A 121,896-nucleotide genomic window follows, 5' to 3' on the forward strand; every position below is an offset into this window, starting at 1 on the left:
CAAGATATGGAAACAACCTAAGTGCCTGTCAACAGATACATGGATAAAGAAGATGTTGTGTATATACGTGTGTGTGTGTATATATATGTATTTATATATACATAGATATATGTGTGTGTATATATATATATACACACACAGAATACTACTCAGCCATAAAAAGAACAAAATTTTGTCATTTGCAGCAACATGGATGGACTTGGAGGGCATTATGCTAAGTGAAATAAGTCAGACAGAGAAAGACAAGTATTGCATGATATCACATATATGTGGGCTCTAAAAAATACAACAAACTAGTGAATATAACAAAAAAAGAAGCAGACTCACAGACACAGAGAATAAACCAGTGGTTAAGAGTGGGCCGCGGGGCAATATAGGGGTGGGGAAGTGGAAAGTACAAACTATTGGGTTTAAGATAGGATCAAGGATGTATTGTACAACACAGGGAATATAGCCAATATTTTGTAATAGCTGTAAATGGAAAGCAACCTTTCAAAATTGTACAAAAATTTTAAAAAACGAAGACATAGTCCTGGTCCTGATAGATTCTACATTTTGGTTGGGGAGCAAGACCAAAAATAAGTAAACACATTTTTTAAAATGCAAAGTGTAGTCAAGTAAGTAAACAAACATCATGTAGATATAAATCAATGCCATGAAGGAAATTTAAAAAGAGCTGAGATAGAATCATGGGGGAGATACATGGGACAGGATGTCAGCTCCTAGAGTAGGTGAAGTTTAAAGGGAAACCAGAAAGTTGAGGGGAGTCCACCATGAAAAGCATGGTCAGAGAGCATCCAGGCAGAAAGCACAGTATGAATGAGGGCTCCAGGGAGGAAAGACGTCTTTGAAGACCTGGGAGACGACTACTATGACCAAGGCAACGAACGAGGTCAAGAGAGAGGAGGAGAGTGGCACCAGCGAGGCAGAAGGGAAGAATTCCCGCATTGCTATCCTCCGCCCACCACCTGATCTTGTCTCTTCCAGCTCTCAATGCTTCTCCAATACTTCCCACACTTACAACAAATCCAGAGTCCAATCAGACCCCCTTGACCTCTCCTGACCTCACTTTCTACTACTCTCCTCCTTGCTTGCTGCCCTCCTGGCGTGCTGTCCCTCTCTTGCTTTTGCTTGAACTCTCCAAGCATGTTCCCATATCAGGGATTGGGTGCCTGCTTCTCCTTCTACTGGGGATGCTCTGCCCCCAGTCATTACTGAGATTCACTCTCTCGGTTCATTCTTGTCTCTCCTCAAATATCATCTCATCAGAGAGACCTGGCCTGACCACCCTAGACAGAGTATAGATACACCCCATCCCCTGACACTGTCTCCTTTGCTCTGTTTTGTTTTCTATAATACTTCACTATCACCACCAGATATCGTAGCATGTATTTCCTTGTTTAATCTGTTCATTTTCAGTGTCTTTTACTGAAGATAAATTTCATGAACTGTACATGTTAGACCAGGGCTGACTTAGGAGCCTAGGACCTATGCAGTTGAACAGGGTTGCATGCTCAGAGGGACACGGTGCTTGGTTTATGTCCCTGCTGCTGCTGTCTTGAAATTCTTCACAATTTTACCTTTGAACTTGTGTGCAGTACATACAGTCTAAAGTTACAATGGGGTATGCACACAGGAGAGGATGAGCAGAGGAGATACTCTGGACAATAGCATGCGCTCGCACAGCTGTGATCCAGCAGCCATGCCCACAGGCACAGTCGGCCTGGCCGTTTGACGTGCATGCACACACCGCGGGGCTGTCCAGGGCGCTTTGCGGCCTTGGGTCTAGGGCCAGGATGAGCCTCAGATCACTAACAGTCACAGCGACAACAGCAGCAAAAGCAGCAGTAGCCATGGATGTAGGAGGGAGCAACTCCAGAACCCCTGGTGGGAGGCGGGCTTGCCCATCCATCCCGGGAGCTTGTTCTTAAGGCTTTGCACAAATATTAACTTTCCATTCTAAGTGCTGGACAAAAATTGCTTGTGCTCAGTCAGCAAACTTTGTCAGCAAATAATTACAAAACAAAAGCACATACGCTGAAATTGCAATAAAGCATATCAGGGAGTCATTACAATTCTTCACGGTTTGGAATCCCTGATTTTTGAAAGCTGCTGCAGTATTACTAAGTAAATACTCACAAACAGAAATAGAAATTAAATGTAAAGATGTTGCATTCAATAGAAAAGGATACCATTTTCATACGAAGTTTCAGATGAACTAATTATTAACAAGGAAGATAATTTTAAAATTTTAAATGAATGTTTCTTTCTAATTGAAGAAACAGTGATAGAATGCAGAAACAGGCATTTAAAATTATATACAAATCATGAAGTCACTTTCATTTCCTTAAACAATATCCATGAACTAAAGAAAGTCAAAAGAAACATTAAAATACTATTGTATAAATTTATATTTAAAATTAAATGTAGACTTACCTGAAACTCATTTGTATGAAGTTAAATCTTTTCAGAAAAATTATCCCACAAAAATCATCAGCTCTAAATGCAATACAATTTATATTTTAAAATCATTTGCCTGAAATTTATCCCTATTTGTCACAGCCTATGAAATACTCTTAACAGCTTATTAATAGCTGCATCAGCAGAAAGATCCTTCTCAGAATTAAACTTTTTCCAACATTATTTGCAATCTTGCATTTGCCGAGAGTGATTGATGTTTCTTTAATTTTATTTATTGAAATGAAGTTGCTAAAAGTATTACATTTTGATGACCTAATAATTTGCAGGAAAAGTGATCCAGAAGAAATCTTATAATCGAACTATTATATTAATGTTATTTATTGTATTATATAAATTTATGACACCAGAAATACCTTTCTCAATATATATGTTATTACTCATATATCAACATTACTGCAGTTTCATTTTTTAAACAATAAAATATTTTTAAAGGAAAAAGTTTTTAAATCTACCTTTAACATTTTTTTTCCTGCTTTTTGAATAAGGGCCCACCATTCTTATTTTGCGTTGGGCTTCACAAGTTATGTAGCCAGCTTGGAGTCTGGATCCTAGCAGAAAGCAGAATGCAATTGCAATGGTTCAAGGGACTTTAATTAAGGGAATACTTACAGAATGAGGAGAGTTAACCAGAAAAGAATACTGAAGCATCCATAGACCGGCAATGGTAGGAAGATGTTACCACACTTAGAGCTGTAGGAACAAGAAAAGAGAAAAGTATTACAGATTCCAGTGAGAGCTGGGGCCATGGAGGAGCGATTACCTAGTAGGAGCTCATGGTCCAGAAGGATGAAGTCCTTCCTAGAATCCATGGACCAAAGTCCTGGGAGTGAGGGGAAGAAATATCTTGACTTCTCTCACCTCTCAACTTCCAATTTCCTGCTATACCTTCCATCGGCCAAACCCTTACGAAAAGCTAGAAAGCCAGGCAGCCCGGGTTGTGAGGTCTGTAAGGAAGCAGACTCCTGGAACACAGAGGAGGGCAGAGAAAGCATTGCTCTGTGTCTGTGTTTTGCATACAGAGGATGAGGATTTAGTCTGTTAAATCCACTGCTATATCCCAAACACCTAAAATAGTGTGTGGTACACGGTGAGGGTTCAAAAAATACCTGTTGAATGAACAGAAGAACATATAACTTAACATCTGCTTTTAGTGCTAAATAGTAGTAGCTTCCCGTAGATCATCATTCCTTTTTTTTTTTCTCGTGAATGCTTTCCCCAAGAAAGTGCCTCATTCTATGAGGCAGGATTCTCAGGAAGAATCTCTGAAAACTCAGCTGTCAGGAGCCCACCGGGTACACAGCTACCTCATAGGGAAAGAAGCCCAGTGGGCCCAGCTCTCCTCTATATGGACTCCTATGGCCAAGGCAATGCCCTTACAGTGAACCCAGGCCTGATATCTCAACCATGGCTGACTGGACCAGATCTGTATGTGACCATGTAGCAAGGAAGCCTCTGCCTCTGAGGGTCCTGGCAGGATATCTGCCCAACAAGGGCACTCCATACTGAGAGATGTCAGTCAAACCCTCCTTTTGGGGAAGTATGCCTGCTGAGTGAGCAAAGAGAAGGCAAATCTTTTCTTACTCCTGCAGGCCCTACATGAAGGACTAGAAGTTGGGCAGAAAAAGACACCAGCATTTGTGAGAACCTACAACATGCCAGACATTATGCGTGAGAAGCTACAACTGCCATGTTGTATCCATGATGTGACAAGTGTGAGGACCAAAAGCCAACAAGCTATGCACAGCTGAGTAAAAGGATGAGAAGAACCATGTTGATGTTATTATTGAGCTGCTGAACCAATACTAGCAATCATCTAGCTGAACACATTTATTGCTATATGAAAAAAAAACCCTATATTTGTTTCAACTGTTAGTTGGGTATTCTGTTAATAGCAGCATTCCTAATGGATTTGCTAGTAACTGTCCCAAGATATGACCCTTTTCTTTCCTCTTCTTTTTCTTCTGCTTTTATCTACCATTGGCATTCATGGGCACTTACTCATTTCATTGGGAGTTCCCTCGGCTGATGAATTTGTGGGACTCTTGGATGGAATTCCATCTTCTCTAATATTGTAGGGTTGGAGGACACATGTATTAAATGTTTAAGGCTATTTTACATTTGGTGGGAAGCAGCCACATAACACAGGGAGATCACCTCAGTGCTTTGTGGTCACCTAGAGGGGTGGGATAAGGATGGTGGGAGGGAGATGCAAGAGGGAGGAGATATGGGGATATAGGTATATGTATAGCTGATTCACTTTGTTATAAAGCAGAAACTAACACACATTGTAAAGCAATTATACTCCAATAAAGATGTTAAAAAAATGTTTAAGGCTATGTGAAAGTTTTATTACTCTATTTTGCTGCATTGAAATCATCTTTGTGTTATAATTCTTAAATCAGTAACACAGTTTTAGGGGGGTGTGTGTGTGTGTGAATTCCTGGAACAGATGGTATTTAGCCTACTGTTTTACCTCTGATTTACGAGGCACAGTGCAGTGGGAAATGTGCAGCCTAAATTTTAACAGCAGGGCAAGTTGAGATGGGAATATAAAGCACATAAGCAATCAACATGACACTTTTAAACGGGTTTCGTGAATGTGCGGTTGTTTTAAATTATCCTTCGAAGCAGGAGATAAAGTGAGACAGTAGACAAGCAATGAAGACTGAGGAATGAGGAAGCTGTCTCCTGATGAAAGAAGCTGGATGGCCATGCTTTGTCTCCGCTGGGCAAAGAAGGTTAGCTATTACATTGAACCATATGAAATTGCTGATATTTGACTTTTTTTTTTTACTTATTTTATCTAAGATTATTACAGCCTCAATTACCAACAACCTAATTTTCAAAAAAAAGTAAAGAGGAGTAATTTCTTACAACTATTTACATACTATTACATAAGAAACACGTTTTCTGAAGAAAAAAGAAAATGCACATATACATGATATATCCATACTTGCTCTTTTTGATTCTTAAGATTTTCATCTCTCTGATTACATCATCCACCTATTCTTACATGCTGTCTATTTTATCCATTAGACACCTTACCATGTGAATCATAGTTGTTTTAAATTCCCAGTCTGATAACTCCAACATCCCTGCCATATCTGAGCCTGGTTCTAATGTTTGCTTTGTCTCTTCAAACTGTGTTTTCTGACTTTTAGTATGCCTTGTAATTTTTTTCTTGATAGCTGGCCATGGTACACTAGGGAAAAGGAACTGCTGTAATAGACCTTTAGTAATGTGATGGAAAGGTGTGGCTGGAGGGGAAGTGTTGTATAATCCTATGCTGAGGTCTCAGTCTTTTAGTGAGACTGTGCCTCTAGATTGTGAACTTAGCATTTGCTTCTCAGTGCCCCTTGCCCCATACTTTAGGTGAGACAGGATGGCTAGAGCGGGCTGGAGCTGGGTATTTCCTTTCCCCCAGGTTGATTTGGCTTTGAAAAAAACCTGAATAGTTTAGGCTCTGGTAAAATGGTTTCTCTTGAGGGCAAGCCTTATTAAGAACAGAATTCTTTGACATATTTCAAAATGGTTCCTTTTCCCCTCCCCCTGCTGGAAGCACAAAGGGATTTTTCTCCAGTCTTCAATGTGAAAACCTTGTTGAGATCCTGGAGGTAAAACTCACAAAAGTTTGGGGACCTCCTATGACTGGGTTTCCCTGGGGGTTCTCTCTCTCAGGCTTGTCTACACTGAACCTCCAGTGATTCATCAATTACAGTTTCAGTTTCCCAACCCCGGCACTGGTTCCCACAGAGGATTTTTCCACGAAGTTTCTGCTCCAGTAAATTATGATTCTCTGTATCTGCCTATTTCTCCAGTTTGGGGGGCAGCGGTTTGCCCTGTGACCTCACATCTCTGATGGATCCAAGAAGAGTGGAGTTTTCAGTCTGTTTAGGTTTTTACTTGTTGGGTTGGAGTGGCAATTTTTAAGCTCATTTTATGCTGAATTGGAAACTGGAAATCTACATGCTCTTTCATAACCTAATTTTTTCCTTTACAATATATTACGAATATATTTGATATCAGTAAATATGTTTTCAACAGTTTGATATATATTTCATTATATGGATAGATTACAATTGATTTGAGAACTGGTAAACCTAATGGTTAAAAGCATAGTTTCTGGAGTTATTCAGCCTACATTCATATTCACCTCTACTACTGTAAGTGGGTGACTGTGAACTAGTTAGTTCACCTCCCTATGTCTCACTTTCTTCATCTGCAAAATAGAGATAATACTAGTACCTATGCCATAGGGTTCTTGGGAGGATTGGATGAGTTACTATATACATAGAGCTCCTGGAACAGTGCCTGGCACGCAGTACCTCTATGAACATGTTAGACATTAACTTCTCTTCTGTTGTTGGATATTTTAGTTATTTTCAATTTTTCACTATAAAAAATTCTGAAATGTCTCTACTTAGATCAAAATCTTCTTATACATCCTTAATTATATTCTCAGCAAATGTATCAATTAAGACTGTTTTGACTGCAACTAACAACAACAAAAGAATCCAACCTGAGCTAATTTAAGCAAAATAGATAATAAATGGACAGTTAGATGATTTAACAAATAAAAGTATCAGCTCGTATAACTGCAAAATCCAGGGCTAGAGCTGATGCTGCTTGATCCGGGTACTGAATCATGTCTAGCAGGACCCAGTACCTTTCCACTTCTCTACCTTGCTTCTTTCATACTAGACTTACTCTCAGGCTTCACATGGTGACAAAACAGCCCCAAGACAATTCTTCCTGTATTCCAGTCCAGCGTAAAGGGGGAAAGTTTCTTTCTCAGAACTGGATAAAAATCCTAGGCTCATAAGGACCATACTGAGTCGTGAGTCCACCCTTGAATCCGTGACTGTGGCTGGATGGGTGGAAAGCATTGAACGGCTTAGCCCTGGAGCTAGAGAGATACCAGCTCAACCCAAGTTGTATGAAATGATAATGGAAAAAGAGTGGCTTCACAAAGGAATTTAACATACTAAAGACAACAACAAACAAACAAAAGAAAGGGGAAACGATGCTGGGTGGCCAAAAAATTAAAAGATGCCTTTTTCTGTTTAATTTCTTAGGTATTTCCCTGTGAAAGAGATAGGATATTCTAAAGACTTTTGATACATTTTGCCAATTTTATTTCTTCAAAAAGTTTATACCAATCTGCTCCTTTGCTAACAGTATAAAAGATGAACCACTTTCTGGCACTATAGCTAACACTGGTGTTATCATAAGAAAATTATATTTCTCAATCTGATAGGCCAAAATTAAGTATATAATTTCAATTTGCATTTATCTGTAAACTGAATTGCATATTATTAGTGTGTTATATTTTTATGTTTATTGACAATGTACATTTATTCTGCTGTGAAGTATGGCATTTCATTAACCCTGAGAAACTATTGATTGTAAAACATAACATTATTTTATGTACCACCAAGAAAATTTTCAAATATTCCCTCTGCTGCTAAACTATATCACAAATATTTCTTGTTATCATTTGAAATAGCTACTCTGACTTCAGAGGTGTTAAAATATAGAATATGTGCATCCTAGAATCAGTGAAATATGGTACCTATTAACATTCTCATCTTTTTCTATTACATGGTGTTCTTCTACTTAATGATTTGGTTCGTGATTTACTGTAGATATTTTTTCCTGTTTATCATTCCAATTATAATTTTAATTCAAGTGTTTTAAAAAGTATATTTAAGTTACTATTATTATGAATAGAATCTATCAACCTGGGCCTGGCTCAGGTCTCAGGTGAGGGCCTGCAAGAGACATCATCTTTTTAGAGTTACATTTTCTCATCTGTAAAATGATGACTTTAGACCATATTATTCTAAAATTTCTTACTGTGTCAACATTCTGGGGACTACCGAGGAGTAATAAAATTAACTTTGATAGAGTTTACCTCCTTTTTGGTCTTGCCTATCCTTAGTCAGTAGAAAGAAACATTAAAAGGCAAGGACCAAGCGAAGGAGCCAGAGAAACATGTTGCCCATATAATCTTTAAACTCAGTGGTTAACCCCTGAGGGCATGAACATCGTGAAATAATACTGGACACAGTAACAGAGCCAGCAGCTGTTCTCAGGCAACAGGAAAAACCTAATTTAATGTTGGCCTCTCATTAGCAGCTCTTTTTACCCCAGATAATGTTCTATTCAATTTGGTCCTGAGTAGGCACCTAAATCTAACTACTGCCTTGTAAGAAAAGAATCTGAAAGAAGGAACAGGGAACACCGTAGCAGCACAATAACTGTTGTTTATTCACCAAATGAATATTTATCAATCACATATTTATTCAGCACTCAGTGTTCCAGACACTGGAATTGGACCTGTGTATATAGTTCAGGCATCGACGTCCTCTCCAGGAGGGTGATACAGAAATAAACATTCACGCGATGGATTATTTAGGTACTGTGATAGTAATCTTAATTAGATATTGTGGGGATATGGGAGAACACATTTAATTCTGCAAGGATACCCAAGAGAGGCATAGAATCGCTAAGCCTGGCTCCATATTGAAAGCAGAAGGTGGAAGAATATGTCCACAGAGGGAATAGCAAGAACAGAGGTGCAGAGGCTTGACACAGCCTGGAGGGGCCGCAGGCCTAAAATGTTGGTGTGAGGGGGCAAGATGCAGGTCACAGAGGTGGTAGGCACATGAAAAATATTAAAGGTACTTTAAACCATGTTAAAAAAATAGGTTGGTATTTACCCTGTGGTGAGGGCTGTGGGAAGGTTTAAAGCAGTGGGGTGGGGTGGGCAGATTTACATTTTAGTAGGTTCATTCTATCATCTGTGTGCAACCTGGATGATGTGAGAGGCTTTGAGAGTGGATGCAAGGAGACTAGTCAGGAGGCAGCTGCGGTGGTCCAGGGGAGAACTAAGTCAAAGTAGCCATAGGAAGGTGGAGAAAGTGGTGAGCCTGTGAGATGGTGACTTTGCTTTCTATTGCTGTGGAACAAAATAGCACAGCCTTAGCAGCTGGAAAAAAGGAACCTTTTACTAGCTCACAATTCTGACGGTCAGAAGTCTGGTCCTGATGTGGGTGTGTTCACTGGACAGGGTCACACGAAGCTGAAATCACATGTCGGCCAGGGCTGCAGTTCTCATCTGGGCCTCAGGGTCCTCCTCCATCCTCATTCAGGTTGTTGGCAGAATTTATTTCCTTGCATTTGTACGACTGAGGTTCTAGTTTTCCCGCTAGCTGTCAGATGGTAGCTACTGACTGATTCTTAGCTCCCCAAGAATATCCTTCTCCATCTGCAGCTCACAACACAGATGTTTATTTTCTTCAAGTCATCTAGATTGCGTCTCTGACTTCCCTTTCTGTGACCATCCTGACTAAATTCTGTTTTCAAATGACTTATGTGTTTGGATTGGGTACACCCAGACAACCTGATCTTCCTAGTCAACTGTGCCATATTACTAACCATTGCCATTACTAATGGCAAGAGTAAAATTCATCATATTCACAGTCCCAGGGATTATGCATGATGCGTACAGGGCAGGAAATCTTGGAACCATCTTAGAATTCTGCCTACCACAGATTATACAAAACAACAACAGCAAAAACTAGACTAGATACAAATTGCTTCCTAATTGCATGGGGGAACTGGGTAGAGGAAAAGACTATGTGGTTTGTGTGACTCGGTGGTGTAGTTCACGAAGGTGGGGAGTACAAAAGGATAAAAAGGCCTAGGGTTCCATTTTGGACTTGTTGAGGTTGACGTGTCTGTAGGCTTTGCAGGTGGTGCAGGAGATTGTAGCGTATGAATTATGGGAGAGTAGTTGGAAGGAAATACAAGATTTTTAGTCATTAATAGAAGATGCCAGGAAAGACGTGAAACTGGATGAACTTGATTTTATTTTAACCGTGTCAACTTCTATGAACTCCTAGATTATAAATTCTTTGAGGGCCGAGTCCATGTGTTTTCATTTCTGTATATTGGGTTCCTTCCATACAGTGTGTACTCAAAAATGTGATGGATGGGGGCTTCCCTGGTGGCGCAGTGGTTGAGGGTCCGCCTGCCAATGCAGGGGACATGGGTTCGTGCCCCGGTCCGGGAGGACCCACATGCCGCGGGGCGGCTGGGCCCGTGAGCCATGGCTGCTGAGCCTGTGCGTCCAGAGCCTGTGCTCCGCAACGGGAGCGGCCACAACAGCGACAGGCCCGCGTAACGGGAAAAATAAAAAAATAAAAAAATTAAAAAATAAAAAAATTAAAAAAAAAAATGTGATGGATGGATAAGACTACGCAGCATGCCAAGCACTACAGAGTTTATTGAATCCTCAAAACAATCCCATGGAATAAGTATTTTTCTTATATAGAAGAGGAAATTGGGGAGCAGAGAAACTTAAAAATCCTTGATCACACAAATGGTCAACAGGAGAGATGAACTATAAATCCTGTATATCTGACTTCAGAGTCTAAGGTCTTAAACACTAAAGGATACAGCTCTCTCCTTAACCTCCCCCCCACCCCATCTTTCTGAAGAGAAAGATCTCCTAACTGGCAGAAATAAAAAACCCAGTAGGAAAAAAATGGCATTTGACCCTTTACACGTGAGCTGGACTTTGGCAGCAGAAATGGGGAAGCCTGGGTAGGGTTGCCAGATTTATCAAATGATAGTATAGGATGCACAATTAAATGTGAATTTCAGATAAAGAGCAACCGTATTTTTTTAGTCTTCACTGTATAGTTTGCTCCAATTAGGCCAGGATTTTCAGTCTCCCATGTAACTTTTTACCTACATACTTCATAGCTCGTGCTATTCGTCTCTATGGGACACACTACCCTTTCTTTTTGCCAACCTTAAAGGAAAAGCCCATCCTTCAAGGCTTATCCATATTAACCATCACTTGTTCAGCATTCTCCCACCTACAAAATGCATTTACATAGAGAACCTTGTTCGATTTACGAATTAGCCTTGCAAATAAGCAGGGTATGTGTTAGTAATAACCCCTTTGTGCAAATGAGAAAAGTGAGGCTTAGATCCAAGTTACACACATCATTCAACCACATAACTGGGACTTCAGGGTCTTGTGACAGAGATTTTTATTCTTTTTTCACTAATGCCTACCGAGTCCAATCTCGGGCCTTCCATTTTGACTCTCTTTCTTCTTGGCCTCTCAGTTTGGCTCCTAACTTAAAGTTTACTCTTATTGTTCAAAATGTGTAAGGCTCATTTTTCCAACAATGCTTAAATTCTCTTAAGACAGGAGTCTGCCTTGTATAACTTTTGCCTCTTCCCCTTTTCATACATACCCCAGTCACACTGATGAACTTTCCAAAAATCCTGTGGAATGGTCTTAAAAAATGTCTGAGCAACCTGCAAACTCCTGTGAATTCTTGGCAGGGTGAGTTGCCAGTATTCGTGACTAAAATTATTTCTTGTTTTGCGTAGAAAGTCAGAAATTGCGTGCTTCCAAAATGTAGTCGAATATTCTTCCTTGATATCTCCAGGTTAATGGTTTCTTCCGGGTAGACATTCCCATTCACTAAAGTATGTCCAGGGCAAATAGCCAAGGACTAGACTGATTTATCTAATAGTAATTCATCCTTCCATCGTTTTTCAACAACACAGCACTTAATGACACCTTCAATGTGCTAGGCATTGTGTCAGGCAGTGGGGATGAAAGATGAGAGAGATATGGTCCTTCTGCTCAAGGAATTCAGTCTATTAGAGGTGATTCAACTTCACACAAATGCCAGAATACAAAGCGTAACAGATAAATGTTGTGGGAGTTCAGAGATGGGAGATATTTACCTCCAGCTTGAAAGAATAAGAAAGTATAACTTCAATTTTTAACCTTGATTCTGCTTTAAAATTCATAGAGCCAGTCGTGATATATTAATTATGCGGATTGTAGCCTCAGAATAATTACTGTGATTATCTCAAGAATTTTAAAAAGGACCAAATGTTAATGTGAAAAAAATGACAAACTCAACAAGAGGCATTAGAGGAAGCTGTTAAGTACAACGGGAAAGGTTAAGAGCACCCACTCCCTCCCATCTTTAGCTCCTTCTCTGCTCCTGTAAGAAGCAGCATGACTCACTTGCTCCCTTTTGTAATCATTATTCTTTTGCTCACGGCAATCTTATGGAATTAATCTCTCTCCTTTTTCCTCTCCTCCCGCCCCTCCTCTCCTCCTAACCTTACAGGCATGTCTGTCTTCCATGTCTTATTTATCCTAGTATCCTTTATCAACCACCTTTCCTATTTTCTGGAACTTCTCCTTTGTATCATTCATTCACCATTCACAGCAGCCAGGACAAACTGGTATTTGTAATTATAATTTGGTAATTGGTGTTCAATGAATGAGTTTTGGATTGAATAAGTAAGCTATACAATAATATGACTACCTTGCTTTGGAATATCACTTTCTTTTTTAATGGTTTCTTGTGTCTCATTTTTTCTAGTTTTGAGAAGTAACTGACATACAGCAAGTACTGTATAAGTTTAAGGTGTACAGCAAAATGATTTGACTTACATATACTGTGAAATGGTTAGCACAACAATGTAGTTAATATCCATCATCTCATACAGATACAAAAAAGAAAGAAAAAATATTTTCCCTTATGATGAGAACTTTTAAGATTTACTCTTTTAACAACTTTCCTGTATACCATACAGCAGTGTTACCTGTAGTCATCAAGTTGTACGTTACATTCCTAGTACTTATTTATCTTACAACTGGCAGTCTATTGATTATCTCTTTTTAATACAGACTTAGAACTCAACCATCTCAAAATTAAACAGATGTCCAGTGTTTCTCAAGATCCTTAAGTTGAATCTATTGAGATCCCTGACCTAGGTCCTCAAGTAGCCAGCTCAAACCTTCCCAATGCCTGGCAGGCAGACATAACCCTGACCTCCCCCTTCTTCCAATGAGTGTTGATGACATGGAGGATAGCCCATCCAACTGTCACTGTTCTTAATACATGTATCATCAGTAATCAGACTATTTCAGAGGAGAGTTGCCGATTATTTTGGAAAATAGGCATTGTCCTACTTGGTCTTATTACAAATCTATTACTATGCCAAATACCCTGAAGGAAGAGATGCTCTAGCCATTCCTGAACAGGTTCCTCTCCACTTAGACATCCTCCAACTGTTCTTACAAGGACCTTCTTGCATTTATTTTGCCTCATTATTGCATTAAATAGGCCAGGCCACCAGGCTCTAGACATATTATAACTATTAACTGAACATAAATCTCTCCCGGATAACACAGTATACCCAACACAAGGAAAGAGTAGCCTCAGTAAAATTTATAATTATTACAATGATAATAAAAATAAAATAGGGGTCTCTCAAACAAGCCCCCATTAAGACCCCATTCCAAACGTTTGGTACAGGAGACTGAGGGATTTAGGATTCTCTAATCATCTGATTTTGGAAAAGTCCATCAGTGGCAAGCCTTACTCCAACAAGTCATTAAATCATTATTTGTTCCTAATGCCACTTCCAGTATTGCTACTGCTCTTCCAGATACCATGCCAACCATTGCTTCACTCAAGGCCTTCTCTCCCCTCCATCAATGAAGCCCTTTACCCCATTAGGGACCTCACAGTCCATGGATACCATGACCATCCTCTGTGGACACATCTCATATATGTCACTGGAGTTATATTGGTCTCCACATAATTTTCAATATTTATAGCCCTCTTTGATACTGGATCCCAGGTCACCTTACTGCTCGTTAACCCTTCAAATTTTAAAAAGGGGAAATCCTTAAGTATCAGCAGTGTCACTGGACATTGAGTCCATGGAGTTCAAATATCTCTCACCTTTACCACAGGCACCATTAAACTTGAAAACTCTGCAAAGTGGTGACCCCAATGAAATCACCCAATCCTACCATAGGTATAGATTCTCTAACTAAAAGAGATTCACATTGGTTTAGGCCCAAATCCATTGTCCTTACAATTGATCATACTAAGTGGACCCCAGTGGATCTACCACACTCTATTAAAATTGTAAACACCTTACAATATTACATTAAATAACATATTAGGGAATTAAGATCCATTGTTCATAATTTGGTTATAGAAGGAGTCCTCATTCTCACCATTTCTCCCTTTACTAGCTCTATTTGGCCTGTCTGTAAGCCAAATAAAAATGAATGGTTGGCATGATATATCCAAGGTCCTTAAAGGAAAAAACCTACAACCTAAAGTAATCTACTAGATCATTTAGAATAGGAGAAATAAAGAATTTCTCAGACAAGCAAAAACTAAAAGAGTTCAGCAACATTAAACCTACCCTAAAAGAAATACTGAAAGATCTTCTCTAAATAGAAAAGAAACAAGAATCTATAGGAAAGGGAAAATCACAATAGGAAAGGCAAATATATAAGAGGATTCAAGATCACTTAAATAAGACAGTACGTAGATTAAAAGACAAAAAATTTTGTAAAAGTAATTAAAACTACAATTAATAGCAAAATGATATGCATGAAGATGTAAACTAGAGCATCAAAAATCACAAGATGTAGGGGAGGGAAGTATAAAACTGTAGATCTTTTAGAATGTGTTTGAACTTGTATGACTATCCACTTAAAGCAAGTAGGTATAGTTATGGGTCAACATACTTGAAATCCTGGTAGCCACAAAAGGAAAACCACAAAAGAAAAAACAAAAAGTAGAAGAAATGAACAAAGAAGAACTATGAAAACAACTAGCAAACAAGGTTTAATATGGCAGTAAGTATTGATACAATCATATCAATAATTACTTTAAATATCAGTGGAATAAATGCTCCAATCAAAAGATACAGAGTGGCAGATAGGATATAAAAATCAAGAACCTACAATATGCCACCTAAAAGAGACTCACTTCAGGGCAAAAGACACACACAGACTAAAAGGGAATGAAAAAATGTATTTCATGCAGATGGGACTGATAAGAAAGTGAGGATAGCAATACTCATATCAGATGAAATAGACTTTAAAACCAAGCTCATAAAGACAGACAAAGATGGACATTATATAATGATAAAGGGATAAGTATAAGAAAAGGATATCACACTTGTTAACATATATGCACCCAATACAGGAACACCTAAATATATAAAACAAATACTAACAGACATAAAGGGAGAAATTGACAGGAACAATAATAGTAGGAGACTTTAGCACCCCACTGAGATCATCCCAACAGAAAAATCAATGAGGCAACAGAGGTCCTAAATGACACAATAAACCAGTTGGACTTAATTGATATCTATAGAACACTACATCCAAAAAACAAAACTGAGAATACACATTCTTTTCAAGTGTGCATGGAACACTCTGCAGGATAGACCACATACTAGGTCATAAAACAAGCCTCAACAAGTTTAAGAGGATAGAAATTATTTCAAGCATCTTTTCTGACCACAATGGTATGAAGCTAGAAATCAACCACAGAAAGAAAAACAGGAAAAGAATGAACACGTGGAGACTTAACAATGCACTACTAAAAAAACAATGGGTCAACAATGAAATCAAAGAAGAAATCAGAAAATACCTTGAGACAAATGAAAATAAAAAAACACAACCTTACAAAATCTATGGGATGCAGCAAAAGCAGTTCTAAGAGCAAAGTTCACAGTGATGCAGGCCTTCCACAAGAAACAAAAACAATCTCAAATGAACAACCTAACCTATCACCTAAAAGAATTAGAAAAAGAACAACAAACAAAACCCAAAGTCAGCAGAAGGAAGGAAATAATAAATATCGGAAAGGAAATAAAATAGAGATTAAAAAAAGACTAGAAAAAAATCAATAAAACCAAGAACTGGTTTTTTGAAAAGGTAAACAAAATCGACAAACCTCTAGCTGGGCTCACCAAGAGGAAAAGAAAAAGGACCCAAATAAACAAAGTAAGAAATGAAAGAGGACAAATAACTGACACCACAGAAACACAAAAAATCATACAAGAATACTATAAACAGTTTTATGCTAACAAATTGGACAATGTAGAAGAAACAGACAAATTTCTAGAAACACAGCCTGCCAGAACTGAGTCAAGAAGAAACAGATAATTTGGACAACCCAATCACTAGAAGTGAAATAGAATCTGTAATTTTAAAAACTCCCTAATATTTGCAAATGATGTGACTGACAAGGGATTAATTTCCAAAACACATAAACAGCTCATACAACTCAATAGCAAAAAGAAAACAAACAACCCAACCAAAAAATGGGCAGAAGACCTAAACATACACTTTTCAAAGAAGACATACAAATGGTCAAGAGGCACATGAAAAGATGTTCAACATTGCTAATTATTAGAGAAATGCCAATCAAAACCACAAGGAGGTATCACCTCACATCAGTCAGAATGGCTGGCATCAAAATGTCTACAAATAGTAAATGTTAAAGAGGATGTGGAGAAAAGGGAACCCTCCTACACTGTTGGTGGGAATGTATACTGGTGCAGTCACTGTGGAGAACAGTATAGAGGTTCCTTAAAAAACTAAAAATAGAGCTACCACATGATCCAGCAATCCCACTCCCAAGCATGTATCTGGAAGATGAAAACTGTAATTCAAAAAGATACATGCACCCTAATGTTCACAGCAGCACTATTTACAATAGTCAAGACATGGATGCAACCTAAATGTCCATCAACAGATGACTGACTTAAGAAAATGTGATTTGGGGCGAGGGGGAAGGGTAAACTGAGATGAAGTGAGAGAGTGGCATGGACTTATATATACTACCAAATGTAAAATAGATAGCTAGTGGGAAGCAGCTGCATAGCATAGGGAGATGAGCTCAGTGCTTTGTGACCACCTAGAGGGGTGGGATAGGGAGGGTGGGAGGGAGATGCAAGAGGGAAGAGATATGGGGATACGTGTATATGTAGAGTTGATTCATTTTGTTATAAAGCAGAAACTAACATACCATTGTAAAGCAATTATACTCCAATAAAGATGTTAAAAAACTGTGATATATATATGTGTGTATATATATATATATATATATATATATATATATATATATATATATACTGCAATATTACTCAGCCATAAAAAGGAATGAAATAATGCCATTTGCAGTAACATGGATGGACTTAGAGATTATCATACTAAGTGAAGTCAGAGAAAGATAAATATCATATGATATCACTTATATGTGGAATCTAGAAAATGATACAAATTAACTTATTTACAAACAAGAAATAGACTCACAGACATAGAAAGCAAACTTATGGTTACCAAGGGGGAAGGGGCAGGGAGGGATAAATTAGAAGTTTGGGATTAATAGATACACACTACTATATATGAAATAGATAAGCAGCAAGGACCTACTATATAGCACAGGGAACTATATTCAATATCTTGTAATAAACTATAATGGAAAAGAATCAGAAAATATATAAATATATATATAACTGAATCACTTTGTTGTACACCTGAAACTAACGCAACATTGTAAATCAACTATACAGCAATAAAAAAAAAAAACTCCTTCCAAAAAAAAGTCAAAATGGCCTAACAACTTAAATATAATACATGACACTATAAATCTCCTAGAAGAGAACATAGGCAAAACATTCTCTGATATAAATCGTTGCAATATTTTCTTAGGTCAGTCTCCCAAGGTAAAAGAAATAAAACCAAAAATAGACAAATGAGACCGAATGAAACTTATAAGCTTTGCACAGCAAAGGAAACCATCAACAAAATGAAAAGATAACCTACAGAATGGGAGAAAATATTTGCAAACAATGCAACCGACAGGGGGTTAATATCCAAAATACCTAAATAGCTCATACAACTCAATATTGAAAAAAACAACCCAATCAAAAAATGGGCAGAAGACCTTAATAGACATTTCTCCAAAGAAGACATACAAATGGCCAACAGTCACATGAAAGTTGCTCAACATCGCTAATCATTAGAGAAATGCAAATCAAAACCACAATGAGGTATCACCTCACACCAGTCAGAATGGCCACCGTCAAAAAGTCTACAAATAATAAATGCTGGAGTGAGTGTGGAGAAAAGGGAGACTTCCTACACTGTTGGTGGGAATGTAAATTGGTGCAGCCAATGTGGAAAACAGGGTGGAGGTTCTTTAAAAAACTAAAAATAGAGCTACCATATGATCCAGTAATCCCCTCCTGCGTATGTCTGGAAAAGATGAAAACTCTAATTTGAAAATATACAGGCACCCCAATGTTAACAGCAGCATTATTTACAATAGCCAGGACATGGAAACAATCCAAGTGCCCATTAACAGATGATTGGCTTAAGAAGATATGTATGTATGTATATGTATGTATATACATGTATATACACACACACACATATACACTGGAATATTACTCAGCCATAAAAAAGAATGAAATAGTGCTATTTGCATCAACATGGATGGACTTGGAGAATATTATACTTACTGAAGTAAGTCAGACAGAAAGACAAATATTATGTGCTATCACTTATATGTGGAATATTAAAAATAATACAAATGAATCTATATACAAAACTGAAAGAGACTCACAGACATAGAAAACAAACTTATGGTTACCAAAGGGAAAAGGGAAGAGGGGAGGAATAAATCAGGAGTATGAGATGAACAGATATGAGCTATTATGCATAAAATAGATAAGCAACAAGGATTTACTATATAGCACAGGGAGCTATTTTCAATAGCTTGTAATAGCTTGTAATGGAAAATAATCTGGAAATATATATATACATATAACTGAATCACTATGCTGTATACCTGAAACTAATACAATATTGTAGATCAACTATACTTGAAAAAAACGAATGGTGCTCGCAGTCAACTACTGCCATCTACGTGATGGTGCCCCCTAATTAAGGACATTTTGCTAAATATTATTAAAATTATTGATTCCATTCACTCTGCCACAGGAAAGTTCTTCATAGCTGTTGATCTAGATAATGTTTTATTTTGTCCCCATTTCTCCAACACCACAGCCACAATTTATAGTTACTTTTGAGGAGTCCCAATATACATTCACTAGTTTACCTATGGGATATGTTAATAGACCACCATTGCTCATAATTTATGCAGACAGAATCTTTAAGGTTTATTTTGTCCTCAGGCACTCTGCTATGGAATTACATTGACACGTTCTACAGAGGGAAGAAATTCAAGTTATTACAAAAGACATTAGAACTGTTGTCTAGACTTTAACTACAACTGGGTCATTGCACCTCAGAATGTCCGGGGGTGGGGGGGACTTCCCTGGTGGTCCAGTGGTAAAGAATCTGCCTTACAATGGAGGGGACACGGGTTCAATCCCTGGTCAGGGACCAAGATCCCACATGCTGCAGGGCAACAAAGCCTGCGTGCTGCAAACTACAGAGCTCACGCGCTCTGGAGCCTATGTGCCACAACTAGAGAAGAGAAAACCCGCGCGCCACAGCTATATAGAAGCCTGCACACCACAATGAAGAGCCCGTGTGCCTCAACGAAAGATCCCGCAACTAAGACCCGATGCAGCCAAAAATAAATAAAATAAATAAGTAAATAATAAATAAATCTTTTAAAAACAGGTCCAGGGGTCTACCACCTCAAATTTCGGGGTATAACTTGGTCTGTGGAAGGTCAATTCATATTGCAAACTTGCATATTTGCAAACGATTTTTGGTGCTCTCCACTCCATTACTCTGAAGCCCAACACCTATTTGACCTAATTGGTCTCTGGTAACAACATATTTCCCATTTACAAATTTTATTAAAACCTATTTATGCTCACCAGAAAATTAGTTCAATTTAAATGGGGCCACTCCAACAATAGGACCTTGAGGCTACCCAAAATGTCATCTGTGATATGTGGAATGATGGTCCCCCAAGGATGTCCATGTCCTAATCCCAAGAGCCTGTGAATATATTAGGTTATATGATAAAAGGGAATTATTGTTTGCAGAAGTAATCAAGGTAGCAATTCAGCTGTCCTTAAAATATGGAGATTAACTTTAATTATTCCAGTGGGCCCAATATAATCACAGAGGTCCTTAAAAGTGGAAGAGGGAGTCAGAAGATAGGGTCAGAAAAAGATGACAAAAACAGTACTATGTTGCTGGATTTGAAGATGTAGGATAAGAAGGTGGAAATAAACCAAACCACAAATTCTATTCTGTTTCTACAGTCTCTGGACCACACATGATGTCACATGACTCCCTATGGACTTCTGAAGCAAGTAGGTCCCGTCAACAGTCAAAAGATATTCCTCTTGAAATACAACTCTTAGTGGCCTATTGGGTCCTTCTTGGTCCAGAGCTACCATGGTCCTTGACTCTGTGATCCTTCGGAATCAACTGCTCATTCTACCTTAGGCCATGGAAATGACATCCCACAAGCTTAGTACAGCCCATCATAGCCTCCTTTTCACAATAGAAATGGCACTTGTAGGACAGGCCCTCAGACATACCCAAAATACAAGAGGATGTGGCTTCCCTTGCCACAGTCCATAGATCTAGGAGAGGGCACCCCTCTTCCAGCCCTGTTGACAACTTGGGGGCCCTCTAGGATAAACTGAGTTCATCAAAAAGGGAGTCCATTAATTCATGAATGGCAGCACCACCATTACATGTAATAGAGCCAACTTGATGGCTGCCATTTCCCATCCCCTTACTGGGACATTCCTTTTATAGGATGGGGTCCAACTGTTGGCCCAACTCACAGATCTGATTATAATTACCTTGGATACTGGAGGATGCCCTCAATAAATATAAGCCCATTGTTCACATTCTTAAGGATTCCTGTGTAGTAATTAATGGTCTTGTTTTTTGGTTTAGTCAATAGGCTCAAATAGACTTGATATTCAGGATCCTGGGACTGGGATTCTATTACTCCAGTTCAGTGTCAAATGCCTTAGGCTCCTTTCTGCCCTTGCTGTCACCCCTACTTGTTTGGGGCAGTCAATCAGTCCACAGCTTCCCAATAACAAGTTACTCCATAACTCCTAGAGGGAAAGGAATACTGATCCTTGGTCATATTTGTAATAATTTCTCAAGCGTAAAACTTGGCCTCGAGACTTTGGGGCTAGTCCAGGACCCACCTCAGGAGCCTCCACACCAGCCACACTAGGGTTCTTACAGCTACTATCCACAATCAATCCCAGTCAACAGCACAATCACCTCAGGAACGACCACCTCAGCCCAGCAGACAATGCATCCTAGATGGTGACCTGGGCACAACCAATAATCCCAGGTTCAACACTGGTACTCCAAGGTATCCTGCTAACTCAATTTCATGCTGAAACCTGCCAAATAAAGATTCTGCTCCCTGATCCTCTCTCGTCCCAAATCTAACCGTGGCTCTTGCACACACCCGTATCCCCTATAACTTCCCAACTTCCTTTTCTTTCTTGCTTTCTGACTGGCTCCTCAAATTTCTATCTATGCAATGCAGTCCTACCTAGATTAATCCTGTTCCCAACCTGACGGCCACCTCACCAGGCCTATTACGGACTGCTTAATAAAGATCACATCCACCCAAATTATGTAAGTCTCTACAACTCCATATCCTCTTCTGTGCAATGTAAGGACACCCTGCAAGAAGCTAATGATTACTGCGAGGCCCTGTCCTGCCTAGACATACCCAAGGCCTGATGAATGGCACTATACAGGGACCTACATTTGCCCTAACCCACTGCATCAAGGAACTCCCACTAGATTATTATTTTGCTTGACCCACTCTTTTCCCTCTTTATGGAGTTGCTTCTTGGTGGAAGCTAGCACCATGAAAATTAGCTGACCTACTGCACTGGTGCCCTATAATGTATCTCTCCCCTGAGATACTTAACACCTGAATTGGGATCCCAATCTCCACTATCCCTACACAAAAGCATAAAACTCTACTCCCTACCATGCTTAACAGTTGAGACCTGGCTACAATAACTACTCCTATGACCACCCGCACATCATTTCCCACCATGACCCCTACAACCACATATCAGCTCTGATTTCCTCTCATCCAACCACTGTCATTTCACTCTTCACTATTCCCTTGTCATCAGCTCTACTCCCTACTTTCCTGGACCTGATGAACAATATCTAGGTAACAGTATCAGAGCATGTCACCTGGAGCTAAACCTCCATCAATGTAAGGCCTGCTTTCAGGCACCCGAGCCTAAACAACCACAATACAACTAATTCCTGCCCTTTTATAGACCTGCAATATTCATCTTAGCTGCTTGTCATCCTCTCCAGTCACCCTCCAGCTCAGAACTCCCTCAGCCTCATCAGGTGCTTCTGTATTACCCTTCCCTCCATGGACTCCTTACCTTTCTCTGCCTCCTTGACCAATCAGGATTACATACAGCTGTGTCTCCCCAACCCCCTGTTGGGATTATTTGGTCCTCACATGTCTGCTTTGATACAAATTCGCCCACCAGAATCTCCACCCTGTAAGACCCCTGGGCTACTAGCTCTCCTGTGGCACTATTCCTCCTCCATGGGGTCCTATACTCTACTTCTCCACCCCACCCCTTCCCAGCTAGGTGACTTGGCCTGTGTCCTACACACATACAGTACCCAGGTCACTCTATTTCCAACTAGAGAATTCACTTCTCTCATGGAGCCTTTCCTCAAAGGGGCCACCTTTTAGCTATTATATTGGACCTCATCCCAATCTTTGGTGCAACAGGCATAAATTTAGGTATTTTCAATTTCGTAACACAGTCACAACTCAGAGAGGACACACAAATGCCACAACTCCTGGAAGACACGTATATCAAACAGCCCCAGCCCCAGATGCCATTAATGAGGGACAAAGCTCTCTGGTTGCTATGCTAGTTGGTAATAGATTGGCATTAGAGTACCTACTGGCATCTCAAGGAGAGTGTGCCTTGAAGGGACGCTTCTATTTCATGTGGGTCAATAACACAGGAAAGAGCTACAGAAGAGTTCAACAAATAAAACAGCAAACCAAAATAGTCAATATTATTACTAAAATACTCGAAGAGATTCCCTAGACTCCACTGATTTCTTCTCCTGGCTATCTCCTTTTGCTGACTCCCCACTATCTTTCAAGGAGCTATCATAACAATTGCTGGCCTTATTATTTTGTGTTGGCTTTGTAAACTTAGTCTCTGCCAAGTACATGTTTATTTACAGGAAAACTAGGAGGTTGCTGTATTAACCCAAATATCTCAGATGAATTACAAAGAACATAGGAAAGAAACTTGGTCCCCCAATTGACATCTGATTTAGTGCCAGTAAACTCTAAGTCTCATCTCCTGTGTCTGTCAACTCCTGTCCAGTAAGGTTCACATTGTCCACTCCCATCCCTAAAGCTTATGTGTGCTCTTACTGCCTCTTTCAAACTTCATGGCAGTGAGTGGGCTCGCCTCCCACTGGCAGGACTTTCCTCTCTATAAAAAATGCTCATGCGCTCTCCTTAATGCACTGTGGTGTCCTAAATGGGAAGGAAATCCCAAAGGGAAGGGATATATGTATAAGTATGGCTTGATTCATTTTGCTGTGCAGTAGAAAGCTAACTCAACATTGTAAAGCAACTACACTCCAATAAAAATTAATTTTAAAAAAATGCTCATGCACCCTCTACACTCTCACTTCTGGATCTTTTCCCCCAGATCCATCCCCCTTGCTGCTCACCTTGGGGCTTTCCTATCTGTGTGAGTCATAACCCTTTCTTTCTCTGATCATACTCTTAAGGGATCTGACATCTGAAGCTGACCTTGGGAGGGGGGCTTCCCCACTTTATGATAGAGTTGCTATGACATATATTATTACAATTATTTTGCTGATGAGGCAAACCGAGGAACTTTGAAGTCATTCTACATGATTAGACCCTAACCCAAGAGTTAACACTAATATGATCATGTCGTTGAAGCCAAATTGTTTACCATAAAATTGAACCTACAAATCTTTTTAAAAAATGTATTTTATTGAAGTGTAGTTGATTTACAATGTTGTGTTAGTTTCTGCTGTACAGCAAAGTGATTCACTTACACATACATATATTTTCACATTCTTTTCTGTTATGGTTTATTATAGGATATTGAATATAGTTCCCTGTGCTGTACACTAGGACCTTGTTGTTTAACCATTCTATATATAATAGTTTGCATCTGCTAATCCAAAGCTCCCAATCCATCACTCCCCCACTCTCCCTCAAGCCTACAAATCTTTTGGTGTGTGGTAAGATGGCAGCCAGAAGATTTCTCTACCTGGAAATGATATCTTATATTTATGACAAAAATTAAGAGGGAAGCTTCTAAGCTGCCTAGAAGTGGGGTGGGTAGGGCTGGGGCTCCTATGCTAGGAAGGAGAGGGCCTCCCAGGAAGTCATTCTTGTTCCTGCTCACTGTGTGGCCAGATTCTTGTGATCAATTTGTGTGACCATGTACCTCATGGGAGAAAATGCTTCGGCTTTCTTAATCCCCACCAATAATTTCTTGGGTGATCACAGTAAAACCACAGGCTCAGAAAACTCAGGCCATAATGATATCCTGGGATATATGGGTTATCAGACTTAGCAGAAGAACCATAGTGCTTAATCTCTGCTGATGCAAAATTCCCTAAAACACATTAATCTGCTTTTCTTCCAAGAGAAGGTCAGTATGCTGAACATGATTGATAGTCTCTCTGTACAAAGAAACCATGGTACAGTTTTCTGCTTCAACTGTGATCTTAGAGGAGCCTAAGATGATAAATGGGGTACATATGGGCCAGTATATACCATGTAATAGTAAAATAAGAATGAATCTCCTGTCTTAAGTATGTGCCAGGTAATTTATAAACATTATCTCATAATCCTTACATCATGTGTGTCAGGTAGTCACTATCGCCATCCCCATTTTAAAGAAAAGGAATGGGGCATATTTCAAGGTCATTTAGCTAGCAAAAGACAGAGCTAGTTTTCAAGTCCATGTCACTCTCTGTATCTAAAATCATAACCACTGTCTCTCCTTCTTAAGATAGGCAAAATGATGCTCTCCCAGCCCCCTACCCCTGGCCAAAGGTGTCCACATCCTAACCTTTAGAACCTCTGAATATGTTACCTTACAATGCAAAAGGGGTTTTGCAGATGTGGTCAAGGAAAGACTCTTGGCCTGGGGAGATTATTTTTAGGACTACCTGAATGTACCTAATGTAATCACAAGGGTCTTTATAGGAGGGAGGGAGAGGATCAGAGTCAGAGAAGATGCGACTATGGAAGCAGTAGTTGGAGAGATAAGGCCATGAGCCAAGGAATTAGGGCAGCCTTTAGAGGCTGGAAGAGTCAAAGAATTGATTCTCCCCAAGAGCCTCCAGAAGAAATGCAGCCCTGCTGACACCTTGATCTTAGCCCTGTAGACCCATTTCAAACTGCTGACCTCCAGAACTTTAAATAATAAATTTGTGTTGTTTTAAGCTCTTAGATTTCTGGTAATTTGTTACAGCAGCAATAGGAAACTAATACAAAGTCCCATTGTACTTTAACTATACTCTCTGATACCACTATTTACCTTGTATTATATAAATACATATATATTCCTTACCAAAATAGTTCCTCTATACCTAACAAATCATCAGTTTTTACAACCAAGGTTATTATACCCAGCAAGGATCTCATTCAGATTTCATGGAGAAATTAAAAATTTTACAGACAAGCAAAAGCTGAGAGAGTTCAGCAGCACCAAACCAGCTTTACAACAAATGCTAAAGGAACTTCTCTAGGCAAGAAACACAAGAGAAGGGAAAGACCTACAATAACAAACCCAAAACAATTAAGAAAATGGGAATAGGAACATACATATTGATAATTACCTTAAATGTAAATGGATTAAATGCTCCCACCAAAAGACACAGATTGGCTGAATGGATACAAAAATAAGACCCATATATATGCTGTCTACAAGAGACCCACTTCAGACCTAGAGACACATACAGACTGAAAGTAAGGGGATGGAAAAAGATATTCCATGCAAATAGAAACCAAAAGAAAGCTGGAAGCAGCAATTCTCATACCAGACAAAATAGACTTTAAAATAAAGACTATTAGAAGAGAAAAAGAAGGACACTACATAATGATCAAGGGACGGAGCCAAGAAGAAGATATAACAATTGTAAACACTTATGCACCCAACATAGGACCACCACAATACATAGGCAAATATTAACAGCCATAAAAGGGGAAATCGACAGTAACACATTCATAGTAGGGGACTTTAACACCCCCACTTTCACCAATGGACAGATCATCCAAAATGAAAATAAATAAGGAAACACAAGCTTTAAATGATACATTAAACAAGATGGACTTAATTGATATTTATAGGACATTCCATCCAAAAACAACAGAAGACACATTTTTCTCAAGTGCTCATGGAACATTCTCCAGGATAGATCATATCTTGGGTCACAAATCAAGCCTTGGTAAATTTAAGAAAATTGAAAACTGTATCAAGTACCTTTTCTGACCACAAGGCTATGAGACTAGATATCAATTACAGGAAAAGATCTGTAAAAAATACAAACACATGGAGGCTAAACAATACACTACTTAATAACGAAGCAATCACTGAAGAAATCAAAGAGGAAATAAAAAAATACCTAGAAACAAATGATAATGGAGACACGATGACCCAAAACCTATGGGATGCAGCAAAAGCAGTTCTAAGAAGGAAGTTTAGAGCAATATAATCCTACCTTAAGAAACAGGAAACATGTCAAATAAAAAACCTAACCTTGCACCTAAAGCAATTAGAGAGAGAAGAACAAAAAATCCCAAAGTTAGCAGAAGGAAAGAAATAAAGATCAGATCAGAAATAAATGAAAAAGAAATGGAGGAAACGATAGCAAAGCTCAATAAAACTAAAAGCTGGTTCTTTGAGAAGATAAACAAAGTTGATAAACCATTAGGCAGATTCATCAAGAAAAAAAGGAGAAGACTCAAATCAATAGAATTAGAAATGAAAAAGGAGAAGTAACAACTGACACTGCAGAAATACAAAAGATCACGAGAGATTACTACAAGCAACTCTATGCCAATAAAATGGACAACCTGGAAGAAATGGACAAATTCTTAGAAATGCACAACCTACAAAGACTGAATCAGGAAGAAAGAGAAAATATGAACAGACCAATCACAAGCACTGAAATTGAAACTGTGATTTAAAATCTTCCAACAAACAAAAGCCCAGGACCAGACAGCTTCACAGGCAAATTCTATCAAACATTTAGAGAAGAGCTAACACCTATCCTTCTCAAGCTCTTCCAAAATATAGCAGAGGAAGGAACACTTGCAAACTCATTCTACAAGGCCACCATCACCCTGATACCAAAACCAGACAAGGATGTCACAAAGAAAGAAAACTACAGGCCAATATCACTGATGAACATAGATGCAAAAATCCTCAACAAAATACTAGCAAACAGAATCCAACAGCACATTAAAAGGCTCATACATTATGATCAAGTGGGGTTTATTCCAGGAATGCATGGATTCTTCAATATATGCAAATCAATCAACGTGATACACCATATTAACAAATTGAAGGAGAAAAACCATATGATCATCTCAATAGATGCAGAGAAAGCTTTCGACAAAATTCAACACCCATTTAGGATAAAAACCCTGCAGAAATTAGTCATAGAGGGAAATTTCCTCGACATAATAAAGGCCATATATGACAAACCCACAGCCAACATCATCCTCAATGCTGAAAAACTGAAAGCACTTCTACTAAGATCAGGAACAAGACAAGGTTGCCCACTCTCATCACTATTATTCAACATAGGTTTGGATGTTTTAGCCACAGAAATCAGAGAAGAAAAGGAAATAAAAGGAATCCAAATCAGAAAAGAAGAAGTAAAACTGTCACTGTTTGCAGATGACATGATACTATACATAGAGAATCCTAAAGATGCTACCAGAAAACTACTAGAGCTAATCAATGAATTTGGTAAAGTAGCAGGATACAAATTAATGCACAGAAATCTCTGGCATTCCTACACACTAATGATGAAAAATCTGAAAGTGAAATCAAGAAAACACTCCCCATTTACCACTGCAACAAAAAGAATAAAATATCTAGGAATAAACCTACCTAAGGAGAAAAAAGACCTTTATGCAGCAAATTATAAGACACTGATGAAAGAAATTAAAGATGATACAAATAGATGGAGAGATATACCATGTTCTTGGATTGGAAGAATCAACATTGTGAAAATGACTCTACTACCCAAAGCAATCTACAGATTCAATGTAATCCCTATCAAAACTCCCAGTGGCATTTTTCACAGAACTAGACAAAAAATTTCACAATTTGTATGGAAACACAAAAGACTCCGAATAGCCAAAGCCATCTTGAGAACGAAAAATGGAGCTGGAGGAATCAGGCTCCCTGACTTCAGACTATACTACAAAGACATACTGTAGTCAAGACAGTATGGTACTGGCACAAAAACAGAAATATAGATCAATGAAGCAGGATAGAAAGCCCCGAGATAAACCCACGTACATATGGTCACCTTATCTTTGATAAAGGAGGCAGGAATGTACAGTGGAGAAAGGACAGCCTCTTCAATAAGTGGTGCTGGGGAAACTGGACAGGTACATGTAAAACTATCAGATTAGAACACTCCCTAACACCATACACAAAAATAAGCTCAAAATGGATTAAAGAGGGGGGACCTTGAAGATGGCGGAAGAGTAAGACGCGGAGATCGCCTTCCTCCCCACGGATACACCAGAAATACATCCACACGTGGAACAACTCCTACAGAACTCCTACTGAAGGCTGGCAGAAGACCTCAGACCTCCCAAAAGGCAAGAAACTCCCCACGTAACTGGGTAGGGCAAAGAAAAAACAGAGACAAAAGAATAAGGACGGCACCTGCACCAGTGGGAGGGAGCTGTGAAGGAGGAAAAGTTTCCACACACTAGGAAGCCCCTCGCGGGCGGAGGCATGCGGGAGGCAGAGGGGGGAGTTTCGGGACCGCGGGAGTAGTGCATCAGCGACGGGTGCGGAGGGCAAAGCGGGGGAGATTCCTGCACAGACGATCGGTGCTGACCGGCACTCACCAGCCCGAGTGGCTTGTCTGCTCACCCGCCGGGGCGGGCGGGGCTGCGAGCTGAGGCTCGGGTTTTGGTTTTGGACGGAGCTCAGGGAGAGGACTGGGGTTGGCGGCTTGAACATAGCCTGAAGGGGTTAGTGCACCACGACTAGCCGGGAGGGAGTTCGGGGAAAAGCCTGCACCGGCCGAAGAGCAAGAGACTTTTTCTTCCCTCTTTGTTTCCTGGTGCGCGAGGAGAGGGGTTTAAGAGCGCTGCTTAAAGGAACTCCAGAGACGGGCGCGAGCCGCGGCTAAAAGCGCGAACCCCAGAGACGGGCGCGAGCCGCGGCTAAAACCGCGGACCCCAGAGACGGGCGGGAGACGCTAAGGCTGCTGCTGCCGCCACAAGGGGCCTGTGTGCGAGCACAGGTCACTCTCCACACCCCTCTTCCGCAGAGCCTGTGCAGCCCGCCACTGCCAGGTTCCCGGGATCCAGGGACAACTTCCCCGGGAGTACGCACGGCGGGTCTCAGGCTGGTGCAACATCACGCCGGCCTCTGCCGCAACGTCACGCTGCCTCTGCAGCCGCAGGCCCGCCCCGCACGTAGTGCCCCTCCTACCCCCATCCCCCAACCCCCGGCCTCAGTGAGCCGGAGGCCCCGAATCAGCGGCTCCTTTAACCCCGTCCTGTCTGAGCGAAAAAACAGACGCCCTCCAGCGACCTACACGCAGAGGCAGGGCCAAATCCAAAGCTGAGCTCCTGTGAGCTGTGAGAACAAAGAAGAGAAAGGGAAATCTCTCCCAGCAGCCACAGAAGCAGCGGATTAAAGCTCCACAATCAACTTGATATACCCTGCATCTGTGGAATACCTGAATAGACAAGGAATGATCCCAAATTGAAGAGGTGGAATTTAGGAGCGAGATCTATGATTTTTTTCCCTTTTCCTCTTTTTGTGAATGTGTACGTGTATGCTTCTGTGTGAGATCCTGTCTGTATACTCTTTCTTCCACCATTTGTCCTAGGGCTCTATCCGTCCATGACTTTTTTTTTAAAAATTCTTTTTCTTAATAATTAAGTTTAAATGTAATAACTTTATTATACTTTACCTTCGTTCTTTCTTTCCTTCCTTCCTTCCCTCCTTTAGACAACGAATCACCCCAAATTGAGGAGGTGGTCTCAGGGAGCAGGATTTATGATTTTTCCCCCTTTACCTCTTTTTGTGAAGGTGTATGTGTATGCTTCTGTGTAAGATTTTCTCTGTATAGCTTTGCTTCCAACATTTGTCCTAAGGTTCTATCCGTCCCTTTTTTTTCTTTTTTCTTTTTTTTTTTCTAAATATTTTTTAATTCAATAACTATATTATACTTTATTTTATTTTTACTGTATCATCTTTCTTTCTGTCTTTTTTTCCTTCTTTCCCTCCTTCCTTCCTTCCTCCCTCCCCTCCCTCCCTCCTTCTTTCCTTCTTTGCTTCTTTCTTCCTTCCTTCCTTTCCTCCTTTCCTTCTTTCTTTACTCATACTTCTACTAATTCTCCCTACTTTTTCTCCCTTTTATTCTGAGCTGTGTGGATGAAAGGCTCTTGGTGCTCCAGCCAGGAGTCAGGGCTCTGCCTCTGAGGTAGGAGAGCCAACTTCAGGACACTGGTCAACAAGAGACCTCCCAGCTCCACATAATATTAAATGGTGGAAATCTCCCAGAGACCTCCATCTTAACACCAGCACCCAGCTTCACTCAACGACCAGCAAGCCACAGTGCTGGACAACCTATGCCAAACAACTAGCAAACAGGAACACAACCCCACCCATTAGCAGAGAGGCTGCCTAAAATCATAATAAGGCCACAGACACCCCAAATCACACCACCAGACGTGAACCTGCCCACTAGAGAGACAAGATCCAGCCTCATCCAGCACACACAGGCACTAGTCCCTCCACCAGGAAGCCTACACAACCCACTGAAACAACCTTAGCCACTGGAGACAGACATCAAAAACAACGGGAACTATGAAAGTGCAGCTGCAAAAAGGAGACCCCAAACACAGTAAGATAAGCAAAATGAGAAGACAGAAAAACACACAGCAGATGAAGGAGCAAGATAAAAAACCCACCAGACCTAACAAATGAAGAGGAAATAGGCAATCTACCTGAAAAAGAATTCAGAATAATGATAGTAAGGATGATCCGAAATCTTGGAAGTAGAATGGACAAAATGCAAGAAACAGTTAACAAGGACCTACAAGAACTAAAGATGAAACAAGCAACGATGAACAATGCAATAAATGAAATTAAAAATCACTCTAGATAGGATCAATAGCAGAATAACTGAGGCAGAAGAACGGATAAGTGACCTGGAAGATAAAGTAGTGGAAATAACTACTGCAGAGCAGAATAAAGAAAAAAGAATGAAAAGAACTGAGGACAGTCTCAGAGACCTCTGGGACAACATGAAACGCACCAACATTCGAATTATAGGGGTTCCAGAAGAAGAAGAAAGAAAGAAAGGGACTGAGAAAATATTTGAAGAGATTATAGTTGAAAACTTCCCTAATATGGGAAAGGAAATAGTTAATCAAGTCCAGGAAGCACAGAGGGTCCCATACAGGATAAATACAAGGAGAAACACGCCAAGACACATATTAATCAAACTGTCAAAAATTAAATACAAAGAAAGCATATTAAAAGCAGCAAGGGAAAAACAACAAATAACACACAAGGGAATCCCATAAGGTTAACAGCTGATCTCTCAGCAGAAACCCTCTACAGCCAGAAGGGAGTGGCAGGACATACTGAAAGTGCTGAAGAGAATAGCCTGCAACCAAGACTACTCTACCCAGCAAGGATCTCATTCACATTTGATGGAGAAATTAAAACCTTTACAGACAAGCAAAAGCATGAGAGAGTTCAGCCACCACCAAACCAGCTTTACAACAAATGCTAAAGGAACTTCTCTAGACACGAAACACAAGAGAAGGAAATGACCTATAGTAGCGAACCCAAAACATATATAAAATGGAATAGGAACATACATATCGATAATTACTTAAATGTAAATGGACTAAATGCTCCCACCAAAAGACACAGATTGGCTGAATGGATACAAAACAAGACCCTTATATATGCTGTCTACAAGAGACCCACTTCAGAACTAGAGACACATACAGACTGAAAGTAAGGGGATGGAAAAAGATATTCCATTCAAATGGAAACCAAAAGAAAGCTGGAGTAGCAATTCTCATATCAGACCAAAATAGACTTTAAATAAGGACTATTAAAAGGGACAAAGAAGGACACTACATAATGATCAAGGCGATCTTCCAAGAAAGAAGATATAACAAATTGTAAATATTTATGCACCCACACATAGGAGCACCTCAATACATAAGGCAAATACATACAACCATAAAAGGGGAGATCGACAGTAACACATTCATAGTAGGGGACTTTAACACCCCACTTTCACCCATGGACAGATCATCCAAAATGATAATAAATAGGAAAACACAAGCTTTTAAATGATACATTAAACAAGAATGGACTTAATTGATATTTATAGGACACTCCATCCAAAAACAACAGAATACAACATTTTTCTCAAGTGCTCATGGAACATTCTCCAGGATAGATCATATCTTGGGTCACAAATCAAGCCTTGGTAAATTTAAGAAAACTGAAATTGTATCAAGTATCTTTTCCGACCACAACGCCATGAGACTAGATATCAATTACAGGACAAAGATCTGTAAAAAATACAAACACATGGAGGCTAAACAATACACTACTTAATAATGAGTGATCACTGAAGAAACATCAAAGAGGAAATAAAAAAAATACCTAGAAACAAATGACAATGGAGACACAACGACCCAAAACCTATGGGATGCAGCAAAAGCAGTTCTAAGGGGGAAGTTTATAGCAATACAAGCCCACCTTAAGAAGCAGGAAACATCTCGAATAAACAACCTAACCTTGCACCTCAAGCAATTAGAGAAAGAAGAACAAAAAAACCCCAAAGCTAGCAGAAGGAAAGAAATCATAAAAATCAGATCAGAAATAAATGAAAAAGAAATGAAGGAAAACAATAGCAAAGATTCAATAAACTAAAAGCTGGTTCTTTGAGAAGATAAACAAAATAGATAAACCACTAGCCAGACTCATCAAGAAAAAAAGGGAGAAGACTCAAATCAATAGAAGTAGAAATGAAAAAGGAGAAGTAACAACTGGACACTGCAGAAATTAAAAAAATCATGAGAGATTACTACAAGCAACTCTATGCCAATAAAATGGACAATCTGGAAGAAATGGACAAATTCTTAGAAATGCACAACCTGCCAAGACTGAATCAGGAAGAAATAGAAAATATGAACAGACCATCACAAGCACTGAAATTGAAACTGTGATTAAAAACCTTCCAACAAACAAAAGCCCAGGACCAGATGGCTTCACAGGTGAATTCTATCAAACGTTTAGAGAAGAGCTAACACCTATCCTTCTCAAACCTCTTCCAAAATATAGCAGAGGGAGGAACACTCCCAAATTCCTTCTACGAAGCCACCATCAACCTTGATACCAAAACCAGACAAGGATGTCACAAAGAAAGAAAACTACAGGCCAATATCACTGATGAACATAGATGCAAAAATCCTCAAACAAAATACTAGCAAACAGAAATCCAACAGCACATTAAAAGGATCATACACCATGATCAAGTGGGGTCTATTCCAGGAATGCAAGGATTCTTCAATATACGCAAATCTATCAATGTGATAAACCATATTAACAAATTGAAGGAGAAAAACCATATGATCATCTCAATAGATGCAGAGAAAGCTTTCGACAAAATTCAACACCCATTTATGATAAAAAACCCTCCAGAAAGTAGGCATAGAGGGAACTTTCCTCAACATAATAAAGGCCATATATGACAAGCCCACAGCAAAACATCATCCTCAATGGTGAAAAACTGAAAGCATTTCCACTAAGATCAGGAACAAGACAAGGTTGCCCACTCTCACCACTCTTATTCAACATAGTTTTGGAAGTTTTAGCCACAGCAATCAGAGAAGAAAAGGAAATAAAAGGAATCCAAATCAGAAAGAAGAAGTAAAGCTGTCACTGTTTGCAGATGACATGATACTATACATAGAGAATCCTAAAGATGCTACCAGAAAACTACTAGAGCTAATCAATGAATTTGGTAAAGTAGCAGGATACAAAATTAATGCACAGAAATCTCTGGCATTCCTATATACTAATGATGAAAAATCTGAAAGTGAAAATCAAGAAAACACTCCCATTTACCATTGCAACAAAAAGAATAAAATATCTAGGAATAAAACCTACCTAAGGATACGAAAGACCTGTATGCAGAAAATTATAAGACACTGATGAAAGAAATTAAAGATGATACAAATAGATGGAGAGATATACCATGTTCTTGGATGGGAAGAATCAACATTGTGAAATGACTCTACTACCCAAAGCAATCTACAGATTCAATGCAATCCCTATCAAACTACCACTGGCATTTTTCACAGAACCTAGAACAAAAAATTTCGCAATTTGTATGGAAACACAAAAGACCCCGAATAGCCAAAGCAATCTTGAGAACGAAAAAAGGAGCTGGAGGAATAAGGCTCCCTGACTTCAGACTATATTACAAAGCAAACAGTAATCAAGACAGTATGGTACTGGCACAAAAAACAGAAAGATAGATCAGTGGTACAGGATAGAAAGCCCAGAGAGATAAACCCACGCACATATGGACACCTTATCTTTGATAAAGGAGGCAGGAATGTACAGTGGAGAAAGGACAGCCTCTTCAATAAATGGTGCTGGGAAAACTGGACAGGTACATGTAAAAGTATGAGATTAGATCACTCCCTAACACCATACACAAAAATAAGCTCAAAATGGATTAAAAGACCTAAATGTAAGGCCAGAAAACTATCAAACTCTTAGAAGAAAACATAGGAAGAACACTCTATGACATAAATCACAGCAAGATCCTTTCTGACCCACCTCCTAGAGTAATGGAAATAAAAACAAAAAATAAACAAATGGGACCTAATGAAACTTCAAAGCTTTTGCACAGCAAAGGAAAACCATAACCAAGACCAAAAGAACAACCCTCAGAATGGAGAAAACATTTGCAAATGAAGCAACTGACAAAGGATAATCTCCAAAATTTACAAGCAGCTCATGCAGCTCAATATCAAAAAAACAAACAACCCCATCCAAAAATGGGCAGAAGACCTAAATAGACATTTCTCCAAAGAGATATACAGAATGCCAACAAACACATGAAAGAATGCTCAACATCATTAATCATTAGAGAAATGCAAATCAAAACTACAATGAGATATCATCTCACACCAGTCAGAATGGCCATCATCAAAAAATCTAGAAACAATAAATGCTGGAGAGGGTGTGGAGAAAAGGGGACACTCTTGCACTGCTGGTGGGAATGTGAATTGGTTCAGCCACTGTGGAGAACAGTATGGAGGTTCCTTAAAAAACTACAGATAGAATTACCATATGACCCAGCAATCCCACTACTTGGCATATACCCTGAGAAAACCAAAATTCAAAAAGAGTCATGTACCAAAATGTTCATTGCAGCTCTATTTACAATAGCCAGGACATGGAAACAACCTAAGCGCCCATCATCGGATGAATGGATAAAGAAGATGTGGCAGATATACACAATGGAATATTACTCAGCCTTAAAAAGAAATGAAATTGAGCTATTTGTAATGAGATGGATAGACCTAGAGTCTGTCATACAGAGTGAAGTAAGTCAGAAAGAAAAAGACAAATACCGTATGCTAACACATATATATGGAATTTAAGGGAAAAAAATGTCATGAAGAACCTAGGGGTAAGATAGGAATAAAGACGCAGACCTACTGGAGAACGGACTTGAGGGTATGGGGAGGGGGAGGGGTGAGTTTTGATAGGGCGAGAGAGAGTCATGGACATATACACACTAACAAACGTAGTAAGGTAGATAGCTGGGGGGAAGCAGCCGCAAGGCACAGGGATATTAGCTCGGTGCTTTGTGACAGCCTGGAAGGGTGGGATGGGGAGAGTGGGAGGGAGGGAGACGCAAGAGGGAAGACATATGGGAACATATGTATATGTATAGCTGATTCACTTTGTTATAAAGCAGAAACTAACACACCATTGTAAAGCAATTATACCCCAATAAAGATGTTTAAAAAAAAAAAAAAAAAAAGGATTAAAGACCTAAATGTAAGGCCAGAAACTATCAAACTCTTAGAGGAAAACATAGGCAGAACACTCTATGACATAAATCACAGCAAGATCCTTTTTGACCCACCTCCTAGAGAAATGGAAATAAAAACAAAAATAAACAAATGGGACCTAATGAAATTTCAAACTTTTGCATAGCAAAGGAAACCATAAACAAGACCAAAAGACAACCCTCAGAATGGGAGAAAATATTTGCAAATGAAGCAACTGACAAAGGATTAACCTACAAAATTTACAAGCAGCTCATGCAGCTCAATAACAAAAAAACAAACAACCGAATTCTAAAATGGGCAGAAGACCTAAATAGACATTTCTCCAAAGAAGATATACAGAGTGCCAACAAACATGAACAACATGAAAGAATGCTCAACATCATTAATCATTAGAGAAATGCAAATCAAAAACTACAATGAGATATCATCTCACACCGGGTCAGAATAGCCATCATCAAAAAATCTAGAAACAATAAATGCTGGAGATGGTGTGGAGAAAAGGGAACACTCTTGCACTGCTGGTGGGAATGTGAATTGGTACAGCCATTATGGAGAACAGTATGGAGGTTCCTTAAAAAACTACAAATAGGACTACCATATGACCAGCAATCCCACTACTGGGCATATACCCTTAGAAAAACCATAATTCAAAAAGATTCTGTACCAAAATGTTCACTGCAGCTCTATTTACAATAGCCAGAAGATGGAAACACCTAAGTGTCCATCATTGGATGAATGGATAAAGAAGATGTGGCACATATATACAATGGAATATTACTCAGCCATAAAAAGAAAATGAAATTGAGTTATTTGTAGTGAGGGGGATGGACCTAGAGTCTATCATACAGAGTGAAGTAAGTCAGAAAGAGAAACACAAATACTGTATGCTAATACATATATATGGAATCTAAGAAAAATATATATTATGAAGAACCTAGGGGTAAGACAGGAATAAAGACACAGACCTACTAGAGAATGGACTTGAGGATACGGGGAGGGGGAAGGGTAAGCTGTGACAACGTGAGAGAGTGGCATGGACATATATATACTACCAAATGTAAAATAGAATAGCTAGTGGGAAGCAGCCGCATAGCACAGGGAGATCAGCTCAGTGCTTTGTGACCACCCAGAGGGGTGGGATAGGGAGGGTGGGAGGGAAGGAGACACAAAAGGGAAGAGATATGGGAACATATGTATATGTATAACTGATTCACTTTGTTATAAAGCAGAAACTAACACACCATTGTAAAGCAATTATACTCCAATAAAGATGTAAAAAAAAAATCTTAAGTTTTTTCAGTGCCTATATTATACTAGGCACTTTAAAAATAAAGACATTTAATTTTCCTAACAACCTGTGGTAGTGATAGCTTTCTATACAAAATGTGTTTTCCTGCCATAGTGCAGAGTTGTTTCTAGAAATTGGTTGTCAAACCAGAAACTACATTTCCTATAATACTTCATATATCTAGGTATGGCCACATGACTAGATTTTGCCAGTGAAATCTGAGAAGAGGTGATGTGGTTAGGAAGCATGTACACCTTCCTCATTCTTTCCTTTCCCTGCTACAGAGAACTGGAAAACTGTGTGTTAATAGGGGGACCATAAAGTAGAAGCAGCCTTGGTCCCTTTTCACCATTGCAATCTTTTAAGAGGAGCAAACATCTAGCGTGTAATCCAGTGAGAATTGGGGGTTTATCTTTTATATCAGTAAGTGTTCCTTAAACCATACTGCACCCCTATTAAGTATATATAATTAACTTCATGCTTATGGCAGTGAAATTAGGGCTCAGAATGATGAAGTAATTTGACCAAGGTAACAGATTTGAAAGTGGCAGAGGAAGAATTCTGACTCCAAAGACCACTGTATTTCCACAACGCTACAAAGTGTCATATATAAAACTGTTGTTCAATTGTCCGTTGAACAAATCCGTTTTTTAAAAAAGTCTCTGAATCACAGATTTTAGGTCTAGAGGCACTTTAGAGATTATCTTCCTTAAATCTCTTACAGTATTTCAAAGATGAGAAAAAGGGGGCCTAAAGATGCAAGTGACTGGCCCATGTGAGGGACCAGAACCCAAGCCTCCTTTTCTTCACCCAAATGGTCCTGTATGTCAACTTGCTTTTTAGTTAGAAATGGTTTTCAAACATTTTTATATAACATCACCCATGATCACTGAAGGTAGAGTTTCCCCTTTAGGATTAAATATATATATATATATATATATATATATATATATATATATATTTAAAAAAAAACCTCTAAAGCTATTGCACAGCATGATATATATTTTTAGAATGTACATATAATACTTTGTTTATATATGTGTATATATACATACCCACACACACACCTTGTTGTAATTTTAGTCTCTTATTCCATTGGGACTAAGTTATCTTCATGCTATAAAAATAAAAGTGGCAGAGCACTGAACAGATGGAGAGTTAAAAGAATGAGTTGAGGATTCCACATCTTGGCAGTCTGAAAATATGTTCTACTATAGTAAACATATTTTTAGCAAACAAATAATGGCAACCCACATGTTGATCTCTCACTAGAACTCTCTAATTTGGCTTATTTGTTCTCTAAGTATAGCTGAACTTCTTTGCAATAAATGATGACTTCCCCACTTTTCAAGCCTGGGAATGAATTTAAGAATGCCAGAGAACAGGGTAAAAATTGTAAAACTAACAATAATGATTTTACCACTGGGTGAAATTTTTCTCGTGAGATCAAAACATGGGTACAAGATGGACCATTTTGATTTCTGCTACTGAAATGATTTTTAAATTTAACATGGAAATTCTAATATGAGTGACTTCTCCAAAAAGCCATAATTTCTTTAATAATGACAGATCTAGGAAAGGGAGGTCTGAAAACCTAAATATACAATGTCATGAGATAACAGCAGACCCACTGTATTTGTGGTCCTCCATGATAAATTTTGATTTCAACTCAGCATCTTAGCGTCAAGGAATCTCAGTGCTGGCACAGAACTGAGCATAGAACTATTCCATAGTTCTAGGGCATAGAACAAAGGGTCTCCCCAACTTCTATTAACTGAAATTACCGTAAAGCTATATCTGCACACTAAATATGCTATTCGTTTCTTAGTAGCTTTTCTGTAATTAAACTTTCAAACTAAAAGTCAATTTAAAAAAATTATTAGCTTCTTGAGGTGTAACCTACATAAATTCACTCATGTAAATTCAATAATTTTTAGTGAATTTACTGAGTTGTACAACCATAACCATGATGAAATTTTAGAACACTTCCATAACCTCTAAAGGATCCCTCCTGCCCACTCTCACTCCTGGCTCCCATTCTCAGCCCTAAACAAACAACAGTCTACTTTCTGTCTCTTACAGATTTGCCTTTTCAGAACATGATATATAAATGGAATTCCACAATACGTGGTCTTCTGTGTCTGGCTTCTTATGTTCCCTTGGAAGTCAGTCAGTCTGTCCAACTAAAACTTTGGAGCTGGTCACTCCTGGGACTCCCCGAGGGAGCTGAAAGGGCAAGCCACAGGTGACACCTCAGCACAACTTGATTCTTGACTGTGATCAGCTCGCCACACTGCATCAGATCCTTCTACATAGTGCAGAGAAAGAAACAACAGATCTTGACCCTTCCCCATGTTCATTTATGGAAGCCTTGTTATGACCTTACTTCTTTTACAAAGTCAAATTCGACCATGTTCACAGCGCTCCACCAGGGCCATGGTCATTGCAGAGGGGCTGATCCTCAGTGCTTTAACACCATACGGTCAGTAAGAGGGACTGACTGAATGCATGAAGGGCAGGGACTCGATGAATGTTTATGACCTGCACTTACTGGGGACTCCTCCTTCAGGAGGAGTAATTGCAGTCATGGATTGGAACTGAGTTCAATGCATTACCACACCTCTTACATATGTTAGGTGCACCAGAGCTGGTTAGTATAGTTGGGGCGTCCCTGGCCACCCAAAAGCACCACAGAGTTGATAATGGTCAATGTGAGGTGGCTGACCACTACTTGTCCCTGTAAGAAGCTGGGACACACTGGCTGCTCAGGGTCACATAACTAGTTAACGTGCCAGAATCCCCTTCCTTATCAGAATTAACCAGATGAATTGCTCCATCAACTTAGAATGCTCAGTGGAGAGCCATCAATCTTGTCTGTCTGGGCTGGCCAAGGATTCCCCCTGTTGAATCAAATTAAGTCACAGGTGCCACTGCTGTGGGTGCCCTTCTTCAGTTCCCTTAAGTTAAGCTTTGCAAACCATACTGCCCCTAGAACTCAAAGACTGGTTTCCCCAGAAGCTGCCCTAAGTGTCCGTGGGAATTACATTGTCGCATAGCCTAATTTGCATTGCTTTATCTCTACCTCAATCAAGGATGAAAGTTAAACATTCTTGATAAATAATTCTGTTTCTTCTGTCTGTACAAGAATTTCATCTCTAGCAGCGCAATACAAGTATCCCCCAGCTGTCCCTCGAAACCATGACTTCGGTTCTGAAGACCAACAAAACAGAACTCTGGGAAACTGTGCCACAATGAACCTGGGGTGCATAGAAGCAACCTAAATGTCCATTGACAGATGAATGGATAAACAAGATGTAGTACATATATATAATAGAATTGTTACTTCAGCCATTAAAAAGTGAAATAATGCCATTTGCAGCCACATGGATGGACCATGGAGATTATCGTACTAAGTGAGACAGAGAAAGACAATATCATATGATATCACTTATATGTGGAATCTAAAAAAAGAATGATACAAATGAACTTATTTACAGAACAGAAACAGACTCAGTCTTAGAACAAACTTATGGTTACCGGGGGGGAAGGGCGGGGGGATAGATTGGGAGTTTGGGATTGACATGTACACACTACTATAATTTATAATCGATTAACCAACAAGGACCTACTGTAAAAAAAAAGAAAAGAAAAGAAAAAACACACACACACAGAGGGATGTCCCTGGTGGTCCAGTGGTTAGACTCTGCGCTTCAAATGCAGGCAGCGCAGGATTCGATCCCTGATCGGGGAACTAGAATCCCACATGCTGTAGTGCTGTGGCAAAAAAAAAACCCAAACAAACAAAAACCCCACATAGAACTGTGGTCCTATTTCCTTATTCAATGGCTGTGGTCTCCAAGGGGCTTGGAATGGCTTTGAATACTTTGCTTTTTTAAAAAAAACAATAAACACTCTGGGCCTGTGGACACTCAGCTGAGCACATCAAGGGTGTTCGAAGAGGCAAATGGCAGGAACAAGCAGCATGATGTTTTTGAGGTTCATCCATGTTGTAGCATGTATCAGTACTTCATTTTCATTGTATGTATGTACCCCAGTTTGATTATCCATTCACCAACAGGCATCTTGCTCATTCCTTCACTATTTGATGGCATCACGATTGTTTCCTCATTTTGGCTATTATGAATAAAGCTGCTATGAACATTCACGTGCAAGTCTGTATGTTTCATTTTCTTGGATCTATACCTGGAAGTGGAATTGCTGGGGTCATATGGTAAATTTGTGTTTAACATTTTAAAAAACTGCCGTTTTTCCAGAGTGGTTGTACCATTTAAAATTCCCACCATCAACATATGTCAATTTCTCCACATATTCCCCAGCATTTGGTGTTATCACCTTTTTAAATTTAGCAATTTTGGTAGGAGTGGTGGATATCTCATTATGGCTTCAATTTGTATTTCCCCAATGGCTAATGATGCCGAACATCTTTCCATGTGATTATTTGCCATCTGTAGATCTTCTGTGATAAATGTCTATTCGTGTCCTTTTGCCCATTTTCTAATTGGAATTTTTTACATGTTGAAGCTTTCAATTACTTTCTTCCAGCCTGTATATCTGTCTCTATCATCTTTTCAATATAGTTGTTCACAAAGCAAAAATTTTTAATTTTCATTTTCATGATGATGAAAAATATTTTAATTGTTCCTGTTATAGATCATGCATTTACTGTCAAGCCTAAGAACTCTTCACCCAGTCCTAGGTTCCAAAGATTTTCTCCTATGTTCTTTTCTGAAAGTTTGTAGTTTTGTATTTCCCATTCAAGTCTGTGAATCATTTTGCATTAATTTTTTGCGTAAGGTGTAGGGTTTAGGTTCCTTTTTTTGCCTGTAGATGTATGTTAATCAGCTCGCGTGCCATAACAAAATATCATAGACCGGGAGGCTTCAACAACAGAAATTTCTTTTCTCACGGTTCTGGAGGCTGGAAGCATGAGATCAGGATTGGGTTCTTGGTGAAGGCCCTCTCTCCCTGGCTTGCGGAGAGTTCCTTTCTTGCTGCGTTCTCACATAGAGGAGGGAGTGGGGGGAGAGGAAGAGACCCTAGATCTCTCCCTCTTCCTCTTCTAATATGGATTAGGACCCTATCCTTATGATTTTATTTAACTTTAAATACCTCCTAAAAGCCCTATCTTCCAAATAGTCCACCTTGGGGTTAGAGCTTCAACATATGAATTTGTGGGAGAGTGGGACAGACACTATTCATTCACAACATCCTATCACTCCAGCACCATTTGTTGAAAAAGGCTATTCTTGAATTGCCTGTGCACTTTTGTCAAAAATCAGTTGGGCGTATGTTTACAGGTCAATTTCTGTGCTCTCTGTTCTGCCCCTTGATCTGTGTGCCTCTATGCCAATACAATACTGCCTTGATTACCGTAACTATGCATTAAGCCTTAACATTGAAAAGTCTTTATTCTTTACTCCTACTTTATTCCTCTTTTGGAATTTCCTTTTCCATATAAATTCTGGAATAGGCTTGTCTATGTCTACCAAACCAATGCTAGGGTTTTTACAGAAATTGCACTAAGGCTATAGATCAATTGACTCTTATGGACTGGCTAAGTACATACACAGGCCTAGAGAGAACATGGAAGGGTGTGCAGAAGCAGTGCCAAAGGGGCAGGTGGCCTAGGATGGGTCAGTGTGCATTTATCAGTGGCAATTCTGCTTTTGGCTGAAGGCAATTAGATCTCTATCCCCACCCTTGTTTCTAGATCCTACTGTGGGTTCCTGCCAGAGTCCCCGACAAACCAATCACAAGGTTAAACAACTACCATTGACTTAGGCTGCCAAGTTTCATGAAAGCAACACACAGAGAACAAGCCTGGGGAAAATGGACCCTCTCTATTATATCGCAATGATTTAGACCTAGTCCCCTCTGTGGAAACCCTTGGTCCCAGTGAACAGAGCTGGGAAAATGTTCAGGACTCTTCACCCCTTTAGCTTTAAGTCTAGGCTAGGGAACTGCCTCAGAGACAGAGGAAGCCTCCCTTTCCCTGAGTCCCTCTATTGGTGCCCTTGTGGCATCTACTTGACCTGCCCAGGGCACCAATACCCCTTCCTTAGCCCCACAGGAGAAGAGAGTTCCAAAGCCAAAGCTAGAAGGCAAAAGGGAAAAGTCAGAGACACCATGGCATTTGGATTCCAGCACTGTTTTTGTTTTTTAATCGTTTTTCTTATCACCCTGGAAGCTCTGCCCCAGCCCTGCGGCTTTATGTTCCAGGGCCCTGATCCCAATCAGTGCTCCAGTGTTCCACGGAGGTGCAGCTGGGGCCATGGGGGGGAGGGGTAGCCTCAGTCTCTCCCTAGAGGCTGCCTTTCCCCAGGCTCTTCCTAACTGCACAGCTAATCTGTTTGCCTGTATTGGTGGAGAAATTGAGTTTCATAAATCATCATGCAGTTCACGTGGGCGCTAACATCAGCTAAACTGCCTGACAGCCTAGCTGTAAACAAATCATTGCTTGTTGCTATGCTGCTCTTTAGAGCTCAGAAAGAAAGGTTCCATGGTGCAATAACAACCGGTTATGTGTCCCAGGGGCAAGACAGAGCCGTGGCCTTTCGCCTTTTCAGTGCCTCTGCTCGTGTTGCTGCCATTCGTTTCAGAGAGACCCCTCTATCCATCACCAAACCCAGCTCAGCCGCCTTCCTGTGGAGTCTCCCTGCCCCACCCCCCCACTGCTCCCGCAGCAAAAGCGTCTGAATCATCCCCCTCCCGTTGCCCCTAACAGTCCATCTTCTATTATTGTTCTTCTAGCATGATTGGTTTTGTTCCTTATTAGATAGTAAGCTGTGGGCAGTGGGGAGCCAGGGAATGTTTCTGAGCCGGGCAGAAACCTAACCAGATTTGTGCTTCAATCAGATGACTGCTGGTAATGGAGCATGAGATAGTTGGGAGAAAAATCCGAGGCTGAGTCACTGGGGAGGTAGTTCTGACAATGTGAGGGATGATGGGGGTGGATCCAGCGTGGGGGGCAGTCAGAATAGAGAACATTGACTTTAATTCCAATGTGTTGGTACGTTTTACCTGAAACATGTGATTTAGATCTCTCAATCAGCAAAACACGGCTGGGACTGCTGCAGATAGATTACGTGAGATCAGGCATGCACCACACCTCGTCCGAAGCCTGGCATTTGATCGGTAGCTGCTACCCCCCTCCTCCCATTGCAGCGGTCACTTCTGGGCTCTCATCTTTGGGGGGTGGGACAGGGTGAAGTGTGATGTGGAAGCAAACCAGAGCAGAGGAGTCATCAGTTACAGGTGAAAAAGATTGACCTAAATGGAGACAGATGGATGGATGGCCTACCCGCTCTTGCAGCTCAGTGGTGTAATATATCTACTCATCCAAGATTTGAGTTTCAAACATGAACAAGAGTCCGAGTGTCTACACTAAAGAAGGCTGTTAAAATTCACAGAGCAGAGAAGCTCTTTAAGACACAAGATTCATGACGGTCTTTTCACAAACGAAGCAGAAGATTTATTACAAGCACAGGTTCTAATGTACGGTGTGCCCCGATGCCCACCTCCCCCCCTCCTTAGGACAGGGAAGAGGAGAGATGCCAAGGGCGTTCATCTGGGTGCTCCCCATAAGCACCTCCCGTGTCCTTTGTTCATGGCTGCTTGAAGACAGGAGAGGCTGGAATAAAGTCACACTGACCACCAGCCACTTGTTTATGCTCTCAGAATCTTTGCCTTTTTTTTGCGGTACGCGGGCCTCTCTCTGTTGTGGCCTCTCCCGTTGCAGAGCACAGGCTCTGGACGCGCAGGCTCAGCGGCCATGGCTCACGGGCCCAGCCGCTCCACAGCATGTGGGATCTTCCCAGACTGGGGCACGAACCCGTGTCCCCTGCATCGGCAGGCAGACACTCAACCACTGAGCCACTAGGGAAGTCCAGAATCTTTGCTTTTTTACATCTATAGGTTGGAAGTAACCATACTTTTTCTTGTCTACCCCACAGGGTTTTGTTAAGATTGAGGCAAGGGAAAGGGAGCTATGACCTGGCGTCACGTCTCTACCCTAAGCCCACACGTCGGCTACAGAGTTCTTTTAGAAACACTAACCTGAGTCTGTGGTTTTAAGCCTTAAAACAGCCTCCTACTGCCCTTACAAAAGTCCACAGTCTTTAGCAGGTCGCAGGATGCTCTGGCCCTACTTACTTGCCACCTTCAGCTTGTACCATGGCCCTCCTCTGCTCTTGGTACTCAGCTGCACTGGCCTTTCTTTTCACTTTCCTTAAGATACCACACTCTTCCCAAAGCTCTAGTCCTTTTGAACATACCGTCCCCCTGCCTGGAAAATTGTTGCTGCTCATCTTCACTTGGTTAACTCTCATCCTTCTTTTAGGATTCATATTAAATGACTTCAGTCATTCAAATCACAAAAAACACTCCTACATATGAACCTTCAATATGCAAACTTTCAAAGATATGGACTCGCGTTCCATCAGCGTCAGGCATGAATGAAATTGCAGCTTGCCCTCCGTCTCCTATCGCTGACGATCCTTCACCTCTACCATCTCCCACCCCCTCTCTCTCCTCCAGTCAGTAACTCTTCTTGCCTGTTCACTCGATGCCAGCCCCTGGTATGCCGGCTGTTGTACTGTACTACTGTACTTACTGTACTGTAAGATAAAAGCAAACACAAAAAATAAAACATTTTAATGTATTATTTCCTGTGAAAAGTATTATAAGCTTATTATAGTACAGTACTATATAGCTGATTGTGTTAGTTGGGTACCTAGGCTAACTTTGTTGGACTTATGAACAAATTGGACTTATGAGCACTCTCTTAGAATGGAACTCGTTCGTATGTCGGAGACTTACTGTATTTATTGAGTACCTACTGTGTGCCAGGCCCTGTTTTAGATGATGGGGACAGTAGTGAATAGAAAGGCAGAGCCCTGGTGCCCAATGAATCATATTCTAGCACTGGGGAGACAGTAAACAAGCAAGCAATGAATGAACAGGATGATTTTGATGGCTGCTAAAAGACAATGAAGGGATGGGGGAACTCCAGCCTCTCTGGAGGGTGGTGGTTGGGTGGGAGAGGGTCATTATACATTCATTGGTTCACCTCTTAGTGACCTGAGCTGTGACACTGGTAAGAAGGATTCACGAAAGAGGCAGCAGCAAGTGCAAAGGTCCTGAGGCAGGACAAGCTTTGTAAAGTCAAGGTGGGGGGGGGCGGGGAGAAGGCTTGTTTCCTAGGGCCAGTGATGGAGATTGAAAAGTATACCATAGGTCATAGAGGTAGGTGTGGGGCAGATCATCTAGGCATTATGGGTACGGGCTCAGGATTTTAACTATAAATGGAAGTCACTGGGGCATTTTAAAATTATGTTTACATTTTAAAAGATTGCCCTGGATGTTATGGAGAATGAGTAGTAGAGATGACAGAGAGAAGGCATGGAAGGAGAACCTTTGGAGAACCCTGCAGGAGGCAAGGTGGACATATGAGTGGTTCAGACAAGGGTAGTATTGGTGGAATCAAATAAAAATTGGGGTTTATTTTTAGAATAAGTGCCTGTAGATCTTGTTCATGGACTAGATGGTGGGGGTGAAGAAACAGAAGTGACGATCCAGAAAGTAAGGAGAAAATAACCCTGGGGTGAAATGAAGATTTCAAGTGGTCTGCTACACTAAGTTACCTTCATACAGAAGACTTCCCTGATCTCCAGTCCTGGTTTGAGCCTTTTATTGATTGCTCCTAGAGCAATGTATAGTTCTCATTGGTAACACTCCTAACTTTTACCATTTGTATTTGTTCAAAAAATTCCTCCACTAGACCTGAGGGGAGGAACCCACCTGTCTTATTTAACCTTGTTTCTCCAATGCTTTGCACAGTGCTTGGTAGTTTATAATGTAATGTATTGATATTAACAACACTTAAAGAGCAGTTTCACTGTGCCAGATACTATTCTGAGTACTTCACATGTATTAACTCATTTGACTTTCACAACAATCCCCTGAAATGGATATTATCACATCCATTTGACAGTTAGGTAAACTGAGGCACAGAGAGAGTAAACTTGCCTAGGTCACACAGCTAGCAAATGCCAATAAATGAATAAAGTTATTATAAACAACACAGTATTTATGCTGCATGCCAGCACAGTGAGGTATGCTTGTGTTCCCTCCATCAGTTGAGGCCAGCGAAGACATACAGACCTGTTTACTGGGCCAATCATGGGGAGCAGAGTCAGCAGGGTTTGGACCATCTGGAGGCTAACTGAGGAAGGTTCTATTGTGGAGACAGCATAGTACAGTGGTTGAGAGCACTCACTTCGGGGCCAGGCCAGCTTGGTTTGAAACACACCTCTACAACTTACTGTGTGACACCTTCGCTGAATTACTTACAGCCTCTGTGCCTCAATTCCCCCATCTGTAGACCCTGGCACTATTAATAGTACCTGTCATCATTTGGACCAGATGTGATAATATTTATAGAGCACTTAGCATAGTGTAGCTGTTATGGGAAGGAAAACTATAGTTTGCCTACAGGAAATGTCCAAAACACGAGGGTTCTCTGCTCCCCCAATCTTCCCCAATAGGGCATTCATCCTGGATTAAGATGTTAGGATCAAAGAATCATTGGGGTTAAAGGTGACAATAACCTAATTCATCCCCTCTTTCTCATCATACAGATAAACAAACTGGGGCATGCTAGAAGGATGAGTGGGATGAAATATGACAAAACCCTGGGAGTCCCGTGGAGAAATATGAGGCCTTCTGTATGTTAGAGGTTTAAAGAAGATTAGACATGTAATATACAGAGCTAGAAAAATCCGGCATCATTATGATCGAAAAAAAAATTCTTCCCGGGCTTCCCTGGTGGCACAGTGGTTGAGAGTCCGCCTGCCGATGCAGGGGACACGGGTTTCGTGCCCTGGTCCGGGAGGATCCCACATGCCCGTGGAGCGGCTGGGCCCGTGAGCCATGGCCGCTGAGCCTGCGCGTCCGGAGCCTGTGCTCCGCAACGGGAGAGGCCACAACAGAGAGAGGCCCGCGTACCGCAAAAAGAAAACAAACAAAAACAAACAAACAAAACATTCTTCCCAATCATTTCTAAGACAACTTCTCAATTTTCTGTGATTTGAGGGTCAAAGAGCAGGGATTGCTAGAGTGTTTCACTTACATTCTAAGTTTATTCTCCCATCAATCAAAAAAAAAAGCTTGGGCATCTTTGATTTTCTTTCCCTTTTACTCCTTCATTCGGTCCTCTGGCGGAGGTGTTAATGAAAAGTGAACTGGTCAAATCCCATCTCATCAGAAGGAGACAGAACAGGGCTCAAAATTCATGGTAATCAGGCCCTAAATCATCAGGACTGCCTACGTTGAAGCTGACTTAAAAGTAAGGTGTCTGAAAAGCCAATCCTCCCATTTCTTTAAAGAGCTTTTTCCAAGCTGCATTCCTTTCTGTCAGGCAATGAGCTCAATGATGTTAATTTCATTTCTACTCCCATGACATAAACAGTTCCTTATCAAATGCCGGGGCCACTGCACAAACCTGGCTTCAGGAAAGAACTCTCCTGATCTGACACATGATCCAAGTCAAAATATTTGAAATCCAATTTGAAACTGTGGTCTGGCATAACTGACACAATTCAGGGCCAGATACTTAAAAGCTGATGCAGAATGCACAATCCACTGGCAGAACATTTGCCCAGGGCTGGTGGATATGCAAATTGTTGCAGTCTTTCCAAAAAGCAATTTAGAAATACAGATCAAGAACCTTAAGAATGCTCAGACCCCTTAACCCAGTAATTTCACTCGCAGGAATTAAACCTGAGGAAATATTCAGAGACAAGGGGGTAAGGTTAACGTACAAGGTTGTTCCCTGCAGTACTATTTGCAAGTACAAAAGCAAAATAGGAACCACAGAAAATATCTAACAATAGTAAATTACTTAAATTGTGTCATATTTCAATCAACCAAATACATGGTTGTTTAAAGAAATGTTTAATAGAAGGGGAAAAACATTTGCAATTTGACCATGGGGGTGGGGTGGGAGAAGGGAACCCCGGGATTCAAAACGACAAGCAATACGATTCCAATTTTGTCAATCAATTCTATCTATTTATCCATCCATCCGTCATCTCTCAATCTACCTAGAGGATATATGCCTAGAAAAATGCCTGGAAGTAAATAAATATGTTAATGGTAATTACCTTGGAATACTAGTCTCATGGGTGTTTTTCATCTTTTACACTTTTCTGTATGCTCTAAATTTCCTATAGTAGGCACGTGCTACTTTAAATGTGAAAGGGAGTTATAAGGAATATCAATTGCAGAAACAAGCTAACCCTATGTCTTCTTTCAAAGAAGAGGATCAAAGAATCACTGGGAATCACTGGGATCCTAATTCTATATTCCCCTGCCTTTGTTCTCCCTCTCCTTCAACTCTTCTGCTATACCTTCTGCCGTGTCACTTTTTCTAAAACCATTCTTTTTATTACATAATCCCTTGCTTTTAAAGATTCTCTGGCTTTCACTTCAATATATATATATATAGTGTGTATATATATGCAATAACTCCTAAACTTGGCCTTCCATGTCTTCGGCCAATCTTTTAACAGTATACTATCTGTGTATTGTACTAGCACTTTTCCCCCCCTCAAATCCTCATCCACCAGATGTTTAATGAAGTGCCAACTCTGTGCCAGGTTGGCTCCATGCCCCCCCCCCCTCACCTCCCATTATGCTCCATATATTGCCTCTGCCCCGGACCAGTCTCATATGCTCCCACCTGCAAGTTTCTGCTCCTTGGCACACTCCCCAGTGACTCAGCGCGTCTTCTTATTGAACCAGGTTCGTTTCTCATTTCCCCGACGTGCAGCACGTCAAATGCTGAGACGCTGAGGTTTGCAGCCGAGGAAGTGTTTATTCACAAGGCAGCCAAACAAGAAAACAGAACTCTCAAGCCAGCCTCCCCTAAAAGTGCGAGGGTGGGGGCATTTATGGGATAAAGCTGAGGTGTGCGGAGCGTGGGGAAAGGTGATTGGAAATTAAAAGGTGATGTAATCATCGTTCTGCGCAGGACGTGACTAAGCTACAGCCTTCTTCATAGGATGCACATTCATGAAATGGCGGCATTAGCACGTTCTGAGGGTGGAGTTTTGGGCCCTATGACGTCAAAAGGCCACGAGCAAACACCCGTGCGAGCCCAAGTTGGAGGGTTGATGGTCCTAACAATCTTAATTGGCTTGAGCTTAAATTGGACACAGCTGACTCCAAGTTCCTGGAAACAACTTAGGGCAAACTTCTTTATTGTTTAGGCTACGTGACACTTGGAGGACACGCAAGTTTTTGTAGCAAACAATTAAAGTGAGCTTGCACGGTGAAGACAGGTTACAAGTTTAATGGATCTAAGTGATGATTACCCTTGGTTTCACTCTCAGAGACTTTAACTTATCCCCCCCAACGGGAGCACATGTTCTAGGGATTTAGGCAAGTGCCTTAATTCCGGCTTGCTTCAGCTTTTCCATTTGAATAATGAGAACTGTAGTAATAACTTGTGCCCTATATATTTTTTGTGAAGATCAGAAGACCTAATACATGTCAAAGGCTTAGAACAGTACCGAGCATAATGTAAGAGTTCAAGAAATGTTCCTTACTTGTGTTAGAGGCTGTAAATTCATTAAAGGTAGGATCCTAATTTCATTCCCACTTTGTTAACTCCACAGGACCTGCCATCTTGTTTTGACTCCTATTGGATACTCAACGAATATTTGTTGAGTGAATGTATGACTGAATGACAGTTATGTGAGCCTTTACTGACCATACCCTCACCCTCTGGGCACCCTGTGACTATAAATCCTGTCCACATCATTCGGTGGTCAGTATCAAGGCCAACACAGGCAGAGCCTATGCCAGTAGCTGTTTAACTCTGCACCATATTGCTTCCGCTCCTAAAGCATTGGGGTGGGGTAAATGCCTTAGACCTCTACTCCCAGGTTCGACACTATTCAGATTTTTTCCATGGCAAGTTGCAGAACAGCTACCTAATATTTTCCAATCTTACTAATTTTCCTGGCCACAGCTGAAGAAAATTGCATTAAGACTTTCGCTTTAAGCCCACACATTGTACTGTCGCAAATGAACGACGTCCAAGGACCTGTGAATGGACTGCAGGGGGACCACCTACACAATTCATTTACAAGTTAGAGAAAAATAAAACAAATAAAGGCAAAATATAACCAATTTATTTGCATAACCATCGTGTACTTAGGTACTGCAATAACATTTTCATGCAGTATCCTGCTGAAAAATTTTAAAGGCACTTAGAAAGCTGTATGAACCACCAGTCAAATCAATTTTGTCCCTCTAAGCCTTGGCTACTTTTCCCCAGGTCCACCTCTTTTCTGCCCAGATACCTCTCTTATCCTCTGACCCAACCTGTCATCTGTCTACTAGAAAACTCTACTTTGCTTGTGCAAAAATGGAGTTAATTATTTCCTGCACCAAATCCACTCTTCCTCCCCAGCACCCACTCAGCTGCCCAAGGCAGAAACCTGGAGGACACCCTCCCTACCTTCCTTTCCCCTCACACATAACTCATGGACAAAATTGTTGCAACTCTACCAGGCTGCCCTTGTTCTCCAGATCTACTGCCACGACTTCAGTTCAGGCCACTTTCATGTCTCATCTGCTTTATGGCAACAACCTCCTGGCTGGGCCCTCACCCCATCCCCCTCTCAGCCTTTCTAATCCAGTTTCCTCATTAGAGCCCATGATCTTTCCAAAATAAAAGCGACCTTGTCACTCTCTGGCTTTTAAGCCCTCAGGGGCTCATCCATGAACTCCATCAGATGCCATCTGGCCCCGGCTTCTCTCCCAAGCTTTATCTCCAATCCATCAGTTCCTCTACTGCATACTTTGGACTTTGTACATGACACAAGAGGTTCTCAAAACAAGATTCGAGGACCCATGGGGTCCCCCAAGGGCCCTTTTCAAAGGGTCTGAGGTCAAAGCTATTTCATAATAATGCTAAGACAATATTTTCTTTATCCACTTTCATTCTCTCATGAGTATTCAGTGACGTTTTCCCAAGGCTACGTGATGGGCCGTACTCCAACAGACTGAATGCAAAAGCAGGTACAAGGAGCCAGCTGTCTTCTATCAAGCCCAACAAGAGATTTGTAAAAATGTAATTATGTCATCTTCTTGCTAAATTTTTTTTTTCTTATCCAAAATACTTTATTTCTACTGACCTTTTCACATATAAGCATCTACTTCTTTTTTTTGAATTTTAGTTTATTTTTTTATACAGCATGCTCTTATAGTTATTCCATTTTATACATATTAGTGTATATATGTCAATCCCAATCTCCTAACCTCATCACTAAATTTTTTTGTTTTGGAAAAATGCATTTAATAATTCATAAAAGATAGGTTATTGATGTTAGTACCTAATCGGCGTTATTATTATTATTTTAGTTAATAAACACATTTAAAAATTTTTAGTTTTAAACTCAGTGTTTTACAGTAAATATCCATAAATAGGGCCCACATAAGAAAAATCTTTTGAGGGTCCCGAATAGTTTTTTAACACTAATAAAGGAGTCCCAGAACCAGAAAAGTTTGAGGACTACTGCGCTAGCCCAGTGGAACCACACAGAGTATTCCAAAGTGTCATGTTCTCTCTCTCCTTCTCCTTCAGGTTTCTTTTAATGACTCTCTTTGGCAGGGATAACTTCCCTAGCCACATAACTTTCCCCTGCCCCCCCTTGGCCTGCCAATACTTCTGCACATTTTAGTCCTCAGCTTGAGAGCCATACCTCAGGGAAAGACTTCTTTCAGCTCCCCAGAGCAGCTCCAGGGCTAACTTTTACTGAAAGCTTCTTATATGCCAAGCATAGTAATCATTACTTTACCTGCATTTTCTCTTCCTCTGAGTTAGGCTAGGACAGGGAAAAGAAGGCTCAGGGAGGGGGAAAATATAATCAGTTCCAGTCTAGAGCTAAGGAAAGTTAGGCTCAGAGAGGTTTAGAAACCACTCGGGTCACACAGCAAGTGAGTGGCATGGTTGATTTGAATCCACTCTCTTCCCACTCTGTCAGTCGTTCTTGTACTTGAGGGTGGTAAATCTTCAACAGCTGGTTCTCCAGAGGGACCAAGCCGTGATCTGTAGCATTTAGCAATTTCCAGGGTGTAAATACTCCTATGGTAGCCAATTTCCAGCTACCAACGTGACATCACTGAACCCAGTGTTGGGAAGGGCCATGCAGTAGCTCATGTCATAGAGTATTCCCACCGTACAAATATAGTCAATGTAAAAAACCCAAGAGCACAGATAATAGTAACCTGTAGTAAAGTAATTAGGAATGATAGTGTTGAATTTGGGGTATTTTGAGTTTGAGTATATTTGTTTTAAGTATGATTAAACATAATTTATTTAATTGTGGCTTTATATAATCTAATTTTTCACAATGGCCGTATTTAGCAACCAGTTCACAAAATTCCTGAATTAACAATTGGCTCTGGTACCTTAGAATTAACTGTTCATCGTTTGACAGTTTCAGATGCTCAGGCTCTATTCCACAATTACTAATTCCCCAGGGTGGGACCAGGCTTTTGCATTTTTACCAAGCCCCCCAGCTATCACCAAGCCCAGAGAGAGTCATTTGTACATTCTTCCTTTCATTCAAGTATTCAACCCACACATTGAAGGCTGAAGGGCCTGCGTTGTGCCAGACACTGTTTCAAGGTGCAAGGAAGATGACACTGAATAAAATAAACTCTCTGCTACTGATGTTTAAGTGGAGGAGACTGCTCATAAACACAGAAACAGATGGACTACCCTGGCGGTCCAGTGGTTAGGACTTGGCACTTCCACTGCAGGGGGCGCAGGTTCGATCCCTGGTCGGGGAACTGAGATCCTGCATGCCGCATGGCGCGGCCAAAAATAAAGTGAAATAAAATAACACAGAAGCAGAAATTATACACTATATGTGAGGATAGCAATAACTCTTTGAAGAAAATACGGTAGGAAATGGAAAGCAATGCAGGTGCAGTGAGTGGTGAAAGGTCTGAGGCAAGAGCAAGAGGGGTGGGCTTGGGGAACAGCAAGGGGTCAGGCTGGGTGGCGCACCTGAGCAAGAGGTGAGTGAAAGGAGGTGAGATCCAAGGAAGGCAGGGCTGAGCACGGAGGACCTCGGGTTGGGGGTCAGGCTGAGGGGCTCCAGCCTTCACTCGAGCTCCCATCCCAGCACTTGCACTGGCCCTTACAGCAGACCTAGTATTCTCTCTGCTGTATTCTAAGTGCCTGCCCAGCTGTCCACATTCCTACCAGACTGTGTGCTCCTTTAGAGCATGGATAGTCTATTTCCCAGAGTTTGGTGCAGCGTCCTAGACATCATGCAAACTTCATAGATATTTGTGCTAGAGAAAAAATAATAGCAACAAACCAGCATTTATCTGACTCAGCTTTGACCAGCCCAAATCCCTGGGATTGTACATCAGTGGCAAGACTGTAGGCTTTGGCATCAGATGGGCTTGAGCTTGACTCTTAACTCTTGGACACAAGTTAATTTACTACCATCCAGTTTCCTCCTCTGTAGGAAAACTGGTATGTACTGCAGAGGAGAAGCAAGTGCAATCATGTTTTTTGTCCCGTGCTTAACAAAGTGTCCTGGCCAAGTTATCTAAAAAACTCCCCTGACATTCTTGATCCCCTCATCCTGTGTTATTTTTCTTCATGACATTTATCACTGAGGTTATATTATATAATATTTATGTATCTGTTCATTGTCTCCTCCCTCTACTCTCCATCCCAATAGAATGTATGTTCCATCTGGGCAAGGGCTCAGTCTGCTGCATTCATCTCTATATCCTCAGCATCTAAAAAAGTCCCCAGTACCTAATAGGCCCCAAGTAAATATTTGATGGGTGGGGATTGATGGATGGATGGATAGGTGGATGGAGATGGATGGATAGGTGGATGGATAGGGATGGATGGAGATGGATGGGATGGATGGATGGATGAAGTCTGATGATTGGATAAATGGATGGAGAGCTCAATAAAAGTTGGTTGTTATTAATAACTTAATATTTTTTCAAATATCTCCCTTTGGATTAGGGGCCCCATTGGGTGGCTCACTTGTACCTGCTTGGGTCTTGAACGTGCTTCCTTTTCATCCGTGGCACCTGCCATGGCCTCCTCAAGCTCCTGGCCTCTCATCATGTATCAGTTCCAAGACATTGTGGTGACACCATCCTCCCCAATGTGTTCTGGGGAGGTAAGAAGTCTACTTGAGAATTTTATTTCTTATTCTGCCAGGAAATCTTTTGGTCTGTTACTAGGATCTGACATCCCAGAAGCTTCTCTGCTTCATACCTGATGAAGCCAACCTCAGAATGACAAGTTTCCCGGCAACAATGGGGTAATTGCACTTCAAAGCATATATTTAGCTCTTGTTTTCGATCTGCACAGAAAAGTTGGTTGATGACTCTGACTTAAGAACAAAATCCTACCTTCAGATTTGTTTGACTTGTGCTCTCCCTTGGGAGAGTGAACTTGGGAATAGAACATGAGGCTATGCTCTTGGTTATGGTGGTTAGGAGATCAGGGCTTTTGGAATCGGGCAAATCTAGGCTTGAATCCTGGTTCTGCCCCTTACTAGCTCTGTGCCTTGGGAAGATACTTAACCTCTCTAAGCCTCAATTTCCTTTATATGAAATTGTGACTTCCTCCATTAATATGTATTTATTCAGCATCTATTAAGTTCCAGGCGTTGTGCTAGACTTTAGAGGTGCACAAGTGAGCAAAAGCCACTCATGGCCTCCTGCTCATAATCTTATACTCTATCTGGTTGCAAAACCATTAAACAAATAACAATGCAAAGGGGAAAGACAAGGTGTGATGGGAACTTACAATGGGGAAATAACCCAGTCTGGACAATCAGAGAAGGTTTAACTGAGGCAGTGAGGGTTAAACTGAGTTAGGCAAAGAAGGGGATGTGGGTGTGTGAGCTGCAAGGAAAGAGAAAAAAGTTTGATGTTGAGCTATGGTTTAGGATTAGAGATGAAGATTCTGTTTTCATAAGAGGTTTAGTAAGATTCTAGAATAAGTCATGCTACTTTGGGGACCAGGTGACAAAGTACACAGAATCTGAGACAAGGCAATTATCCCAGCTTCTGCATGAAATCCCGACATTTTCGAGCATTGGGAACAGCATCATGTGAACTTAGCTTTGGACTTTGCTATTGGGAGACTGAGTAGCTCTGGAAGAACATGGTAGATGCCAAGTGGGACTGCACTTGGCTGAACAATTTGTATATAATTGTAATTCAAGGGGCTCTCAGAAATTCTTGGTGGGAATGGAGGTGGTGAGTGCTATATAACCAAGTGAGGGTGAGAAGACAATCTTTTATATAAGGTGTTTTCTCATGAGTTTGAGATAATTAAAGAGGGAACACATATCACTAGTACAGTCATAAACAGAAGCAAAAATTCTAGCACCTCAACTAGTATTTGATAATAAGCTGTTCATCCAGAATATGATTATGTTAATACTTTTATTTATTTATTTAAATTTCATTGAAGCAGAGTTAATGTACAGTAGTATATAAATTACAGGTATACAGTATTATGATTCACATTTTTTAAAGGTTATACTCCATTTATAGTTATTACAAAATATTGGCAATATTCCCCATGTTGTACAATATATCCTTGTATCTCATTTTATACCTAATAGTTTGTACCTCTTAACCCCCTACTCCTATATTGCCCCTTCCCCCTTCCCTCTCCCTGCTGGCAACCACTAATTTGTTCTCTATATCTGTGAGTCTGCTTCCTTTTTGTGTTATATTCACTAATTTGTTGATTTTTTAGATTCCACATATAAGTGATATCATACAGTATTTGTCATTCTCTGTCTTACTTATTTCACTTAGCATAATGCCCTCCAAGCCCACCCATGTTGCTGCAAATGGCAAAATGTCTTTTCTTTTTTTGGCCATGCCAAGCAGCTTGCGGGATCTTAGTTTCCTGACCAGGGACTGAACCCGGGCCATGGCAGTGAAAGTGCTGAGTCCTAACCACTGGACTACCAGGGAACTCCCCAAATTTTCATTCTTTTTATGTCTGAGTAGTATTCCATTATGTTTATACGTATATATATCACCTCTTCTTTATCCATTCATCTGTTGATGGACACTTAGGTTGCTTCCATACCTTGGCTATTGTTAATAATAATGCTATTAATATTGGGGTGCATATATCTTTTCCAATTAGTGTTTTCATTTTCTTCAGATATATACCCAGGAATGGAATTGCTGGATCATATGGTAGTTCTATTTTTAGTACTATGAGGAACCTCCATACTGTTCTTCATAGTGGCTGCACCAATTTACATTCCTACCAATAGTATATTAGGGTCCCCTTTTCTCCACATCCTCTCCAACATTTGTTATTTGCAGATTTTTTCTTTTTTGATGATAGCCATTCTGACAGAAGTGAGGTGATATCTCATTATTATTTTGACTTGCATTTCTCTGATGATTAGTGATGCTGAGCACCTTTTCATGTGCCTGTTGGCTATCTGCATGTCTTCTTTGGAAAAGTGTCTTATTCAGTTCTTCTGCCCATTTTTACTTGGATTTTTTTTTGATATTGAGGTGTATGAGCTGTTTACATATTTTGGATATTAACCCCTTATTGGACATATCATTTGCAAGTACTTTCTTCCATTCAGTAGGTTTTCTTTTTGTTTTATTGATGGTTTGCTTTGCTGTGCAAAAACTTTAAGTTTAATTAGCTCTCATTTGTTTGTTTTTGCTTTTGCTTCCTTTGCCTAAGGAGACAGAGCCAAAAAAATATTGCTGCAATTTATATCAAAGAGTGTTCAGCCTATCTTTTCTTCTAGGAGTTTTATGGTTTCTGGTCTTACATTTAGGTCTTTAATCCATTTTGAGTTTATTTTTGTGTATGGTGTTAGGGAGTATTCTAATTTCATTCTTTTACATGTAGCTGTCCAGTTTTCCCAGCACCACTTATTAAAGAGATTGCCTTTTCTCCCTTGTATATTCTTGCCTCCTTTGTCGTAGATTAATTGACCATAGTGCATGAGTTTATTTCTGGGCTCTCTATAGATTTGTTCCATTGATCTATGTGTCTGTTTTTGTGCCAACAATTTCTAATTAATTGTCATTGTTTAAAAATTGTGAGATTCCCCCAAACATCAGAAAAAACTTGCAGCACTGGGTCCACATCTCCCAGTAGAACTGAGTAGAGGTACCTCCCTATAGATGGGCATAATCTTCCCGCATACCCTCAACTAGACTCCCTACTTGCCCACTGTGGACCTTGAGTATGAGATCCTGTCATTTCCAAGATGAAAAGAACTGCAGTCCACAGAAGTTTCCAGAGGCTGCCAGCTAGTTAAGAATAGCAGAGCTGATATCATAGTTAGTGTCTTAAGGAGTCCTTCTACCAGCAGGATAGGAGGCATTTTTCACTCAGGTGGGCATTTTCAAGCAATAATTCCAAACGTGATAAACTGCCTTGTCCTCAAACAGCCTGGCCTAATAGCACTGCTTAATTCACATTTAAATTACACTGGGAACAAATACATTTCACAATGTTCAGCTCCAGGTTGCAGAGAAAAACACACTAATAGAGCTCTGCAATTACGAGTAATTTTTCTCTGAATCCCTCTCTTTCTCTCCCACTCTGGATTAATGACTGCCTTCACAAAGAGTCCACATGAGCTTTCAGAGCCAAAGGAGTAAACAGGAGGACATGCATTAATGTGGAGGGCTGGTTACCTCCCACGCCTGAGTATAGAGCTTTTAGAAATGGAATTTTTTAGATGATGTGCTTCTCCTACAAATATCAGGTGAACATAATCTCTGAGGCAGTGGGTGTTGGGTAGAACAACATTCGCATTAGTCATGGAATAAATATCCAGAAGTAAAGAGGGAAAGAAACAACAATCCAATTCACCCGAGCAGTGGTGCACTTACTATGTGCCAGGCATTTGTGTACAATGCTTTCACAGGTTTTAGTTTATTCCCTTTGCACAACTCACAAGGCTGTGAGCAGCAAAAAGTAAAAGAAATTAAAAAAATAAATAAGGAAGGAAAGACAGTATTGAACCTACATTTTTGATTCTGGGTTCATTTTGGTGATGTCAGGAAGATCTGGGGAAGAATCCCAGCTCCAGTGATCCCAGTGTGTGACCTTAGGTTAATTATTAACCGTTCTGAGCTTCATCTGTTCCTTGTCTGTTAAATGCCATATGCTATGTGCACAATACACTTCCAGTTTTTTTTTCTTTCAATTAGACTATGTGGTTCCTCACTGGGGTTACTAATATTGAATATAATTTAAAAAGCACTGGGGGTTGGTGTTAGAAAATTTGGATTCTAGTTCCCACTCTTTCCTTTCCTTCTGAGACTCATAAGGAAATTATCTGTTTTTTTCAATAATTAGAAAAACAGCATTGCACGTGGCAGTATAATTCAAACTGTATTAAAGGTTATAAAATGAAAAGTGGGTCTTCCTTCCCCATTAAACAACTGGTGCCTTCCTCAGAGGCGATGCCTATTAACATTTACTTGAATATCCTTCTAGAAGGGTTTTCTATTATGCATATACAACCACATACACACACACTCTAGCCCTCAAATGGGAGCAAATTTAAAATAAGACTGGGAGATATGGTGTGTTGGCCCATATCACCTCATTATTTTAATGTAGCTAGGCCCATACTGATAGGTAAGTAATTTCCAGTCTTCTGTTGATAATAGCGATAGTTAATATTTATGGATTGCTTGGAATGTGCCAGGCACTATTCTAAGTACTTTATATATATTAACTGATTCAATACAACCGTCCTGGATAGAAACTATTATTATCATCCATTTTACATCTGAGGAAAATGATTCCCAGAGGACTTGCCCCACAGACACACAACAAGTGGGAGAGGTAGAATGAACAATGCTGTAACACATCTTTACAGAGTTTTGTGCAAATTTTTCAGAATATCTGGCAAATGATGGCTCTTAAGAACAGCAGCAGTGTCATCAATTTGCATTTTTGAAAGATCAATGTAATAGCAGGGTGGAGAATGGACTCGTCTTATAACACCTGTCACACTCCGCTGTGCACTTTTTCCCGTCTCCCTTGTTAAGATTATGAGCTTCTTGAAGGTGGGGACTCTGAGCCCCAGGGCTTAGCACTGGGCCAGGATATTGCTGACCCTTAATAACATTTGTGAATAATTAGCACTGAAAAATAAGGAAGCCTTCAATGGGACTGTATTTGGTATTTGGGCTGGGTTTTAAAGGGTGAATAAAATTTTGATAGGCAGAAAATGAAAGAAAATGTTTCTTCTTTGTGTGAAGAAACAACAAAGGAATGACTACATAAGATGTTTGAGGGAACAGAAAACTGTCCAGCCTGTTTGGAGAAAGGGTACCTGGTGTGATGTGCTCACAGAGGAGACTGGAAAGGAAATTTGGAGGCAGACATGGGGGATTCTAATGCTATGCTAAGTTTGTGAGATCTTTTCTAGGCCACGTCCATTAACCTGAAAACAGATGAGCATCTATGAATGCACCCACATAGACCCACAATACTGGTGTCAAATAGTTAAATTTTTTGAATCTCAGTTTATAAAATTGTATTTATCTCCATACCAGGTTTCTTTCCTCCACTTTTTCACTTCCCAACATCAAACGGATGGCAGGTTTGTCAGCATCAGTAGTCTGAAAAAACATCATATCAGTGAAGTGGGCATATTTTCAGTTTTCATTTATTTTAATCCTCACCAACTCCCTGAATTCACTCTCTTACATATTTATGTTTCCAAGTTCTGGCCCTGTGGGTCCAGGTTTATAGATGTAGCTTATAGATGTACTATTCACATTCATTTATATGCAAGCATACCTCTCAGTGGATTTTGTTACATTTCTGTTAATCTTGAAGTTACATAGATATCTGACAACATATATTATTTTAAATACATGCTAATGTTTCTCAACACTTGATTGTTGATCCTAGGAAATGTATGTAATAAAATTCAAGTTAGAAATTAGTTCTGCTAGCCACTCTTACTACGTATCAGCACTGCCCAAGAGGAATATAATGTGAGCCAAAGATGAGCCACAAATACAATTTTAAAATTTCCAGTAGCCACATTTAAAAAAGTAAAAAGAAATACCAAATTAGTATGTTACATTTAACCCACTATATCTAAAGTATTATCTCAACATGTAATAAATATTAAAAATTATGAGATATTCTACCTTCGTTCTTTTTGTAATAATGTGATATATTTATAATACATCTCACTTTGGTCTAGCCATATTTCAAGTGCAGAAGTTATGTAAGGCTAGAGGCTACTATACTGTATAGTGCAAAAATAGAAGCTATAGCTTCCAGCTCCTTTGAATAACACTATTAGCTCAAAGAATGGTTAGAATGGTTTATATCTTCCCTGATCCAAGCAGTAATAATGTAAAGCTTCTTTCTTGCTTGTAATTATGTTTGGGAGAGCCCTACTAAGTCTCTAGGCATAAAAGATATCAACCATGTAATGCCTTCAGGGAAAATTTTCCAACACCCCATATAAAATGCTCTCTTCCCTGTTTCTAAACCACCCTGTGCATTTTGTAATTGTCAATTTGCTTCTTTGCCTCCCTTCTGGATTCTAGGGAGGCTCTGAGAAAGCTTCCTTTTCCACATCTGTATAGCACAAATAGAGAACAGAGAAGTCAATTCACTTGTCCTTGGACTAGTCATCTTAGAAGGGAAGTACATCATGGTGGTTAAGAGCACTGACTCTGGAGCAGAACACCTGGCTTTAAATGTTGGCTCTGTCACTTACTGGTTTTGTAACATTTATCTGTCTGCCAAATGGGCATAACAGTATCTGCTTCATTGGACTGTTGTGAGGATTAAATAATATAATGTAGAACACTGACATGTAGAAAGAGTATATAAATATTTGCTCTAATGTAATGTAGAAACACTGGCACGTAGATAAACTGTATATATATTTGCTATAATTTAAAAATATTTTTTACTAAGCATTACTTGCAAAATTAAATCTCCTCCTTCCCCTTTCTAAAGGGTAGTATTTGCCACTTAGTAATCCCTTTGCTCATCTACAAAGAACAACAATGAATGCATATATTTTTTCAAGGAAAATTCACCTGGAAAATAGCCAAGATAGAGTGTTTTCTTTTAGAAATGGAATTACTCCATTTGGGATGTTAGCTAAGAAATATTTTTTTTAAAATAGACTACATTAAAAAGCAATATGGAAGAGCTATTTAGGTATTTTCTAGTGGTTGAGAATAATTGCTTTGAAAATGAACAGGAAAATTTTTAAATAACTATTTAAAAGGATCCACTGAATGAATTTTCTAAGCTCAAAACTCTGACTCTACTACTATGAGACAGATGTTTATGATTCCTTCTCAACGATGTACTTCTCCCCTAAAAATCAAGTTATAAGAAGCCATTTTTAAAAAACACATTTAAGTTGGTCAATAAATACTTATCCAATAAGGAATATTTTATGGGGAAAAAACCCCACTGGACTAAAAGCCTCTCCTCTTCCCCTTAACTGAAAACAAAAACACTTGAAAACAAGAACATGTATAGATATGGATTCCCTCACTCAAAAAATTATGTTCAAACAGGAGTCTTTAAAAAACTCTCTTAAGGAGAAGTTTCTCAGATTTCAAATCCCACCTGTTTCTCCCCTTACCTTCCATCCCACTCCCCATTCCCTATATCCAATACTTGTAGAGGAAAGACTTTTGAGGCAGCCAAAGGCCAAGGTTTGCTTTTCACCACCTACCTCCAAGACAGCAGCACAATGAGTAAGCACCCTCTTCAAAGATGCCTGGAGTTCTTCTGGATGTCAGTCCAGGAGAGGTGATGGATACAAACCAGCTCTGCATTGCAGGGACCCATGAACCAGCCCCACCCCCAACTGGCTAATTTCAAGAGGGCAGGGGCATCAGTGTGAAAAATTCTTATTAGAAATCTTCTCCAGATGTGACTGGCAATGGGTAATGGGTAATGCAATGGGTGATTTTTGTTGCTGTTCAGTGAAAAAGAAATTATTACAGCTGATTGCATGCAGGAAAAGCTTTATTAAGTCACGGAACCATTACAATTTTTTTAAACTGCAGTGTAGAATACTCAAACATTTTTAAATGACTTAGGAAACAATTGGTATATATTTAGTAAGCAAGTTCCACTATCACAATTTTCTCTGCTCCCACCCTCAATGCTCAACTATAGAACGTTCATTTATTTATGATGTTTAGTATCTGTCTCACAGTCATCTGTCAGAGATTTTGTTGCAAAAACATGTCTCTTAACAATTAAATACACAATGGGAAGATATGATCAGACATTTACAGGACTCGAAATGTTTAAGAATAATACACAATAATAGGATTACAAGAAGGGCAGTGACATCTTTCAATTCATTTTGCTATTTCCATTCTCTTTTTTAAACATTAATCTCTAAAGTCCGTCCAAGTCCCATCCTTTAAAATGCATCCTGTTCCTTTTTCCTCTCCTCCTCCAATGTCCATATTTTAACAATTCGAGTTCTCTTGCCTGGGGAAAAGAAAAGTTACTAACTCACAAGGGACATTTATTGACATCTAATTGTTACAACCCAAACCACAGCACAAAAGTCAGTCGTGTACAGGTGACACAGCACAATGGGGTTGGTCCATGTTTTCAGCACACTGAAGGAGAAGAGGGTCGGGCTCCTTAAGGCTCAGGGTTCACATGATGATGCACTTGCCCAGCAGCTTCTCGGCGGTCTTGGGGATCTGGGATTTCTTCTGGGGAGGCTGGGCGCCGGCAGCGGCGGCGGGCTTCTTCTCGAAGTTTATCAGCATCTGGAACAGCTCCTGCACATTGATATTCATCTTGGCGGAGGTCTCCAAGAAGGCGCAATTCCACTCCGACGCGTAGGCAGCACCTTCCTTCTCGCTCACCTCCCGGGGGCTCTCATCGCACTTGTTGCCCACCAGGATGATGGGGCACTTTTGCGGGTTGTTGCCTTTGAGTTGACGGATCAGCTCATAGAGGGGCTTCAGCTCCTCCAGGGTTTGCTTCTTGGTGACGGAGTAGACCAGGATGAAGGCGTGACCCCTGGCAATGGCGAGGCGCTGCAGGCCCCGGTAGCGGCGGCCGCCGGTGGTGTCGGTGATGTGCAGTGCGCCCGCCTTGTGGCTGCAGCCCAGCGCCTGGCGGTAGGTATCTTCGATGGTCGGCAGGTACGCCTCACGGAAGTTGCCGCGCACCCACCTCTGCACCAGCGCGCTCTTGCCCACGCCGGCCGAGCCGAGCACCACCACGCGGAAATCTCTGCTCCTCCTCTGGGGCAGGCAGGTACGGATGACGATCACGGTAGGCAGAGGCCGCAGCCGCTTCATCAGCCGTTCCTTGAGGCCAAAGCAGGAGTTGCCCATGGTTGGGTTTTGGCGGGGAGATGCGTGCACACCTTCTCTGGCACTTGGCCAGCAGTGAGGGAAGCCTAGGCAGGAAGAGAGAAAGAGAGGAAGAGTGAGCGATGGGAGTCTAACCCGGAATGGTGTTTTGTCGCAGCGCCTGCCTGGCCCGCGGCTCCCTGGGGACTGGGGGCGGGAGTACGGGGGGAGGTGGGAGGGGTGTCTGCCTCATCTCGCTCCCTAACCCCACCCTCCTCCCACTTCCCTCCTCCCTTCTCTGCGGCGAGCCAGCCACCAACCCCACGCACCTACGGAAGGCAATGCGGGCGGGGAGGAGGGCAGTCTCGCCCCGCACCTCTTCCAATGATACCTTACTGTTACTTTCGCGGTGGCTATGCACCCATTTTTATTTTTCATGCCATACTACTCCACTCTACAGAAGGCTGCAATAACGGACAACTTGCCAACCCTTAAAACACGCGCGTCTGAGCTATGTTACCAAACATTTTCTCCCCAAATAAGCCCTCGTTGTCTTCTCTCCTTCGGTATGAAAAATTGTGCGCGTCTCTGACATGGATCGATCACTGCGGGCAAGGTTAGGTTGCTGCAGACATCGCGATCCAGGGTGTGGTCACGGGGGCAGCGAGGGGCGCCAAGGGAGCCCACAGAGTCCAGGATTCGTGAAGCTAACAGAGACCCCTTACCTGCAGCAACTGTCCCCAGGTACCCGCTTCCCTGACAACGCACCCACCGGTTTCCACCCCCACGATAACCCAGGCTGGTTCGCCCGCTATGCCGCGCGTTCATGTGCCCGAAAAAAAAAGGCGGAAGATAGCTTTTACCTCTTTCCGAGGCGGGAACCTCGCGGCAAATTCACTCCTTGCCGGTGTGGGCTTTGGCCGCGGTCACAGCGGCGGCAAGTAATTGCGTAACCAAGCTCCGAGCTGCAGCTGGCAACCAGTGCGCTCGGAAGCTCGGGGCGAAATGCTCCAACGGGGGGACTGAGGCTGGTTAGCCAGAGCCAGGGGGCGCAGACTGGGAGACTCCACTTGCATGGCTCACGGAGGGGGGATTGGGCTATGAGGGGCTGACCGAGCCCAGACGCACCCCCCACGCAGTCCCCCCGGCGTCCCCCACACGGGTACTCACAGCCCGGACGGGGGCGGGGGTGGGAGGCGGTCCTGAGTTCACAGGTGCCCGCCCATTGAGGGGGCTCTGCTTACAGCGCTGGCGATGCAGGCATTTCTCACCTACTGCATTCCTCACCACTTCTGTGCTTTTGCCCCCTGCGGGGTTAGCCTTTCCCAAGCCTCGCCACCTTCTTATCACTGTGGAATGGCCAGTTAGAATTCTTCCCACTACTGGTGCCAGACACTTCACCGCATCTCATCCACTTCACTTAGTAAACATTTGTCCAGCGCAAAACCCAGTTTCTGTCTTTGTAGGGGAAGACCAACAGAAGTCTCTTCTGTTACAAGAGACTTCAGAACCTGCCCCCGGTAGGATTTCCTGTTGTATAGACATGTGCTGTGTTTAAGGGTTGAGGGGTATCCTCTACACCCAGCGACATTAAGCAGCTATCACATCCATCATCACTATGTGTACAATACGTCTCATTTAGTCATCGTCAAAAAATCCTCACAAGAGAATCGAGACTGGAATGTGGGCAGCCTTCTAGGAGCAGAGAGCGACCCCTGGCTGACAGCCAATAAGAAAACACGGACCGCAGCGCTAGCAACCAGATTTTCCCAACAACCTAAATGAACTTGAAAGCGGATTCTTCTCTGCAAACTGCGCATAAGATCAGACCGCCAACACTTTGATTTTAGCCTTAATTAAGCAGAGAATCCAGTGGAGCCCATCCAGACTTCCGACTTACAGAATTGTGGGTTCTGCGGTTGGGAGTCGTTTTAAGCCACAAAATTTGTGGTAGTTTGTTACACAGCAAAAGAAAACGAATGCAGCAGGTAAAATTACTTGTTCAAGGCTTCAGGGCTCATAAATGATGAACCTAGGCCCAAACCTAGTTCTCCTCACTCCAAGTCTTGTTCTTTTTCTGGTATTATCATTCTGTGTCATTAAGCTGATACACTATATATATCTGTATATATATAGTTTATTTATTTATTTACTATTTTATTATTATTATTTTTTTTGCGGTACACGGGCCTCTCACTGTTGTGGCCCTCTCCCGTTGCGGAGCACAGGCTCCGGACATGCAGGCTCAGCGGCCATGGCTCACGGGCCCAGCCACTCCGCGGCATGTGGGATCTTCCCAGACAGGGACAGACGAAACCCGTGTCCCAGCGGCAAGGCGGACTCTCAAACCACTGCACCACCAGGGAAGGCCCTGATACACTATATTTTACTCACTAGTGAAAACATGTTTATAGATTTTCTTTCTTACCCAAAGCTCATGCGTGTTAGGTAGAGATCAAGAGCACACGTTTTAGAGGCAGAAAACTAGGTTTAGAATATTTGTGGTTTTTTTTCCCTTTTCCTTCTTTTTGAGTACATCTTAATATGCCTTTGAGCTGTGGGGTCCTGGAGAAATTACTTTTCTGTAGAAGGGGAACTGATACCTGTGAGAAAGAATTGTGGGGAGGATTTAAGGAGCTACTGCCTGAAGACTAATTAGAAGGCATATAGAATGCAATAGGTAACATAAATGACAGCTTTGACCTTCACATAGTAATACAGAAGTCTGTATACACATAATCCTGTAGTCTTTGAGTATTTTAAAGAGTGGCTTTTGGAAGTGGCAATGATCTTTTTATTTAATCCAAAGAAGAGCAGATTTCAGTCTGGAAAACATAGCAGGTTTGGGGGTAAGTAAGTTGACAGAAGAACTTGGGTCAGGGGGGAAGTAGGGTGAGAATTCTAAGTATTAATGAAATCTTTTCACATTCCTCCTAAACCACAAGAATCGCTCTGTCTGTTGAAATTAGGGCAACTACAAAAGGTCTTTAGAAATGAGAAAGACTAGAAAAGAGGCTCTGGAAACTGAAACTGACAGGCATCGGTTTATCCCAGAGCAGGCTACTTGGTGCTTGACAAGTTGTCCTCTATATTGGGGCATAGTTCTAATTATCAGTGAAGTTTTCTTAGTTTACCTGTCTCTCCACCCACTGATTCTAGTTTCATCTTCTGGAGTCTGGAACTGCATTGATCAATCTGCTCCCTTGGATAACTTTATATCCTTTCAGCCATTTGAAGACAGTCATGTCCCATCACTAAGTCATTCATAACATTGAAAGTAGCCTGAGGATCATCTAGACAAGCCCTTCATTTTGGTGATGAGGAAACTGAACCTCAGAGGCTACGTCATGCCCCGACTCCTTACCAAGCTTACTCTTCTCTCCCTCAGCCTCGTCTTCTGTTTGAAAATAACTGTTCCTTGAGGGGTACAGGTGTCGTTTTCTCCACCACTTTTTAGATTTTTCCAATTTTTATAATGCACATTTGTTTTTTACAGTAAAAAGAAAACAACTAAAAACTAAAAAATACATGTTTTAAACATAAAAAAAAGGAAAGAGGCTCCTGAAAACACTGATACGGGAGATAAATGAAGATGCCTCTGGAGGCAAGACATTTAAAACAAAGAAATGCACAAAAAGAAGATGAGAAGCAGAAGGTGGAGGAGGAGAAAGAAGAAGAAGGAAAAAGCTAGGAGGGGGCTTCCCTGGTGGCGCAATGGTTGAGAGTCCGCCTGCCGATGCAGGGGACGCGGGTTCGTGCCCTGGTCCGGGAGGGTCCCACATGCCGTGGAGCAGCTGGGCCCGTGAGCCATGGCCGCTGAGCCTGCGCATCCGGAGCCTGTGCTCCACAACGGGAGAGGCCACAACAGTGAGAGGCCCGCGTACCGCAAAAAAAAAAACAAAAACAAAAATAAACTAGGGGGTGTGGAAATATATATTACAAAGCTAAATCCTTCAAACGCCAGAGAGATGAAATTAAGAGATTATAAATAGAATTCACAAGGAATGATGAAAATTTGAAACCATAGCTTCTACATCCAAACCAAGTCTTGCACCTCAAAAGCCAGTATAAAATAACTTACTTTAAGAGCCCTAGCCCAGGGAACCAGCACTGTGGTGGGCCAGAAGTGTCAAAGGAATGGGCCACTGAGTAGAGTTCCCTGTGCTTTACAGTAGGTTCTCATTAGTTATCTATTTTATATGTAGTAGTGTATATATGTCAATCTCAATCTTCCAGTATATCCCACCCCCCCTTCCCCCTTGCTACATGTATAAGTGATGCACTTTGCCATACAGCAGAAACTAACACTACATTGTAAAGCAACTATACTCCAATAAAAATTAATTTAAGGGCTTCCCTGGTGGTGCAGTGGTTGAGAGTCCGCCTGCAGATGCAGGGGACGTGGGTTTGTGCCCCGGTCCAGGAGGATCCCACGTGCCGCGGAGCGGCTGGGCCCGTGAGCCGTGGCCGCTGGGCCTGTGCATCCGGAGCCTGTGATCCGTGACGGGAGGGGCCACAACAGTGAGAGGCCCGCGTACCGCAAAAAAAAAAAAAAAAAAAAAATTAATTAAAAAAAGGGAAAGGGCCAGACCAGAGTTCTGGAGCAAATATTGGCTAGTTAGGATCCACAGTTTGGAGATATATCAGGGAGAAAAGACAATTAACTGAAACTAACACTGAGATGAAACAGATGTTGGAATTATCTGACAAAGACTTTAAAGCAGCCATCATAAGAATACTTCAACAGGCACTTACAAATTTTCTTGAAACAAATAAAAAATAAAAACATTCAGCAAAGACCTAAATAGACGTTTCTCCAAAGAAGACATACAGATGGCCAAGAGGCACATGAAAATATGCTCAACATCGCTAATTAATTAGAGAAATGCAAACCAAAACTACAATGAGATATCACCTCACACCAGTCAGATTGGTCATCATCAAAAAGTCTACAAACAGTAAATGCTGGAGAGGGTGTGGAGAAAAGGGAACCCTCCTACACTGTTGGTGGGAATGTAAATTGGTACAGCCACTATGGAGAACAGTATGGAGGTTCCTTAAGAAACTAAAAATAGAGCTAGCGTATGATCCAGCAATCCCACTACGGGGCTTATATCTGGAGAAAAACATAGTTTGAAAGGATACATGCACTCCAGTGTTCATTGCAGCGCTGTTTACAGTAGCCAAGACAAGGAAGTAACCTAAATGTCCATCAACAGATGAATGGATAAGTAAGATATGCTACATATATACAATGGACTATTATTCAGCCATTAAAAAGAAAGAAAGAATGCCATTTGCAGCACTGTGGATGGACCTGGAGATTATCATACTAAGTGAAGTAAGTCAGACAGAGAAAGACAAATATCATATGATATTGCTTATATGTGGAATCTTAAAAAAAATGATACTAAATGAACTTATTTACAAAACAGAAACAGACTCACAGACTTAGAGAATGAACTTATGGTTACTGAGGGGAAGGGTGGGGTGGGGAGGGATAGACTGAGAGTTTGGGATTGACATGTATACACTGCTATATTTAAAATAGACAACCAGGGACTTCCCTGGTGGCACAGTGGTTAAGAATCCGCCTGCCAATGCAGGGGACATGGGTTTGATCCCTTGTCCAGGAAGATCCCACTTCCATGGAACAACTAAGCCCGTGCGCCACAACTACTAAGCCTGCACTCTAGAGCCCATGAGCCACAACTACTGAGCCTGCATGCCACAACTACTGAAGCCCGTGCACCTAGTGCCTGCACTCCACAACAAGAGAAGCCACTGCAATGAGAAGCCCACATACCACAACAAAGAGTAGCCCCCGCTCTCTGCAACTAGAGAAACCCCGCGTGCAGCAACGGAGACCCGACACAGCCTAAAATAAATAAATACTTTTAAAAATAAAAAATAAAATAGACAACCAATAAGGACCTACTGTATAGCATAGGGAACTCTGCTCAATACTCTGTAATAACTTAGATGGGAAAAGAATTTGAAAAAGAATAGATACATGTATATGTATAATTGAGTCACTTTGCTGTAAACCTGAAACTATCACAACATTGTTAATCAACTATACTCCAATATAAAATAAAATTTTAAAAAAAGTTCAGCAAAGAAATAAAATGTATAAAAAGGATCTAAACGGAAATTATGGAACTGAAAAATACAATAATAGAAAATTTTTAAACTTTCTGAATGGTCTTGATAGTATAATGGAGATGACATTGGATGAATCAGTGAACTTGAGGGAGGATAAAAAAATAAAATTTACTCAATATAAACAATAGAGAGAAAATAGACTGGGAAAAAAATGAACAGAGTCTCAAGGACCTGTGGTACAGTAACCAAAATCCCAGTATTTGTATAATCAGAGTCCCATAAGGAGAGGAAAAAAAGTCTAAATGAGTATGGGAAGAAATTACAGCTGAAAATCTCCCAAATTTGGTGAAAGACACAAACTTACAGTTCCAAGAAGCTGAGCAAACCCCACCAGGATAATTCCAAGGAAATCCATGCCAAGACACATAATTGAATTCTGAAAACTGAACACAAAGACAAATTCTTGAAAGCAGCTAGAAATAAACAATATATTACCTGTCAGAGGAACATTATTTCAGATGATGGCAGATATCTCATCTGAAACCACAGATGCCAAAGGAAATGGCATGACATTTTTCAAGTGCTGAAAGAAAAGAACTGTCAACTGCAAACTCTATATCCAAAAATGGTCCTTCATGAAAAAAGACATGTTCAGATGAGAAAAACTAAGAAAATCTGTTGCTAACAAACCTACCCTTAAAGAGTGGCTAAAGGCAGTTTTATAAACAGAAAGGAAAAGATAATTTGGAACTTCATAAAGGAAAGTAGAATATCAAGATAGGTAAAAGAAAAAGTAGGGGTAAGTATGATAGACAATCCTTCTTCTCATAAGTTTTTACAATCATGATGATCAAAACAAAAATTATAACACCTGATACTCATGGCAATGATATTAAAAATTGGGGAAGGCAAAGGGACCTGAATAGAAGTAAGGTTTTCATACTTCACTCAAATGGTAATAGATTATGATGCATATATGCATATTGTAATACCCAAAGCAATAATTTTCTATACAAAGAGATATACTCAAACACACTAAAAATAAATCAAAATAGAGTCCTATAAAACATTCCAGTAACCCACAGGAAGATGATAAAAGAGAAACAGAGGAAAACCAGGAAACAAATAATAAAATTGCATACTTAAGTTCATATATATCAAGAATCACCTTAAATGTAAATGGTGTAAATACACCAATTAAAAAGGCAGATTGGGGCTTCCCTGATGGTGCAGTGGTTGAGAGTCCGCCTGATGATGCAGGAGACACGGGTTCATGCCCTGGTCCGGGAAGATCCCACATGCCACGGAGTGGCTGGGCCCTGTGAGCCATGGCCGCTGAGCCTGCGTGTCCGGAGCCTGTGCTCCGCAATGGGAGAGGCCACAACAGTGAGAGGCCCGCGTACTGCAAAAAAAAAAAAAAAAAACAACAACAAAAAAGGCAGATTGGCAGGGTGGATAAAACAAACAAAAGAAACACAAGCCAACTGTATGGTGTTTGAAGTAAGAAGAAATTCACTTCACATTCAATGACATAGGTAGGTTGAAAATAGGATGATTTTACATAGTAAAACAGAATACATGGAAACCAGAATTTTAAAAACACAGTATTATTTACACTCTATAGAAAAGTTAATATTTTGTGTATAATTTACAAAACACATAAATAGTCTGAATGCTGAAAATTATAAAATGCTAATAATAGAAATCAAAGAAGACCTAAATAGATGTGTTCATGGATTAGGAGACAATGTGTTCATGGATTAGGAGACAACTTAGTAAAGATGTCAATTCTCTCCAAACTGATCTACAGGTTTGATGAAATTCTTGTCAAAATCCCAGCAAGGATTTTGTAGGCATAAACAAGTTCATCCTAAAATTTATATGAAAAGGCATAGTATCTAGAATAGCTAAAACACTCTTGAAAAAAGAGGAATAAAGTGAAAAGAATCACTCTTCTTGATATTAAGGCTTACAATATAGCTACAATAATCATGGAAGTGTCATATTGGTGAAGGGATAGACATATAGATCAATGGAACAGAACAGAGAACCCAGGAGTAGGCCTACACAAATACAACCAACTGATTTTCGATAAAGGTGCAAAAGCAATTCAATGCAGGAAGGATTGTTGTTGTCTTTTCAACAAATGCTGCTAGAGCAATTGGATATCCATAGACAAAAACAAATAAGCAAACAAAAAAGTCAACTTAAATCTCACAACTTATATAAAAATTATCTTCAAATGGAAATGGACTTAAGCATAAGATGTAAAAATACAAAATTGTTTTTTTGAAAAGAATATCTTCAGGATTTAAGTCTAAGGAAAGAGTTCTTAGACTTGATGCCATTAGCACAGTCCCAAAAAGGAAAATTTGATAAATAAAAGGAAAATTAAAAACTTTTATTCTGTGGAAGACCTTGTAAAACTAATGGAAAGAGAAGGAGTACACTGGGAGCTATATTTGCAGGCCACATTTCTGGCAAATGACTAGGATGCCAGAAATATAGAACTATCAAAACTCAACAATACAAAGTCCAAATAGAAAATGGGCAAAAGACATGAATAGACATTTCACTGAAGAAGATATACAAAGAACAAATAATCATATGAAAAGTTTTTTAACATCATAAGCCACTAGAGGAATGCAAATTAAAAGCACAATGAGACAGTGGAATATTATTCCACCATTAAAAAGAATGAAATAATGTCATTTGCAGCAACATGGATGGACCTGGAGATTATCACACTAAGTGAAGTAAGTCAGACAAAGAAAGACAAATGTCATATGATATCGCTTATATGTGGAATCTTAAAATAAATTGATACAGATGTATTTATTTATAAAACAGAAATAGACTCACAGACATAGAAAACAAACTTATGGTTTCCAAAGGGGTAAGGGGAGGGAGGGATAAATTGGGAATTTGGAATTAACAGGTACACACTACTACATGTAAAGTAGGTAAACAACAAGGACCTAATGTATAGCACAGGGAATTATATTGAATATCTTGTAATAACCTATAATAGAAAAGAATCTGGAAAAGAATATGTATGATATATATATACATTAGTTATATATATATATTCATTTGTTATAAAATTAATGATGCAACTAAACATACAATCCAGCGTACATACCTACTACTACTAAACATACATACCCAGAACTCTTGGGTATTTATCCCAGAGAAATGAAAACTTATGTTCACACAAAATGCACACAACTTTATGTGTGAATTTTGTACACAAATATTTACAGCAGCTTAAATCATAGTAGTAAAATACTGAAAACAACCCAGCCATCCTTTGGCAGGTGAATGGTTAAACTATGGTACATCCATATCATGGAATACTGCTCCAAAAAAAAAAAAAAAGAGAGACAGAGAGAGCGAGAGAGAGAGAATTATTGATACAGGCTACAGTTTGAATGAATCTCAAGAGAGTTATGGTGAGTGAAAAAAAGCCAGTCACCAAATGTTGTATACTCTATGATTCCATTTATGAAACATTCTTGAAATAAAATTATAGAAACGGTGCTAGTAATAGGGCTTAGAGATGAGGGAAGGCGCATGGAAGGAAGGTGGGTATGCTTGTAAAAGGGCAACAGGAGAGATTCTCATGGTGATGGAACTGTCCTGTATCTTGACTGTGGTTGTAGATATGCAAACCTATACATTTGATAAAATTCCATAGCATGAAATGCATACACAGATGAGTACAAGTAAAACAGGGGAAATCTGAATAAGAGCAGTGGATTGTATCAATGTTAACATCCTGGTTGTGATATTGACTACAGTTTTGCAAGATATTACCATCGAGGGAGACTAAGTTACTCAGGCTCTCTCTGTATTATTGTTAACAACTGCATGTCAGTCTTCAGTTATCTCCAAGTAAAATCATTAATTTTAAGAGGCATTTGCAAAAAAGCCAAAAACAACACATCTCTTGTGGCTCCCTGTTGCCTACAGAATTAAAGTTCAAACTATTTATCTTCAAATTTCCAGCTCCCTGCAAACAGATCCCAGATTCCCTTTCAAATCTTACCTTCCACAAGTCTACACACACTGGCTTAATAACTGGATATTCTTGGGAGTTCCTGTGTCTGCTTCTCCACTCAGTTCATCCTCCAACCCCATCCCCTCATCCACATGCCCCAATCCTGCCCTCCTTCTAGGTTCACCTACAAATGGCACATCCAGCTGGAGGGAATCCCTCCCTCTGAATTCCCACGCACCTTTTACCTTGTATTATAGCTTTGTATATACTTGTTTTATACTCTCCACAAAGCTATGAGCTTTTCTCAGATGAAACTGAGATTCATTTATCTCTGATTCCCTCACAGATGTTAGTAAGCACCGGCATGTAGCTCTCAGAGGTGACCAGGATGGTGTGGGGTAATGTAGATTCCATTAAGAGGGGTAGAAGTCACTGTAGGAGTTCCCAGCTCTTGAGCGAGCTGGTTTCTCTCCAGCTGTGGTTCCACCACCTGTTTATAATTTGGCCTTTAATTCTATCCTTAATATCCTCAACTGATAATAGGGAAATACATGGCAAGTGCTGACATGTTAAAAGCACCTTCCTCAATACCTGGCAACAAGTAGACACTCAAAATGCAGCTGGAGTTTGGAGACCTGGTCTCCAGTTCCTGTTTGCTAACATTCCGCTTGTTTGGACTTAGACAAATAACTTGTTTTCCTTTTATATTCAGTTTCTTCATCTGTAAAAAGGGGTCAAAAGTACCCCTGTTTGAAGTAAGATTAATTGACTTATGTGTGTAAAATTCAAGTAGGGTATTGCTTGTGGAATGTGAATAAGCTAACATCCATTTGAGTCTTTGCTATGAGCCTAATATATTACATGTGTTTATTCGTTTGGAACTTATATTATGAGTCCATGAAGTGGAACTAATACTGTCTCCATTTTACAAATGAGGAGACTAGGCACAGAGAGATTAACTGCATGGTAGAGGCTAGGAATTCTGGCTACCTCTCGGACTTGTGTATTTCACATCATGCTGCCTCTCTAGCAGAGACAGGTGGTGATGTTTAGGACCCTCACAATCCTAATTTGGGGAATCTGTTTTCTTTCCATTTCTTTCTGGGTTCTTCCCCTCTTTTAAGCTCTGTAGACAACTAATGGCAGTTGTGTTCCCCATCTTTCACCAAAAGATAGTATCTTCTTTACAGTTTTCATTTCCAAGATCAGTGTTGCTTCAGACTCTCTTCCTTTAACCCTGCAATGACCTTCTCCCATTCCTATGACTTCTATTCCCAGCCTGACTGCTTTCTCCTAGCACCCTGATGCTATAAACAGCTCCTTGTTCACAGAGACACTAGCTCCTACCTCATAAAGAAAGGAGGACACCAGATAAAACTCCAGCAGCCCCTAGCCCACACATATCCTGCAGCATTTTCTCTTTTCTCCATCCAAGGCTGATGCCTTCATCTGAGCCCTGGAGTGCTTTTCAACCTGTGGTTCTAGGATTACCTGAATTGGCATCAACTGGGATGCTTGTTAAAAATACTCAACCCAACTTACACGATGCTGCACGATTTTTTTTTCAATTAAAAAAAAATACACAACCCACATCTACAGAATGAGACTCTATGGGTGACACCTGGGGGTCTGCATTTTAACAAGGCCCTCAGGTGATTCTGATACAGAAGAAAGCTTGAAACTACTTTAGCACCTTGCTTAATCCATCATCCCATCTCTAACCTAACAGAATGAGTGAAGGGGGGTCAAAAGGTAAAAAGAAAGAAGAGATAACAACAAGAAAAAAGAAACACAAGAGGAAAAGCAAAACTGGAGGAGAAAATTTTGAGTATGATTTTGAATACGTTGAATTGGAGATGCCTGTGGGACACACAGGAGACTATTTCTAGTACTCAGTTGGAACTATTGAATAGGACTCCAGGGAAAGATGGATATAAGTCCACTATATTTAAAATGGATTTCTTGTAAATATATATATATATAGTTGGATCTTCTTTACTCTGTCTCTGTATTTAAACTGGTATATTTAGACAATTCATATTTAATATGATTATCGGTGGTTAGACAGATTTCATGATTATATTTCCTGGAACAAGAACTGGAAACCATGGTTTGCAATGGATTTCTGTGCTTCTCCCAGATTCAAGAGAGAAAATTTTAATACCAAAGTGTTGACATTCTTGGGATATTTCAATGTTTTAGGCAATTTTCTTAACTTCTCTATCGTCATCTGTAACATTGGGATAATAGTGGTATCCTACTCTATAGAGTTCTTGTGAGTAAATAATGAGTATTTCATGAGTAAATACATATAATATGCTTGGGACAGTGTCTGGACATAGTAATCACTCAGTAAATGTTAGCTATTCCCACTTACAGGGACAATAGGGCTAAATATTAAAAAAAAATAAAAGGTGTACAGGTTGGAAAGGAAGAAAAAAAACTGTCTTTGAGGGTTACATGATTGTCTATGTACAAAATCCCAAAGAACTGACAAAATAAAAAACCCACTTGAAATGGGTAAATGACTACAGCAAGGTCACACGATACAAGGTAAATGTACAAAATCAATTGCTTTCCTTCATACCAACAATGAACACTGGAACTTGAAATTATTAACACAGTACCATTTACATTAGCATCAAAAACCTTGAAATACTTAGGTATAAATCTATCTAAATATATATAAGATCTATATGCATAGAAATAAAAAACTAATGAAAAAAGTCAAAAAGATCTAAATAAATGAAGAGATATTCTGTGTTCATGGATTAGAAGACTCAATATTGTTAAGTTGTCAATTCTGCCCAACTTGACTTATAGATACAATATGATCCAAATTAAAATCTGAGCAGCCATTTTGTGGATATCAAGCAAACTAAAGATTATATGGAAAGGCAAAACAAACAAACAGAAAACAAAACTAAATAGCCAACACAATACTGAAGAAGAATAACAAAGTTGAAGGATTGCAATTACCCAACTTCAAGACTTACTGTAAAGCTATAGTGATCAACATGGCATGGTATCTGTGTATTCTGCTATTGTTGGATAAAATATTTTATAAATCTCAATTAAGTCTAGTTGATTAATGGTGCTGTGTCAGTTCAACTGTGTTATTACTCAGTTTTTGCCTGCTGGATCTATTAATTACTGAAGGGGTATTCAAGTCTCCAAATCCGTAATAATGGATTAGTCTATTTCTCCTTGCTGTTCTATTAGTTTTTGCCTTGCATGTTTTGATGTTCTGTTGTTAGGTACACATACATTAAGGATTGCTATGTTTTCTTGGAGAATTGACTCCTTTATCTTATGTAATGACCTTCTTTATCCCTGATGATTTCCCTTGTTCTGCAGTCTAATTTGTCTGAAATTAATATAGCTGTTTCAGCTTTCTCTTGATTAGTGTTACTATAGAATATCTTTCTCCATTCCTTTACTTTTAACCTATCTGTGTCTTTATATTTAAAATGGATTTCTTGTAAACATATATATATAGAGAGAGAGAGAGAGAAAGTTGGATCTTCTTTATCTACTCTAACAGTCTCTGTATTTTAATTGGTATATTTAGACAATTCATATTTAATGTGATTATCAGTATATTTGGTTTAATATCTACCATGTTTGTAGCTGTTTTATATTCATTGTACTTGTTCTTTATTTTTTCCCTCTTTTTCTTCCTTCTCTGGTTTTAACTGAGCATTTTATATAATTCCATTTTCTCTCCTCTTAGCATATGAATTTATAATATACATTTATAACAAATTTAAGTCCACTTTCAAATAACACTTCAGATGAAAGGCAGGTGACCTATAATATTCCCAATTAATCCCTCTCATCCCTTATAAATTTATGTCACTCATTTCACTCATCCATATGCTATAATCACCTAATGCTTTGTTACTATTATCACTTTGAAGTTATCTATTAGATCAATTAATTAAAAAAAATATTTTACTTTTATTTATTCCATCTCTAATGCTCTTCTAGTCTTTATTTAAATCTGAAATCTGAGGAAAAGCTTTAGAGAACATGCTGTCTGGAGAGAACCTTGAAGGGAGAAGAGGCTATTGGGGAAAAGATGGACGGAAGCATGATGCCAAAAGGGCACAGAGCCAAGAAAGCATCTATGGATGAAATAGTAGTTGAATTGGAATCCCTCCGAGAAATCATCTGTGGTTTAATTACCTCATTTCCTAGGTGAGTAATCTGTCCAAGTTTACACAGCTAGAAAGTTGCAACACCTCCCTTGCCCCTGCTCCCAATTCTCTCCGTGCCACTAACTTCTATTAAAGTAGCAGGAAAGAGCTGCCTACAAAGAGAGGACTAATTATTAAAGAATGAAAATAATTATCCCCATTAAAAACAAGAAGCACATTTTATGCCCCTTTTAAGTTAAAAAGTTTAGCTTTGCAGCATATTCCCCTTTGATTTTTTCCACGTGCACAGTGTTTCCACTGTAAAATACTCATTGCCTAAACAAAAGCATTTTTTGTACAAGTCCATAAAGAGAAATAAGTTTTCACCCCATTGTGTTATTTCATCAGGACTCTGCTATTTTTTTTTTGTAGAACACAATGGTATATACTCCTTCTTTCACTGTTTTCAAACAAAATCATGTTTCTGCCAGTTGAATTCGGCAAGACTGAATTTTTAAAAGGATTTTAAAATATTATAACAGTTTTAGACTCACAGAATTATCACAAAGATAGTAAAGAGAGTTCCCATATACCCCACAGCCAGTTTCCCCTATTATTATTATTATTATTATTTATTTTTTTTTTTTTGCGGTACGCGGGCCTCTCACTGTTGTGGCCTCTCCCGTTGCGGAGCACAGGCTCCGGACGTGCAGGCTCAGCGGCCATGGCTCACGGGCCCAGCCGCTCTGCGGCATGTGGGATCCTCCTGGACCGGGGCACAAACCCGTGTCCCCCACATCGGCAGGCGGACTCCCAACCACTGCGCCACCAAGGAAGCCCTCCCCTATTATTAACATCTTACATTTGTATGGTACATTTGTCACAATAAATGAACTGATATTGATACATGATTATTAACTCAAGTTCATTTTTTATTAAAATAGCCTCATTTTCTTTCCTAATGTCCTTTCTGTGTCTCAGGATCCCAGCCAGTTTACCACATTATATTTAATTATCTCCTTAGTTTCCTCTTGGTTGTGAGTTTCTCAGACTTCCCCTGTTTTTGATGACCTTGATAGTTTTTAGGATTATTGGTCAGATATTTTGAAGTCTCTCAAATGGGGCTTGTCTAATGTTTTTCTCATAATTAGACTGGGGTAATGTTTTGGGAGGAGGACCACAGAGGTACAGTATCATTCCCATCATACCACATCAAGGGATACACCATCAACATGACTCATCACTGTTGACATTATCCTTGATCACCTGGTTGAGGTGGTGACTGTCAGGTTTATTCACTGTAAAGTTATTCTTCTTTTTCTCCCTTTTCATCCTATACTTATAAGCCTGCTTTTAAATGTTAAGACTAATTAATGAAATTCCAGAGGCTGGTCTTAAAAATGAAGTCTTTACAATTAGCAAAAGGATTCTCAGAAAAGAGTGAGAAGAGGTTTCCCTTCCCCTGTACCAACTGTGGGAGAGCTGTTTCCTTCTGACTCATGAAGATTGCATGAAGAATCTGATTTGATAAAGCTTTAAATTGACAAGACTCACAAGAATGTTACTTTTGTTTTCCTGTACAATATGGAGATGTGAATATGTGTAACTTTCCAATTGGTTCTGCTCTTTGCTAATGTACATTTGTCCTTGGCCACATAAGGTGAGAATACTGTAACATATCATAGAAATAATGTAGGAATCAAATGCAGAGATTAACAAAGGACTGTGAGAATATTGGAAAAAAGAACAATTTCAACCAGGCAACTTGAGGACAGTTTCATGAAGGGTAGGACATGTGAGTATGGTTTTAAGAGATAGAGGAGGCTGAAGGAACATCACGTGCACTAACACAAAAAAGGAAAGGACAAGGCATAGGAAATGGAGAGCTAATATCTGAGCACACAGGATGGGCAGAACTTTTATACTAGGCTAAAGAATTTGCACTTTATTCTATGAGCATAGGTGTGGGGGACATTGAGATTTTGGGGTAAGGAGAGTAATATGATCATGTCTGAGTTTTGGAAAAGTAACTGGCAACTGTTTAAAGGAAACTGGAAGGATAAAAACTTAGAGAAAAACAACAGTTATAAGGGTTTCCCTGGTGGTGCAATGGTTAAGAATCCGCCTGCCAATGCAGGGGACATAGGTTCAAGCCCTGGTCCGGGAAGATCCCGCATGCCATGGAGCAGCTAAGCCAGTGACCCACAACTATTGAGCCCACATGTCACAACTACTGAAGCCTGAGCGCCTAGAGCCCGTGCTCCACGGGTGGCTTCTAGAGAAGTCACCGCAATGAGAAGCCCACGTACTGCAACGAAGAGTAACCCCCGTTCGTTGCAATTAGAAAAAGCCCATGCACTGCAACAAAGACCCAATGCAGACAAAAATAAATGAACTAATTAAATTTTCTTTAAAAAAGGAGAGGAGCTTCAAGATGGCGGAAGAGTAAGAAGCGGAGATCACCTTCCTCCCCACAAATACATCAGAAATACATCTACATGTGGAACAACTCCTAGAGAACACCTACTGAACTCTGGCAGAAGACCTCAGACTTCCCAAAAGGCAAGAAACTCCCCATGTACCTGGATAGGGCAAAAGAAAAAAAAAAAAAAACAGAGACAAAAGAATAGGGACGGGACCTGCACCAGTGGGAGGGAGCTGTGAAGCAGGAAAGGAAGCCCCTTCCTTCGCAGGCGGAGACGGGGGGAAGCTTTGGAGCCACAGAGGAGAGCGCAGCAACAGGGGTACGGAGGGCAAAGTGGAGAGATTCCTGCACAGAGGATCGGTGCCGACCGGCACTCACCAGCCAGAGAGGCTTGTCTGCTCACCCGCCGGGGCGGGCGGGGGCTGGGAGCTGAGGCTTGGGCTTCAGTTGGAGCGCAGGGAGAGGACTGGGGTCAGCTGGGTGAACACAGCCTGAAGGGGGCTAGTGCGCCACGGCTAGCCGGGAGGGAGTCGGGGGGAAAAGTCTGGAGCTGCCGAAGAGGCAAGAGACTTTTTCTTCCCTCTTTGTTTCCTGGTGTGCAAGGAGAGGGGATTAAGAGCGCTGCTTAAAGGAGCTTTAGAGACTAAAAGCACCGACCCCAGAGACGGGCAGGAGACGCTAAGGCTGCTGCTGCCGCCACCAAAAAGCCTGTGTGCGAGCACAGGTCACTATCCACACCCCCCTTCCGGGGAGCATGTGCAGCCCGCCACTGCCAGTGTCCCGTGATCCAGGGACAACTTCCCGGGGAGAACGCAGGGCGCGCCTCAGGCTGGTGCAACGTCCCGCCGGCCTCTGCCACCGCAGGCTCACCTTGCATCCGTACCCCTTCCTTCCCCCGGCCTGAGTGAGCCAGAGCCCCCGAATCAGCGGCTTCTTTAGCCCCATCCTGTCTGAGCGAAGAACAGACGCCCTCAGGCGACTTACACACAGAGGTGGGGCCAAATCCAAAGCTGAATCCCAGGAGCTGTGCTAACAAAAAAGAGAAACGGAAATTTCTCCCAGCAGCCTCAGGAGCAGCGGATTAAAGCTCCACAATCAACTTGATGTACCCTGCATCTGTGGAATACCTGAATAAAAAACGACCAAATTGAGGAGGTGGACTTTGGGGGCAAAGATATATATATATATTTTTTTCCCTTTTTCTCTTTTTGTGAGTGTGTATGTGTATGCTTCTGTGTGTGATTTTGTCTGTATAGTTTTTCTTTTATCACTTGTCCTAATGTTCTGTCTGTTTTTTTGTATTACTTTAAAAATTGTTTTTCTTAATAATTATTTTTTATTTTAATAACTTTATTTTATCTTCTTCTTTCTTTCTTTCTTTTTTTCCTCCCTTTTATTCTAAGCCATGTGGATGAAAGGCTCTTGGTGCTCCAGCCAGGCATCAGGCCTGTGCCTCTGAGGTGTGAAAGCCAAGTTCAGGACACTGGTCCACAGGAGACCTCCCAGCTCCACGTAATATCAAACGGCAAAAATCTCCCAGAGATCTCCATCTCAACACCAACACCCAGCTTCACTCAATGACCAGCAAACTACAGTGCTGGACACCCTATGCCAAACAACTAGTAAGACAGGAACACAACCCCATCCATTAGCAGAGAGGCTGCCTAAAATCATAAGGCCACAGACAACCCAAAATACACCACCAGATATGGACCTGCCCATGAGAAAGAAAAGGTCCAGCCTCATCCACCAAAACACAGGCACTAGTCCCCTCCACCAGGAAACCTACACAACCCACTGAACCAACCTTAGCCACGGGGGACAGACACCAAAAACAAAGGAAACTACGAACCTGCAGGCTGTGAAAAGGAGACCCCAAACACAGTAAGTTAAGCAAAATGAGAAGACAGAGAAACACACAGCAGATGAAGGAGGAAGGCAAAAGCCCACCAGACCTAAAGAATGAAGAGGAAATAGGCAGTCTACCTGAAAAAGAATTCAGAATAATGATAATAAAGATGATCCAAAATCATGGAAATAGAATACAGAAAATACAAGAAACGTTTCACAAGTACCTAGAAGAACTAAAGAGCAAACAAACAGTGATGAACAACACAATAAATGAAATTTAAAATTCTCTACAAGGGATCAATAGCAGAATAACTGAGGCAGAAGAACAGATAAGTAACCTGGAAGATAAAATAGTGGAAATAACTACTGCAGAGTAGAATAAAGAAAAAAGAATGAAAAGAATTGAGGACAGGGGGACCTTGAAGATGGCGGAAGAGTAAGACGCGGAGATCGCCTTCCTCCCCACGGATACACCAGAAATACATCCACACGTGGAACAACTCCTACAGGACTCCTACTGAAGGCTGGCAGAAGACCTCAGACCTCCCAAAAGGCAAGAAACTCCCCACGTACCTGCGTAGGGCAAAAGAAAAAACAGAGACAAAAGAATAAGGACGGCACCTGCACCAGTGGGAGGGAGCTGTGAAGAAGGAAAAGTTTCCACACACTAGGAAGCCCCTCCGCGGGCGGAGACTGCGGGGGGCGGAGGGGGGAGTTTCGCGACCTCGGAGTAGTGCACAGCGACGGGTGCGGAGGGCAAAGCGGGGAGATTCCTGCACAGACGATCGGTGCCGACCAGCACTCACCAACCCGAGAGGCTTGTCTGCTCACCCGCCGGGGCGGGCGGGGCTGCGAGCTGAGGCTCGGGTTTTGGTTTTGGATGGAGCTCAGGGAGAGGACTGGGGTTGGCGGCTTGAACATAGCCTGAAGGGGTTAGTGCGCCACGACTAGCCGGGAGGGAGTTCGGGGAAAAGCCTGCACCTGCCGAAGAGGCAAGAGACTTTTTCTTCCCTCTTTGTTTCCTGGTGCGCGAGGAGAGGGGTTTAAGAGCGCTGCTTAAAGGATCTCCAGAGACGGGCGCGAGCCGCGGCTAAAAGCGCGAACCCCAGAGACGGGCGCGAGCCGCGGCTAAAAGCGCAAACACCAGAGACGGGCGCGAGCCGCGGCTAAAACCGCGGACCCCAGAGACGGGCGGGAGACGCTAAGGCTGCTGCTGCCGCCACCAAGGGGCCTGTGTGCGAGCACAGGTCACTCTCCACACCCCTCTTCCGCGGAGCCTGTGCAGCCCGCCACTGCCAGGTTCCCGGGATCCAGGGACAACTTCCCCGGGACAACGCACGGCGGGCCTCAGGCTGGTGCAACGTCACGCCGGCCTCTGCCACAACGTCACGCTGCCTCTGCCGCCGCAGGCCCGCCCCGCACGCAGTGCCCCTCCTTCCCCCATCCCCCAACCCCTGGCCTGAGTGAGCCGGAGGCCCCGAATCAGCGGCTCCTTTAACCCCGTCCTGTCTGAGCGAAAAAACAGACGCCCTCCAGCGACCTACACACAGAGGCAGGGCCAAATCCAAAGCTGAGCTCCTGTGAGCTGTGAGAACAAAGAAGAGAAAGGGAAATCTCTCCCAGCAGCCACAGAAGTAGCGGATTAAAGCTCCACAATCAACTTGATATACCCTGCATCTGTGGAATACCTTAATAGACAAGGAATGATCCCAAATTGAAGAGGTGGACTTTAGGAGCGAGATCTATGATTCTTTTCCCTTTTCCTCTTTATGTGAATGTGTACGTGTATGCTTCTGTGTGAGATCTTGTCTGTATACTCTTGCTTCCACCATTTGTCCTAGGCCTCTATCCGTCCATGATTTTTTTTTAAAAATTCTTTTTCTTAATAATTAAGTTTAATTGTAATAACTTTATTATACTTTACCTTCGTTCTTTCTTTCTTTCCTTCCTTCCTTCCCTCCTTTAGACAACGAATCACCCCAAATTGAGGAGGTGGTCTCAGGGAGCAGGATTTATGATTTTTCCCCCTTTACCTCTTTTTGTGAAGGTGTATGTGTATGCTTCTGTGTAAGATTTTCTCTGTATAGCTTTGCTTCCAACATTTGTCCTAAGGTTCTATCCGTCCCTTTTTTTTCTTTTTTCTTTTTTTTTTTCTAAATATTTTTTAATTCAATAACTATATTATACTTTATTTTATTTTTACTGTATCATCTTTCTGTCTTTTTTCCTTCTTTCCCTCCTTCCTTCCTTCCTCCCTCCCTCCCTCCCTCCCTCCTTTCTTTCCTTCTTTGCTTCTTTCTTCCTTCCTTCCTTTCCTCCTTTCCTTCTTTCTTTACTCATACTTCTACTAATTCTCTCTACTTTTTCTCCCTTTTATTCTGAGCCGTGTGAATGAAAGGCTCTTGGTGCTCCAGCCAGGAGTCAGGGCTCTGCCTCTGAGGTAGGAGAGCCAACTTCAGGACACTGGTCAACAAGAGACCTCCCAGCTCCACATAATATTAAACAGTGGTAATCTCCCAGAGACCTCCATCTTAACACCAGCACCCAGCTTCACTCAACGACCAGCAAGCCACAGTGCTGGACAACCTATGCCAAACAACTAGCAAAACAGGAACACAACCCCACCCATTAGCAGAGAGGCTGCCTAAAATCATAATAAGGCCACAGACACCCCAAAACACACCACCAGACGTGAACCTGCCCACTAGAGAGACAAGATCCAGCCTCATCCAGCACAACACAGGCACTAGTCCCCTCCACCAGGAAGCCTACATAGCCCACTGAAACAACCTTAGCCACTGGAGATAGACATCAAAAACAACGGGAACAACGAAAGTGCAGCCTGCAAAAAGGAGACCCCAAACACAGTAAGATAAGCAAAATGAGAAGACAGAAAAACACACAGCAGATGAAGGAGCAAGATAAAAACCCACCAGACCTAACAAATGAAGAGGAAATAGGCAATCTACCTGAAAAAGAATTCAGAATAATGATAGTAAGGATGATCCGAAATCTTGGAAGTAGAATGGACAAAATGCAAGAAACAGTTAACAAGGACCTACAAGAACTAAAGATGAAACAAGCAACGATGAACAATGCAATAAATGAAATTAAAACCACTCTAGATAGGATCAATAGCAGAATAACTGAGGCAGAAGAACGGATAAGTGACCTGGAAGACAAAGTAGTGGAAATAACTACTGCAGAGCAGAATAAAGAAAAAAGAATGAAAAGAACTGAGGACAGTCTCAGAGACCTCTGGGACAACATGAAACGCACCAACATTCGAATTATAGGGGTTCCAGAAGAAGGAGAAAGAAAGAAAGGGACTGAGAAAATATTTGAAGAGATTATAGTTGAAAACTTCCCTAATATGGGAAAGGAAATAGTTAATCAAGTCCAGGAAGCACAGAGAGTCCCATACAGGATAAATACAAGGAGAAACACGCCAAGACACATATTAATCAAACTGTCAAAAATTAAATACAAAGAAAGCATATTAAAAGCAGCAAGGGAAAAACAACAAATAACACACAAGGGAATCCCCATAAGGTTAACAGCTGATCTCTCAGCAGAAACCCTACAAGCCAGAAGGGAGTGGCAGGACATAGTGAAAGTGATGAAGGAGAAAAGCCTGCAACCAAGACTACTCTACCCAGCAAGGATCTCATTCACATTTGATGGAGAAATTAAAACCTTTACAGACAAGCAAAAGCTGAGAGAGTTCAGCACCACCAAACCAGCTTTACAACAAATGCTAAAGGAACTTCTCTAGACACGAAACACAAGAGAAGGAAACGACCTATAGTAGCGAACCCAAAACAATATAGAAAATGGAAACAGGAACATACATATCGATAATTACCTTAAATGTAAATGGACTAAATGCTCCCACCAAAAGACACAGATTGGCTGAATGGATACAAAAACAAGACCCTTATATATGCTGTCTACAAGAGACCCACTTCAGACCTAGAGACACATACAGACTGAAAGTAAGGGGATGGAAAAAGATATTCCATGCAAATGGAAGCCAAAAGAAAGCTGGAGTAGCAATTCTCATATCAGACAAAATAGACTTTAAAATAAGGACTATTAAAAGGGACAAAGAAGGACACTACATAATGATCAAGGGATCGATCCAAGAAGAAGATATAACAATTGTAAATATTTATGCACCCAACATAGGAGCACCTCAATACATAAGGCAAATACTAACAACCATAAAAGGGGAGATCAACCGTAACACATTCATAGTAGGGGACTTTAACACCCCACTTTCATCCATGGACAGATCATCCAAAATGAAAATAAATAAGGAAACACAAGCTTTAAATGATACATTAAACAAGATGGACTTAATTGATATTTATAGGACACTCCATCCAAAAACAACAGAATACACATTTTTCTCAAGTGCTCATGGAACATTCTCCAGGATAGATCATATCTTGGGTCACAAATCAAGCCTTGGTAAATTTAAGAAAACTGAAATTGTATCAAGTATCTTTTCTGACCACAACGCCATGAGACTAGATATCAATTACAGGAAAAGATCTGTAAAAAATACAAACACATGGAGGCTAAACAATACACTACTTAATAATGAAGTGATCACTGAAGAAATCAAAGAGGAAATAAAAAAATACCTAGAAACAAATGACAATGGAGACACAACGACCCAAAACCTATGGGATGCAGCAAAAGCAGTTCTAAGGGGGAAGTTTATAGCAATACAAGCCCACCTTAAGAAGCAGGAAACATCTCGAATAAACAACCTAACCTTGCACCTCAAGCAATTAGAGAAAGAAGAACAAAAAAACCCCAAAGCTAGCAGAAGGAAAGAAATCATAAAAATCAGATCAGAAATAAATGAAAAAGAAATGAAGGAGACGATAGCAAAGATCAATAAAACTAAAAGCTGGTTCTTTGAGAAGATAAACAAAATAGATAAACCGCTAGCCAGACTCATCAAGAAAAAAAGGGAGAAGACTCAAATCAATAGAATTAGAAATGAAAAAGGAGAAGTAACAACTGACACTGCAGAAATTAAAAAAATCATGAGAGATTACTACAAGCAACTCTATGCCAATAAAATGGACAATCTGGAAGAAATGGACAAATTCTTAGAAATGCACAACCTGCCAAGACTGAATCAGGAAGAAATAGAAAATATGAACAGACCAATCACAAGCACTGAAATTGAAACTGTGATTAAAAATCTTCCAACAAACAAAAGCCCAGGACCAGATGGCTTCACAGGTGAATTCTATCAAACGTTTAGAGAAGAGCTAACACCTATCCTTCTCGAACTCTTCCAAAATATAGCAGAGGGAGGAACACTCCCAAATTCCTTCTACGAGGCCACCATCACCTTGATACCAAAACCAGACAAGGATGTCACAAAGAAAGAAAACTACAGGCCAGTATCACTGATGAACATAGATGCAAAAATCCTCAACAAAATACTAGCAAACAGAATCCAACAGCACATTAAAAGGCTCATACATTATGATCAAGTGGGGTTTATTCCAGGAATGCAAGGATTCTTCAATATACGCAAATCTATCAATGTGATAAACCATATTAACAAATTGAAGGAGAAAAACCATATGATCATCTCAATAGATGCAGAGAAAGCTTTCGACAAAATTCAACACCGATTTATGATAAAAACCCTCCAGAAAGTAGGCATAGAGGGAACTTTCCTCAACATAATAAAGGCCATATATGACAAGCCCACAGCAAACATCATCCTCAATGGTGAAAAACTGAAAGCATTTCCACTAAGATCAGGAACAAGACAAGGTTGCCCACTCTCACCACTCTTATTCAACATAGTTTTGGAAGTTTTAGCCACAGCAATCAGAGAAGAAAAGGAAATAAAAGGAATCCAAATCGGAAAAGAAGAAGTAAAGCTGTCACTGTTTGCAGATGACATGATACTATACATAGAGAATCCTAAAGATGCTACCAGAAAACTACTAGAGCTAATCAATGAATTTGGTAAAGTAGCAGGATACAAAATTAATGCACAGAAATCTCTGGCATTCCTATATACTAATGATGAAAAATCTGAAAGTGAAATCAAGAAAACACTCCCATTTACCATTGCAACAAAAAGAATAAAATATCTAGGAATAAACCTACCTAAGGATACGAAAGACCTGTATGCAGAAAATTATAAGACACTGATGAAAGAAATTAAAGATGATACAAATAGATGGAGAGATATACCATGTTCTTGGATGGGAAGAATCAACATTGTGAAAATGACTCTACTACCCAAAGCAATCTACAGATTCAATGCAATCCCTATCAAACTACCACTGGCATTTTTCACAGAACTAGAACAAAAAATTTCGCAATTTGTATGGAAACACAAAAGACCCTGAATAGCCAAAGCAATCTTGAGAACGAAAAAAGGAGCTGGAGGAATCAGGCTCCCTGACTTCAGACTATATTACAAAGCAACAGTAATCAAGACAGTATGGTACTGGCACAAAAACAGAACGATAGATCAGTGGAACAGGATAGAAAGCCCAGAGATAAACCCACGCACATATGGACACCTTATCTTTGATAAAGGAGGCAGGAATGTACAGTGGAGAAAGGACAGCCTCTTCAATAAATGCTGCTGGGAAAACTGGACAGGTACATGTAAAAGTATGAGATTAGATCACTCCCTAACACCATACACAAAAATAAGCTCAAAATGGATTAAAGACCTAAATGTAAGGCCAGAAACTATCAAACTCTTAGAAGAAAACATAGGAAGAACACTCTATGACATAAATCACAGCAAGATCCTTTCTGACCCACCTCCTAGAGTAATGGAAACAAAAATAAACAAATGGGACCTAATGAAACTTCAAAGCTTTTGCACAGCAAAGGAAACCGTAACCAAGACCAAAAGACAACCCTCAGAATGGGAGAAAACATTTGCAAATGAAGCAACTGACAAAGGATTAATCTCCAAAATTTACAAGCAGCTCATGCAGCTCAATAACAAAAAAACAAACAACCCCATTCAAAAATGGGCAGAAGACCTAAATAGACATTTCTCCAAAGAAGATATACAGAATGCCAACAAACACATGAAAGAATGCTCAACAGCATTAATCATTAGAGAAATGCAAATCAAAACTACAATGAGATATCATCTCACACCAGTCAGAATGGCCATCATCAAAAAATCTAGAAACAATAAATGCTGGAGAGGGTGTGGAGAAAAGGGGACACTCTTGCACTGCTGGTGGGAATGTGAAATGGTTCAGCCACTATGGAGAACAGTATGGAGGTTCCTTAAAAAACTACAAATGGAATTACCATATGACCCAGCAATCCCACTACTGGGCATATACCCTGAGAAAACCAAAATTCAAAAAGAGTCATGTACCAAAATGTTCATTGCAGCTCTATTTACAATAGTCCGGAGATGGAGACAACCTAAGCGCCCATCATCGGATGAATGGATAAAGAAGATGTGGCGCATATACACAATGGAATATTACTCAGCCTTAAAAAGAAATGAAATTGAGCTATTTGTAATGAGATGGATGGACCTAGAGTCTGTCATACAGAGTGAAGTAAGTCAGAAAGAAAAAGACAAATACCGTATGCTGGCACATATATATGGAATTTAAGGGAAAAAAATGTCATGAAGAACCTAGGCGTAAGACAGGAATAAAGACGCAGACCTACTGGAGAACGGACTTGAGGATATGGGGAGGGGGAAGGGTGAGTTTTGACAGGGCGAGAGAGAGTCATGGACATATACACACTAATAAACGTAGTAAGGTAGATAGCTGGGGGGAAGCAGCCACAGGGCACGGGGATATTAGCTCGGTGCTTTGTGACGGCCTGGAGGGGTGGGATGGGGAGAGTGGGAGGGAGGGAGACGCAAGAGGGAAGACATATGGGAACATGTGTATGTGTGTAGCTGATTCACTTTGTTGTAGGGCAGAAACTAACACACCATTGTAAGGCAATTATACCCCAATAAAGATGTTTAAAAAAAAAAAAAAAGAATTGAGGACAGTCTCAGAGACTTCTGGGACAACATTAAACACACCAACATTCAAATTATAGGGGTCCCAGAAGAAGAAGAGTAAAAGGAAGGGACTGAGAAAATATTTGAAGAGATTATAGTTGAAAACTACCCTAATATGGGAAAGGAAATAGTTAATCAAGTCCAGGAAGCACAGAGAGTCCCATACAAGATAAATCCAAGGAGAAACATGGCAAGACACACATTAATCAAACTATCAAAAATTAAAGACAAAGAAAAAATATTAAAAGCAGCAAGGGAAAAATAACAAATAACACACAAGGGAATCCCCATCAGGTTAACAGCTGATCTTTCAGCAGAAACTCTGAAAGCCAGAAGGGACTGGCAGGACATATTTAAAGTAATAAAGGAGCAAAACCTACAACCAAAATTACTCTACCCAGCAAGGATCTCATTCAGATTTGATGGAGAAATTAAAACCTTCACAGACAAGCAAAAGCTAAGAGAATTCAGCACCACCAAACCAGCTTTACAACAAATACTAAAGGAACTTCTCTAGGCAGGAAACACAAGAGAAGGAAAAGACCTACAATAACAAACCCAAAACAATTAAGAAAATGGGAATAGGAACATACATATCGATAATTACCTTAAATGTAAATGGATTAAATGCTCCCACCAAAAGACACAGACTGGCTGAATGGATAAAAAAACAAGACCTGTATATATGCTGTCTACAAGAGACCCACTTCAGACCTAGGGACACATACAGACTGAAAGTGAGGGGATGGAAAAAGATATTCCATGAAAATGGAAGTCAAAAGAAAGCTGGAGTGGCAAGTCTCATATCAGACAAAATAAGACTGTGAAATAAAGACTATTACAAGAGACAAAGAAGGACACTATATAATTACCAAGGGATCAATCCAAGAAGAAGTTATAACAATTGTAAATATTTATGCACCCCACATAGGAGCACCTCAACAAATAAGGCAAATACTAACAGCCATAAAAGGGGAAATTGACAGTAACACAATCATAGTAGGGGACTTTTACACCCCACTTTCACCAATGGACAGATCATCCACAATGAAAATAAATAAGCAAATACAAGCTTTAAATGATACATTAAACAAGATGGACTTAATTGATATTTATAGGACATTCCATCCAAACAACAGAATACACATTCTTCTCAAGTGCTCATGGAACATTCTCCAGGATGATCATATCTTGGGTCACAAATCAAGCCTTGGTAAATTTAAGAAAATTGAAATCATATCAAGTATCTTTTCTGACCACATTGCTATGAGACTAGATATCAATTACAGGAAAAATTCTGTAAAAAATACAAACACATGGAAGCTACGCAATACACTACTTAATAACTAAGAGATCACTGAAGAAATCAAAGAGGAAATAAAAAAATACCTAGAAACAAATGACAATGGAGACACGATGACTCAAAACCTATGGGATGCAGCAAAAGCAGTTCTAAGAGGGAAGTTTATAGCAATACAATCCTACCTGAAGAAACAGGAAACATCTCGAATAAACAACCTAACTTTGCACCTAAAGCAATTAGAGAAAGAACAAAAAAACCTCAAAGTTAGCAGAAGGAAAGAAATTATAAAGATCAGATCAGAAATAAATGAAAAAGTAATGAAGGAAATGATAGCAAAGATCAATAAAACTAAAAGCTTTTTCTTTGAGAAGATAAACAAATAGATAAACCGTTAGCCAGACTCAACAAGAAAAAAAGGGAGAAGACGCAAATCAATAGAATTAGAAATGAAAAAGGAGAAGTAACAACTGACACTGCAGAAATAAAAAAGATCATGAGAGATTTCTACAAGCAACTCTATGCCAATAAAATGGACAACCTGGAAGAAATGGACAAATTCTTAGAAATGCACACCTGCCAAGTCTGAATCAGGAAGAAATAGAAAATATGAACAGACCAATCACAAGCACTGAAATTGAAACTGTGATTTAAAATCTTCCAACAAACAAAAGCCCAGGACCAGATGGCTTCACAGGCAAATTCTATCAAACATTTAGAGAAGAGCTAACACCTATCCTTCTCAAACTCTTCCAAAATATAGCAGAGGGAGGAACACTCCCAATCTCATTCTACGAGGCCACCATCACCCTGATACCAAAACCAGAAAAAGATATCACAAAGAAAGAAAACTACAGGCCAATATCACTGATGAGCATAGATGCAAAAATCCTCAACAAAATACTAGCAAACAGAATCCAACAGCACATTAAAAGGATCATACAGCATAATCAAGTGGGGTTTATCCCAGGAATGCAAGGATTCTTCAATATAAGCAAATGAATCAATGTGATACACCATATTAACAAATTGAAGGAGAAAAAACATATGATCATCTCAATAGATGCAGAGAAAGCTTTCAAGAAAATTCAACACCCATTTATGATAAAAACCCTTCAGAAAGTAGGCAGAGAGGGAATTTTTCTCAACACAATGAAGGCCATATATGACAAACTCACAGCCAACATCATCCTCAATGGTGAAAAAATAAAATCATTTCCATTAAGATCAGGAACAAGACAAGGTTGCCCACTCTTACCACTATTATTCAACATAGTTTTGGAAGTTTTAGCCACAGCAATCAGAGAAGAAAAAGAAATAAAAGGAATCCAAATCGGAAAAGAAGAAGTAAAACTGTCACTGTTTGCAGATGACATGACACTATATACATAGAGGATCCTAAAGATGCTACCAGAAAACTATTAGAGCTAATCAATGAATTTGGTAAAGTAGCAGGATACAAAATTAATGCACAGAAATCTCTTGCATTCTTATACACTAATGATGAAAAATCTTAGATTAAGAAAACACTCCCATTTACCATTGCAACAAAAATAATAAAATATCTAGGAATAAACCTACTTAAGGAGGCAAAAGACCATTTTACAGAAAATTATAAGACACTGTTGAAAGAAATTAAAGATGATACAAATAGATGGAGAGATATACCATGTTCTTGGATTGGAAGAATCAACATTGTGAAAATGACTATACTACCCAAAGCAATCTACAGATTTAATGCAATCCCTATCAAACTATTACTGGCATTTTTCACAGAACTAGAACAAAAAATTTCACAATTTGTATGGAAACACAAAAGACCCCAAATAGCCAAAGCAATCTTGAGAAAGAAAAACAGAGCTGGAGGAATCAGGCTCCCTGACTTCAGACTATACTACAAAGCTACAGTAATCAAGACAGTATGGTACTGGCACAAAAACAGAAATATAGATCAATGGAACAGGATAGAAAGTCCAGAGGTAAACCCACCCACATATGGTCAGCTTTTCTTTGATAAAGGAGGCAATAATATACAGTGGAGAAAAGACAGACTCTTCAATACGTGGTGCTGGGAAAACTGGACATGTACATTTAAAAGAATGAAATTATAACACTCCCTAACACCATACACAAAAATAAGCTCAAAATGGATTAAAGACCTAAATGTAAGGCCAGAAACTATCAAACTCTTAGTGGAAAACATAGGCATAATACTCTATGACATAAATCACAGCAAGATCCTTTTTGCCCCACCTCCTAGAAAAATGGAAATAAAAACAAAAATAAACAAATGGGACCTAATGAAACTTAAAAGCTTTTGCACAGTAAAGGAAACCATAAACAAGATGAAAAGACCACCCTCAGAATGGGAGAAAATATTTGCAAATGAAGCAACTGACAAAGGATTAATCTCCAAAATTTACAAGCAGCTCGTGCAGCTCAATATCAAACAAACAAACAACCCAATGAAAAATGGGCAGAAGACCTAAATAGTCATTTATCCAAAAGAAGATATATAGATTGCCAACAAACACATGAAAGAATGCTCAACATCATTAATCATTAGAGAAATGCAAATCAAAACTACAATGAGATATCATCTCACACTGGTCAGAATGGCCATCACGAAAAAATTTACAAACAGGGCTTCCCTGGTGGTGCAGTGGTTGGGAATCTGCCTGCCAATGCAGGGGACGCGGGTTCGTGTCCCAGTCTGGGAAGATTCCACATGCCGCAGAGCGGCTGGGCCCATGGGCCACGGCTGCTGAGCCTGTGTGTCTGGAGCCTGTGCTCCGCAGCAGGAGAGGCCATGATGGTGAGAGGCCCACGCAAAAAAAAAAAAGAAATTACAAACAATGAATGCTGGAGAGGGTGTGGAGAAAAGGGAACCCTCTTGCACTGTTGGTGGAATGTAAACTGATAGAGCCACCATGGAGAACAGTATGGAAGTTCCTTAAAAATCTAATAAAGGAACTACCATACGACCCACCAATCCCACTACTGGGCATATACCCGAGAAAACCATAATTCAAAAAGTGTCATGTATCAAAATGTTCATTGCAGCTCTATTTACAATAGACAGGACATGGAAGCAACCTAAGTGCCCATCAACAGATGAATGGATAAAGAAGATGTCGTACATATATACAATGGAATATTACTCAGCCATAAAAAGAAACAAAATTGAGTTATTTGTAGTGAGGTGGATGGACCTAGAGGCTGTCGTACAGAGTGAAGTAAGTCAGAAAGAGGAAAACAAAAACTGTATGCTAACACACATATGTGGAATCTAAAAAAAAAAAAAAAAAATGGTCATGAAGAACCTAGGGGCAAGATGGGAATAAAGATACAGACCTACTAGAAAATGGACTTGAGGACACGGCGAGGGGGAAGGGTAAGCTGGGACAAAGTGAGAGAGTGGCATGGACATATATACACTACCAAACGTAAAGTAGATAGCTAGTGGGAAGCAGCCGCATAGCACAGGGAGATCAGCTCGGTGCTTTGTGACCACCTAGAGGGGTGGGATAGGGACTGTGGGAGGGAGGGAGATGTAAGAAGAAAGAGATATGAAGACATATGTATATATATAAGTGATTTACTTGGTTATATAGCAGAAACTAACACACCATTGTGAAGCAATTATACTCCAATAAAGATGTTAAAAAAAAGAATAGGAGGAGAAAATTTGCAAAAAAAAAAAAGTGGAAAACTTTTGGAGGCAGAATAGACAGGATTTGGACCAATACCATAGTTAACAGTAGCAGAGACTGGCAGGATGCTCACCAAAGCCATCTCTTCTTCCTAGGTCCACAGCTGGACTCCATTCCCGGCCTTCATTCTATTAGCTGGCAGCATGCAACTGAGTTCCAGGTGGACAGAAAGGTTACGGATGAAAGTCAGGGATGACACTTCCAGGCCCATCTCACTCTCTCTCTTTCTCTTTTTCCTTCCCCATCATACTGGAATGGAGTGAACTCCCAATTTCCCAACTCTGAGAGCCATGCATTGTAGATGGTAGAACCACCGGGTAGACGGAGCTGTGTTTCCTGAATCACTGCTTTGAAAAGAATGATCCAACCTGCTAGACCTTGAGACAAGTGAGAAGTAAACTGCTTTCCTGTTGAGCCATGACATGCTTGGGCCTGTCTGCAACCACAGCATGGCTTAGACTACCCTAACCAAATTAGAAGTTGGTACTTTGAAGTGCATGCTCCCATAACAGAAGACTAAAGCATGTGACACTGACTGTGTGAGGGAACAGGTACTGGAGATGGGCAGGCTGGGGAGTCCTGTTTGGCTATGGCAAAATATTTGATAAAACTGTTGCCTGAGTCACCGTGCAAGGGATTGCGGTGTGCACTGGTGAACCTTCACAGGAAGCCTGCAGGCATCAGTGGCTCCTGAACCCCTGATTTAAGGGGCTAAGGGGCAGTCCTTGGGTTGGAGTGAAGCCTGAACTGCATACATACAGTACTTCATATCAAATGCTGAAAATGCCAATTGTCTTCATCCAAGAACGGGCTGCAGAAGGCGGCAGAATTATGAGGGCCTAAAGCCCTCACTGCTGCCCACACGCCTGTGGAGGTGGTCTTCTCGGCTTTCCCCCCCTCACAGAGCTAACCTCGGAAATGCCTCACCTGGACCTTACCTTCAAGGGCAACTTGCCCACGAGTTGGCAGGTGGCAGATGGGTGCTGAAAGAGGAAAACAGTCCCGCTTCTAACACTCCATAGGTCTGGGGGACCCAGAAACACTTTTCAGCTAGGAGGTGTGCACTATTCTGTTTGGGGTCCTAGAAAAGTTAAGCAGGAGTGATGACTGGAGACATCAAGTAACCTATTCAGGGTCATTTAGCTGCTTCTCCATTTCAATGGTTTGCCAGCATGTTGCAGCAGATTAGAAGCAGAGTTTAGACTTTCCAAGAACTCATGAAACCTAAGAGGAGAGCAGAAACGTATGTTATGGTGGCCGTACTGTGGACCATCTGATCCAACTCTCACTTACAGAGGCCCAAACAGAGAAGAAGAGGAAGAACCCACTCTCCCACAGGACCTACTGTGTGCCTGGAACTCTGCAGAAAGCTTCCCACATATTAACTCATTTCATCTTCACAACATCACTACAAGATAAGTACTATCATCTCCATTTTGCAGATTAAAAAAAACAGGCACAGAGTGGACAAGTGACTTCAGAGAGGGCGAGTAACTTACCTAAAGTCGTACGTCTAATAAGTGACGGAGCCAGGATTCAAATCCATGCAGTCTGGCTCTAGAGTCTATGCTTGCAGCCGCTGTACTACGCAAGGATCTACCGGATCTGTATTTCCAGGCAGCTCGCTGAAGCCTTCGTAGTCACACGTGCTGTCTTCCTGCTGCTTGTTGGACAGGGCTCCAGATTAGCATGCACTGATTTGACATGCACCAAACGTGGTCAGGCCCAGCCTCATCTCTCCCAGCTTCTCTCCATAACGCTGCCTCAGCCTCCTACATCTTGCACCCCTGCCCTCCCCACATCTGTGAACAGCTCTGTAGCAGAGTGGGGAGCATATCCTGACGAGTCAGTTCTGGGTTTGAGTTTTGGCTCTGCGGTTTATTGTCTCTGGAATAACCTTGGGCAGATATATGATAATATCTACCAACCAGGATTATCATGAGGATTCGATGAAATAATGTAGATGAAGTGTTTCATATAGTGCCTGGCACGTGATATATACTTTAACAGCAGGAAAAAATTCATTGATGTGAAATTCCATTATTCCCAGCTTCAAACGTCTCATAGATGGCTGTTCATACCCATAAATGGTTGACAAGTCCCCTGCAGACTATGCATTCTGATTTAGGGTATGGAAAATAGGGTCAGTTAAATAGCCATTAGAGTGAGCAGGAAAGAGCACTCAGGGGCTGGGAATGGTCAGTGAACCCTTCCGGTGGAAGCTGCATTGAATTCAGCCTTGAAGGCGGAATTGATTCATCTAAGTAGAAATGAGTGGGGAAAGTATGGAACAATGCTTAAAAGCAAGAAGCACACAGTACTTTGCAGTAGTGACTTTTGTTCGGTTAACATAGGCACCACTCAGGGGATCAGTGGGAGATATGTTTGAAAAGGTAGCTTGGGGAACCATTATAAGGGTCTTGAAATCCAGGCAAGAGAATATGAGATTTCTCCCTCCCTCCTTCCCTTTCTCTTATAGCAACAGTAATAACAATGGCAACAGCAAAGACAAAACCTCACAGAGGAAAACATACCAATCTGTGCTCTTGGATTAATATTTAAAACCCAAATCTCAGCATCCCACGTGTAGACGAGGGAGGTTGTGGCCATACAGAAGGGTTTTGGGAAGTGTGTTCCTCTTACAATAAAGCTCTCCAAGGGCTGCATGCACTCAGGATAAATCATAGCAATTTGTAGCTTTGTGTTATTGGAAACATTTCAGTTCTATGAACCAGTCAGTGCTCAAAGAGTTCTGTCCTCATCTGGTCCAAGATTAATACAAAAAACTCACTGGGACCAGAGGAGGTGTAATTTGGGTATAAACCAGAAAGAGCCTCATAGGCCAGGACAGAGCATGCTTGAATGCCAGCAGGGCCCAAAGTCTTGAGTCAAGCAAGAAGCCTTTTTCTAAGGTGTTTGATCTTTGTTAAACTTCCTTCTTCAAAATCTTCAGGTTACATTCTGTGTGTAGCTTTCCTTCCATGAGTTCTTTATGTTTTATTGGCAGTTATTAACCATAGATAATTTCTCACTTTTGTTTCATCAATGTCACTTATGAATTTTCACATCAACTATTATGTTATTATAACTGATAGTGTAAACAAATAATTCCGTAAGATTAATATTATTAGGGCATTGCTGAATTTTTTTAAAAAATTATTGAAATGTACCTCACTAAATAAGAATGTACAAATAATAAGCATACAACTTGATATAATTCTTTTGTGTTGGATTTCTGTTCTCAAAATAATGTTCGTGAGATTTGCTCATGTTTTATGTTTCCATGGTTTTTTTCATCATAATTGCTGAAGAGTATTTCACTGAATGAGTATACCACAATTTCTATTATGAATGGGCTTTTGGGTTGCTTCCAGTTTGGGACTGTTTCAAATAATGCCGCAATGAACATTCTTGTAAATGTCTTGGTACACATATGCTTGCACTTCTGTTGGGTATATGCCTAGTAGTGGAGTTGCTGGTCACAGGGTAGGTGTGTTTCAGTTTGTATTTCCTTGATTACTAATAAGGTTGAGCACCTTTTGTAGATATATCAGCTATTTGGATATCCTCTTTTGTAAAGAAGATATATTGAATTATCTGTATTACTTACTGATTTATAAAAAGTTTTTCACGTATTTTGGACATAAGTCCTTTGTCAATTATGTGTCACAAGTATCTTCTCCTACTATGTGGCTTACTTTTTCACTCTTTTAGTGATGTCATCTGATAAAAGTTCTTAATTTAATGTAGTCCAATTTATCAATATTTCCTTTATTGTTGGTGAATATATGTGTCATTTAATAAATACTTTTCTCTATCTTCACATCATGAAGATATTTTCTTATTTTATCTTAAAGAAATGTCACATTTAGAGCTACCATCAATTGAGAATTGATTTTTATGTATGCTGTGACATAATAATCAAGTTTCTTTTCTTTTTCCCATACAGTTACCCAATAGACAAAACATTGATTGAACTGTCCTTTCCCCAACTTGTATGATCAAATGTCCAAATATGTGTGGACCTGTTTGAGGACTTTTTTCTTAGTCTATTTGTCTACCTTTACACAAGTACCACACGGTCTTAATTACTATAGCATTATAATAAGTATTGATATCTAGTGTGTAAGTTCTTTGACCTTACTCTTTCATAGTATCCCTTTTTATTTCCATATATATTTTAGAAGCAGCTCATAAGTTTTTTTCTTTTTTTTAATTGGAGTATAATTGCTTTACAATGCTGTGTTAGTTTCTGCTGTACAGTGAAGTGAATCAGCTATATATATACATATATTCCCTCCCTCTTGTACCTCCCTCCCCCCATCCCACCCATCTAGGTCATCACAGAGCACCGAGCTGAGCACCCTGTGATTTTTATCAGGATTATAAGCAATGCAGTTTATATCTTACAGGGTTTTTCAATCCATAAACATGAGATATTTCTCTACTTATATAGGTCTTCATTAATTTCTCTCAATATTGTGTTATTATTTTGCAGAAATCTTGCCCTATTTTGTAAGATTTATTCATACGTATTTGGTGCTATAAATGGTATCTGCTTAAAAAAATTGTATTTTCTAATTTTTGCTGCTTTAATTGATTTTGTACCTTGACCTTGTATCCACAAACTTTGCTAAACTCACTTATTATTTCTGATAATTTACTTGTAAATGAATTTTTTCTGCATACAACACTATTTGTAAACAATAATAGTTTTTTTAAACAATAATAGTTTTATTTCTTACTTTACATTCATTATATCTTTTGTTTATTTTTTGTTCTCGTTGTACTTACTAGGATTTTCTGTAAAATGCTACATGGAAGTGGTGATGCTGGGCATACTTGTCTTATCCCTAGTCGCAGAGAGAAAGCTTTCAACATTGCACCATTTAGTATGATGTTGTGGTTTTTTTAGCAACCCCTTATGAAATTAAGGAAATTCTTCTCTATTTATAATTTTTAAGAAGTTTTTTTCTCATAAATAGATGTTGAATTTAATTAAATATTTTTTCATCTATTGAAATGTCCAAAAGATTTATAGCTTTCTTAATGTTAATATGCTGAATTACACTGCCTATTTTTTTCCAGTGTTAAACTAGTCTTGCATTCCTAGAAAACATCCAACATGATTTTGATGAATTGCTGGATTGAGTTTGCTAATATTTCTTTAGGGTATTCGCACCTAAGTTCATGAATAATATTGGCCTATGATTTTTGATAACAAGGTTATGGTATCAAGGTTATAGGACCTCATAAAACAAATTGGAAGCTTTTCCTCTCTATCCTCTGGGATAGTTTTTGTGGAATTAGAATTATTCTTTCTTAAATGTTTGGTACAATTCACCAGTGAAGCCCAACTTTTCTTTCTGGGAAAGAAACATGGAATTAAATTTAAAAAAATATTTATAGGACTAATTCATATATTCTATATCTTCTTGGGTCAGTTTCAATAAGTAATGACTTTTAAGGAATTTATCCATGTCATGTAAAATTTCAAGTTGACTGGCAAAAATTATTTATATTATTCTCTTGTTAATTTTGTAGCATCTGTTGAGTTTAAGCCAACTGCCCTTCTAGCACGTAGCACAGTGTCTATCAGCTGGAACATTCAATAAATTACTTGAGGAATGAATGAATAAATATGAGTGAAACAGAAACACATGAAGACACAGTGACCAAATACTACTTACTGTCACATTAAGCTGGGAAGCATACAGTTGAAGAAGACCCTTGTGCCTGCCGGGAGCCTGTATATTTGAGGCCTTAGCCACTGCTTCCCAAACCTATCAGACAAAACATCATCATTGTAAATATACGTTTGTAACTCCCCCCTTTGATATCTTGAAAAGAAATTCACAAATAGTCTAAATTTCTAGAAAATAATCCAATATCCTCTTGAATAGAAAATCAATAAATGAAAAGTAATTTATAATAAAAAGAGTGTGTATTTCAACCTGGAGATGTTTAGGCATGATTACACTAGAGACATGTTGAAGTTGGCAGTTGCTTGCTCCTAGTTATAATGAGCAAATTTGGATGTATGAGAAGTAAGGCAATACTCAAATAATGTTTATTGTTGACACTTTTTCTTTATATTGAACATTTTGAGATAAAAGCTAAATGAGCATATTTGTGTATGTATATATATATAAGTAGTATCAATATGAATGTGACAGCTACAAGTGTAAACTGATATGGTATATTGCATTGTTGACTCAGACACCAGAAGTGCTGTTGTTGATGATGGAATATTTCCAAGTGGTGAACAATTCTTGGTAAAGTTCCGAAACAAAGTTCAATCTTCTCTTGATTTATATGGGAGTTGCATTCCTGGAAAATTCAGTGTATGTCAAAACCATGTAAAATATCCTTTTAAACATATGTAAAATGGAGTTAGGTGTCAGGCTCTGGTAACCATAGAGATTTTTACCTACATATATTTCCAATGGGGCATTTGTAATTTGTGTGGGGCTGTCTCCCTCACTGTAGGACTTTAGTGGATTTGTCCCTCACCCAGTTTATCCCAATAGCACCCCCCCCAATTATTGCAATAATCAATCCCCTCCCACAATAAATTTTCCAACAACCCCTGCCCCCCGCCAGGAAGCACTGTCATCCTTGCTGAGAACCTTGACCTTGTTCCCCGGAGGTAGAGCTGCCTCCTCACCCCAACTCTCTCTCCCAAACTCTGTGAAAGCACCACACAGACACTGGACGATACAGCAAGCCCCTTAGAAGGATTACAAACTTGCATCATTGAATCATCTTTATATTTATTTTCATTATTATTCTTAAAATTTCTTATCATCTTCCCAAAAGGATGTTTTGGTGAGTGGCAAAGAGGTATACTCATAAAGAGGCGGAAAAAATCTGGTGGGGTGAAGAATGAGAGGAAAACAGGAAGGCAGAATGAAGCTGGGGGTGAACCTAGTGCCTAAAGCACGCACTCCCAGGGCTTTTACATTTGCTAAACGTAAGAGGTAGCCTGGGTTGTCAAGTTAAAGAGGGGCACTGGATCAGTTACACAATTCCACTGTCCAGGAGATAAAAACAAGGTAAGAACGTGGACTCTGGAGCTGGACTGCTTCGATTCAACTTGACTCCATGCTTACCAGTTTTGGGACCTTGAGTAAATCTCTGTGTGCTTCAGACCCCTTGCCTATCAACAGGATAATAATAATAATACCTGGAATACCTACCACGTGGACTATTGGGAGGATTAGATAAGTTGATATTCATAGAGTGCCTAAAACAGTACACAGTAGTTACTTGTACGTGTTATATAAGCATTTGCCAAACAAACAAGCTAAAACAGTTGCTCAGAGAAAACACAGCTTTTCCTAGCAGTTTCTCTCACTGAGTGATGTGAGATTGAATCACTTAGCTCGGATGCTCAGGGGAAACTCAACATTCATCAATCCCAACCTGCTTGTGCTACAGTGCAGGAAACTGTAAGCAGAGAGTAGAAATCTAGTGGCCGAACTCATGTAGCTAAGGTAGTGGAAGAGCCAGGGCACCGGCTCCAGTCTGCTGCTCTTCCCAACGCTCCATGGCTGGAGCTGGCCCAGGGAGAGGATGCAGAGAATGGGCCTGTGATCTTTGCACCCAGCGTGTTTGCAGGTTCCAAAATCCCACCTTCCCCCAACTGTCCTCTTACTCTCCAAACTCCCATTTGTCCCTAAGCACAGAGAGCAATGAATGAAACAAATCAAGTGTGAGTGACCCATAAACTCAAACACTCAAGGCACAGGCACGTTCAAAGTGGATTTCCTTTGAATAAATCTCCAACTTTGGGGAGGAGGAGCAATGGATAGGTAGAGGGTAAAGGTTTTGGCAAGAATTTAAAATGAAATTGTATAAGCTGGCAAAGTTCCACCACTTTCTAGCGAGACCACACAGAAAGTTATCTAAGGGTCTCCAAGCCTCCTTTTCCTCATTTGTAACGTGAGGATGATAATCACTGCTCATGGGATTGCTGTGAAGATTAAATGAAATAACGTAAATTGCCCAGCACCATCCCTGGCACAGGGTCAGGAGCTGATAAATAATATGGGGCATCAGCAACCTACCAGAAGAGAGAGATTTTTCCTTCACGCTCCGAAGAAAGGAGGCCACGTGTTATTCCACCCCAGAAAGCTTTTATTTCGGTGTTTTCCTCCTCCACGAACCCAGTTATCTAGTGGAGGGGAATGGGGGAGCGGGGCGGTGTCTGGGAAGAAAGCACCTGAAAGCCCAGTCACTCTAGGCCCATGAGAAGCAGTGCAAGACGGCATGGATGTGGGGTGGAACCCAACTCAATCACTCACTGTAGTGAGTTCCTGAGCATGTCCTCTTCCCCCTCTGACCCTTAGACAAACATTTGTTCATTGCCCAGAATATAACACATGTCAGCGTTTGCCACTACTAAGGTGCTTGTTCCTGAATGAGGAACTTTGAAAAATTGTACAAGAAATCTAGAGAGGCAGTGAATTGGGGATGAATCTCCCACTGGTGACAGTTCAGAAAGACTGGCAGCAAGGGACTTTGCAAAACGCATGCTTACACACTCTCCTTCTTTTACAAGGAACGTTATGAAACTCTATAGTTCAGTCATAGTGAGAAATACTGGAAAACTAAAAAAAAATTTTATACCCTTAAAAATTCAATAACTCAGTAGCTCCACTCTACTCAAACCTGTCATTGGACAGAAATGACACGTCTTATTGCAGATTTTAATTTTCAAAGGGACTTTGACTTGTCTGTATATGGGTGGCAGCTGCTGGGAGCTGCAGGCTCTCCGTGCACACACAGGGGTGCAGGTGGCCAGACATCTTTTGTCTGGGAAGCAAGAAGAGGCAAAGTGCGTACACCAGGAGCCAGCTACGTGCCTCTAGTATTTCACTCAACACCCCCGGCCCTGTGTTAGGGAATCCTTTTCTCCCCTCCTGCATTCTTGTCAGTCCACAAAACAGGAATCTCTGCCCTCTTTGGGGTACTGGAGAGCTAGCGCACACCCATCTTTCTCCCTCTCCTTCATTTCTTCCCAGGGGAGGGAAAGACTTCTCTTTCTGGTGAGATTGGAGAAGCGCCCTGAAACGTGGACTCTCTTTGTTAGGCTAGCTGTGTGCTGGATGAAGAGTTTTTTTTAGTGTTTCTGCTTTCCTGTAAGAAGAACAGTTGGATCCCAGTCCACAGTCAAGCGGGTCACGTCTTTCTCCAGAATTCATGGGTTCGAGGCAAGCTGCACACTCCCGTGTGTCTGAGCTGTAGCCCCAATTCTGCCCACGTGCAGGTCCAGACTCGGTCAGGGTTGTATCATTTTGAAGGTCATTTGGTTGTAGGTCCAGTTGAAGTGCTCCAACATGACCACCAATAAAGCTGCTATTTTCATCTCTATCTGACTATAAGGATGACTATGTTTTTAATTGTTCCAGAACCAGATAAGTCCTACTACCCAGAAGAGCTAGAAGGGGGCTTGAAAGGGATATGGCTCAAGTCTCTATCGTACAGGTAAAAAGCTGCGAACTGAATGCCCTCCTGCTGGCTCGCCCTCCCAGACCCCACCAAGGCTAGCAGCATAGTGAAGCATGCTGCCCAAGACTGCTCAGTTGCCTGGCCTGGCCCTGCTGCATTAATTAAGCACCGACTGAGCCCTGTGGCACTGCATAAGCCTGCTTTGCACCGGACCCTACTAACATCTCATCATCGTTCACATAGACTCTTTGCCTCAGATTGTTCTGTGCTTGTTTTCACTCACTCAGAAGCACCTGAGTCTTCGTTCTCCTGGCCCTGTTCAGACCCCTTTGCTTTGCTGGGGCACTGTCACCAGGGTCTCGGGATGTGTTCCTGTCCTAGATCTGACCCCCGTGGACTGGAACCTGCATATAGGTCTCCTGCCCCCTTGCCCAGTGTTCTTTCTTCCCACACCAGGTGGGTACTCGCTGTGAATTATAGTTGGACTTCTCTTAACTGTGGACTCTATTAAATAGAATAATAGTTTTATCTCACTGTGTGATTCAGAGGTGGTTGCCAGGGAAACCACCAGGAATATGTTTAATGTGTAAATCCTATAATTGCCCTAAATTAGAGTAATTCATGCTCTCGCTTCAAATGCTTTTGGACTGAGCTGGCTGGGAAGCAGGTGAGGAGGAGAGAATGATCACAGGTTGGCTCCCATGGCAATCTGTTCACACTCCTTATAAAGTGTTTTTTCCATCGCTTTGCCAAAAAGCCTATGGGGATTAGAGAGGAGGCCAGAGGGAACACCATGGTGTCCTTCTACTGGACCCGAAAATCCAGAAAACCCAAGAGGGCAGTCTCTCCCTTCTTATGAATTCAGGTGGTCATAGCAGAGGCACTGAGGGCTACACCGATAGTGATGGAGAGAGGTAAAGGAACACCTGCAAAGGCTTTTTATTTTAAAATGGATTCAGAATCCTAATGCTGTAATTCACAGGGGGCTGCTAACTCCAAACGGGGAGGATCGAGCTACTTGGAAAATTTTATCACCAGCAAAAAGCAGGGTGGTCTAAATGTAAGATCATGGTGTTAGATTTGGAGGAGGGCCCAGCATCATCTCTACCAAGCCTTTCCTTTTTTTTTTTTTTAAAGAAGATGTTGGGGGTAGGAGTTTATTAATTAATTAATTTATTTTTGGCTGTGTTGGGTCTTCGTTTCTGTGTGAGGGCTTTCTCTAGTTGTGGCGAGCGGGGGCCACTCTTCATCACGGTGTGCGGGCCTCTCACTGTCGCAGCCTCTCTTGTTGCGGAACACAGGCTCCAGACGCGCAGGCTCAGTAGTTGTGGCTCACGGGCCTAGTTGCTCCACAGCATGTGGGATGCTCCCAGACCAGGGCTCGAACCCGTGTCCCCTGCATTAGCGGCAGATTCTCAACCACTGCACCACCAGGGAAGCCCCCAAGCCTTTTCTTGATCCACGTTCATTTTCAGAGGGTCACCCACACTCTGCTCTTGCATATTTCCAATGATGAGGAACTCACTCCTCCCCAAGACAGCCAATTTTACTTTTAAACAGCCCTGATTGTTAGGAAATCTGCCTTATAGTGTATCAAAAAATGGGTTGCAGGGTGGGTGGCACTTTTCCCTGATTGATGCAGTCAACTGGCTAAGTTTCCACAGGCTTGTTTCTAAGCTGAGACATATCCTTCCTCTGTCCTATGTGCTCATCATCAACAAGCCACACTGGCTCTGGGGCCCAGGACTATCCATTCAGTTGGGGACTCCTACCTTCAGATGGAGACGAGCAGCAGTGGGGAAAAAAACAGAATGTTCCTTGATACAACGCTTGATTAAGAACAAAGAGAAGAGCCACTGTCTCTAGGGCCCTGTGATGTTTATTTCACTGCGGTAGAAAACCAAAATCAAAGCACAGACCCTGTTGCCCAGCGTAAATGTCATATGAAACTCTTCTTTATACAATATCAGGATCAACAGAGGATGACTCGGTGTTTCAGATGTCGCTAAGTCTGGGGGCGGGTGTGGGGAGTCGCTGTGCTCTCTTTTGGAAACACGGTAGTTCCGTGAATGCGGCTGAAGGTTACATTAGCTCGTGGCTGCTACATCCCAGTGGTGATTCATGTTGGAGTCTGCAATCAGTGAGAATCCCCAGACTGCTTCTCCTTTGTTGGTACAACATTACATGGCCCCACCCCAGCTCTACTGGGACCGTGGATGTCCAGGGCTCCTAGCTCCTTGTCTGCTTCTGTTGTCAAGTTTATGAGCTCACCATCAGCACTGGAAAATTCAGGATCGTAGAGGTGGCAGCCTGCTGTCTCTGGCTCTTTGGCACCTCTCCTGGTCTTTAAGGTCCCAGGAGGTCACTGCCTGTGGACAACTGATCTCAACGGCATGGTCCCGTTCTCCTCAGCTCTAACTTATCCAAACCAGTATCTTTAATGAAACTAAATGTCTAATCCACCCTTTATCAATGTCTAGTCTCTCTTTCCAATTCCTTGATGGAAAAGTTGGAGGAAAGGCAGGGGCTGAGGAGTCCTTCTCCTTCTCTGATCTACTGAAGCATCATAATTAGTTTATCTGATTATATATATATATATATATATATATATATATATATAAAATCCATGTGAGAGGTAATAGTTTAGGATTTTGGAAAAAGACTTCCAACCTGAGTGTTTATATTTTGTGTAGCCCTTTCACATTGTTTAGCATTGCTTGTTTTTGTGCTACTTAATTGTTTTAAGGAAGAGTTCCTGGGTCTATAAAAATGGACACATTCAGTTCAGTCACTTTTATGCAAAATCTAGTTTTATGTGCCACAAAGCCATAACCAAGGTCTGCCTCATTGGAGAGAAAGATTCCAGGAAGCAATAAATGGTCATGAGTGGCAACTTTGCAAATTTCAAGCTATGAAACGATGGCAGACTTCACAGTCAAAGCGGCCCTGGGCTCTCCAGAAAGTCCAAATCCCAGACAAGAAAGGATCCTAGTTTTCTCTCTGAATTCTACTCAAAAATTACTAAGAAACTAGCTACCATGTAAAACTGGAAAATTATACTTATTAGAATGTGGAGGGTGTGGGTAACCTCAGTCTTAGAGCAAGGAGTCTGACTTAGGAAGCAGGGGTGGGAAGACAGGACTGGATTCTGTGGCTACATCTATGGGAGACCTTTCAGTACGATACACTGAAAGTCAGAGGAACGCACAAAGACCTTCATTAGGAAAGTGGGAAAAGGATTATTCTATAAATCGTGTGTGTGTGTGTGTGTGTGTGTGTGTGTGTGTCTGTGTGTGTGTCTGTGTGTGGCTTTACATTTCATAGCTCTGCATCTTCGTTCAACTCACTTTACTTCTCAGAGTCTCAGTTTCTTCATCTTTTAAAAGGGGGCTTAAACAGGGGTCATAATGTACCAGGATTTTCTTGAGAACCAAATGAAGTCATGGAGGATATTAGAAATGCCCACCACTGTCTCCCTGCTCCCTCTAAGGCAGTACACTCCCCTCTCCCGCCCTGCTTTGTGTTCTGTGATCTACTCCCAGCCCCCAACTCCCTTCTCTACTGGGGCTGATTAGAATGAGGTAAGCAGCTACACCAAAGAGTGGTGAGCTGGCCTCAAAGAAATCCATCAACATGCTGAATGCAGTCACTTGGACCACCTTTCTCTTTTGAGATTTTTCACTGAGAACTGAATTTTTAATTTCATTTAATTTTGATTAATTTAAATTTAAATAGCCACATGGAGCTACTGGCTATCATACTGAACAGTGCAGGCTTATAGATTTATTCTCCAGAGAGGGTAAAACAGAAACCAAAGAGCTGCAAAAGATGGAAGAGATTTTCTTATCATGGGAAAAATTCGCACACTAAAGATGCTGCAGATTCAGAGAAAGGCCAAAGGAATACAAAAGAAACAAATGATATTGCCTAAAGGTGTCTGGGAGGTAGAGATGACTGTGAAGCCCAGATAATTTCTATCCTGACCATCTACACCAAAATTCCCTGTTAATAGAATCCAATAGTGAAGTGTTAAAAAGCATTTCTGGCACTATGGAGAACTCCGTGCTATGGAGTCTCCACTACTATGAAATGAATACAACCTGATAAAACATACCTTTTATCTCATTCCCAGGCTTGCGATGCACACCCACACTCACCCTCTCCCAGAGACCTGAACTCACAGTGATAAGTGATAAGTATGGGAGAAAGGTAGTGCTGCCCTGCTGGCAAATGCTGGTATCGAAACCAGAACTCAAAGCTAAGTAACAAGGTGAAGAGATTAAGTCTGGGATTCTACAGGGGGGCTAAAGTATAAGCTGCATAACACAGACTCTCTGACTCTCAGCAAATGCCAATACAATTCTGCTCTGGAGCAAAGCTTCCTCATTTAGGGTTTCTAGGATTTCCACAGATTAAGATCAACAAAATATAAGCTCTTAATAAGATTTAAGAAACCAAAACATAAGAAGTCAAACCACTTTGGGCCAGAGGCAGCAGAAACAAAGTACACCAGATTTAGATCTTCAAGGACTTTAAATATTAAAATAATCATATATAAATATGAAATAACTATGTATGAAATCCACAATCATTTTGCAAAATGATTTGGTACTGCTTAGTGAAGTTGAAAATTTGCTAACTCTATGACCTATCAATTCCATTCCTAAATACATACCTGGAGAGACTCTTGCACATGTGCACTGGGAGACCTGTAATGAGAATGTGAAAATGAATGAACTACAGCTATTTGCACCAACTCAAAAGAATCTCACAAACACAGCTTTGAATTTTAAAAAAATGTAGCTCACCTAGGGTATGATCTTTTTCTAACATTCCCAAACGAGCAAGATGAAACAATACATCATTTAAACATTCATAAGAATGTGGTAGGGAGTTCCTTGGTGGTGCAGTGGTTAAGAATCCACCTGCCAGTGCAGGGGACACGGGTTTGAGCCCTGGTCAGGGAAGATCCCACATGCCGCGGAGCAACTAAGCCCGTGCGCCACAGCTACTGAGCCTGCATACCCAGAGCCCGTGCTCCGCAACAAGAGAAGCCACCACAACGAGAAGCCCACGCACCGCAAAGAAGAGTAGCTCCCGCTCGCCACAACTAGAGAAAGCCTGCACGCAGCAATGAAGACCCAACGCAGCCAAAAATAAATTAAAATTAAAATTAAAAAAAGAAAGAATGAAAAAAAAAAAGAAAGAATGTGATAAAATATGAAAATAAGGCAAAGGAACAGTAAACAACCAAAGCCACACATGGCCTTCTCTATCTAAGTGGTGATTTGCCATTGGATTCACCTCCCTGAAAATAACTGGGGACACCCCCTCCTTGCTGGGGGTTGTGTCCCAGTGAGTAAACTCACTCTTCTGAGGATGCTAGCCGAGGACCTGGTGGGAGGTAGTGGCGTTGCCCACTCAGCAGCCTTTGACTGAGGCTGGGACCCTTGCCTCTATCCACATGCTGCTAGCTCAGTTCTCATTTGGGGGTGATTCAACCCTCCTTAGAGAGCCTTTGAATCATGCAGGGGAAAGTTCCTGGTTGTCACAGGGACTTGGGAGCCAAAAGACCAGCAGTGGCCCTGGTGAGACACACCGGCTCTCCCATCCTCGGAGCCCTCTGCGTCTCTCTGTTTTGTCTGTATATGTGATGTTCACTCCTGCCCAGCTGGTAACTGCTGGCCTCTGGGAAACAAGCAAGTCTCTGCCCAGACCCCTCAGGACAGAGGGCTGCTGGTCCTAACTTCAGAATCTTTAGGGCTGCAGATGCTCTGTCCTCACTCCTTTGCCGCTTGGGAGCAGCAAGTCATCCTCGCAGTAAGATTTGGTTTAAATTCGGTTGAAGTGGACAGTTACAGAACACTTGCTCGCTGGTCTGTCTGCCCAGGAGCAGAAAACTGGCTTGCTCCAGTTCTAGCTGCATTCTCAGAACCACTCTGTGTTCTGGGCTCTGTCGACCCCTGCAAAGCTGAGCAGCGCCCTCCCTGGGACACCCTGGGAACGTACACGACTGGCTGCTCTGAGAAAATGCCTTGCCGTGAGGAGAAAACACCCATGGCTGTGGCTTTAGAGGATCAGACCACTGCCAGCTTATGAACACTGGATGGAGGGCCCCTCTAGAAGAAGGCAGCCCCATGCCAGGGTGCATAGCTTGATGAGGAGTGAGAACCTGCTCTCTTGCCCAGGTTCTCTTGTGCAGTGCACATGCTGTACCACTGTACCTAGTAGGCAAACCATCTTACTCCCTATCAGTCTGGTGACCCAGCCTTGGCTTCATTCAGGAGGAGCCTGCCTTTCTGTGACTGCTTCGTGACTGCCTGAACTGGACTCCAGTTCTAAAGAGATGGGTCCAGGTGTCCAGCCCCCATGGCCTGACATTCAAGGCCTTCTACACTCTGCTTCCAATTTGCTTTTCTGTCCACTACACATCAGACTTTCTTCTAGGCAGGCTACTCTAGTCACCGTCTTCCAAAAAACGCTTGTGAAATTTCATCTTCACACTCTCACACTCTTCCTTTATCCTGCCCTGTTATCCACCCACTTGAAGACTAAACTCATTTTCGCTTCTCTGAGAAGTGGTCCCGAATTGCCCCAGCTCAGAAACCACCGCAAAGCACCCACCGTACTTCCCTTCCCATTGGTCACTGGCTGCACAGCTCATGTACTGAGAGCCTAGCTCCCTAAAAAAGATCGTAAGTTTCTCAAAGGTAGGAAGCTTCTGAGGAGACTTATGTTCCCCAACTTAAGAAACTTGCTGGAGGGTATTATGCTTAGTGAAATAAGTCAGACAGAGAGGGACAGTACTGTATATTTTCAATTCCATGTAGAATCAAAAAAAATAAAACAAATGAACAAATATAACAAAACAGAAACAGACTCACAGTGGTTACCAGTAGGAAAAGGGATGGAAGGAGGGGTGAGATGAGAGTAGGGGATTAAGAAGCACAAACTACTATGTATAAAATAACCTACAAGGATATATTGTACAGCACAGGGAATATAGCCAATATTTTATAATAACTAAAACTGGAGTATAATCTATAAAAATACTGAATCACTCTGTTGTACACCTGAAACTAATATAATAAGTCAACAATACTTCAATAAAAAAATAAATAAATAAGAATCTCACTGAGCAGTTACCATGGTAACAAATAGCTTCACCTGTTCTCTCAGATCAAAACAAACAAACAAACAAACCATTGAAGAGCAAGGAGTCTGGCTCCCTGCCTGGACTGGTAATGAGAACATCAGGACAAGATTGAGGCCAAATCCGTGAACCTGGTTTAATAAGTTGCCCATGAACTCGGCCTGGGCTACTTTGGTCCCTTCTCACAGAAAGTGCTTCGTTCTGGAGATACTGGTCCACCTGTAGCTCACACCCCTGAATGCCAGAGCGGGAAGCACTTGCTCTTCATGAGTGCTTGGAGGCCACATGGGCTGAAGCTCCCATAACAAGAAAAGCAACTGTGCCTCACAGGTGGAGGACCCACCTAGATGTCGGCCGAGTCAGATTTATGAGCTTAAGAAAGAGATGCTTTGGGTGGTTTTCAAACTCTTTGGTGAGTTTGCAGCAATCTCAGACCACTTAAAAACTCAAATCCACCACAAGTCAGCACAGCGTGTTTCAGAAAATCCCTGGAAATGGGCATCTTTGCTGAGTTTCCCTAGGAACGCCATCATTCCACAGGTATGACTGAGCCCCCCTGCGATCCAGGCACAGCTCTAGGTTCTGGACATACAGCTGGGACCAAAACAGATGAACTCTGCTCTCACGAGCTTCCACTCCAGCTCAGTGCCTAGCTCACTTTTCCCAGGATCCGAGCACTTGAGCAGGTGTTAAGGCTGTGACAGGGAGGTCACAGGAGCCCCTGGGGTAGGGAACACAGCACACACCTTTCAGAAATATCTTCTCAAACCCCACTGTTTCAAGTGTGGTCTGTGTACCAGCCGCATCCCCACGAGCTGGTAGAAATGCAGGATCTCAGGCTTCTCCCAAGATCTTCTGAGTCGGAAACTGCACCTGACTAAGCTCCCAGGTGAACCATGTGCAGGTGAAGGTTTGGAAAGCACTGCGATAGAACATGTCCCACCCAAAAAAGAGTAGATGGTCAAATAAGTTTGAGGAAGAGCCTACCCGTCCCTCCGTCACAGACTCAGAAAGCTGGCATGAGGAAGGTGCAGATGTCCTCAGAAAAGGAACTTGTTTAAAATGCCAATGTTCCTCAAACTCATTGGACGGCCCAACAATGACTCAGCACCTGTAAACATTCGACGGAACTAGTGTCCTGTGAAACCTACCTTGGGAAAAACCGTGATGGCTCTCTGACAGTCACAGTTTCAACTTACTTAGTTTAAACAATTCCAGATGGAATGAGCCCATAGCACGATAACCGGCAGCTTTGCTGAGGCACAGATTTGAATCATGCCTGCTGCTGGGGCTCTGGGCAAAAGTCTCAGCTCTGGGGAGCTTTTGGGAGGGTTGTGGAGGGGACCCAGGGACTACTCCTTCACGTGGCTGGGTTGGTCTCTGCTTCTGACTGAGTCCGTGGCAAAGCTCATGGGGTAATGAAAACACTGCATCTCAGTGAATACCACCACTGCATGAGAGATAAGCCTTCGAGATAATTAAAATTGCCGGTTAATGTGCATTGTGAGGATGTACATAGGAAACACTGCATTCTATATGGAACGTGTCATTTGGAGAAACCCAGGAGCCAATATAAGCATTCTTTATTTGTCATTTAGGGAACTGGAAAAGGGTCTGGGCTACATATACTCACAGGTGTCAAGAATCCGTGGCGATGATGATGATGATAACAGCTAACATTTATGGAGAGTTTCTGGCACGCCAAGCACTGTCCTAGCTCACGTTTCCTTACAACGCAATGAGATAAACAGTGTGAATCATTTTACACGCTAGGAAACTGAGGCACAGAGATGGTTCCTCACTTCCACCCCTTTTACTCTGAATGCAACTTCTGAGATCTAGGTGACGGGACCAAACCAGCCAGAGGAGGAAGTGGTCCCTGGGTTCCCTCTATCCTCCTAGCCAGCCCCAAGAGCTGAGAGCCTTGCCCAGAGCACCAGCCTGGCAGTGGCCATGACTCAAATTTGTCCCTCAGCAAAACTTCCAGTTACCACGCTATGGTCTCCTTCCTACTGAAATAGTGTAAACCAAGAAAGTCGAATCCCCTTTGGGAGAAGGTCTCTCCTGTCTGCAATTTGGGGGTGTCACTTCAGGTGTGAGGTAGCCCTAAGTGGGCAGGTGTAGACTGGAGCAGCCTCAGCAGTGGGCCAGGGCTGGGATTCTGCGTTTCTATCATGCCCCAGGTGGTGCCAGTGCTGCTGGGACAGACCTAGAAGGCAGGACAGAAGGTGGGACTAAACTTGCTTCTGTAAGCCCTGGGCTCTACCCACTCTGGCCCCCAGCTGCTGCGGGGCCTCTGGCAGGCCTCTTCCCTGAAGCCTTAGTCCCTTCTCTTTAGCGTTCAGAATAACGATACCCCTCTTCCCCGTCCCCACGTGGAGTTGCTGAAAGTTTCTCACCGAGTGTGTGTGACAGTCCCTGGCACCTCCTGTTTCAACTCACTGACTGCTTCTCACGAGGTCCTTTCTGGGGCTCCCTTGGGCTTGTGGTTGCTCCAGGCTGGCAGATCCGGATCACATGAGAGCTGGCCCAATCACCCCTCTCCCATGGACATGCAGATCTGCTGCTTCCAAATTACACGAGAGAACCCCAGAGATGAGGATAAAACCCCTATTGTGTGTTCAGACAAAACCCACGGATAAATCATCTTTGGTTCTTGGGATGACACTTAGCAGTCCCTGGGACCTAGAAGTCAATCGCTCAGTTTATGGTGTTTTCCTCACTTTGGGACATAGTATAGGGTGGTGGTAATGGAGTCATCCAGGCACAGCCTTGAGAGTTGGCTGTGTGACCCAGACCAAATGACTTAACCTCTCTGAGTTTTAGCTTGCTCATCTGTAAGTGACGTGACTAAAGTACCTATGTCATGGGGCTGCTGTGAGGTGCTGGCACATCATCAGTGCTTCCTAAAGAGTAGCTTTTATAATGTTATTTAGACATTGGTTACAAGAGGGGATTCTGGGGTATACAATACCAGAATACTTCTTAAATTTGCCTTTTAAAAACATCAAATTTTTGAAGAGATTTTATTAAAATAAAATTTAAAAATATGTTCTCTCCCAATAAGAGAGACATTTTATATGAGGTCGGGCACACATGACAAAAAATTTAACAAGTAGAAATCTAGGGCTTACAAAATTTGAGGACTTCCTCGTTCCTCCTGTACCCCACTGCTCTGGACCCTTTCCCTCCTGGCAGCAGCCACTGGCATTTTAGTGCAGCTCTCCCTGGAGACTGGGGGAGCTCCATCTCCCAGGTCAGTAGGTGCAGCTCTCCCCTGGAGCTGACCTGAAGCCCTCTTGCTGTATGCCATCCCTTTGCCCCAGAAATCTAGGCCAAGCAAGAAAGAACTCTGAGTTTCATCACTAACTTCCAGGTTGCCTCCTGCCCTTAGCGCTGAACTGGAGAAGGACTCACTAGGACCTCAAGACAGAAGCCTGGAGCAGCAGGTTAGAGATTCCACCCCTCCAGCGGCTTCCTTGAGCCTCCCATCTGAGGGTCAGCTTAGGGGATGGCGGAGGACAGGGACAACACTTGGCAGGACCCTGCTGTCAGCATGCCCTCGCCCTGTGTTAATCTTCCCACAGCTGCATGGGGTAAGGGACTGGCTCGAGGGCACACAGAGACTGAGATGGATGAGTGACTGAGCCAAAGGAGCAGCTGGGTGTTTGCCTTTCCACCTCATAATGCCAGCGCCTACACAGTATTTGGGACAGGAGGAGAAGCGTATCTGCTAGAAACGCCAGTAAAGGCAGTGAATGGAGTGGTTAAGAACAGGCTCTAGAAGCAAAATGAATTAAACCTGGCTCAGTTATTTCCCAGCTGTCTGACCTCAGGGAAATCGTTTAACCTCGATGTCCACCAGTTTCTTCAGCTTTAAAACGATGGAAATAATCATACCTACCTCTTGGGACTGATTTGAGGATGGAAATGAATTGATAAATATCAAGGAATTAAAATGCTACCTGGCACATGCATAGCATGGGATCTATAAATGTTAGATATTATCATTGTTGTTATTAAATTAAATCCCATGAAGGTAGGGATATTTGTCTGTTTTGGTTACTGGTCTGCTTTGGAACAGTGCCTGGCACTTAATAGGTGCTCCGTAAATATTTTGGGGGTAAATAAATATCATCATTACAATCAGTTAGAACTCTTTTGTAATGCAGACATTATTTATTTTGACCAGCAGAGGGCAGCAAGTAGCTATGACTTACAGTCATTCTGGACGAGGGGGTTTTAAATGTTAATTTTGAAGGCTAACAGGACTGTCCCCTCCTGATCCAGCTGGTGGGTTGAAAGGTTGCTGTTGCACCTGTATGAGTGGCCCCTACCCCTCCCACTTACCTTTACGCAGTTAGGATGATTGGCAGAAATTCCAACTCACGACAAACCTTGCTTCGATATTCTCACAGGGCCAACTTATTTTCAACTTCCTTCTTCGTGTCCTTCCTCCTTCCCTCTCTCCCTCCCTTCTTTCCCTCCTCCCTTCTCTTCCTCTAATTATGTCTCTCTCTCTCTCTCTGTCACACACACACACACACACACACACACTCACTCCAATGCATCAAGCTAGTATACTGTACACATTCCCAAATTCTTTCTGCACTACTGCACCTTGTACTCCAAACCATTAAGTCTAGAGTGGATATTCTTCCCAATCAATTAGTGCTGCTAAATACAGTATAATAGAAAGAACATCTGATAGATTAAAAACTAGACCCAGAGAGGTACTGTAACTTGGTCAAAGACACACAGCAATTAGTTGCAAAGTTACAGGATAAGCCAGGACATTCTGCTCTGTTCATCCCACCAGGTCATCACTCACCTCTCCTTCTACCCACAGAGAAGACTCAAACGGTCCCCATTTATTGATCCAATCAATGTGATCATCAGCTTCTGACCCCAGATGCTATTCCCCTGAGCTCTGCAATGGAAGAGCTGACTGCTTCCCAGGGCATCCCCCTGGGAGGTCCAGGCACAGGGGACAGTCAGCAACCACTGCCTACTTGTCCCTCAGCAAACTCGGCCCCTGCCCACACCTCTCAAGTTTCCTCCATGACCCAGTGCAAGTCCATCTTCCCCAATGACAGGGCCCACACCGGCAAAGTCAAGGTGAGGACCTGGGTAGCACCTGGGTAGCGTAGCACAGAGAGCTCTACTTCTCACAGGCAGCTTCTAGCGTGCCTGGCGGCTGGAACGGTTCCCACACTTCAGCCTCAAGGCTGTCCCAGAGTCTCAGCTCACGGGTGGCCCACTGCTACAGCCTCCCCAGTTTTCTTAAGATAGTGTCTTTCCCAATCATTATCCAAAAAAACTTTAGAAAAAAAGTATTTGAGATTCCTACTGAAAAACAAATTCCATACGAATTAATGAATTAAAGAAAGAAAACTTAAAAAGAAAATTTAGAAAACTAGAAAAAAATACGGTTGACCTGTTCTGTTATCTCAGATTAGAGAGATTTCCTTCAGCATTACAGCAAAGGTAGAAAATATAAAGGAAATGATTTACAGAATTGATTATATAAAATTAAAAAGCTCCATGCCCCCAAGAACCATCAAAAACAAAATCAAAAGCAAGTAACGATTGGGAAAAGTTTGGCTACATGTATGAGAGACAAAGGATGAATATCCTAAACCAGAATATCAGAGGAAAACGGATGAAGAATCTGAACTGACAACCTAAAAATATAAACTCACAGGAATATAGAACATGTTCAACCTCACTGGTCATGAAATATAAGTAAAATGCAACTTTTTTTGCACCTTAAAGTGGCAAATTGCAAAATTGCATAGCGTCAGTGAAGACGTGAAGCCACAGGCCCCCACTCTGCTGGTGGCACATTTCTGGGGGCCATGGTTAGCTTACAGGTGTCCGTCATGAACGCCTTTTTCCATAGCCTTTATCACCATCACTGTGTTTATTTATTACTTATTTCCCCTCACCGCTTCCCCCTACCAGGTCAATATGCACCTTGGTGACAGGGACATTGCTTACTTGTCTGTCCCAAGTACTTAGAACAGCACTAGCCCATAAACTAGGGTGCTCAACATACACCTAATGAATGAATGATTGAACTTTTGCCCCAGTAATTCTACTCTTGGGAACTGATCCTAAGGCAACCATCAGAGATCTACAACAAGATTTATATCCAAGGATGTTCATTTCAGCATATAATAGTCAAATTTTGCAAATCATTTAAATGTCCAAAATAGGGGCTTAATAAACAAATGACACATCCTTATTAGAGACTGCAATAATAAAGTCATTAAAATCATGTTGTAGTTGATATAATGATACGGAGTTTCTAGATATAGTGTATTGTGAAGAAGGCAGGTCACATGATACTGTTTTCTAGAGAATTTCTGGAGAAATTCTCCAGAAATCTTTTGTATATAATACCATTGTAATATATAAAAAATACATGTTATATATATACACATATATTTGATATATACACACATATGATATATTCATGCATATATAAACATAGGAAATATGATCTATGCATATAATATACACACGTGCATACATGCATATAAAAACTTGTGTAAGAACAATGACATTTTAAGTATTTATGTCTAATACTTGGTGTGATCAAGAATTGAAAAGTTTGCCTTTTTTTCTTGACTCACGCATCTTTCCAAGGTTTTTACAACAAGCCTGTTTTGCTTTGGGGAATCAGGTAAGAACACAACGTAGCACCCATATTACTCAAGCTGACTCTGGTTCCAGGTAGCTAACAGCTCAGGGGTGACCCTGCACCAACAGAGGGCAGGTGCTGGCTAGGTCCTGCCTCCTTGCTCAGCGGGGCTGCCGCTCACCCTTCTAGGGAGCCGGAAGCCCGAAGCCGGAAGTCCGAAGAAGCCTGAGTGAGCAGCGCAGTGGTGGCGGTCCCGAGCTTTCCCTTTTCTCAGTGTAAGTTCCACGCTCCCTCTCAGTGTCTCCTCGGACCGCCTTACGAACCTGCACAGGAATCCTTGTCTCAGCAGTTGCCTTTCGGGGGACCAGGCTAAGCCACACAAACGTGATTTAACACTCCTGCCCATTCCTAGGGACAGCTCCCTTTGTGAAGCATTTCACAAACAAAGGAAGAGTCTCTTTAAAAGGGATTCTCAGTTCGCAGTGAGTCTTGACCGGCTTCTGGCCTTTTTGTGCTGGCCTGGAGTTTCCATCCGGTCAGCATGTGAGGAACGTCCGCCAAGCACGTGCGATGGAAAAATCTCATGTGTTGGCCGCTCCTGTCTTTGGCCCACTTTCAGTCTCTCAGTGTCCCTGAACTGAGAAGAGTTCATCATGGGAGTGAAGACCATCCTGACCTTGACTCATCCCCCTGGAAAGAGTTGCTGGGTAGAGCAGCCACCTGAGGGAGCTCAGGGCTTCAGAGGAGCTCAGAAGAACAGTGAGAAGGACCGGAGGGGCTTCCGAATCAATAAATGCAGGGGATCTATTTACACTAGCACCCCCTCAGGCTTTGATGCCAGCGCATCTGCCCACAGCGGATCTGGATCAAGTGCCCTGCATTGCTGTAAGATGTCATTAACACATAGCCTCCTTTACCGTTCTTAGAATCAGGGCTGGTGAGGACTTCAGAGATCACCTAGTTCAAGGGGGATGGGGTGTAGGCAACTGCCCTAAGGGTCCCAGAGCAAAGTCATATGCAAAGCTATGACAAGAACTCACTAAAAAGCAATAATTATCATGGAGCAACTGCAAATTCCCCCATTCCAAGGTCTGACTTTTGTTTTTGAATTTGCTCAGTGGTAGCTGTCATCCTCCCTTTGGCCGGAAGAGGGCAGACACTTGCCATCGATGGAAGTGGAGAGGAAGCAGATATTTTTTAGGCTGGAATAACATCTCCCAATAAGGTCATTCTGCTCTAATGAGAGTTGCAGCTCAAAAGAAAATTCTTGACTCTTCTGCTGCAAATATGGCACTGAAGAGACAGGTTCAGAGACTGAAGATCTCTTCTTAGTACCAACTTTGTCATTTCACTTCTCTGAACCTCACTCCTTTATTATGTAGTCACTATGTGACTATGAAGAGGAGATATTAAAGGAAAAATATGTAAATTATAAAGTTCCATATTACAAAACACATGCACATGAAAAAAGGAGTTTAACAGTAATGGGGTGTGTGTGTGTGTGTGTGTGTGTGTGAGAGAGAGAGAGAGAGAGAGAGAGAGAGAGAGAGAGAGAGAGACAGAGAGAGAGCTGGACAAAGGAGAGATCCAGGCTGAGGGAGGAAATTCTC

At 41.1% G+C, this 121,896-nt stretch overlaps 1 protein-coding gene across 4 annotated transcripts; it reads right to left on the minus strand.

The window, feature by feature from the left end:
- Positions 1-64,129: 64,129 nt before the first annotated feature.
- DIRAS3 (DIRAS family GTPase 3) lies at positions 64,130-97,212 on the minus strand. 4 transcript variants are annotated; one of them, XM_032615203.1, is made up of 2 exons: positions 97,108-97,212; positions 64,130-65,555 (listed from the first exon to the last, which is right to left on the minus strand). In XM_032615203.1, the coding sequence occupies exon 2, from the start codon at positions 65,488-65,490 to the stop codon at positions 64,798-64,800; it is 693 nt and encodes a 230-aa protein (XP_032471094.1). In that variant the 5' UTR covers positions 65,491-65,555; positions 97,108-97,212; the 3' UTR covers positions 64,130-64,797. The 4 variants fall into 4 exon arrangements, with proteins under 4 accessions (XP_032471094.1, XP_032471104.1, XP_032471075.1 ...); XM_032615213.1 differs by lacking the exon at positions 97,108-97,212 and adding an exon at positions 71,918-71,967; XM_032615184.1 differs by lacking the exon at positions 97,108-97,212 and adding an exon at positions 66,312-67,396.
- Positions 97,213-121,896: the final 24,684 nt, after the last annotated feature.

This window comes from Phocoena sinus, chromosome 1 (assembly GCF_008692025.1).
Source record: "Phocoena sinus isolate mPhoSin1 chromosome 1, mPhoSin1.pri, whole genome shotgun sequence".
Lineage (NCBI taxonomy): Eukaryota > Metazoa > Chordata > Mammalia > Artiodactyla > Phocoenidae > Phocoena > Phocoena sinus.

Bases quoted from the DNA above. Each gene is read 5' to 3' on its own strand.
- DIRAS3 (XM_032615203.1), bottom strand. From the start codon at position 65,490: ATGGGCAACTCCTGCTTTGGCCTCAAGGAACGGCTGATGAAGCGGCTG.